At 39.3% G+C, this 144,179-nt stretch overlaps 1 protein-coding gene across 3 annotated transcripts; it reads right to left on the bottom strand.

Moving 5' to 3' along the window:
- Positions 1-25,679: 25,679 nt before the first annotated feature.
- LOC105255717 (protein embryonic gonad) lies at positions 25,680-105,884 on the bottom strand. 3 transcript variants are annotated; one of them, XM_011265165.2, is made up of 4 exons: positions 54,025-54,715; positions 44,980-45,078; positions 43,306-43,383; positions 25,680-26,832 (listed from the first exon to the last, which is right to left on the bottom strand). In XM_011265165.2, exons 2-4 carry the CDS (start codon positions 44,995-44,997, stop codon positions 25,918-25,920), a joined length of 1,011 nt encoding a protein of 336 aa, XP_011263467.1. In that variant the 5' UTR covers positions 44,998-45,078; positions 54,025-54,715; the 3' UTR covers positions 25,680-25,917. The 3 variants fall into 3 exon arrangements, with proteins under 3 accessions (XP_011263467.1, XP_025270820.1, XP_011263468.1); XM_025415035.1 differs by lacking the exons at positions 44,980-45,078; positions 54,025-54,715 and adding an exon at positions 105,744-105,884; XM_011265166.2 differs by lacking the exon at positions 44,980-45,078.
- Between the last annotated feature and the right edge of the window lie 38,295 nt (positions 105,885-144,179).

The following is a 144,179-nucleotide window of genomic DNA, read 5'->3' on the forward strand; positions in this document are numbered from 1 at the left end:
AACGCGTAAGAAAAAAAATCTGATTTCCCGCATATAAAATATAAATACGAAATTTATGAGCAGATCAACCGTGTGAACGCTCGACGACTAGCGTTCGCTTCTAGGGATTATTATTGTTTAACGGTTCAACGTCGCTTGTACAACGTATCGTGACACGCTGCTATCCGGGTCGAAAGCAGCGAGATAATTTTGCGGGATCCCTAATTACGTTACGTCTCGCAATAAAAGTCATTCGGAGCGACGAGGATTAAGATTACGGAACGGCGTACATAAAAAGGCGACAGCCCGCAAAGCGGCCTTAAACGGCCGACAACGAAATGTTTCTCACCGACGGTAAGTTTAGCATTCGTTTTAATAATAACACGAGTACTGTTACATAATTCGAGAAACTTTGTGAGTTCTCCGCCATCGTAATAATGTATACGAGCGGTCTTCGATGAAATACGAAAACGGATACCTGCCTCGATTCGCCGGAGACCGGTAAAACTTCTTTTAATGCATTATTAAGTATCTTTGCCGCGCATATGGCGCGCATCCTTAGACCCTGGCGCCCGTGAAGAGCGCATTACGGTATCACGCGATCCAGTTTTTTTGCGGGCTCGAAATTTACCGACGATTAACAACGAGCCGACTAGTTTCCGGGTGCAAAAGTAAGAATTACGATCGAAATAGCCAAAGGATATTTAATTTGACGTATATAATTCCTCGAACATACATTTTTGTTCCTCTTACGTTACGATAAAAGTCGATTAGTTCTAACAACAAATGAACTGCTTCTTATATTTCTCCGATCATCCGCTTATTTCATCTTATATTATACATTCGATGACTCATCGACCGATCGATACCGGAACTTGGCGAAACGCGTAACTCTCGACGACGACTGTTCTCCACGTAGCGTCCTTGAACCTCGCCTTCGCTAATGCACAATGCATGCGGTCGAGTTATTTGCTGAGCGCGGTCGATCGATCTTCCTCGACAAGATCGATCGGCCTTGCGAGGACCGGTCGCCGCCGCTGTTCGTTAAAACGGCCGTCCGACCGTTGATCGTATCAAATTAGACGATCATTGATTTTCGTCGCGGTGGACGTTTCGGTTCGATCTCGGCGCAGACGCAACACGATTCCTCGCACACCGGCCGTGAAAGCAAGTGGCCGATGGCGAAACGACGGCGATCGGAGAAAGAAGGAGAAGCGGAGAAGAAAGACAGAAGAGGAAGAGGCATTATCGAGTGCAAGAGCCGATGGAGAGGCGACTCGTCGTAAGCGTCGCGTAACAACTTAAACGCGCCCGTAATCACATTGTTCGCCGGTAATTGCGCATTAATAGATGAGAACTGGGTCTCCCCCGACACTGCGCGGCTACGACGATCTCCTAATCTACCTGCCTTCACCTTGCGTAATCGCCGATCGCGACCGGTCAAAAATATCGGACGCGCCGCTCGTTCCGTTCGCCACACGTGCGTTCGCGGATTCCACGCTCGTAGCCGCCCCGGGCGCTACAAAATAGTTCTCTTCTTCTTTAAGAACCGTGTATTATGCGTTTTTTTGCAAGCACGTTCACGCGATCCTACGTCGATGCCTCGTATCCCCTTAATCCAGACTACGCGGTCGCACGTTCGCCATTTGCGCTTATGAGCCTTGTCCATTTTCGCAAATTACTCCTTTGAATTCGTTAATTCCTCTTGATTTCTATATACTTTATTCGGATTATATAACTTTGCAAATTACGCGAAAAAAAATTCTCTCGTACTTGCCTCCCTTCCCCATACATTATTCCATTTTATCCTTACATAAACCGCATAAGGTTCCAATAAATTTATCTCGCAATGTATAAAAGCTTAAGATGAAAAGAGAGATAAAGAAAGAGGACACGAAGCGCACACTTCCAACTAGAATCGACGATTTTACATCTATATTTCATCTATATTATGCGCGACAACTCTATGAACACGTCAATCTCTATTTGTCAGCAACATTCATCCATCAATATCTACTCGCGAGAGTAAAGGACTCCGAGTATAGAAAAGGCTGCTCGCAGATTATCTCTCGGCGATTAGTCTTCGCGAGATACAATGACGACTGAGTCAGTTGGCGTAATGCGCCTGCCATGCTTTTACGTATTTGTCGATAACAGAACGCTTCGGCTGCGAGCGCGATGAATATGTAAAAGCTGGTAGGTAATCATCGTCTCTCTCTACCGTGATGAGTGCCATTCGAGAAGAGCATGATTTTTAACGCGTTTACGGACTCGGGAACGAGTATTATGCGCGGCAACTATCTCCAACACTCGACGAGCGTTGCCACGGTGTTGGTAACGAGCAATAAATGCTTCGGCTTATGAACTAATCGACTAAGAATCGGCGCAACAAAGGCACGATCGCCGCGAGTTATAATTCCACGCGTATGCCTAACACAAGTTTCTCTTTTTATCTTCCGAAAATATCGACAAAAAAGTTGGCAACGCGACGCGATCGTTCCCCGTTGTCGACAAAGTTGTCGAGCACGGTGAATCGATTGCCGGTCAGTTTGTACTTGTCGATCTTTGAGTCGCGAGCCGTGCGGCCTCAGGCGCTAAAGTCATAAAAAAGAAGACGAATAACTTGAAGAGGAGAAGAGAGGATCTCGCGAATTGGATGAAACTTGTCGGATAATAATGAAACGATGTTGTCATCTCGGCGATCCCGCGCGTCTGTGTCGTGATTAGCTCAGCCCCGCGCGTGTATATGTACACGGGACACAGCGCAACGTGTAACGGTCACTGGATGCGCGCGTTCCCCTGGACCATTCTAATATCAAGGACATCAAGACACAGCGATGCGATGGATGCGAGAAGATGGTGATGGCGCGCGGCGGGGAAAGGGAGAGGTGCAGATGGAGATGGGAGCAAATGCGGACGACCCCCGACCTCTGGCATGCTGAAACTCGGAGATATCTGACTCACGAGAGACGTTTCATCCTATTGGCGCGACACGGCGTGCATATCCGCGAATTCTGCTGTCGTCCTTTGAACGAGTCCTTCGATCTCGCTCGCGTCAAGTTGAGAAAAGTCTAAAGTTCGATTCGATCTCGAAATGCGCGAATATAGAATTCTGTTACGCGAAATAAATTGCATAATTAAAAATACTGAAATAAATCGATGAAGCGGGAAAAATTATGCAGTTTTAAGGGACTTGTTATATAATGATTTTCTATCGACTGTATTTTACGTCATCCGACGATTGAGCTGGGAAGGATCGCGTGGACTTGGGGAAATTTATAAGGAAGAGGGGAGCTCTTCTTGTGCGCGATCATAAAATAAAGCCGCGACGCTGCAAAAGACGGGGATGGCGCGTACGTGATCGCCGATTGCAATCGTGGACGAATGGTTACGCTATACGGGATATGATTATTGGCCGACCGGAATAATAATTGTAATCATCGCCAGCGGATAATGACGAGTTGACGGCAAGCTATCGCGGTAAAGGCGCAGTGCCAGAGGTGACACACGCGAACTCGCGCGACGCGTCAGCTCCCACACTGCCTCCCTCCTGCATAACTGCCAAGTGCCGTCTAACGGATTGCACAGAAACGAGATTTATTGCGAATCGACCGGCGCCAACTGCGCATCGTTATAACTTGTTCTCTTTCAATCAACATTGCGCGACAACGATCGTAAAAGTTGTCAAAGGCAAAGTTATGTATTGAAATATCTTTAATTATATCCTTCCAATTATTCCTTCAAAAAAATAAGCTAAATTTTTTGAAATTTAGTTGCGTACATTAGTAAGATTCCTCTGAAATCTCGTTTATTTTATTTTCATATTTGTTATATATAATTGCTTAAACATGAAAATGAATTATTTTCACAACTGCTATAAATAATATAATTGCTTATAGAGACATAAATTCTTTATAAAATGCAAACGCGCTTGAATATTTCTCAAGTCGATCGATTTAAAATGAACAGGTTCACTCGTACTTGCACAGATCCTGGCAAGTTCCCGAAGATGGCTTACAAATTGCTAGCGAGAAAGAATAGCGAATCCGCGAGAGCGACCCTGAGATTTTGATCCTATCTCGCCTCGATACTCGATCGAAGGCCATCTCGATTGACCGAGATGGAAAACAATGCACCGAGGAGGACGGGAGAGGATCGCGTATTGCAAATTATCCCGGCGGCGTAATTACACGGCGAAATGATGATCTTTCTCATAGGTGAGTGTCGACGGACGATCGGTTTCGATCGTCGAGCGAGGCGAGCATCGCGCGGAACGTAACGAGACGAAATAACTGCGCCTTTAATATCTCCTCGAGGAATCACAGGTGTGAAATAAATACACGTCCGTCTGCTTTCGAGATCCTATCGAGAAACATCACCCTCCCCGTGTGAATGTTTCATTTGAATAAATAGCTCGTATGTTTTGGAATCTTATCGATTTCCGCGGAGCATCGAATATCTGCGCTCTTTGCTGATCTATAAAGTGATCTATAAGTGATCTTTTATCCACTCGTATTATATTTACTATTCTATACAAATAATGAATAAAAGCAATAGGCAATAGGAATATTAATTAAGCTATAGAAAATTAATAGAAAAGAAATTATTTCTGTCAACTATTCTATTTTGATTTTAATATCCTTCAATTTTATCTAGCTCTGTGATATCTACTCTGTTATAATTATAGGTTTATTTCTAGTAGAGCGCCGAATATAAAAATGATTATTATTATAGCATTATTCATGACGACATCTGTCTCTCGTTTTTCATTTTATTACACAACGTGCACATCGCGCTTATCACTCTTCTTCCAGTTTACAGCACGGCACTAAACACACTGTTATCAATCATTGATGATTCGATTCTCTCATTCCGCGCTTCGTACATCATGTGAGGATACATACTTAATCATTCGCACAGAATATTCTCTCTAGCGATTGTCTTTAATGGAGACTCCCGATGCGAGTACGTGAGCGGTGGAATCATTCGCGCACCGCATTCGGACAAACACTCGATCGTGTCGGCCATTGCGAAATCAATAATTACGAGAGAATCGCGTTACACACATCTCGTATAGCGTGCGTCCAGGACACGTCTAGGATTTATTAATATCGGCCGAACGTGCGCGCGGGATGTATCACCTGCTAGCAAAAATAAATTCTTCTCCCGTCTATAACCTCGAGATCTCTCGAGCTGGTAAAAGTAACGCAAATCGTCAAGTGCCTTCATCGTTGTCCGTCTTACGTTCTGCATACCATTATCTTTGATCGTTTGATAAAACATTTTTACGCGTCCCTCCGACGTTCATTTTCTATCATGCTGACGCGATTCTGCGTTACGAAAGCGAAACGATAAAAGGATGACGCGATAGGAGAGAGTTTGTGAGGCTGATGCAGTGGATGTTGGAAAGTTAAATTCCTGCGCATAAATTTTGTTTCCTGTGATTTAGTTTTTTTTAATAAACTCTCCTTCCTAGAAGAGACTGGTCGTCTTTGCGATTAAAATTCTCAAATGAAATGAAATTATATCGCGATGGTTTATCTTGCTTTAATTAAATCTCAACTCCCATTCCACACAAGAGAACAAATATCAAATCTCAGTTTTCATTTTTCAATGTATTCAACAGACACGCGTAGGTGTAGGTTAGCAGCAGGTTCGGAGTCAGATTATTATCGCCAATCTTGATGCCAGGGAACAGGAAGGAGTCCAGGAGTCGTAGCGAGAAACAAGCACGCTCGGGCAAAGTCAAGGACACGAGTCCTTGAGCAGTTTTAACCGCGCGGAATAGATACATTAGTCGCTTAATCGATATAATTAGTAACTTGGTTATACTCGCACGCTGGGTATATCCTTGAAACAACTCGGCATCTTTCACTTTCCCTTCTGCGCGGCATTCTTTCGCTCGAGAATCGTCTGTGCGCATCACTTAAACATTTTAGTAGAATACTGTATCCTTCGTGCGCGCGATCTTCCACAATGATCACGATAGAGCCGCGTCATCGTCATTATCATATGCGATCTCTCTTAATTTACACGATTCTCTCGATTTATTTATCGTGCGATATCGCGTTTTTGCTCACATATGTCTTCGTTCTTATATGCCATAAATCTTTCGCTATGATCGTATCTCTCTTTTCCCCTTGGTTTCTTCAAAAATTTGCGTTCTTAATCGCGCGATCGCCGACGCAACGGACTATTCGATCTTCGTGCCATTTTAGACCGTCCTTGAGCAAATCGCTATATATTCCAAAATAGTCCCGTCTTGCTGGTCGATATTAAGGCGGGCGAAACGCTAATTCGCCGCTTTAAACGCGAGCCACATACGCTCTTATATCATTATACGCTCTTGGTGCACGACCGTGATACTTATACGGAGGCCGTCTTTCCAATAGTGACATCCGACGTGTACCGCCTATTAAAATCATCATGCGATTTATAGATCGCCGTCCGGCAAAGTAATTCAAGTCACTCGCTCATTGTTGCCTCGTTGTCTTCTTTGTGACAGACAAACACGCAAGTTCACTGATTAAAATGCGATAAATAAAATTATTCCGAGCCATATATGTTATAATTGAATATTATATAAAAGGAGAGCTGCTCAGAATTCGCCTCTATATTCGACATCATGATATTTTCCCTTCACACACGCGTGAATAAAAATTTATGGTTATTATCTTTTAAATATTATGCTTCGTAATATATAATTATTTCATCATAATAATATTATGATTTTTTCCACATTTTTTTACGTGAAAATAAAACATGAATTTTCTTCTTTCCACATTTTGTAATTCATTGCGACGATTAAATGGCATTGTGAATTTATGACATTTAAAAAAATGATTTTTTCAACTTTTTAAGAATTTAATCTGAAATTCGTGTTTATCGTTGTTACTGGATACAAGTGCATTCACCAACGAGATAAATTGCGCGCGGAACAGCGTTATCGTCGCCTCCGCGTCCACGACGAAGTATGAAAAGGCAGCATCACGAAGGCGACACATGTGTACCAACGTGAGTATACCAGCGCCGGTGTATGCAAAAGCACGCGGCCGATAAAATCAAATCCCGCGTACGTACCCCGGTACGTGACTGACAGGTCGGCTTCGTCACCGCAAGACCCGAGAGATAAAAGCTAGAGCGCATAACAAGGTGCCTGGCGAGAGCGCGACTCGCGGAGAAACAGCGTGGAATCTGAGCGTGTGCACGATGCGACACGTACGTGTCATCGTGTCGTGTCGAGAGAGAGAGATCGCGGTTATTTTACCATTTTCCTACGCGAGTCTATTATTTCACATGTTGCTTTCAACATTTTCCTTCGCGCAGTTAAAAATAATATAAAATATAAAAATAGATGGGTATATTTGTTTATTCGACATGGGGTAATTTTGATTTTTAATCGTTCAAGTGTCAAACATTTCTCACGTGATGACGATGATTTTTAGAACAATGATAATGTTTTCATTGTGATATTTGCGCTTCACTCTCATTATAACAAGATTGTCATCGCACGGGTAATTGAAACTAGTTGTTATTTGAATATCAACGTAATTGAAAATGGACTTCGTCACTGAATGAATAGGCAACAATCGTATCGCTCGACGAAGCAAGGGAAAGGATACGTATTATACGTATATACTTTTTGTAAGAGGAGTATGGCATTACAGATACCGCGCGATGCAGCCTCACAGCTAAGAGCGACATTTGTTACCTCGATAGAGTTATTCAAAGACCGTGGGGGGTATTAAGTAATTTTGTTTAACCAGGGCAACGGCTTAGATTCAGCGATGAAAACATAGTACGCGTAAAAATAGCATCGAAAGCGAATCGTGGGGAGTTCAAGAGCGAAGGCCTCGGCTTTTATTGAACGAAAAAAGACAGAGTGAGAGAGAGAGAGAGAGGGAGACAATAGGTCGAATGTAAATGCAAGAACGTGAAACTCATCCTTATTATTTCTCCGCTTGTACAACGATATAAACGATGAAAGTGATGCTCCGTCTCTCTCATGGTAATTCAGTGCCGAGTATTCAACAATCTTGTCTACGCGATCCTTTTTAGTAATTATTATAAGCAATCTTTTTTTAATAATTATTATAAAGCAAAACTATATGAAAGAAATCGCTTGTCTGTTTCACTCATTGATAATCGCCATGCTTAGCTAATTTTTTCTACATGTATCGAAAGCTATAATCACGAGAAGTCATTAATCAAAATAATTTATCGAGACAACCGGGCGTAAAGGATATCTGATCATGCTCTTCTTGTTGGCGATAGTTTAACTACGATCATTAGTTTTGTACAAAGTCAAGAGATTGTATTTATCATAAATATATCATTTTTCTATTAAATATAGAACGCTAGTGCAAGCGTGTGCAGCTTCAAATATCGCAATACGGGATGGTACGAGCATTGTTTTTCTTTTTTTAAAAACGTGTCACATATGGTATGTATATCCGGTCATTGATAGTATCGTGTATGTACATACACGGCACATATTGCGTACAATTCGCGTTCGTGAATGTCCATTAGAGTCCTCGTTACGTGTCATCGCCATTGATATCAACTGCGGCGGCGATGGTGGCGATGTCATCGGTCGGTCCGGTCTGTGTAGACACGAAAAACGAAGGGCGGATGAAGGAAGGAAGGAAGGAGGAGGAGGGAGGAGGATAACGCGGCTCTCTCGCACAATTATGCATACGTAGAAGACAGAACATTAATTTATGGTTAAAATAAGGGCCCGGCGTGCGCGCGCATGTCGGCGCGTCTGTTGCCGCGGACGAGCGTGGGCGCCGTGTGAGTGCCTCGCTTAAAACATTTCTCTGGTTCAGTTCTGGGTGCGTTGCGCCTCCAACGAGGCTCACAGCTGAGACACGACCGCGTGTTTGTTATTTGTACTCGCGTATTTATACGCGTATATGACTGTACGTGTAAGGACGCGCAAACTCGCGAACGCGTACACACGCATAAGGAGGAGCGGGACCAACCTTTTAACCCCTTCTCGTCGCGCCCCCAACTCTTCCCTTCGACCGTCGGTCTCGCCGGGCATCACCTCCGAGGTCCGCGAGTCCCGGTCCGCGAGGCGGACGATTAATAACCGAGGTACTTCGAATAAATTAAAGCACTTACTTATCTCGCGCGCGAGCGCGAGGCCCCGATAGCGCGGCCTTTGTCGTGACACGACGGATATTCGTTTGGATTCGTTCTCACCTATTCATGCGGCGTGCTCTGCCCGAGGATTGGTTACACTCGGCTACTTGGGTGGTTTTAGACGTAAAAGGGACAAGCCGCGTAAACGTTGACGAACGACGCTCAAGACACTATCTTTCCTGGTTGCAAGGTTTGCGCTCGCGTGTATGCATTTTACATTTCAAGGGCGGGAATGATCTCGTGACATGATCGATTATTACGAATTAAAAATACTTAAAATAGATATAACTTTTGGAAATATATTTTTACATCATTGTTTAACATTTGGAAATACATTTAAATCTTTCAAAATACTTCAGTCTAACGTAATTAATTTTCTGACATAATAAATATTTTCTTTTAATAAAAAAATCTATTCGTAAAATAATAATTTTATTCTTTATTCTTGATATGCGATTTCTTTACTTCAAGCGATTATTGAATCCCTCTTGAATTTATCACCACACGTGAACAATTTTCGATTTCACGCCGTTGCAAGAACTCGTATCTTTCGTTGCTTCACCGAGTCATCGAGTTCAAGATTTCTGTCGTAGATCGATGCCTCGTTGCTATCGACGCGCGTGCACTCAGTCCGACGGTAATTAACCCATAAAGAGAAGGAGAATTCTCCCTCCCTCAGTAATATGCCGGCGTGTAGACATAAATATTCTTTGTGCAGATAAACATATATATATGCACTCGGGGAGACAATGGAGCGCGAGGCGTTCCGATCGCTTAACGGTATAGAAACATCCTCCTCGCGACCGACAGAGACAATCGCGGGCTGAACGAGCGGAGCAGGTCGACGACGTCTTATTCCCGCGGCTAAGGTCGTACCCTTATACGACGATCTATATAGCACACACGAGGGAGGAGGGTAAGGGGCAGGGAGAAGGATGAGAGCATCGGACAAGGCTCTAACCGACATCGTGCGGGAGCCGGCAGGTTCAACGGAGTTTAACCTTGAGGATGATTAGAAAGCAAAAGATCCCACCAGCGTCCTCTAACCGTTCGCGTACGGTGGATCACGACTCGTTCTCGCTCCTGCACGGCCTCCTCTCGCGATAGTCCCGATGCTCCACCGAAGATATCTGGGGCAATTCTTTCTGAATCCTGCACGCGAGTGCCGGTTGATCCATAATCAGAGAAATAATCGTGCGAAAAGTATGATGATTGTAGCCTCTACGCGAACTAGCTCGGATGAGCTGGAGATCGTTTTTAGGATTGCGGATGCTGACCATAGGAAAGGAATCTTCCAATTATCTTAACATAGTCTATTATTTGGAAATAATTTATCTTTCAGAATTATTATATTTTTATAGTCGGTAAATTTTGGAAATATTAAAAAAAAATGTATCGGACAAATTTTGCAGACAGCGCAGCACATTTAATATTGATTAATGACGTTTAATTTCATTATCAAGATTCTTTTTATAATACATAAAAACACATTGTATCATAAATTATCCCGATTCGGATTCATAAATAATCGGACGCGTATTTTACTGCAATATAAAAAAGTTTCGAGGAGAGCACAAATCTAAATCTGACAAATCATGGACGAATCATTGTCGTTTCGCTCTCGACTTCTCACAATAGATAACCAGTTTCTCAGTCCAAGTCGAGTGGTAGGGTTTTGGCAGATTACCAAACGCGAGACTCATCCGGTATAATTGAAGGTTCGCGCGGGCCGACCGAATTATAAGGACTATGGCGGCGATATTCATTCGATCATACTTGGAGTATTGCGCCTCTAATTTTCGTAGAGCTTCCGAAGGTCGTTCTCACGACGAACAAAGTGTGGAAAACGGTACCTATTGCGTGGCTCGCGAAACGAGCGGTTAGTCGCACACACATGTGGTCCTAGATTAAACCTACCATTATCTTATACGACGTGGTCATAAAGATCACTTAAAATTACTCGCGATGGTAATTACGGATAAGTGATGGTTATTACGCAGCGTGCGCGCGAGTCGCGTTCGATTCCGAAGCCGAGGATCGGTTTTAGGCGCGCGATCCGCGAATTAATTGATTTCGCTATCGATAACTTCCTCCTATTAAATACGAATTACGACCAATCCGTCGGATGAAACGTTAAACCGTTAAAAATCGCCTCTAATGTACTTCACATATTTCATCAAGGAAAGAAAGAACAATTACCGACTCGCTCGCACTTCCGCTCCAGCGGCGCGTTTGATCTACGAGTCTATCAATGGAGGGACGTTAAATTAATACATTCGTCACGGCGATCTCGATGCTATGCGTCTTCGATCGGGAAGAAACGAAAGCGCCGAAAGTTCACGCGAATATACCCGCTATACCTTTCAGCATCGTTCAGTCTCACAACGAAACATATACTTATCCTCCGTTGTGTAACCATTAAGTGAAGCATGGGTATATACCGGCGATACCAAAGTCTAATATTTCTCGCGCGGCTTGTTAATCATATCAGTCATCGTATCGAGTTCGCTCGTGCTTGATCGCTTATAGTTATAATACAAGCGAGAATGAGCGTGACACGCGCAACATCTTTGTAGATTTTTAAGCCACATCTTATCGCGGGCGTCTGCTATGTACGTTCCTGTGTCCGGAACGAAGGAGACGAGTCCACCTGTCGACAGGTCGGCGCCCTTATCACGCACGGTCGCTTTGATTTAATAGGAACCCCCGCGCGACGACGCGATCTTGACGGACATCGCGTTGCGATGCGAGCGACCGACGTTGCGACGTCGTCCTTACCTCCGCGAGCTTTCGAGCTCGCGCTCGTGACTCGTGGCCGAGCTCGAGAGAGCTCGTTGGAATGCGCGCCGACCGGGATTCGTGGCGTCTCATTTGAATTCCGCGCGGGTATCGTTCGCTCCATCGAAGGACCCGCTTCCTCGGCGGTATGCGAACCCTTCGAGATCGCCTTTTAGGTTTACGAGCTACGTAAGGTCGTCTCTCGTCCGCGATCCTCCGTTTCCGTCGATGTCCGCGAGTTAACTCTCGGGTCAACTCGAAAAATACGGCACGGAGATTTTGATCTCAATACGCGCCTACAAATTTGCATATCCCGCACCTTTTGTCTCGCACCCCTCTCTCTCTCTCTTTCTTTTTCTCTCCCTCTATTGCGAAATATTACATTACCTAACATCTGCCCGTGTTCGTTAGAGTTATCGTGAAATTCACGCTCTCTCAATGCATAGATATAAGGTGCGTGTAATTTATTGATCGATAGAATATTGTTCTTCAACAATTTCCGCACCTTTACATAAGTTTTACATCTAATAAGAGGAAAATATAGTATTCGTTGACGCTTTTATCTACATGTACGCGAAATCATTAGCCTACGCTCGTGTGTATGTAAACGTCTGTTACGTGGGAGTTCTGTTTGGAGCATGCATTATCCTGCTGTCGTCGAGTGTCGAGGCTGACTAATGGAAAAAGAAGCGCGTTTCCAACAACGGCTTCTACCAGTCCACACTTAATTTTATTTAGAACCAAGATGTATACTCAATCTTTAAATCGAATTTTATTGGAAAAATATATTTCCAATGATTTATAATACGCTGTAATTTTCATATTTGTTCTATTAATTTTTTATAATTGAAAAAAATTCTTTATAAATTGTTGGCACTGGTTAGTTATTCTCAAGTTTTTATCCTATCGAATACAATCGTTCAATCACTAATGATCTCGCTGATCCGTCGATTGATCTTTCATCTGAAGTATCCTTTAATGCTTTGAAATAAGTTGTTTGCGCTACGTCGTCGCGATCGGGTCCAAAACTCCAACGAAGAACGTAGAATAGTAGAACAGCTAGAAGGATAATTCACGGATAAAGATGAGAGAAAGAAAGACGAGGGACGATGAACGAATAATGGACGCGAGATGTAGATGGCCGTAGAATGTTGGATCGCGTCCGAACGTTCCGTAGCGAGATTCCACGGCGCATCTCGGCAAGATTATAGGGTCAGTAATTAATATATTGAGCGGTAATTAATATATTGGTCGGCGGGCCATGACGGCAACGTGTTATTACGTAGACTGTGGCGTGCAAGGTGAGGCGGCGACTCGGAGAAGAGCCGGGCGGTCTCCCCTCCTCTCCTCCTCCTTTCCGCGTCCTTTTCTTGCGGGGCGACAGATTCGACCACATCTCGTATCGACAAAGCGCATAACCGAAGCGCCTGATTCCATCTCGTATGAAACCGTCCGTTGGATTCTGCGCTTCTCCCTCCTCTCGTTGCGACCGGATTTACGACCGACAATTTTCCACGGTGAATAAATAAACCATGATGTTATTGGCAAAGAAATAAGCGACGATTAGATCGTTGCTGCGACACTATAGGCCAATCGGCAACGCGTCTCGCGTTCCTTTCTGAGCCGTCTTCTTCGTCGTAATTTATCGATCGATCGTCTCCATTAACTCGCCGTCTCTCTTTCCCTCGCGAGATCAACAGGAAAATGGATGGAGAAAATTACGTATGATTTTGTAATCGGAAATCTATTCTAACTGAAATAATCGAGCGCGAAATTGTATGCCGCTCATAAATAATATCGTATGCAAAGAAACAACGTTAATTATACGTGTACTATGAATATTTACCCTGTGTAAGCTTAGCGACACAAAAGTGGCCGAGGAAACGTCGTTGACCCCGTTAGTCTTCAACTACGGGAGTAGAGTAGGTCGCACGTTTTATAAGTTAGCGGAATAAAACGAGCAGAAACAATTATAATTAATATTTTTATTTGTTGCTCGTTTGTTACTAATAATATAAAAATTTGTTGTTCTCGAAATATCCAAGTTTTACATTTGTTGCTTGCGCAATAAGTTTAAATAATGGGATACCTTTCACAACGTATAAAGTTACAAGCGTAAACTACCAGAAAAAAAAGTTTCGCTAACTTATAAAGTGTAGGTTGCACGTGGAAAAAATCGAACATGTCTGCATCGGATTTAATTCTACGAGTACGTTAACATATATAATGTAGAAACATTGTAGAAAATAATTAGAAAAAGACGAGGTTATTAGCTAAATTAAATACGCATTTATGTATGAAGTTTATTAAGTTGATATTATCAGAAATGAGTGAGGGGGAGGGAGGGATATGAAATTACATGCGCTCGCGGGCATCTTCTCGCAGATGATTATGCTGCCTCTTTTCATCTTCACATTCATTTTTTGCGTTTCCTCTCTCCAGATTTTTTACACGATATTTTGCTTTCTAATTTCACTTATTCTTATTATTGAACTTTTGTTATCGTCACTTGATTGTTCCGAGCAAATCTTTACAAAGAGAAGACGTCTCTTTTGCATTTCAATCGGTGACTCGATTTTTTGCTCGTGCGTGCGCGTGAAAAAAATGGCGAGAAAAAAAATTGGATGAGTGCGCAAACATTGAGAAATCGTGGAAATCAAAAGGTCGAGATGAGCGATTTGCAAGTCACATTTCACGCGATTCGCGTCGGCCGTGGATCGCGCGCGAAATTAATTCATTGGCCCGACACCCCGTCGACGTTTTAATTCAATTTTTATTGTCCGGCTTCTTCATCGTCGTTTTTATAATGTAGATTCTCAGCGCGCGTGATCTATAAATCACGAATCGGCGCTCGTCGATGAGATCGAAGCGGTTAGACTGTTGCGTGCAAGCTTTGCGCCGCTGCTATCGCGATCGCGAGGAAATCGTCTCGTCGCGTCGATCTGAAGGTGCCGAGTGATGAAATCTCTTTGCTCCTCGAAGACTCGTCCATCAACGGAATGACGTGGAATTAGTAGCTCGGAATGGGATGGTAATTGGAAATTCGAATTTCAACCAACCGCGTGCTTCAACCAAACACGATCGATGCGTCGGCTTCGGGGGAGAATTAGCGGTGGTGAAAGGCAGCGAGAACAGAATATAGTTCTTTTCTCGGCGATTTTATTCGTGGCGTCATTTTCCGCTCGAAACCTTTCATCGCTTTATAATTTTCATCGCGCAATGAATGGTATATATATCGGTGTACATGAGCAAAGTAAAATTGATACTCGTAGAAACGGGCACTCCTTCGAATTAATATTCTTGACGTTTATTTTATTCAGTCTTTTTTATATTGGAGATAAAATTCGGATTATTGTCATTAATAAATTCGGATTGTCATTAATAAATTAATGATTCTTTTATATACATACAATATCTTTTTTCTTTTTCTCTACAAGTTTCTCATATATCAATAGTTTGTTGCTATTAAAGATGTACTCAGAAATTTTGAAACATTTTAAATATTTGACAAAGAAATTAAAAGTTTTTATTAGTTCAAAGAAAAAGAAAAATTTCTCTCTTAGAAATTAATATTATTATAATATGACATAAAAAAGTAAGGTATAAAAATTTAATTATTAATGAGATTGCACGTGTATCGAAGTCACTTTCCACTAGTAATCGTCGCAGCGAGGTTTCAATATCCAGACATTTAGCATCACGATTGATGATCAATCGTGATGCTAAATGTCTGGATGCTCAGATCGCTGTAGTATTTTAAACGAACACGGGCATACTCTATAAAACGCAATGTCAAGAATTCGAATCGAAAAAAAAACTTTTTAAGAAGCCAGCAGCTCTTCGTATGAAGCCTTAGACTCTCATTGAGCGATATTGTATAAAACCAGCATTCGTGAATAAATACTCCATTGCGGAAGTACAAAGTTTTAAATATTCACAGGACAGCTCGCTATTTTTGTATGTCTCCTCTTTCTCTATTTCTTATTTCTAGTTGTTTTTGATTGAGCTATGATCGTCGCGAAAATCGTCGTTTTCATTCTTATCAATAGTTATCGCGCAGATCGATTATGATACATGATGATGGTTTATGAATTTCCGATTCGATGAGAGATCGTAAAAACATGTAAAATTGAAGAGTAGTTTAATTAAATATGATCTTAATTCTCTCATTATATGTCTATTCAAGTATATCTAAGTGTACATTAGATCGCGCTTTGATAGCATCGCTGTCGACCGAGCAGTTACGGTGAAAACCGAGATGTGCATATTTTTAAACATCCGGCATAAATGCATTCGCTGCGCGCAGCTGGATTCTGCCTCGCTAATTGTCCGCAAAGAGAGAGAAACGACTTCTCGATAAATATTTAACTGCCGCTATACCACTTTCTACAAAGTAGCTATTATGCTCGCTGCAACGTATCGAGCTACCGTTTGAACTCTCGGGCCGGAAGCAAAACGCGATTTCAAGATCGATAACGCGACGGTCGGCGCATCGCGTCGCGATATAATTTGCGATTACGATTCAACCGTCAGATTTAACTCTCGCGATGCTTTAATGGCCAATAGCGATTCGATTTCGAGCGCGACGAGAAATAGGCGCACCGTTAATTAATTATCCGACGAGTCGTTAAGGGCAAATAGCGAGCGCGATCGTTGCTCGCTCAATCCCGGCTCGACGTAATTAAGTTTGCCGGTTTGAATTACGCTCGAGTGGCAAGCGCGACTCGTCGCGGATAGACATCCATTCGCCGCCTTCCACCCGGTTTTCTTTCGACGTTACATCCATCGGTCTAACCGCACCTCGCCTTAACGCGTTAATCTCCTTCGACACATCGTCCACGGGGCTTATGCGTGAAGATGCCCGGCGACTTCATCGAGAGAGACCATCGATCTTTACGACCGGCTTACTCGTCGCTCGGTGGTGCTGCTGGTCGCGCGCAATTATCTTTATACCGTACGACAATTGAGTTTCGCTTACGAGAGAATAGCATATCTTGCATACCTGTGCAAACGCATCTGGTGTTCTTATCGATTCGTTTTGTTTTTCCCACGGCGTCGAAACCGCCGGAGATGTCGTTCCTTTACGCCGTGAATAGATCAATTGGACTTTCGCTCGAATCAAAGTACAACGAATACAAGCGAGAACGCTCACTTTGTTCCTCTTTTATTTAATCGTTCTGAAAACAATAACAGTTGCAGATTTGATAATCTCTCTCTCTCTCTTTCTTTCTTTTTCTTTTTGCTAGGAAATTAATCCTTTTAATGTGATATACGTTCAAACATGTATCGAAAGAAAGAGATGTTACACGAATCGTGAAATTTGGGAACGCGATCTTATAAAGATTACGCGGGAGCGGCTCACTGAAAGCTTCCTGGCGCAGCTCTTTGATCTTGATGAAACGATCCATTATTAATGCGAAATTGAAAATAACAAGAAATTGGAAATGGTGGTGGTACAAAGAAGCGGTACGATTTAAGATCGGCACGCGTGATCGACCGCCATTACGGTTCCGCGTTGGAGGTTAATGCCGAGAGAGGTTGATCGTTAGCCGCGCGTACGATCGCGTTCCTTCGGGGATACTATATCGCGCGGCATTATACTGAGGCACGACCGAATCGAATTAAGAAGGCAAAAATCGTACCGAGTTCAGAGCGCGCCGCGCGCGCAAAGTGGAACGATAGGCGATTTAACGGACAGCACGCGTGATCGGTCGCAATCACGCGCCTGCTTTAAAGGTTAATGCCGGGACGGCAGAAAAATGCCGGAATTAATGCGTCGCGTGTGCTACTGGTTGCGTGCCGGATGACCATTTCTGGCGACGAGCACGGAGTTGGAAAAAAAGTACTCCTCGGCGAAAGAGTAACGCCGAGCGTCTAATGATTCCCTCCAAACTATCGCCAGCTAACTTTCGATGAGCATTTATACGCCTTGTTTTTGCTAATGTCCGCACTAATTTTAACATTGCCGTGTCGTATCGAGAGGAAACGAGTCTCGTAAATAGAAGCGAGCGAAACAAACGGCGAGCTAACATTTCATTTTCATTTATTCCTTTGCGTACGAATGCAAATATGTTTATTACAAGATATATGTTTATTACTAGATTTGTTATACAGATTTTTATCTAGAAATATGTAAAAACGATGATATTACATTCGACACACTCGACGACGCTTGTTTTCCAAGTGATTCGCGCTCTAAAGCGCGAAAGAATGCGGTAATTAATTACTACGTACGAATGTAAATATGTTTATTATTAGATTCGTTATAGAGACTTTTATCTAGAAATAAAAATTGCGATAATTAATTACTATAATTAATTACCATCGTCACGGAGGACCTCCTTCGCTGAAATTAAATGTATCGCCCACGCTACGCGGTCTCATCCTTCCGAGATAGCACTTTCCGCGCGCGTTCCCAGCGCGCGCCGTGGAAAAACGCTCGGTTCCGCAATGATAATATCGCGAGTTGTTGCGCGCGTGCGCGCACGCGCGCATACCGGTTATCGCGCGGAGTATCAGCTGATAACATCGGAAACAAGTGCTCGCACACCCCCACGGACGCGAAGGCGCACACCTTGCGTCTATCCGGACGAGAATGCGCACGAGGAGGAGAATTTACCCTCCGCGCCGGAATCCTGCCTTTTCCCTCGTCGTGTACGTAAGCATCGCATCGTCGGATATCCGCGTGCGCGTACGTGTGTGCATGCGAACCACCGCGGCCGGTGCATCTCGAGCGTCTCTTATGGGCCCGCGCTGGCGTTGCACCATAATATTATTAGATAAACGGCGCGCCGCTAGATAGTGTACGCTTCTATATGGTTTACATAAGCGACTGTGACCCCTCGCCTCGCAAGGGCCACTTCTTCCTCCTTCTCTTTTTCTTCCTCTTGTTGCTCTTCCTCCTCCTACTCCGCCTTCCTTCTGTTTCACGGTGAAACATCGCGCCGCGTTGCATAGAGGAGGCCTTGCCTTCGCAACACGCCGGCGTGGCAAGCGACAAGTGCGATCCACCGCGTCTTCCTCCGCCACGTCCTCCTCCTTCCGCACGATTCTCCTTATCCTCCTCCGAGACCCTCGCGCCGTCTCCTTCCACTTCCCCGTCGTTCATCTACGAAGGGTTAATGGGGTTTCACGGAAATTGCTTCGCGCCTAGCGACAGATAGAAACCGCACGCGAAATCCGCCGCGAAACGAGATTCTCATCAGGAACAATGCGGTGAATTGCGGGAAGGGGATTTAAGGAGAGGCGGAACTATTATTATAATGCTGGAAACGTGAAGTTTGTCAATTGACATTTTTTCTGGCGGATTAATAGTCCGATTAAGACAATTAAGCCACATATTTGCACGTTTAATTTACAATTTACAATTTTATTTTCTCTTCTCATCTTCCAATCTTCGTATAGTCTTTATATATATAATATGTACAGTTATGTCTCGTTAAGTTTTTAAGAAAATTTGCCATTCTCTCGACCGAGTAAAAATGATTGATAATTCTTTATAAGAAGAAAGAATAAATTGAAAAACGAAAGTGGGATATATATGTATATAGGATACACATACATATAAAATAAAATTGAATAATTGCAAACATTTGAATTCGGACTACACGTATAACACACAATGAAGAAATATATTTTGCACTTTTATTATTACATGATACAAGTGTTTATACTTAAATAGTTTGCGTATGAAAATATCAGTTTAATTGTTATCTAAAATATGTTACAACATTAAAAATATTTTTATTCTTAGTTTTTTAAAATAATTTTTTCATCTAATTTAATTATTTCTTAATTATTATGAATTATTTCTATATTTTTTTAAATTTCTTTTTCATGAACAAAATTATTTTTCGATAATATATAATTAATATAAAATTAAAGAATTGATTTCTTTAAATATCTACATAGTTGAGAAATATCTCCACATTTCGCTTTTAAGATGTTGGAGATTTAAAAACTCATTTTCAATAGATCAGTCTCGATCGAAATGCGAGACCGACGAGGAAGAAAGTCATCGGCGGCGTTGCACAGATTTCCGCCAGACTGGACGTGATCGAGAAGTCAATATCGAACGAGCTCGTTCTCGGCCACGAGGAAGAAACGATCCGCCTAATGAACCGATCGCTGTATCGATTAACGCCGGTTGAGACCGATTGGTTGCGTGTCTCGTCAAATTTGTCAATGGGTGCGAACCTGCCACCGATATAACGGTCTCAAGCGCTCGAGCGCAATTATTTTACGAAACTAGACACTTGGAATGTGGGGAGAATACGAGGATAGAAAGAGGCGGTCGAAAAAAATTGTAATGGAACGGGAAAGGTGAAAAAGAAATAAAGTGGTGATTAGAGGCATGATGCGACAAGGACGTTACAAATTGCCATGTTTGATTATAGCATGAACGAAAGATTGGCGTGAGTAAAAAGTGCTTAACAAAAAGTGCAGTCAAATAGCAACGGGGCTTCACTGATTACGCTATGTCTGCCTCGTGTTAAAAAACGACTCATCAGAACTAAATGGCGCTTTCTTACCAGCTAATTTGCTCATACATTTTAATATTGTGCCTTTTGTCAGAATCGTCGTAAATTTGATTACTTATTCATATGCGGCACGTACATAAATTAATTTTCTAGCTTCGAGTGTATCTCTCAGATTTCGCATAATTTTTCACTTTCGCAAAATTAAATTAATGTAGAGAAATCATGGTCATATGGAATATCGAAACGAATCGAGAATGTGGAATGGATAAACGGAATTTAACATCATGTCTTGCTCTACTCGTGTATGTACGTTCATCAAGTGTATTCGCGGAAACGATTTCAGTATCGTCGCTCCACGTCGACATGCACGTACATGCCGGCCAATCAGTAATTTACGATCATCGAAGGGCGCTAAAAGCATCCAGGCTGAGTCTCTTAAATGCAAGCTATAGCGTTTGCTCCTCGGGACGTCTTCTCTTCCACCCTTTCTTCGCCCTTTCTTTCTTTATCTTTTACGTTCCTCTTCTCGTACATGTCGTACGTTATACGTGCACACACGTAAACTCACGCGAGTACACGCGTACACGTGCATAAGTGAGGCGTCTTAATACAGACGAGAGACTCTTGAGGAACGAAGCCGCTCGACGCGGCCCAATTACTTTAAATTGAGTTATAACCGGATCAAATTGCCGATAATTGGCGATTGCATAGCTTAATCGGGTGCCAGGCCTCCCTCTCGTCTCTCCCTCCCTCGATTCCATCGAGCCGACACCGTCAACGAACGCGCCGCGTAGCTCTTTACCTCTCATCCTCTCATTTGACGTTGTTCACCTTGTGTATGAAGTTATTTTGCAAAGTGGTTTTCAAAAGAGAGGGTGGGCGTGCAGAGAAGAGAACAATGAACGAGAGAGACGGAATGAGGGCGAGAGAGGTTTCTTTTCGCGAGCGAGCGAGCGAGCGCACGCGTTCGTTCTTATCCTTCGACAATACAAATTGCTGATTATGCGCCCGGCTTTTATGTGCCTTCTAATTGGACCGCTTCGGCTCTTGGGAAAGATCGACCGATCGCACGATCGGCCCTCGTTAACCCCTAACGCTCTACGTGCACGCCAGGGATCTGTATAAGCCGTACATATACTTCACAGCGAGGTCTATCGGTACCGACGATAGCCCTCGCGTCGCACTCAACAACGTGCTTTCCTCTCGACTTGTTTATGACATCGTGAAATTAATCGCGTCAGAGGAGTTTGCGAATTAAAAAAAAATTTTTCTCTCTTTTTCTTATCATGATTATTATATTTTTACGATAAGAATTGTGAAAAAGAGATATAGAATTTTCTGAGAAATTTTTAGAAAAAGAGATTCGCACAAATGCGAAAATTATTTAACCTGAAGCTTACCAGGCATTGCATAGATATATTTAATCAGATGCGATCGTAACTTTAATCTGAGTATGACTTAATCATCGCAGACTTAATCGTTTGTTTTTACAGTTAATCGAGCGTGGTTTATTGTTATAGTTATGAGTATTTCTGCTCTTATATATATTATGTATGTATGTTTCTTATGTCATGTCTGTAACGGACAGATGAAAATGCAACGATAACATCTCTCGAAGTCTCGTAACTAATTTGAGTAGAACGTATGTATAAAGGAAATACATGTGCCGTTACGCCAAGCATCATATGTACGATATAAATGTGTTATTCAAATGCCGCGAAAGATTGATATTGCTTCATCGTCGAAACGTGTCGACATCAGGCACACGATTACGATTCCACACGAAATCTATTTTTTACTGCGCGCGCGATGTGCCTGTCGTCGAATCGTCGGTTCCGGCGAAATTTTTATAAACGAAATGGATAGAGCCACTTTGTAAAACCGTCAACAGTTCTAGGAATTAATAATTACGCGGTGACACGGCTCATTACTCACGGTCGCGACGGTGGTTTTACGTGAACACCGCGATTTGCGCAATCAATTAACGCGTCATTACGGTTGTCTCTTCGAGTTATTAATCTACTTAATCAGGAAACGGGTAAGTGAAAAAAAGAACGAGAAATCGTGCAGAACGGCAAGTCGCGCGTGAGATCATCGACGATTTCTTACCAGGAGCCGCTGTCTAGAGCGGAAGCGAGTTGTCGTCGACTATCGCGCTCACCGCGCTATCTCGTCTTTCGTGTCCCAAGAGAGCCATTGGCATTCTACTTGACGCATTATGCCCGCACGATCTGTTGCGTCCCTCTCTTGTTGTCACCGCTTCGGGAGATTGCCGAACGTGTATCTTTCGCGAATTGCTTTAAAGAGAAAGCGACCAGTGTTTCCACTAAAGTCCAAACCACTGCGGTCCAATTTCGATAAATTTCATGATTCATTCATGATTTATTCTATCGATTTTTAATTATTTATATAGGTAATATACATTTTTTTAAATAATCGACGCGTCGCATGACTGTTATAATAATGAATATAGATGATTTCTAGATAATATTAGATAATTTAAAATCGAATTTTGAAAAATCTAGGAAATATTTTGATTCTATTTTTTTAAATATCTTGTATCATTTCGTTTATTACAATTAATACAAATCTAACATTAGTGAAATTCGAAATTAATAGGATTGTCCAAAGACATATTAACATAGACTGCTTATAAAAAAGAGGGGATGTCCTCCTGACAGAAAAGGATAGCATAAATTTACTTGAGTTGTCTGTCATTGTCTGACACACGCATGATGCAATTTCAGATTATTAAATCACGCATACTGACGCTGGCACGTTGATTAGAAAAAGATAGACGCAAATAAATTCATGCTATTCTTTTCTCTCAGGAAGACACTTCAACTTCGGACTTCACTGCCTCATTAGCAGTCTATGGAATTGCCTATTTATCGTTAGATTGGAATATTAAAAGAAATAAAACACTGTGTTATTATTACATATATATACATATATATATACAGTTGCATTTAATTTCTAATTGACTTCGATAAGATTTCTTTGTAACGAATTTTTTGGTACCGTGATAATAATAACCACACATATGTGAATACAAATACAGAATTTTCACAAATTTTTCTCTATATAAAAGCCTTATTAAGAAAGTCCAATATTAAAAAAAAGTCACGTCTTTTCTTAACTTAAATTTTACCTAACTATATTATATAAAAATCTATTATATAAAAAATTACTTAATAAAGACGATTAAAGATAATACAGATAATTAATATATTTACATCGAGCTAAAATTAATAACAAATCTTTTCTATTTACTATTATATAGTACATTACAAATTGTTCGCACTAAATGAATTTCCGTAACACAAATAGAACAAATAGTATTCAATCACTCTTTACTTTTTCGTACATATTCTTCGTACTCATTTCTCGAGATTTGCTCGTGTTAAAAAAAGTGTGCCGTCGCTACCGTTCTGGAAATTCACTTTTGTTGCGATCGAGTCACTTGCACCGAGTTATTTATCGACATTTTATTCGCGCCGAGAGAGAGTCGCGCACGCACAAATGGTTAAAATTGTTCTTGTACACAAGTGTTGCTCAACTCATGCCTAGAGTCATGACGAATTGAAACGATTGCTTATTGCTTGATTGGAGTAACCGGTCGCAATGACGACGCACTGTTTCAAGTCTCTCGTTTGTTATCCTCATTAATACATGAGGATAACAAACGAGATGCGTGCACATATAGGCAGACATTTAAGTGCATAGCTACACCTGTGTATGCGTTGGAAATAGTATAAATAATAACATTATCCATCAATAATATCAATCTTTCGTAACCTTATACCGCTTGTTTTTACATGCAATAATTATCATCGATTTACATAGAGAGAAAAAAAATACATGATTTCGTTAAAAAAATCAAAAAAAAGTAAAGTTTTAAGAATTTTTCCTATTTTTAAAAACAACAAACAGAGATTTCAATGTTTTCATTTAATTATTCACCTTGAATATATCTATGCTCTACTTATATGTATGTAAGTATATTTAAAAAATCTTTGGATTTATAATTAATAGTAAATCAATCATGTGAGTCAAATATATCAGTCAGCTCAATTTATGAAATGATTTAACCTATTCTTTGCAGAATATAAGAAACCTATGCAACAATATGAAAAAAAATAACCATAATTTTTGGATCTTGTTTTTTTTCACAATTTTTTGAATATCCTAATTATAATCTCCTAAAAATATATAATTACACACACACTCAAATAAATATAATTATGTATAAATTCTAACATGTGTTATGTAAAAAAATATACATTATATAAGTATAAGCCTAATTTAAAAATTTAGAGGTTTAGACAAGAATACAATCTAAAAAAATTAAACTAGACATACTTAACTGTCTAGAAATAGACTATCATGTCATGTGAACTCATTTCATGACATGACTAAAAATATGCAGTGCAGTTTTACTTTGGCGTTGAATAAAAGAGAATACGCATTATTAAGTCGAACTTCGAACCAAATGTTCAGACAGATCTCAAATTTAGCTCCATCATGAATAAGAATTAATAAATTTTAATATATGAAGCTTGATTTGAAATTTATTTGATTATTCAAATCGAAGTTTAGTTTAAGGTTGTTGTACTTTTCAAAATTTTAGTTCTTTTCTTTCATGACAACTAAGAATAGGCGAATGCAACTATACTGACCAAAATATTTCACTCTGATTCACTATATAGGGTGATTCATTTTAACCTCACCCTAAGCAAATATTTCGAAAATGAAGATGATATATAGAAGATACGAAAAAGAGTTTCGCATAAAAGTTTTATATATATATACATATAATAGTTATATGAATAATAATAATAAAAAAAAATAAAAAAGTAAAAAAAAATAAAAAAAAATTTATTCAATACCATCCGCGTTTTTAGGCTTTTATCGCTCGTTTCAATAATGTATCATTGTAATCATTGTATTATCGTAATTATCATTGTTAAATACATAAAGCCGTATTCTTTATAAATTTATTTATGAATAATAATATTTGATAATAACTGTATAATTATTATTATAAGTATTATAAGTATTATTATAAGTATTATTATTATAAGTATTATTATTTTTAATTCTTTGATTCTATAATTATTATTATAAGTATTATTATTTTTAATTCTTTGTTTGAAACAACATTCATTTAAAGGTTGTATGGATAACTCACCTAATCTGAAATAAATTAAATCAATAATTAATATACGTACAACATACATCAATAATTAGTATACGTACATCTTCGTTCCAAATATTCTTTTGTACAAAATGAACACATTTTCACGATGATGCCTATCAGATCAAAACGACCAACATTTGCTCGCAATCAGTTGTTTTCCATCGCGGAAGTAATCTCTCTTTATCGGTATATTATTAATTTCTTTTCGTTTCATCAATAAATTTATCGTTATTGTTTATAAATTCTTGTCTGACATCTCTCTCGAATTTTTTGAAATTATTTGTTTTAAAATTAGACGAGGTTAAAATCGACTTTTGGATCTCAGATCAGATTTTAAGAATTGAGCGTTAAATTGAGGGGATTTATTCCGGATGAGCTGTCGCTATCGTTTATCCAATCTTCCCTTTTTCTCTTCTTCCTCTTTTCCGATGACTCATTAAACTGCGACGAGCTGCTACTTGACCGCATGCTGAGGTCTATCGGTTTGTCTGTCGGTTCGCCTGTCGGTTCGTCTGTCGGTTTATCGGTAAGAGTATCAGGACTAAGTTGCCATGAATAATCGTTATCTTTTGCCGATGCATCCCATGTGTTAAAACTCGGCGTTGAATTTAAAGAAGTATGAGCGTTCATGAGCATCGAACTTTCATTTATCAATGGCGTCGAGTTGGACAGCGTTCGCTCCTCTATTTTGTGGATGAATGTTGGTGAAACTCGGGTCGAACTGCCCTTAGACTCCACGTCACTGGTTTCGCTGTCGGATATGATTTTTGGCGTTGATTCCGTGAGCAATTGATAAGACGATGATGCAACTTGACTTAATGAAAATATGATAGACAGCCGCTGCTGATGCATGAGGTGCAAGTTTTGCGCATAAACTTGGTTATCGTGAAAATTCGTGGTATTGTTGGCATGATTTTCCTGAGTTTCCTGAGTCGATGCAGCGTCATTCTTATCATCAAAAACGACGGAAGATAAAGGAGGTAAACTTCTTAAATTGAAAGATGAAACAGTGGGGGATCTGTCGCTCGATTTATCTTCCTCCTCTTGTTCTTGCAATGCGTAGCTCTCCTTAAACGAATTTGAACGTCGGCCATAGCGTGAGCCCGACTTGGACATACCGGCTAATAAGCATTTTCGCAGTCGGCAAGCTTTGCAGGATGTACGATTCTTCTTGTTAATCTCGCAATTGCCGCCATTTTTACAGCTTGACACACTACTCAGGTTGTTATATGTGCGACCGAAGAATGACTGTAACAGAAGGTTATAATAATTGCTGTTAATCGCCTATATAAAATTTAAATTATATCAGAATTATATCTTTCATTTTATTAGAAATTTTGGAGCGTTATACATGAAAAAGTCTTTATGCAAAAAATCGCAAATTTATTATTGCATTTACAACGTTAAATTATCAATTTCGTAACGCATTCAAAATTCTTTGATAATACTTTCAGATTTACCCTACTGAAAACCACATAGCGAGATTAAGGAACAAAATATTTTGCTGACGCATCTGTAGAAATTAATGCATGCTCGTTAAATTGATCTACAAATGTATCGTCGCACCGGACATTTATAATGGTCTTACAATAATCAATTGATTATGAATTTTCGCGCGAGATCTCTCGGTCCAACCTTTGACCTTTGACATGTCGAGGAATCGCACAGTCGCACAGCGCGAAGCGGCACATCCGTATAAATTAATCGGATTATCGAGACAAACGAAGAGCATTATCACGATCGAGGACCGCGTCGTACTTTCACGCCGGATATTACCAGATACGTCCACGAGAAACCTCCATACGACCGAACCATATAAAGGGTCGACGGTCTCTCTCCCGGTGCCCGCGTGTAAGCCACGCGCGTTTCTACCGGATTAAACGTCAGGGTTTAATGTTACGCGCGTCACGTGAATTAGCATGCCTGCGCCCTAGAAGAAAGGCGCGCGCGAGGAAGAAAGAGAGGGAGAGGATGACGAGGAGGATACGCGAAGGACGAAGGGAGTAAAGAAATGGAGAAAGAACGGAAAGACGAGGAGGAAGAGATAGAGTATATACGTGGCGCGGCCGCTCGTAAAGTTAAACGCCTGTCGGCCGACGATAAAACTGCCTCGAGAAAACCCCGCTGCTTCTCGAAAGACGCTCGCACGGTCATCGAGTACTAATTTACGACGCGACCTCGCAATTTTTCGCCGCTTCACATCCTCCAGAAATTTCGAAACATGTCGAAAAATGCGAGCGCGCAGCATCAACAATCGATAGATTGACTAGGCGTCCCATTCGCTTAAATTTCCAACACTACTTAAGTGTTGGGGAAACTTCTGATCGATCTGATAATAAAAAAGATACACACACACATATGTATCTTTTAAATTATATATATATATATATATATATATATATATATGTAATTTAAAAGATACACATATATATAATTTTTTTCTCTAAATATGAAAAGTAATCAAAGACAAAATTAATTTTAACTTAAACATTTTAACAGTATATATAATAGCAACGCATAAATGTATTTTCAAAAATATACATATTTTTATCTCTTTACAGTAAATTATTATTATATTATTAAATATTATAATATTTAGAAAATAATATTATACGTATAATATTATATTATATATTATACGTATATGAAAGAGTAGCAAAAAGAATAAAAAAGGAAAATAAAAAAAATATCTATGTTAATATTCATGTTTATAAAGTGAATTCGCCATAAATGAAGTCAACATTAATATTAAATCTGAAGATAAATATGTTTACTTTCTCCATTTATTCTATCCAAATAATTATTCCAATTTTTATCCTCAAATATATTTAGGTCTGGCTTTTATGTACGAAACTTCCTTAGTGATTACGATCGTGTCTTGTTAAAATATAGTTACTGCATACATTAGAACTGTTTCGAGATTACGAGATCTACGCAACTTCGTGTATCCGCGTTCTCACGTTTCCCCCCATTGTTAAATCATTACGTCACGATCGATTAGCGCGCGCGTGTTACGGAATAAGAAGCGGAAGATAAGACGTAAAAAGTCACCGTGTCGTGTCATCGCGGAGGCTGCTGCGGAAGGAGACGCAGATTTCGCGGACTAACCGAAGAACCACGTGGGCGAGTTGGTAACAGTCCAAAATCCTAAAAAAATCGCGCGTGTAATGGTACGAAATGATTCGATATGTCTCGATTGGGAATAACGAATCATTCGATGAAGTATTTACGGCGATCACATTTACGATCTACATATCGGTGTTGGTAATATTCGATGATTCGTTGGACTTCCGGATGATTGTTGGATTTATGTCATCGTTTGAATCATCCGGAATTATAGAATTATTGAACAAACTCGTGCGCATGTTCGCAGGTAATTCGTAGGACTTTCCGATGATCTGGAAAACAAGCATTTATCGTTCAATTATGTAAACATCTATAAAGTATATGCATCATCGCAATATAATTGTTAAATGATGCTTTCAGACTATTTATTAGCCAGAAATAAAATTATCATATATTTGATATTTTCCGGCCATTTCGCGATGAGAAGTATACAAAATATATATATATATATATATATATATATATATATATATATATATTTCTATTTAATAATAGATAAACGATAAGGATATTGATAACGATAATGATCGATATTTTGCATTTGCAATAAATCTATCTATTATCTAAGGATTTATGAAGATTAGGGTTGAGAAATTCATAAATTTATAACCAGAGCACAATTGTTCGAAAAAATTCACCCTCGATCGAGAGAAATCGTGCGTGAGAGATACGTCTGCACGCAACGAAGTTTCCGCTCATTTTATTTACATATCGATTTGTCAACGTACTTGGTTTATTCGCTCGAATCGTTCGCGCGATGTAATTGATCCGGCGATGCGATTCTGCCATATCGGGCTCTGAATCGCCCACGGAATCGGGAAAAGTGGCGACATTCTTCAAGCGTCGCGGATGACCGTCTTTCGCGAATGGCGATTGCGTCGCCGGATTCCCCGAGCAGCAGGTCGTCGTACACTCACTCGGTCAGTTACGTACGGATAGCCGGACAGTTGTCCCCCGACAAAGGGGGACAACGGGATTCGCGAGATTGCGTAACATCGTGCGTGCGTGCGCGTGTTCGGCTCGGCTTTGCAAGTTTTTGCACAGTTCGGTTACTCGTCCGGTCGTACACGGGGTTCAGCCAAGATTGGCGAACGACGACACAACGATGCAATAGCGATTGCAGCGGTAATAGTAACGTCGACGACACAACGGCAAACGACCGATCCAGAACGGTAGAGAACGTACGCCATTTAGGGGCGCGTGCGACAAATCCGTCGAGAGCAGCTGAGATTATCTCAAATCAATCGGCACGCCCGGAATCCTAGACCGATTTGTAACGCCATAAAACAACGCGGAGAAATCAGAATCGCCCGTGATCGTGAAAAGGAATGAGAAACGACTTATAGAAAGTGAATGCGGCTTCGTGAATTTAAATCCCTCGATCGATATACTTTAATAAATAATTAATAAATTAAAAGTAATTAAATAATGGAGAATTATAGAGCAAAAAACATACGGAATGCATGATAAAATGACGATGTGTTGATAAATTATTTTTGATATGTACAATATTGTAATGTACGATATTACATGATAATGGTTACGTAAATGGTTTCAATATATGAATATAAAAATGAAATATGAATATCAAAATATTTTCTTTTATCTTTTATATTCGTATGAATATAAAGAAACAATTGAAAAGAATCTTGTTGAGACGATAAGAAAGAAAGAATAATTCTCGAACGAATTAGAGAAACAGAATATTTTTCCGGATGATGAGAATGTCATCATGGAATGGCATTCGGTAAATCGATCAGCGGCGACAATTTTCCTCGATAATTTTCCTAGGAGGGAAAAAACGCGATAGTTTTCTACACGTGAGGAGAATAGAACGAGATTTCTTCGCATTTTATGCTGCCAAATGGGGAGCACGATCGATTCGAATCGCGTGATTCGAGTGTCGATTTATATATCGGCATTTCAGGAATTCGGTTTCCCGCGAGAACGATGAAAACGTATTGCCGGACCTTTATCGCGATTCTATGAATCGATTCCGCGAATGTGAATTACGTGCGCGTTTAGCGCGGCTATTATTCGAGTGACGTTACGTATTTTTTCGCGATGAGCTAAGTAACGCGACAAATATAATTTTCGCTTTGACAACGCGACACGTAGATTGAAATATTTTTTCGCGATCTAATAACATTTAAATTTGTCTTTATATAAGAAGATTTTTATTATTTTTAAATATATCAGTTTCATGAGCTTGATACATTAAATATCATATCAACTTGATTTCAAAGAGATAAATCTATTTTTGATTTTATTAATATTGCCACGTAAGCTTGGAGAAAGTAGGATATCACTAATGCTTCACGATTTTATGAATAGAAATTTTGCATTAAACTTTTTATTTATATACATATAAAACATTACTATTTTTCAACGTCAAATGTTGCCAATACTTACCAAGACAATAAATCTCGTAGCTTGCGTATCGTTAGATAAAAATTTTATTGTTTCACTAACATTCAAATCTCAATTTTATAATGATTTCATAAAATATAATACATGTATATGTATCTGTCATTCTTGTCATATGAAATATCGCTAAACGTTTAGTCCCACGCCAAGCGAAAACGTAATAGGCACCGAACGCGGCGATAGTCACGCTATTACCTAAAGGGACGATTAACCCCCACGAACGTGAACGACTCGCGAGGAAAAAGACGAAAATTACTTTTGGGAGAAGGAGCAAAGATACCGCGGTATTATCGGATTTCTCGTAAACGTTTTGCGAGAAAGCCTGTTGTGGCACATCTCGCACGGAATTCGGCGTGCAGCATCCGTCGTGCACGAATCCGAGGTCACGGCACGAACGCGTGACACGGGGCGATGAGGTGAGTTAGGTGCGTGATTATATGTATGTGTGTGTATGTGCGCGGAGAGGGATCGGAGAGTCGAGACAGTCGACACGGCCACACCGCGACTCCAATAGCATCGCTGGCATAGCTGGACAGGCCATTTCACATTCCCACGTCCTTAATATAGATTGTTGATAGGCGCGAGCGAACGAGCGAGACGGGACGAACGGGAATATACATAATGGTACCGGGGTGATGGCGACGGAGGCGAGGGGAAGGGACGGGCGCGCGTTTGCAGGGTCACGGCGCGGAGTGCGGCGAGAGACGGATGGAAAGAAATGGACCGAGAGAGGAGACTTAGATGCGCCGCGAGTGCGACGAGAACGTGATTCGTTGCGTTTCGTCGCTGCCGGTAAGACGGAGAAAGGCGTCGCGGTACAGGTGCCTCGTCGAAGCGGATGAGAAAGAGAGAGAGAGAGAGACGCGAGAGAAAAGTTTGCGGAGCCTGGTAAGATCGGAGACACGGCTGCCAGCTTCGATGGTGGTCGTATTGTGCGATCACCCAGAGAGCGGCGTACAATTCCGCGGATAATCGAGTGTCGGCTACTCGGATCGATAAAGTGGATCAGCTGTAGAGCGATCGATAGAATCGACCTCGTCCCGTCAAATGAAAATATTAATTATTAATAATTATATGTTTTAATTATATTTTATCAAATAGTTGATACATTAATACCGCAAAATGTGCAAAATAATCTAATTTCGATCGATTCAATATATGCATATATCTCTCTCTCTTTCTCGAAATTTGTTCTATATAAAATTTGGAGATGATATAAACAGCGACCGCGATAGGTGATGCGATCATCAATCGTCGATGCGTCGACGGTCACAGACGATTCCATCGCGACAATTCGAGGCGACTCATTAACATCTCGAGCGAGCACGACATTAGCACATGAATGCGCGTATCAGCGAGTGACCCTGATATACGCTTGGCCGATGCTCGTCGTAAATCGTATTTGCGCGTCATCATCGCGACATCATTCGCCCGCGTTTCCTCGCTCGCTGGCTTTCCCAGATGAAGATGACGCAGCACCGTAATCTGCAACGATCTGGATTTCACGTCCTGACACTATACAGCACTGTGCTACGTGAGCTACCACCGCGGCTCTGTGCTAATAATAATCGATTACATAGCCACGTCGATGTTTCCGCTGTGACATGTCGTAACGCTCGCTAATGATTTTTCCTCTTTCCCGATTGCGAATTACCCCGCAATTTGCTCCGACACGGATTTCAAGATGGACTCGACTTAAGCGACTCGAGGAAAGAGCGACGATGATTGACGGCGTTCCGTGTAAAAACGTATCTAGATCCGTCTGGCTATTTTTAATCGTTTGTCGTTTCGCAGATCCGCGTTTATTACAGCAGGATAATTGTGTATCCCCACGATTACGTAGGCGTATTATAACAGACGTAAATGTACGTAAATCGCGATCCGCTTCATTACACGCCGTGGAATCTATCCGATGATTTCGAGATAAGTCCAATTTGCTCGTATCCGCTAATGAAACGTAATCAGCAAAGCATAGCAAAGTCCAAACACTTTGCAGCATGACGTTTGTTTTACTCAAAACGCTATACGATTGAACAATCATTTTTTAGCAATTAAAACTTGAGATCGAAGATTGTTTAAAAGCTATCGTTAAAAGCTATTATATACCACTTTCTATTAATATTTAAATACATTCTACATTGCATGCATTTATTCAAATTTAGTATTCGTTATATAGCGATATAATTTATAAGGGAAGCAATTATCATTGCGATATAGTCAAATACGTGATACGAATATCTTGTACGAATATCTGCAGATTGCTATGAAGCTCGAAAATAACGATGTTACGGATTTTTGGCACGACTCCAAGAAATCTAGTGAAACGAGATCGTGGAAACCGCGAATGAAACGAAGATGGATGAAGACAGACATGACGTCACTCAGTGGCATGGACCTTGAGCCTTGTGTGCTCTGCATACTTATTTCAAGCAGAGAGCACTCTCATTTTCGTTTCAAGTGGTTTCTAATCGCCTAGCGGGCATCGTTGATAAATGGGTGACGAAAGACGCTAGTATTTCCGCGAATCAAAAACAATAATGCAAATTCGCAGTAACGACGATATATCTTAGATGTCTGAGACCTATTGAAAAATATTCATCTTGTAATTGGTGTCTTAACATGGAAATAGTAAGAATATCTTTTAGCAGCATCGAAGTTTTCCATCTCTGGTTATAAAAATATTTGCCTCATTTTCATATAATTTAAAAATATTTTTTAAATTACAAATAATTAAAGTATATCGTAATTATAAATATAAATATTTTTAAATTATATGAAAAGGAGGCAAATATTTTTATAACAAGAGATGGAAAATGTGTTCATATAATTTAAAAAATATTTTTAAAAAATGTGACAATTATAAATAGTTATAATTATTTATAAAATTAGTAGCAATTTATTATCGACGAGTTATTCTTGCGGACAAGAATCCTCTTTTTGTGATTTATCTATAGAAATCACGTTTCAGATACGTTTCAGCCACGCGCGACTCAACATATTACACGCTCGAGGGGCAGTTCAGTTTATCACGTGTGACACAAAATGCTTCCACGTCCTACGGTATCGCGCCGATTGAATTGCAGATAGGTACGCAACGACAGTTTCTAACTACAGAAACAATGGGCGTCGGTTATTGTATGCTGATTTTCTCTCGCGGATTTTGAAAGTCCGTTTCTCCGAAGAGTAAGCGCGCGCTGTAATAAAATTTAATAAACCGGTACCCCGGGTATTCCGTGGCATCGCTTTTCACCGCTGATGCATAGCACTGCGATATCTCTCATGCTTGATATAATAATTACGATATTTGATGATAGCCAACGCGCCGAATATTATGCGCAAATTCAATCACATTATTCAAAGTATATCAGATGCTTTTTTCTTTATCGGAATATGGAAAATTGAAGTTTCCTCGTCAATCCTATGAAATAATTCACAAAAAATGTAATTTTATATAAAAATTATGAAGAGTAATTTTCTAACAAAATAGTTTATAAATGCTGCAAATTTAAAACGATATAAATTGTTCAACTCAGTGTTCTACCAACTACATTGCGGTAAGAAAACATTTATCTCTAACTAGAAGAATGTCGAGATAAAGCCTCGTACGTCGTGAAACAATTTTTCAGAGCAATCTCGCGAAACGCGTTAAAAAGTGACTCACAGTACGATGTTAATCACCGAGAGAATGGGCCGCGACGACCGCGGCGGTCGTTCTGTATTCGCTTTACCCACGCTTTATGGTCAGTTGAGAACGGCATGATCGTATGTTGGAAACTTTTACGACGCGCCGATATGGTCGCAGGGATTTGTCCTCGGGAGCTATTTGCTTACATTAGAATCCGCTTCGATTCAAGGGAAGAGGAAGCGTTTCGAGCGTAAATACTCGGTCTCTACTTGGGATGGACGAGTACGGATTGATGCACGAGGACGATCCGCGCTCGCCTTCGAGAGAGAGAAAAAGGACGGGATGCGTGCGCGGGTTTGTACTCGACCAGATCTGCTTCTCGTGGAGAGAGATAAGACTTCTCTTGACGAAGAGCACGCGGGAAGAGCTATACGACTCGCGGAGATAGTTGAAAACTCCGCGAAATGGATCGCCGCGAACTTGAGAATTATTTCTTCAGATTGTTACGTCTCTCGAGTGTGGATGTCCTACTACGGTTGTTAATGTAATTTTATTTCTTTGAATTATCTCGCATATTACAGTGCGCTTATTATAAATGGCATTCTACTCGAGTGTTGCTGTTAACTTTCTTTTTTTTTTTGCTAATGTCAGGCATGAAAATAATTTCGTTTAATTACAGTTAATTTCCTTTTAAATGAATGTTGAGAAATGAACGAATTTTTTTATGCGAACATATTTTGCACATTATTGCACAAAAAAGTATAGAGAGTCGAAAGTCTTTAATAGACGCTAACTTAAATGTTCCATTTTAAGCGAACAAGAGAATTGAACAAGAGAACTATGCTCGCTAAAATCCCGGTGAAAGTTGAAGTCGAATAATCGCGCTTTACTTGTTCGTTGTCGATTACTATACTTTTGTTATCGAAGCCACAATATTCGCATCTGCTCTAGCGTAAAATGCAATTGTCTAGTTCAGTATCTAAAGCCGGCACAGACCGTAATAGATGAAACGGTAGTCTTTTATCGCTGCCTGCCACATTAACGCGAAAGTAATGGAATATGTACTGTTAAGTTCTCGGCAAACGATGTCAAAGAATTTCTGTTTACGACAAACTGCAGTGACAAGCATTCACGGCCAAGCAGATATATTCTTACATACTGTCATATCAATTATATCGCACGCATATTGATAATCTATATAAAGAACGATAAGTGTTAAACAAACTCGATCGATGACAGCCGTAAAAATCAACGGCGAATCAGAGACAGAGGCGTTCTCGCGTCATTTTATTACGGTTCTATGACTTCTGACAGCCGGGACATCTGGAGAACGTCCGACGCTTCTCGTTAATCCTCATTGACCCGCGCGATAACGGTAGCCGGCCGCAACCCTTTCGTCCGCGCTTCACAAAGCCGGCTAAGGTAAATTACATACGTACGCATCTAGGACAACGTGGTCGCGTCTAGACCACGTACGGCGTATTTACTTCTCCGCGTTTCCTTCTTCGCTCGCTCGCGGTAAGTCTCCGCGATTCTCCTCCGTTCGGAGAATTCGCGAGGATTGCGCCAATCGATCTCCTTTGCGTAACGCGATCGTTCTGAAAAGACCGACCGCATTCGCGGACGTGAGGTCGTTGTTGCGCAGGACAACGACGACCACGAAGACGATCCATACGAAACCGCGCGCGTCCGCTGAATGCTAAACGTCTTGTTGCTCAAGGGCGCGCCGTCCGTGTAGCAAGAGCGCGATGCGATCGCACGGGCGTGAACTGGGCCATGTGCGAGAGCGGGCGGCCGTTCGTGCGACTTCGCTATTTAACTCGCGCGATCGTATCAACCCTTTGCGCGGTGCCGATGGCAGGTTTACGTCGCCGCTATTCGCATTACCATTCGAATCTTGAACATTTCAATAGTTGCTCGAGCATTCGTGTGTCCCGATATATGCAATTTTCCCGGAACGTTTTAAATCAAGAGATCGATGAAGAGAAATATACGATTATTAAAGGTCAGAAAGGCCTCGTTTAAAATTGAGCGATATGTCTCGATATTTGCAAATCGTTTCTCACTATGACTATTTTTCTGCGCGTGAATAGACATTTAATTTTGAAGAAAGAAAACGTTCTGGAAATCGTGAATTCAGCGGTGAATTCAAAGCGCCCGGGTTGTCGGCAGCTCTGTAGAACGTCTTGTCTCACATCGACAGATCCTTTCATAGATCGCGATTTATCGGGTCGTAAACCGGGCGTAAAGCCAACGGTCGCCATGCGGTTTGGCCCACATATGTACGCGGTTCTTCCTTTCCACTGTGCCGCCTGTGTCGGCCGTAAATCGCCGTTTTATACGATCGACCGATCGCGCCGTGGTGCAGTTCGCGGTTTCCTTCCCGTACCGCGTTCTAACGTGCCATCGCTATTGAGCGCGACGTCTATCGCCGAAGTCTATGCAGAAAGAACGAGCCTCGCGACTTCTCGGAGAGATATGTCCCCTGATCGAGAAGCGATCAAATCAATCGGACAATTTTTTCCTAGTCACGGGGCGAAAGTAACTCCCTTCTCGACCTGGAATCCTGGATTTATAGATCAGACGGCAAGTATGCCGCTGTCCGCACGATAGTTTCCAGCGTCACGATCCGAAACCCTTGGTGCATCGCAATCTGCCGCGCTTCTGCAATTATCGAGTGCAACGACTGCTCTCGAGAGTCAATGTCGGCCGGCGCTAAGCCTCTCGAGTTTCTCGCGCTCTTTGCTCGCGGTCTCCTCGTATCGCGGTATCTGTTTCGCGGCGGTGGTATTTAAATGACCGGCAATTAGGCGACGTAATAGCCGCAGTTAAAAAGCGCTTTGCAGTCTCGCGCTTCCACGAAGTCGGCGACCGATCCGCCTTGCGTGCGTGCGACAAAGCTAGAAAGGCGAGGAAAACTAGTTGCGGATTCTTGCCGTATGTTAACACGTGCCAACGCACAATTTATGTTATCTCTCTTCCTTCTTTTCCCACCCCAATGTCGCTTTACGGGAGAGCTAACTGTACTAGAAAAGATAACGCGAGAGATGGGGTCCATAATCGATTTTACGACACTCTTATAACGCGAGTATACATTTTCCCGTGCCCCTTTTGCCATTTATATATTTTATTTTGCACTCTTATTGCTGATGAAAGATTAATAATATGTATATATATTCTAGGAGTTTTGTCCTTCGTTATTAAATATTTATCACGTGTCCATAACTGTTATTTATTTACTGTGCGTTTAAAGAATCTTATCAATACAATAAAATATTAAATATTTTTGAATATCATTACCGATATACCTGCGATTTATATTTACCGCAAATTTGAACGTTCAATAACACTTATTAATATGCTAATAAGCTAATCTTTTCCTCTGTACATTATACATTGGAATAGTGTAAATAAATATATATAATACTTTCTTCATCTATCTGGTTATTCAATCATAAAATATAATTTGGTTGAAACAATTTTATATTACAACTAGAGAGCGCATATAGAAAATCATAAATTGATTTAGATATTGAAATTCTGTTGATAAGCTTTCTCTATGATTTTTTACTCAATCTGAAAGATATAGACGCAATTTCAACGTTTTACTTTAAATTCTAATAATCAACATATACTCTGTACATATATATTCGTCGATTATTGCAATAGCATTATTATTTTATTACACGATTTTTGCACTGTTTTGCAATTTTATACGAGTCGCCGCAATTCTAGAAACAAAATGATTGGAGAAAATTCAGCGATAAAATATGTTACAATTCTCGATGTTGACACACGAGATCCAAATTTCTATCCGGTGATATGTCAAAATAGCATTGAGATATATATATTTCACATGAAAACGGACTGACGATTAGCATGAAAAAAGAAAAGCTAAATTAATCGCTTAATTTGTCATTCGTGACGAGACTTTGACAATCTACCGCGATCGAGAAATCGCCGGTGCTCGAGGAAATTGAGTGACCCGACAATTTTTATCACGTTTCAAAGTGTTATCTTCTTCGACGCAGATGCTACTTTCGTTTCGCTTGTATATACACACGTCGTCATCATGTTCGTTATATCACTTCGAACATGCTTCTTAATTTTCCTTAAGTGCACGTTTAATCGCTGGTCATTTATTTACGTTTTAATTTTTTAATAACGTGCAAGATATTTCTCTCATTTACTTTCTACGTCCTTTTAATATTTTAGATATTTTATTTTATCTTTAACGTTTTTGTTATATTATTTCATAAAAATATTTTATTGATCTAACAAAAATTAAAGTATATAGTCATTTTGTTATATTTAAATAAATATTACAATTTGCCATGACGAGTAGTTAAATATTCAAAGGATAATTTCTATGCACCCTATGTGTATCGTTGACTCCTTGAAATGTTTCAGCCTCTACCTGCTTGAACATGTATCGTTCGCCGGAAATCATTGTTGCTCGCTAAGTGTTTTTTCAAATCCTTGTCGTCGCCGGAAGCGCGGCATAAAAAGTCAGTCGTAGTCGACGCGATGATTCCGATGAGTAGAAAGCAATCCTTGTCGAGTACGTATTTATGCCGATTCTGTCCTGGATCGGTTATCATGGTTTCAACTTTTTGGACGAGTCCTCATTGTTGAACGATGAATAATCGCGTTCTCTGAATCACACGCTTCTTCTTCGGTCAGGAAGAGAAAGGTGGAGGGCAAGAGAGTGGCAAGAAGCGTTGAAAAATTTTTGCAATGTCGGCCGCGCATAATGTGCAGACCGTTGAGGCCCCGAAAAACAATGGCATTTGCATCATAAATAAACGCGACGCCTGACCCGAATCTAGGTCTTCCGCGTGTTCCTCTTAACAAGAGAGCGAACTTCTGCAAATTAGTGCACCGAAGTTACCTGAAGCGGAACGAGATGAGAGAAGAGACGAAGGAAGAAAAGGCCGAGCCAGGTCGCTCGCGTTAATATTCATCATGTGTGACGCGTCACCATCTTTTGGCGATCCTGCCTTCGGCTCTGCTTTACACTTCGGCCTTCGAACGACCTGGCTCTCCTTTATTTGAACGCGTTCCGGACGACAAATGTGGAATTCGGACGCTATCCAAGAAACCAAGACAGTTCACGAAACAGGGACGCATCGAGTTCTCTCGATTATGGCGTAATTACCTGCGTCACTTTCATTTCTTAGAAAGTAAAAACTAAAGCTATTGACGTTTAGATTTATTTTATTAATTACAAATTATTGTAATTTCTTTTAATTTTATTGAGATTTATTCTATACGTGACGTTATCGGTAGATTTTGTTATTTTTATGATTGCAAAGAACTATCGCGCGTGATGATCGATCCGCTCCTGCCCGCGTTCAAGGTAACGTCATATTTTCAGTCTTTCGTATGTTTGCGAACGTTCGCGCGCGTGCTCCTCGCGGTACCAAAAATGGAAGAGAGGAAAAAATCCGGAGCGTGGAGCAAAAGGGGCCACGGTTGTCGCCGTCGCACGCGAGGAAGGTAGAAGAGAGAGGAGAGAGCGGGAGAACTCGCGTCCCCCTCTCGATGTTACGCGGAGAATTCGAGGGACAGTCGTTAGTATGCTAATGAGTGTTCCTCGTTTCTTCGTCCGTGGCCGCCGTGTGTGCACGGCCGCTAAATTATTTCAAATATTTCCAAATGCCCATCGAGGAGAAGGTAGATCGGCTCCGAGGTTAGAGATCATGGAACTCAGTATGCACCCGCGGTGCTCGCCCCGTGTCGTTGTGCATGCGTGTGCGTGAAGAATTGGTCGCCTAAGCGAGCGCCTCTAATTCTCGCCGCTATACTTTTGTGCCCCCTCTCCCTCACTTGCCCTCTTGATATCAGGGGGTTTCGATGACACTATTATATATCTCGCGATAACATCGAAACCTCGTGAGAGCGGCGATCCTTCCCGCTGGTATATAGTTGTATAACTACACGACGTAACGTATACGATACACGATGGCGATATTAATTTTCCGGCCGGTATCGTATTTCGTACTATTAAATCAGTCATCCGTGTTCATTAATTAAAAGGCGCGAGGCGTGAAATCGATAAATTTCACTTACGCGCGAGTGATAACAATTATATCGATAACGTGTTAAAAAGCATAATTTCGCGATAAAAAAAAGAATTGTACAAAATTTTATCCAAAGGTTCATGATTAATTTTGTGTTAATAAAAGTTTTTTGCTGTGGATGGAACAAATTAATTTGTTTAATTCCGATATTTAGTAATTTTATAAAAAGATGGATCTTTTGAATTCGATTAAAATGCGATAAAAAAATAGAATTGTACAGAATTTTATCCAAAGGTTCATGATTAATCTTGTGTGTTAATAAAAGTTTTTTATGATGGGTGGGACAAATTAATTTGTTTAATTCCGATAGTTAGTAATTTTATAAAAAGATCGGATGGATCTTTTGAATTCGATTAGAATGCGCTTCTTGTTATCCAGACACGGCGACATATTCTCTTTCTTAAAGGTTCCCGGTTCATCCTAGTTTACGAGAGAAAAGTCTAATTGACTTAAAGCATTATCTGTTACTCCGTCTCTTCGGGAAATTGAACGCGATAAGAACCACAGACCCATTATTGCCCGTTATTGTCTTAATGAGCTTCAATTATTATCGGATGGGTCACTTAGAGTACGCGGTATCGATATTCCACGGTGTAACGCGCATTAGTGAAATGAGAGGACGAGAGCAAGGGTCAACATCTCTCGGAGATCTAAGCGTGGTTTAACGAGACCCGATTATTGTCGTCCCATAGTTTGTCGATACATATATATATATGCGCGCTTGCATACTATAGGCGTATGCATAGATTCAACAGATGGTTGCGCATGTGCGCCGGAATCCACCTGTTGAATGCCACCTGTTAAATCCACCTGTTGAATGTTATTCGCGACTGTAACGCTCCACGTGACTAATCACGAGAGCGAACCGCGATTGACACAATGTCCTCGCTTTTCCTCGTTATTTCCCGCGTATTCCATATTTCTTCCAAGAAACAGATTCATTCATTCCTCCTCTGGAGAATTTGTTTCAACAATTTGTTTGTTGATTATAAAATCTTCAAGTTTGCACATCGCGCGCATCGTTGCTTTGAAATAATAGAACAAAATAGAAATTTAATGTTTTAATTTACGGTTCCAGCTAAAATACAACGGCCTTAATATTTTCAGGCAATATTATCATTCTATCGATATATCGTTATTTTCAGGATATTCGTTGTAATTTGCCACAGCCTGGGCATCGTCGAACGAGGACGATCTGAAATAATCGATTGGTCGCGCTCGAGTCTCTCGTCCACTTATGGATTCGAGCCGGGCAGGGGATTTTTCTTTTTTTCTCGCTTCCCTCTCGTGCCCGCTTACCTTTTCCACATATCAGACTTTCTCACCTCTTTCGACGACCGTGATTACTACGACAGAGGATCCCTACCATCGGAGCCTTTTCGTTTTCGCATTTGTCACGGCTTATTAAATTGCTTCTTCTTTAAACTAGAGTGCGAAACGCGTGCACGCATCACATACGTCGACTCATCGCCGGCGTATCGACATTTACGATTTTGCGAAATCCTCGCAGCAGGTTAATATCGGGTAGAAACTACTTCCGTTCATTTTTTGCCAAACATTTTTTCCCAACGCTAATTTGCTGATAAATCATTGCCTTATTTTGTCTTGCTTTTCACTATAAAATTGTGATTTTACTAGAAGACAACATCTCTCTTTCTTTTTGAATTTTATATAATATATATACAAATTTTTTTTCCTTCTCTTATATGATAAATTAACAAAATACTAGTAAAGAGAATATGTAATTTTCGAATCTTATTAATTATGATATATGAATGACTTATGATATGATATATGATATACATGAAATATTTAATTTTTATTACATGTTTATAGAAAATGAATTTTGAATTGCAATACTAGTAAATTTATATAAAACAGCGTGTTATGTATACGCGATATTTTTCTGCATTATAGCAGCATTATTGCCATCATTTCATTTTTTGCATGTATCTTTTTTTTAAATCATTTTTATTGTATTTACATCTGTGCATCAACAAATTATTATTATAAGTAAATGAAAAAGTAATAAAAATACGTAAAGTAGTTTAATGTTTTAGAACAATCGCTTGAGAAGCAAAAAATTTCTTTCGGTATTTGTTATATTTACAAGCTTCCTTTAAAAAAAAAATTACATCTTTATCATTTTTATCTTTTCATTATTCATTTAATTTTATATTGGTTTTCTCTAATCATGTAACTGCGAAGTTTTTATATTTCCGCAAAATAAATACAGACTTATTCACGATTTATAAACGGCGAAACTGTGCGTCTTCGTAATTACATTTGCGTCGCTTTTCATAAGTCTATAGAATTTACATCACAAATGTTATGTAACGCGCAACACAAATAGAGTGTGTGACGAGACGTACGAATTGTCAGCGTCATGTCACAAAGTATCCATAACATCTAATCCGGATTTTATTATCGTAATCGTATTATTGATAGTTCGTCTCTTACCTTGCAGCCCTCGCATGTAAACGCTCCAAAATGAAAACCAGCTGCAGGCTCGTTACATACGTAGCACTTATGGTTCATCTGCAATTATAGAAATTGTAAAAATTATTCAAAGGAGAGATATGTGTCAGAGTCAGTTGCTTCGGTTCATCCTTGGAAGAATAAAGCGCGATTGGTGTCGAATGGTGGGGCGGCGAACCGGTTTTCTCTACGTTCGTGTCGATTTTTATTCCTCCCACAATAACTTACGGATGTGTTTAAATAAGATTTAGAGTAATTAATAGGAAATATGGCAGAACTTTGATTATACGCTAATAGAATAGATAGAACGCAATAAAGATTTTTCGGGAATGTCTCTCGCTTTCAATTGCTTTCTTTTTTTTATGAAATATATTTGAATAAAAAAATTTATATAATGTTCGAAATTTATTAATGTAATATCGCGATTATGGAGAGTGTTTTTGTGTATATTCTTTTTGGATACGAAGTTTTTGAACACAGAACGATCAGATCTTTGCCCATGGGCACGAAATGGATATCCGAAGAATCATTAGGTTCTTTTCTTTCCTGAATCTGTTTCCCCATCCTGTCGTAATGTTCGAATCAAAACCCGTTTTAACCCACCGGCCTATTATAAATCAGCGCTATCTCGGCAAACGGTGCCATCTGCCTCGACTTAGTATCGGAGCGAGAAACCTATTTTTCGAATAAATTGAAATAATAAAATTAGACCATATATATATATATATATATATATATATATATATATATATATATTGATGATAAGGAAGTTATCGATGTTTCTCGTCATGCGAGTTTTTCGATCGTTAACGATGCGATATAAAAGTTTTCGATCTAAAATTGATACGATGAGAGGAATCAGCTTTCGAAATTTATGAATTTGTAATTTTGTAAAATAGTATTCTCCTTGTAACGGTGAAAAAATTGGTTTTGATGTAGTTGTAATAAAATGACTAATCAAAATCACGATGTATCTTTTTTTAAATAGTAAGTATAAAAATTCAGATTTATAGCAAAATGATTATTGAGAAAAAAGAAGAGAGAGAGAGACGAGGAAAAAAAAGAGTTATTTAAATTAGTATTCGTGGAATGCAAACGTTTCTGGCAATCAGTTCGTATCTCTTGTAAATGACGCTATATTATGACAAGTCTGGTGATACATTATATAAGAATGTGCACAAAAAATTAACTGTATTCGTTCTCCGCGACTCGGCACTGAAGACCTCCTGCGGAGGATTCGTTGGTTTAAAAATATAACCGTGATTGAGAAAAGAAAGAGATAGCCGGTGTGCCAGTTTGGAAGATAAAATTGCTCGAAAGGATATTCTTTTTTATAAAATGGAGAGAAGGGTATTTTAACGAGAATCTAGAGTGACGGTAATTAGTGCTCCGATACGACATAATCTTCCGTACGCACGTGTTGCGTCGACTCTTTATAATTGCGCTTCTGAGGAAAGAAAATAGATTGCCAACAAAGATAGACGATAAAACGAAACGAGAACAAACTCGAGGAAAAAGAGATGAAAAAGAGTCGAGTTCGTTAAGATTTTCAAGTTTTTTCGCGACGTAGTTGCTTAACACCCGCTAATTCTCCTCTTCCATTCGTTATGCGCTTCATTAATGAAGTGAAACCTTTTCCTGCTTCCTCATTCCTACCTTTTTTTCTTTCGGCATTTTGCAGTTCTTATTCGCGACACTCGTGAATTAGTGATTTTAACGTGCGTCTCTGCATCAATTTCGTTGCCAAATACGGTTCTGTAAAAAAAAAATAAAAAAAAATACTCAACTTTGATTCAAGTGTTTATAGAATAGTAGTAGTTTATAGTATAGTATAATAGTTTATTCTGATATATTCCAAAGATATAATATAAAGATTATAATATGCTCATATTTTTTCTTTGCTTTAATATAAAATTTATTGCACATTATATTATTGCTTATAATTAAATTTATAATTTCTAACGTTACACATATATTTACGTATACACATTCCTATAATATGTGTTACGAATTCTCGAAACATTCAATGTCAATACGGATCTCGGTCGAGAAAGAGACTTTTTCTAGTATTTCTAACACATCTGAGTCCGAAACTCGGTCGTTCTAAGTGAGTCTAAGAGTTCGGGCAAGGAGATCTAATACAAAACCAAATAAAGCGGCAGAGTATATACGTATAACGGATCGCGCGTGCTCTTGAACGGGCAGACGCAGCTACGGCTCGAGATAAATCGCGAAATGAAGAAAACAATAAGCGCGAAAGGTTGAGACGCGAGAGTTAAGGTCGAGATGTGAGCGTCCGAGGTGGAGCAATCGTGTGCGCGGCGCAAAAAATTCCATCGCTCTAATAACCGAGGGAAACCTCCAAGGAGCGGCGCACATTTGCAATAAATCACAGAGAGCATACAAGTCAAGTCTTTGCGGCGAACATGTCGGCTGTAACTGGTAAACTGTACCATTTACGCGGCCGAGTCTATTTTACAAAAAGATCGTGGTGCAACTATTATCGAGGGTATCCACACGTCAATGTGGGCCAAGGTTGATTTATCGTCGCGACGAATCGATCCTTGCACGCGACATTGCGCCGACTTCGAAATATCTGCTGGAAAATCGTCTTGCATACAAATTCGTACGATATCGGAGTGCGTATCTTTAATGCAAGCATGCAACAGTCGTCGCAGGAAGATATTACGTACGACGTCTTCCAATTTGGTTATCGATGTCAATGACTTCGAAATCATAGTTTAAAGCGCCATACACTACACGACTGAACAGATGAAATGAGAGAAGAATCAGAAAAAGAAAAGGAGGGTCACGAGGGAAAAGTCCCACGTGTAGACACACAGTGTAAATACACGATACCTCGTACCCTAGTTTCTATGGAGAGTCAATATTTGACATCGGCGCGTTAATGAAGTCGATCGACTCGCAGTATCTCTGCTCTAAATATCAGCTTACGAGATTTCAACTGCAACAACGACGACGACAACGACGATGACGATGATGAGAATGACAACGAGATCAAAAGGTCACAGAAGTCAGAACCCTTTCGGATTCTGCTTCATGTCATCGCAGCAATCTGTGTGCGTGCACGTCTGGCGACCCGTATACCTGCGTACGGGGGCACGTAGCAGTTTACGCGCCATTAAACACAAGTCCCTTGTGACGTTTATCCCCTTATGAGGCCTTTTTCCCTATTCAACCTGAAAGCCGACAGCGCTTCTTTTGTCGTCTTTACCCCTCGCTATCGTTGTTTCAACCCTTGCCGACTTCGCACTCGTTGCTCGATCGCCATCTTCGTAATCGACGATGGAATTCTTTCTCTGTTTTATGCATGTTATTTGATGGCAAAAACGAACAAAAATATTTGTACACTTTCGTTAAAGAAAGAATGTGATAAATATAGTTATATAACATACATCTGATTTTTAAAATAAATTTTTACATCTAATTCTAAATCAATTTATGTATATAATTTAACTTAATGCAATACATTGATATATAAAATTCAAAACAATTCTAAAAATTTTTTAATTTCTCTAAAGACAAAATAAATGAAGTGAAAAAAATAAAAGAAATAAATGAATAATTATTACGTAATGTGTTTTATATTAACACAATATGACAAATAATTTTCTTAAAATTTTTTTCTTGAATTCTAATGTACGTTATTTAAAAAGTTTTTGCATTAGGAGAGTATTAGGCAGCAATATATATAATCAATAATAAAAAGTACGTGTGATTCATATGAGTTTATGAGCACGAAGCGCATACGATCCAAGAAGAATGAGAGGAAAAGATTACGAAAGCATCTCGATTGCATCTCGAATAATTGCCGGAGGAAGAAGAATTCATTTGATAAAATGATATAAGATTAAAGAAGATTAGTGACATCATCATTTACATAGTGTCATCATTGAAACAATAGTACATGCTTTTCTTCATATTCAATTTCTAGTATCTATTTATGATTTAGAGAAGCTTTTTTTATCATTTAAAAAAACTTTTGAGACTTTGAATATATATATTGAATAATGAATATATATATTCGCCCCCGCGAAGATAATATACGGAGATCGTTTATGTTTGAAGGTGCTAATTTTCAATTCTACGGAGATGGACCGTTATAAGAAATTTCGTTTTATGAGGCGCAATGCGCAAACAGGGTTAATCATTTTTCCGCAATGTTCATAGACCCGTTCCTCGTTATAATTCTTCCCGGCAACGAGAGTACACGTTAGAAACGCGGTTTGCGCGATATAATTAATCGACGGTGTATTAATTCACATATTTATTACACACCGCGTTAAGAATGAGCACTTGATTACTGTCCGGGCCGTGATATACAGCCGGTGATTTTTCTCAGTGCGTTAATGAGTCAATGAATCTACTCGCGAAAGAAGGAGTCGATATATCACCCGAGATACGCGTTTGAACGCGCGCGCGCGCGGACGTTTGTGCACGAAAGTTCCTCGTCTCGATGTTATCGGTGCTTAATTATGCGCGAAAGGATTACGCGCAAATAAATGCATACGCCGTATATAATCGACTATTACCGGATTACATAAAGTAAACAGGATTTTGCACGCGCGAACGCGAAGCATAGAAATCTTATGTACGCGAAGTGCGAATGATGGTGAGAAACTTTGGCTGAGAACTGCTTCTCTCACTGAACACATTGCTGATTTTCAATTTATGTGATAACAGTAATTAAAAATTTCTTAAACGATAATTTTTTCAAGTTTTGTAAAAGTAGCCTTATAATCTATCTATGAAATATGTTCGCATAATTCACATCAATTTAATTTTATTGAAAAATCATTGAATTCTCTTTTTTAACATAACTTGGACTAACATAACTTTCTAACATAACTTTTTAACATAACTTGGAAAAATATTTTAAATTTTTGTTTGCGTGTTAATTTTATATGGAATATAAATTTTGTTTAATATCATAAATAAGATTAATCATCATCATTCGCGATAAATATTAAAAAGATAATATAATTTTTTTGCTACGAAGATGTATCCCTTTATTTGCGTCTCGCATGTATTATTTAGTAAATGCGATCAAGATAAAGAAAATAAAGATTAGAAATTACGAAATCGTTGATCCACGAAAGAATCCCGGAAAAGGCCCAGAAAGCAGGAATGTAACATGCGGCTGGTGCAATTTGTATTGGCATCGATGCGTTTTTAACGATCAGTTTGATGGATGATGGTGGCTCATTCACGGACACATCGATCGAATCCTTGAAAAATGATCCTGTGCATCGGCGCGCACACATATCTTAGCGGGAGTATATAGATGTATGCCAGTATACAGGGTGTATATAAAATAAATAATGTAATTCTATACGTTTAAAATAGATATGCAAAATTAAAAAAGATAATGATTATTAATATTAGAATACGAACAATTCTGAGTTAAAAACAAATTAAATATTTTTGTCGAATTAAACTTTAGGAGCCAATAAAAAAATTAATTTAGTAAATAAATTCCAATAAAACTTTATTTGATTTAACATTTAATTCGATTGAGAGATATTTGATTAAAAAAAAAATAGAAAAAATAATTTGGTACGAAACATTTTTATCAAAAGCTCGTTTCCAGCCTTTTCTAAGATCTCTTAGATAGTGCACGATTTCTCATCACACTCAGTATATATCATCCGCGAGCATATGGCAAGGTAGAAAGCAGAATTTCTTTTCGGTTAATGTTTTCGCGATCTACAATGCGCCCGGCCGGGAGCCAAAGACAATTAATAACCTTCCGGAGGATCATTTATCGCGACAGTTTAGCCTCACGTTAGAGAAACGAGCGAGCACGTCCTACCAGCGCACGAAACGCATAAACGCCATGACGCAGGTAACCACGTCCTAGACGACGACATTGTCTGTCTCCTCGAACCGTGACCGATCCGATTTTTAACAGCGATTCTGCGTCCGCCACTCAAGAGTCAATCGAGAACGGTCGCGCACGACCCTCTCACACTTGTGGGAATCGTGATGGGTGCTCTTCTCGGAAGTACTATGATTCGTTATGCCCGCGTTATGTCTTCGTGTATGAATGTGAATGCATATGTGCAGCACTTTAGACGAGAGTTCAGCTGCCTCCATGGATATGAATGACATGTTCTGAAGTGTCAAACGTTAACATTATTAAGAATTCGATGAAAAAAATCACTGGTCGATTTAGCAGGAAAAATAGTCGCTGCATTATCAATTTACTTTGAATTTCGTATTGTATTGGGCGGAAAAAATTTGTAAAAAATATGTGTAAAGATTTACATTGATAAATATATTTTCATAAATTATAAGAATAGATATTTAACCTATCAAGAATTTACACATTTTATTATGCTTAAAATAAGAAATTAATAATAATTTTTATTCTTGAAGAAAAGAAAGAGAGAAATTAAATTGAGTAAAATGAAAAAGTAATGTGAGTGGTGGCGGAAGAAGGAAATCGAAATCGAATGAATCGAAAAAAAATAAATAAAAAAAGGAAAATAGATAGTGAATTAAAGTATTTTAAAAAAGAATATGTTTTAAGATTTTCTTGCGATGGGACAAATTGGAATGAAGCAGTGATTTGCATTTGCTTTGCGATCTACTAAACAATGTACTTTGTGTGATTGCGAGCACTGAGAAAAATGTCCGATGAAAAGGTAACGAACGGATATTATACCGATCACTTTAATCGGATATCTGATCGGAAAGTTCCGAATTTTGAACTTTCTGATCAGATATCCGATCGATCGATATTTTCTGATTGGATATCTGATCGGTTTCTTTTTTTTCCGATTAAAGTGATCGGTTAATAATCGGATAATATCCGTTCGTTACCTTTTCACCGGATATTTTTCTCAATGAGATTGTGCACCGTTTAAATCATCATGTATGTGATAATTTATTTATACAGAAATTTCATAGCAACCAATGACGTGTCACGTAGTAACGGAATGTCTGAATGAAAGAAATATGTACATCATGATACTATAACAAATATATAAGTTATTCAAAAAATAAGAAATTGCATTAAAATAATTAAGTGTATTTACTCGATTAATACATTTATTAAATAATCATAGAGCAGTCATAAGGATAAGAGAGAGAGGAAATATATATAATTTTATAATATATATAATTTTTTACAAAGTGAAGGAAATGAACAACTATGGAGACGGAACTCGTTAAATAACCGCGTATTATAATGATGGGTCCCTTCGAATAAAAGCTTCGGGTTTTATATCTGTCTTCCGCTTATACTTCAAGACACACGAGACCGGTATGCCTCGCCGGCGCAATTTAATCTCCCTTTATTTGGCGATTAAGCGCGCCATCATTGATTTATAATCTCATAAAAGGCCGAAGGCACGGTCCTGTAACGACGCCTGCAATCGCAAACTGAAAGAGCACCGGGGAGATTTTCACGCGTGTGTGTATATTTATTTATATATGTATGTATATTTGTGTACTCAATTATGTAGCCGCGCGTAAGTCGCGATTTAAATACGATTTCTACGAAAGCGACTTAAAATGTTATATGTGATCTTGTTGAAAAAGTTTTGAAAGTTCTCGGATTAATTTAGTTACCTTTAGTTAGTTAACTTAGTTAAATATACAATTTAAATAATATAATACACATTGTGTAGAAATATAAATTTCTATCGCAGATTGTTTGCATGATAAGCAGATTTCCTCTAGTATTATTTAAATATATTTATATTTTATTTTATTATTAAATATTTTTATTTAATAAGTTTTAAACAACTGCATCACGCGTTCAAGATATATAAACACTATACTTAAGAATGCATACTTGTGATTATCTTTCGCCACCTCTGCAACGAGTTTCACGCGATAAGACGATTCAATCCTCTACTCAACGCGATCGCTTTTATAAGGATGCCTTCATCTTAACGGAAGCGGGACCAAGTGTAGATCGGTGTAATTCATGTTATCGCAGAGTGAACAAAGAGCATCGATTTAGATTAGAAAAGTAATGGGTAATTTGCGTACGTACCGTTAAACGCACCTTTTAAATGATCTAGATAAGATAACAAGAGAGACATTTCCACGCATTTGCACGTTTCACTAATGTAAGTCTTGCTCGACCGTAGCATTTTGCTATCTATTCTAAGAAAATATCCTAGCATGTTTTTTTTCTAACAATAAGATATTCGATTATTTTTTCTTATATAAACTTTACCTGTAAGAAAGAAAACAATTTTAAAATTTTTTATGCGCAAAGACTATATTTAATTTTGCACACGTTAAGAAATTTATATATTCATATATAAAAGACTTTTTTTATCAATACGACGTGACTACTACGTGAGAGAGTTGGATTTGAAGACACAGAATCTTTAATCGAGTATTCCATTTACGCCTTACCTCCGCGGTTAGGTCAGGATCTTGGGCTCCATTCGAAATAGGACAAAAAAGATAATACGCGTATTTGTCACGATTCTCGGTACTTCCCGCATGACTGTTGTAAAGGGTGGCAATGTAGTGGCAGCAAAAAGGCGTTAAGTCAGATCACGACCCCGTGACGAGATGACGAACCGGGAGGGGTTAATATGTAAATAAGATGCGAAACAAGATTTAGGTTTGTGCGTCGCCCGTTGCACTAAAGATACCATGCAAATTTAATATTTCTATGTCACTAGAGCAGAGATGATGCGAAAAAATTCTTCAACAATTACGTATTTGTAATGTAAATATAGAAAATATTATGTGAATACGTATAATTCGATATGGAATAATAATGTATATATTTTTACATGTAATTTTTTTAAATTTTTTGAAGAGAAATTTTGTCAATTATTATATTATTTACAGAATATTTTCAAAAAAGATTAACATTTTTGTCATTAAAAAAAATCCAAAATTGAAAAATATTCAAATTAATCAAAAGTCATAGTCGAGAAACACATAATTATAAATGTATTAAATCATAAATTTTTAGTTAAATAAATTTCAACCTACAATTTTCAACTTACTAATTTTAATTGCAAATTGTAAATTCGTTCATGCGTTCCGTGTGAAAATTTATATTGTTTTTTAACCTTCTTGGTTAGCCCATCGAAATAAAGATACGTCCTTGAGCGCACACGCAACTCGTTGCGGGAATATGCGCGTGCACGTGCGTGCGCGATGAATCGGTGCGCGAAAAATAAGAACGGGAAAAAGATCGGAGCCGAAAAAGAGAGGAGATACATCTCTCTTTTTCTCTCTTTTCTCGGACCTCTCGCGGGCATAGAGTTTGCCGGGTATACAAGTGGGTAATAACCGTATGAAAGGGTAACAAAGGTGGCCGACACACCGCGGTCGATGTGAAGAAAAAGAGTACCAGGGGCCAAGGATATGGGGCGCGGGCAAGGGAAGAGCAATAAATATATTTTGACATGGGAGAGCCTCGCCGACGTTCTTATGTATAATAATTGTAATGGCTGTCTCTGTCGCACTCATATCAGTGTATGTAGCGAGGCATAGCACCATCCTTGGGCCCTTTGTGTTACCGAATTACTGTACCGACTACCAGTAGGCAAATATTATAGCAACAGGAGATGAAGGGTAACGATAATGTTTTTATTTGATGACGGCTAACCGCACGTGAGATCGCACGTTGGAGAGAGAACTCCGCCATCTGCCCCCTCTTCTCTGATGGTCAAGAAAGCTTAAAAGTCATAAAAATTTTCTTGGAACCAAAAAATATCAGCATGCATACGATGACAATAGTCAATGACTTACTTATATATAATTTATAACGACACATTTATATATAATTTCTAATATCTAATTTTATAATTATTATATTATTATTATAGGTTTATTTTTTTACAATTTCTAATTTTTATTTTTCTATTTTTTTCTTCAAGATAATAATATTGGAAGAAGGAACAAATTAAATATTACAAAAATGGAAAATACATAGAACATAGTGTTTATGATTTTTATGTGATTTTTCTCTTTATTTATAAATATTATTTATAAATATTAGAAATTAATAAATGTTATAAAAAATATGTATTAATTGGCCATTTATATAAGATAATAATATTAATAACAAATTTCTTCAAAATGTCTTTAAAAAATACATTTAACATATATATATATATATATATATATATATATATATATATATATATGGCCAATTAATACATATTTTTTATAACATTTATTAATTTCTAATATTTATAAATAATATTTATAAATAAAGAGAAAAATCACATAAAAATCATAAACACTATGTTCTATATATTTTCCATTTTTGTAATATTTAATTTGTTCCTTCTTCCAATTATTAACTAATTAATAGTTCCATAATCTTTATCATGAAAATAATAAATGAATAAATACATTGCAAAAATAGAAATAATTATCAAAAATTCTGTTCTAATCGTCTTATACAAGGCGAAATTGTTATAAATTTGCATTAAAAAATGCGAAAACCTTAATGCTCTTACGATAAGAATATCTATCAAGGACTTTTAAATGCTCGCAAATTGAAATATTTCATAGTGCGTTTAACGATATATATCTATGTATATATCGATTTGCATATATTAAAAAGTATTACATAATCAATTACATAATAATCATAATAACAAAAGTAATTAACAAATACTAACAAATATCCTTAATACGAAATATTTCTATAAATATTGTCAAAATTTGTGAAATAAGACGACTTACCTCAAGTAAGTTGTATATCCACGTTGTCAATTTTCGTTCAATTTGTTTCGTTTACGTTTCACTAAGCCAGTAATAAGAATCTATTTCCGCCAAAGAGTAATAGAGTCCTATCATACATTACACATTGCATTTCTCTTATATTATTTCTCAGGAAATGTTTGTTCTCTCTTTAGAAAATTTTGGACTATATACACACTTCTTCTTATTTAATATTGAAATTCGGAAAGTAGTTTTTTTTCATAGAGAAAGAGAGAAACTTGTTTCCGTTTTCTTAAAAATATCGCTTCTTCTAAATCTTGTTCTTCTAAATCTTGTTCTTCTAAATCTTGTTAAACACTACCGGATATAATTTTCTCGTCGCTTTAATTCAATATCGTCAAATCGATAATATGACACTGATTGATCGTAATTCACGCACCTCCTCGTCCGATTTTATCTATTTAATTCTATTACGCTTTTTTCTCCTTCTTCCCCTTCTTTTCTCTATTCGCCTCGCTATTTCTTTGCGAATTTTTCCTTCACCTCTTTTCCTCGCTGCTCGTGATTGCTTATTATGAAGCACGCTGTCTCTTTCTCTCTCCCTCCCCCTCTCTCTTTCTGTCTCTCTCATATGCGCACATGTGGCGGTGCGACTACGGCGATGGACGAGAAAGGACTGGAGCTGTACGATTTCTCAGACCTGTTTGACTGCATCGAGGCGCCTGAAGAGAACCGTGCTGTACCGAAGGAAAGGATTATCATCCGTGTAGTGAGCCATCTGGGGAGTTGTTCTTCACCTATCGGTTTACGTCTGTGCATGGGCCCGCCAACGGGCCCAGTCAGACCAACCATCGACCAACCAATCGGTGTGGATTCCTGATACCTAGGCTATATAAGTGCCACCCATCAGTCCCCACTTGTAACCGGGTCCACCACTCTTGAAAGCTCTTGTCAGCCACAAATACTACCACTTTGCTAGTTTATTTGCCGACTATAGCGTTGAACCCTTATGTTAAAGCATTAATATATGAACAACCGGAGATATAGCAAGAGAGTTTGGTAATTAGATTTTTCTATTTTCTTTCCATTTCCATTTCCTTTTTTTTCTTCTCTCTTATAGTGCTAATTAATTCAGTTTTTTTCAATATTATGTTACAGAATTATGCGCTAGAATACGTTATTTTATTAATGGACAAATATATTATTTTACTACTAGTGAAGATATTCAAGTTTATCATACATCTTCATTAATCTTACTCATTTAGATATCTTGACTTAATTGCCGGAAAAACCGTCAAGATTTGTGTGACGATATCTCTTTTTTATTATTAATAAGTAATTTTGTATTATTATTATATAACACAGACGTTTAAATCACGTCAACGGATTTTCCATTCGGATTGTAACGTGTTTTTTCTGGTTGAAGTCAAAGGTATTTCAATGCGAACACACCATTTTTCTCAAGTGCGAATAAGATTTCCTCGTCGCTGTCTGGTATTCAAAACAACGCTCTTACGGCGCTCCAGAATTTAATTGTAGAGATATTAGTCTGCGTAGTTTAGACGAAAGCTCTTTATAGCTAATACAGGTTTTGTTTGCGATTAATAGTGCATGGTTTCTACATTCTTTTAGCGACTAATGTCGACGCGAACAAGAAACACGAATCCTTTTCCTTGCCTAATATTTAATGGCTGTGTCGTCAAGAGTGTTACATTTTTTTTCATGTATAGAACACTCTTTATAATTTCTTGACAGTTGTATTCAGAAAGCCTTTATTTTAATAGAAAAAGGTTTTCTATACAATTTATAATACAATTCAACAAAAAGATATCTTTTCGAATATAAAAAGTCATATGGTCTTTGTTCTTTTTATGTTAAATGCCAATTCCAAATCAACTCCATTGTACAATTTGGAAAAAGTTTTAGTTGAAATTCTCATTTCGGTTAAAGAAAGAGTTATTTTGTATTGGTTTAGTTTTATTTTCATATTTTTCTTTGATTAAACTGTAAATGCGAAGATTTTCATAATGTCACTGATGGTTGATTTTGAGAAGAATGTTTTTAAAAGAAAACGATTTTTCTTTATTTTAGTTATTTTTATAAGCTAAGCAATTTGTCATGCTTAAATATGTCTTTTTGTGAATATATGTATGTCATATTGTGAATGTATGTATATGTTTATAGCTAACACGTATCCTATTCTATCGCTAGTCAAAGATTATTTAACAAAAGAATAAATTAAAAAGAAATAGAATCAGAATAATAGAAGTATGTACAAATATACATTTATTTCCAGTACGATTTATTTACTCGTATGTGTGTAAACTCGCCGTATAATTTTATTATTTAAAAAATCCTAATATGATAGATGTTATTCAATTAATGCACGAGCACGATAAATACCATCTTTAATCCGCCTCTTGTTTCTTTCTCATACTTCGTAATTAAAGGATTTTCTCGTTTTATATTTCGCCTTTGCGAAATTAATTATGCAAATGGTATGTGCGTAACAATCAATCCACGTCAGTTAAATATAAATTGTCGAGCAATTTTCATATTAGAGATGTGTTTTTTTCCAAAATCTTTCGACGAGTATTAGAAATCTAGCAAATTGCAATAAAATCTAGCAATGAAATGTCAAGAGACGTATGAAATATTGAGAAAGATATGGTAGGTAGGTGTCACAAATTAGATATCCAGATATCCATTCATAAAAATATATTACTGATATAATTATACTATATATACTTTAGAATACCATTTATTGCTTTCTTTTCTTCTCTTATTTTTTTCTTTAGTTCGTTTTTTTTAGTTCTCGTTCACACTTTGTCTCTTTTATTTCTTAAAATAGATATTCTTTTGCTTTTGTCCCTTTGTGATTATTCTTTTTTTTCTCTTTTTGATCTTTATTCATCTTTTGTGTCAAATCATCCATTTCTCACGTTTCCTCAATTAACAGTTATAATTTCACCGAGATAATATTCAAATATATATTGTGTACAAATTCAAATATATATTGTACAGATTTGTAATCCAATTATATTTCAGTATATCACGAATCTTTTTCTCTTTTATAAATCTTATAAAATATGAGAATCAAATTAAAATATGACCGTTATTGTATTATTGATATTACTTTGATTACTAATTTTCTTTATAAATAATGCGTAAAACGATAAAGATTTAAATATATTAGCGTAATAACTTAATCAAATTTTTTGGATGTTCAAAAAATGTTATATTAAATAAATGCTTTAACAATATTATATCATGTGTATCATATATATAATAACATAAACACATTTTAAATAGCCATTTTCAAATGTATACATATATATATATATATATATATATATTCATATATATATATATATTTACAGATTACTTACAGATTATAATTATATAAAATGATAATTATATAAAATTTGAAGAGATTTTTGCATGATACAACGCACACAATTAATTTTTCTATAGCATGTCTTTAAAATTTTATTGATCGCGATGATAAAGGTAAAAATACTTTCTTTGAAAGAAACTCTTGTAAATTCGCCGATGTATGGCAACAAGAGAGGCATGGCAGACACCGTCAGATTCGTGATCAATTGGCCGCGAATAATCCGGATGTATCTACGCGTTTGGCCATCCGTTTCTTTTTGTCTGTCGCAGTCTCGTCCTAGTATGCATGCTCACTCATGCAGAAGCCCTTTTGAAGAAGGCAGATGGGACTAATATAGACTCGATTCTGCTCCCAAAGATATGAACTCATTCTTTCGAAGGTGTCGGAGCTGCCCAGCGACATGGAAACAAATAAGATTTATCGTTCCATATATGTATGTTGCTCCGATCGCCCCATGTTATGAAAAACATAATCGGCCTGATATCATACAAAGATATTCACGAGCAAAAAAAAACCAGGAAAAGAAGCGAGAAAAGTGATGCGTCAGTCTAATATATAGTTTGTCGTTATATTCAAACTGTATCTGTCGATATAGAATTTACAGTTACCGTTAAATATTATATATGTATGATAAAATGTTGATTATCTGTTTGAATTACATATATATATATATATATATATATATATATATATATATAAATTTAAGGTTTACATTATTATGAGTGCAAAGAATTAATTATATTTATATAATTAATATATATTTATATAAATGCCACCGTAACACATAATTATTTAAAACCGTTTAAATATATATATTATTAATATATATTATATTATAGCATTCGAGTTGTAAAAAATAATCACTAAAATTACGTGCGCACGCACGACAACAAAAATTTATAATAAATAATATATCATTTTTGTATGTGTCATAAAGTATTGAAAACAAAATCGAAATATAAATAACGTCAGGTGATATATATTTTGCTATAAATAAATCAGTAATTTCTAAAATTAAAATTGTAATCATATAACTTTGATTTTAAATTTGATTAAGAGGTTCCTTTTTTTGAAAATATAATTAGTAATAATAAAATTGATTTATTAATTTTAAAATTCAAAATCAATTGAAAAGAAAGAAGAATACAAAAATTAAATTTTTAGAGAATAGAATTTTTCATTTAAAAATGACATTAATTACTTTTAATAATTTATATAATTATTTAAAGTATAACTTAAAACCCTACTATTAAATGAATTTTAGAGTAAAATTTCGTCTTAGCATTTTTTTGAAACTAATGCTTATATAGCGTGAAGGTATAAAAAAAAGAAGAAAAGGTAAATTCGAAACGGTTATTTAAGAGCTATTTTGAGGTTTTACAATGTTCAAAATTTATGAGTTTTCTATTGTCATTTTTCTCTTTTTACAAACTGGCTCATTATGTAATAAAGTAATGATCCTTCTTCAATAAATAGTTTAGATAAAATGAAAATATTGCATTTCAAATTTTACAGTTTACTAATAAAAACTTCAAATTTTACAGTTTACTAATAAAAACTTCAAATTTTACAGTTTACTAATAAAAACTTCAAATTTTACAGTTTACTAATAAAAACTTAAAATATGGAAATAAAAAATACTTTACATATATGATATTTATTTGATATGGCGATATATGTTTATCTTAATGCATATATGCTTATTTTATAAATGAAAGAAAGTGATAATGCTAAAAAATATATGCCAGAATGAATGGAAATTTATAAGATAAATTTATTAATTCAAGCGATTTTTCAGATGTAATTTTAAAAAGTAATATCACATTGCTCTAAAAAATTATTTGTCACTTCATCGCGCTCTTCAACACGGTCCATCATTTTCAGCTACAGCTCATAAATCGTGAAACGGTATACACACTCGTAAACGTAAAGTGCAAACGTATGTTTTCACGACTGAGAGCCCACTAAAATCCCAGTGACAGTGATATCGGCTATCGCGGTCTCAGACAACGGGAACACTCGTAAACCTTTCTGCGCGTAGGGCATGGAATTTGCATCGCGCTCGTATTTCCCGACTGAATTGGCTTGTCGTGCAAAAATACGATTCGCAATCAGACATAAAGCGAATCCCCGCAAATAAATTAGAGTAGAGAAGTTATAGCCGTGATTTCGCAATAATTCTCGCGTAACGATCGAATAAAAAAAATGATCACGAGTGTAAAATTTAGATTGTTCCTCACCATGATATTCCAGATTTTGCAAATCTTCAAATATCACTAATTTTTCGTTCAAAGTTGAACGCCGAGTATTAATTTTCTCTTCACTCTTATATATTTAATATTATGTATCCTGATAAGAAAATATCCTTGAGATAGAAAACTACATGTACAAAGCATATAAATCAATAAATTATAAATTTTCTCAATATTTAATCTATTTATGGAAAAAGGGAATGAAAGAATTGAATGTTATTTTTTTCTTGTTCTCCTAGAGTTGTAAAATTAATATTTAACACAGCGTGGCTACATTTATTGATTTGTTAAATATATATCACAAATAAAAAAATTGGAAAAATATAAGCACGTCGTATTGCTAATACAAATTACTTACGCTTTATTCGATATATCGGTATCGATGATCAATGACATCAATCAGATTCATTATTTCGCCATTTGACAATACTCCTGTATATATAAATAAATTTTTTACATTCAGAATAGTTATTTCTTAATGATCTAATCTAATTAATATAAGAAATTGTACATGTATATTCCACCCGATTTCACTTCTTTAACATAGAAGAATAATAAGATAGATCTACGAAAAGAAGAATAGGGTTTTTACGATTTTACGAAAGCACGTTTACGCGACGTAGAATTTCTCGAGATAAGATGTATGGTTGTTTCTAGTGGAGAGAAGTGCGACATAGGTTCTATATCTATGTCTATATGTCTTTTTCATATTCCAAGTCTGGATCATAAGATGATGTACAATACTTAGCGAGGAGACGTGCAATAGCGAGCTACGAAAGCCACGCTGTCTGAGAAATTAAATTACGAAGTCGCTTGGCATTTGACGCGGCGAAAAAATGGCGCGACATTCGCGAGATTTCAGGAACGCGACGGCGACGAGACGCGCTGAAAAGCGCTGTACGGCACACTTGGTCCCATTAATCGAAAACACGCGGAATGTCGTAAGAACGAGCGAGTCAGACGTTTCTCTATGTTGCGGCTAGCCGAACGAACCAACGAGAGCTACGCGACGGCGTGCGAATCGTCGTTGCTGTAATTGATTACCGCGAGAAGATTATTAAACGCAGTCGGCCTCGTCGGGCGCAGAAATCTCATCCTACAGTGTGAGGTCAAAGGGACACAGCCGAGGCGACCGTGCGCCCCATGAAAACTGTCGAGTATCTTGTAAATTACGTTTCCAAGTGTAGGAAATATTAACGACGAGTAAATGGCAAAATGGAAATGTTCCGAAAGGAAACGCCTTTCTAAGCTTTTTGCGAATTATCAAATCTATCATACAATTTTTAATAAAAGCATTTAGATACATATACAGATATTATTAGACATCTATTGCATGTTTTTTATAAAATCTTTTTTTGATACTTTGTAAAAAAGGCACAAAATTGCACCAGAGCGATTGAAACAAACATCAATTTTAGCAATTACGAAACTATTACAGTTAATAATGATGCAAAATATGACAATAAATAAATTTTTCTTCAATAGCGAAAAAAACCGAATTAATCATCATTCGTCTTGCGCTATAAGATCAATAGCGCAAGATTACAAAATCATGTTTCGCGGAAACTCCAGACGTACGAGCAATTAAATTGTCGATTGACGGCTAGTTTATACTTTTCAATGATTATTAATTTTTATGAAACTTTAGAAAAGTATGAGATAACGAGATATGCATAGAGCTCATTAGCATTTTAATGCAAGTGTCTAGTTGATAAGTGTACATTATCTACGCATTCAAGATCGAGATATTACCAATAGTAATTTCATCATTATACATAATCTTGCTATTTTCAAATAATTATAGTATTTATTAGTATTATAAACTGATATTTAACACTTCCGTAACGTATATATTTATCACATTCGTGTTAAAAAATTTAATTCGCAATATAAAACGTTATTAAAAGTACTTTGTCTGCATTTCCGAAGGAAATGCGAGGAAGGAAAGCAGCCGTTAGACTGCGTACGGTGGTGTATCGATTTCGCGAAGGTTGAGGTCAAAGAATTATCTCGAGCGAGGGAGCCGCGAAAGAGGAAACAGGATCCCTCGTACGCGCGTCCTTCAGCGAGGATCCTCCCGCGGAAAGGGCGTAGGCGAATCTTCGATCTCGCGAGCCGCTGAAAGTCAGCCTTCGTCGGCGTACGATCTCTGGGAGCGCAGTCGCGTGGTATCTCGAATCTACTTTGTGTCCTCTTACCGAGCAAGAGGAGGTACAAGTACGCCGATTCGGAGGATGTACATTTCACGATCTACTGTGCGATTCTTGAATCGAGAAACCGAGAAACCTGCTATTTTCGTCGCATTCACACGAGATTTCGTGAACTCGCGAGATATTGAAATCTCACGGATTCGTTTCTAGCTTGTCTCGGGATTTTTCGCAATCAAATTTATGAAATCTTGCAATAAGAAAAAGATTATTGCCTAAATTAGCGTACTAGGTGTTTATCATAAAAAATTTAAAAGTAGAATAAAATAAAAATACTAGAGAAAAAAAATGTTATTAAATATAGACTTTCTTCTAGAATAGAATATACGCTTTAAAAGATAAATATTTTAGATTAATTATTGTTACATATTCTTTATATAAAAGAATAGAATAACCTTAACTATCTCTTGTGCACATGAACAATTTTTTATAAAATACACATAGTCAAGATTCGTATAGATATGCTATATGCTCCCCACTGTTACTTACAAGCCTAAACTAACGAGTATATCGTATCGATCAAAAGCCCCGAGGAGAAAAAATTGTCAGGGCATGCTCGGGTATCGACGGGCAAGCAACGGCCGGATGACGAATCAACAAAGATCAGAATCGTCCGATTAACGTCCGCCACCGAGTGTCTAGAAGTGACGTTGTGACATAATACCATGGATACCTAACTACTTCGACATCTGCCCGATTTGTCACGGGACGTTTTCCCGCGCAATATTTCAAGCAAGCCCGAGAATGACGGCAGCAGGCCACGAGCTCGGCGTGCTGTGAATAATTTCTGAATACCGCTAACGAGAGTCTAGTGGTAGATTCGGTCGGAGCCGCGCACTCTCGAGAGAGACCGCGTCCAATCGCGCTACCGCATCATGCCGCAGCGATGGAAAACACTTCCGCGCCTGTGAAAATCAAACGGCTGCAATGTAGGTACATACCTCTCATTTCGTGACAAACCTGGGAATGATTTATTTCGCCGAGTCCCCTCGCTGACGAGAATCTTTATACGCGTCTGATTCTCAGATAATTTGTCGGCGGCGCATTTACAGGCGCGCGCATTTTCTCTCACTTAGGAATCGACCGAGTGAAAGTCCAGCCGCACTCTTTACAAGAGGCTTCCTCGATTGCTCTGCTCGATTCTCACAATTATAAAAGTCGATCAAAATGCGACGCGTTCTTTCAGACTTTCCAATATTCGGGAATTCCATTTTAATATTTTTTACGTAATTCTAGCGCTTGATTTTATGAGGTGTTATCTCCTAATTCGAGTTTATTTCAAGCGAGAACAAAGCCGATATTTTATATAAAAACGATATTGAAACATAATACACATATGGAACCTATGAGGTTCTATCTGAAATTTAATATCATTTCTCTCTGTCACAGTTTTCACGATAAATCGACTGCCCACCGCCTACCGCCCACTCGCGCAAATCCAACATATTTAATTACAGAAAATCGCGCGGCCTTCGAACGTCTACTTTACATTCGCGAGTGTAAAAACGTAAAATGAGGAATCTTCCTGAGGAAAAAACATATGACCGAAAGCATCGAATGAATATCACTGAATCGATAATAATCGCTTATTTCTTTTACCGATTTAATGCCGATGACAAGCAGCAACGGTCCGTCTCGTCGATGACGAGGTACCCTGCTGTCTAAATACACTTAATAGATGACAACTATAAACTACCGCAACAACACATAACACGGAACCACGGAACGAATATCGTTCCGCACGATTAAACGCGCTCCTCCCTCTCCCCTCGCACGAGGCTCTCGATCTCTCTGGAGCACTAGGACCTTGACTAGGACCCTTGACTGGTCGTTATCGTCACGTTCCGGTATCTGAATGTACCCTGTGGATTCACCCTGTGCGCGCGATCGTTGATGGCAAGATCTCGCTTGTACGGTGATTTAAGTACGAAAGTACATTCTATAAATCTTTAAAAGGAATCATCTGTATAAATCAAGAAAAGTGGATAAGCGGACTAATATCTCTCCGCTAAATGTACATATTTTATTTATCATTGTGATATTGTCCCTGAGATCATACATTATTTAGCTAATTATGTTCGTACATTATTAAGTTATTTTCAATTTCATGCGAAGCAACGATTGCGTTTAAAAAATATCAGCGACTTATTGTGTCGTTTTATTTACAGCGAAAATACGAGATAAAGTATCATCTGTCAAGAATTTTACATATATATAATTTTCGCGGAATGATATTTTATTGTTATTTTAATTACAATTTCTTGATGATATTATTAAGAAGACACTAGCATGATTTCTCTAAATTGCGACGACTCGACCAATGAAGGCAATTTCATAGTCGTGGTCCAGACGAAACGGTGGCTAAACGTAAAGTTCGTTGCAATTGGTCTGCCTTTTCGCAAGGTCCCCCTTTTATCCCACAGGACAAAACCACAAGAGCCACAAATTTAACCACGGACGCGCGGCGTTGAACCGGCGACACATCGTTCGATAAATCTGTTTGGCGCGCTAACGTTGAGAGTTGAATGAATAGCGTTACGGGCCGGCAAGCATACTGAATGCGGGACGAGACCGGCTCGTTGACACGGTAGTCAAAATATTGGGGGAGTGCTGAGTCGAATCGGCATCGTCGCCGTTTCCCTTTTTATTTCCTCGCTAAATTATCGAGCATGCGAGCTGCGACAGCGTTTACGAGCTTGAGTACCCTCGGGAATTCAAGTTCGTGGAATCGATATCTCATCTGCTGCAAAAGCTCCCAATACTATGGATATTTCTCATTCTATAGAATAATCAGATATATCGCAAACTTTGTAAGAGATCTCATCTGATAAAAATATTCCATCGCTCGTTTAGCTACTTTTAAAAAATTATAAAAGGCAATATCTGTGTGTGCATATAAAAAAATTTAATATATATGTACATATATGTATATATAATTCAATTCAAAAATATGATTTTACAAATCTATGAGATATAGATTATAGAATATCGATTGTAATATTTTTTAATATCGTTATAGTGACAATTAATAACTTGGAACTGATTATACATATGTACAACAAGGAAATCTTGTACTTTATTTAATTTTAATTCAGATTTTAATTTGATTTTTTTAAAAAGGATCTAATATACATATCCAACATTATATGGATTGTTTTGAATATCGAGGGTCATGCAATGTGTTTGATGAACAATGCGGTACATTAGCCCTGATGCAAATCTAATTCAAATCTGGCAGAAAATCGTGTCGTGGTTGGCTAATGGTCGGCGGTATGACGCGCCGCGAATACGTGAGACAATGTAGAGAGAGAGAGGTGAAACTTTCTCGATGCTGCTTTGTTCCGTGATGCGTAGATTAGCATTTAAATTGCCTGAGTTATATCGCCGAGCCGACAAACTTTAAGTAGGATTCTTTATCGACAAATTAACTCGCCGACTTTACAATGCGTACCGGTCAGGTTAAGAATTCCACGCGACAATAATACCGCTGGAACCTCACGTTCGACATATTTTACAATATTACCGAGATATACTTTTTCTATCAACGTTTCGAAAATGTCAATTGTCAATCACGCTGCACCGATTAATCGATCGTGGTTGCTGTTTTATAGGCGCGTCTATTTTTCGGGCGAGTCTCCGAATGACTCGATGTGCCAAAAAATAATAAAATATATGAGAATATCCTTACCAGAGTGACACGAATCAGCATACGATTCACGACAGTTTCACTGCACTGTAAATTCGTGGATGCATCCGTTGCCATTCTCGAACAAGGAGCGAACGAATTCCAATGAAAGGAAGTTAACGGAATGCAGGAGTGCGAGGAAAACGAAGAAAAAGAGAGAAAGAAAGGAACTCGTTGTTATCTCTTTCGTGAGAGGAGGACCACTTGTCCCGGCTCGCAAAGATCGTAAAAAAGGCACGGCGATTTATAAGACGCACCACCATAGAAATTGGGCCAGCTTACGACAGACTGAGAATGAGTAGGAAACATGTTGTTGAGAGGTGGAGGCGAAAGAAAAGAGAACTCGAAAAGAAAAAGTAACTTTTTAACGGAACACGCTTGTATGCGAAAGGATCATCAAGACCATCTCATTCTCGGTCATTGCTATATTTTCGAGATACAAAATTCTAGCTGTAAATTGGTCTTGAGATTATATCGGTGTCGTTTAAAGAGGAGAGTAGTGATGCCGCAATTAGAAATCTTACAAGAGCGCGTATCTGACATCTCTCTAATATAGCGAATTTCATACCAAAGATGGCAATATTAGCAATATGCTAGTAGAAAGTCTAATTTGGTAAACCACGGATAATATCCACAAATTTAAAGATGTTTATCATTTCTTTTCGGAAAGAATGAGGCAAGATAAATATATAGAATTAAAACACATATAATACAAAACATTTAACGTTTTATGTATTAAAATAATTATACTCTTATTTATTCTAATATTGGTAAATTGAATTTATTATAGTGTAAAATTAGATAATTATTATTACAATGCATATGCAATATTATATTTTTTAGATGAAAAATCCATTTATTTATGATTCGATTCATGCTGTTTCTTTAATAATATAGGAAAAATTGCTATGATTGTTTTGCATTTTCATAAACACATATCACAATTTTATATATGCTTTATTTATTTGTTTAAGCCAAGTTACTCACTGTAAAAATCTTTATTTTATTGTTAAAATCTACATATTTTGCAAATCAATCATATTTTCTGGAAAAGCATAGGCATCTTTATCTTATTTAGAGATGATAAATTTTTATAATTTTTTAAAAGTCGTGCAATTCGTTCTATTCATTTGTTAGAAGCAACTTTAAAAAATTAGAATATAAAGAATTTTATTTTTTTTATCTTGACGACAAAGTAATTTGTGTTTGTCATGATGAAAATCTGTCAAGATAAATATAATTTATTATTTCTATTGTATTTCTTTTTTTGTTTCAAATGAAAAGAATAAATTACGGAAAGGTTAAAGAAAAATGATTAAGAAGATTAAAAAAAGATTTACCTTATTGGAAATTCAATTGGCTCATGAAGTATCTACGCTTTCTTAAGAGGTATGAATGATAAGAAAATAAGTTTTTAAGAAAAACATATTTTTGACTTTTGATTTTTGTGTTATTTATTTATATAAATAGCACAAAAATCCTTTTCTACCGAAATGGAACAAAAAAAGAGATTGGTCAGCTCTTATTTTTTTCGTTTTCTCATTGTCCTACAAACTTAGTTATATAGTTAATCACGATCCAGCCGCAATATCCGGTCAACGCAACATTGTCCCGTTTCACTTGGAGAACATTTGTCACTTGGATACGTCTCCGTCGCGACCGCAACCGATCGTAAAATCGGTATGCATAATCCATACGGTCGGAAAAGAGAGGTGTGTTAAAGTTATATCTAAAGTAAGATCAGAATTCTGCGAAAGGTCAGTCGGTAGAAAATTAGCAAAATAAAGGGCAAAATAAAGTCGCATTAGCATTTAGGATATGCGGTCATGCGTAATGCGTAATTTTCTGAATATTTTAGGATAGAAGAATGATTCGAATCACGCAATTGTTAGCATTTTTCGATAGAGATATAGAGATAAAGAATGAGATATAGAGATAAAAAATAATATTCTCGATATCAAAATCGCGCGGAAAACAGATACGGCAATGCATAAGCGAATGGTTATTTGGTTCGCATCATGACTCAAAGATGACTCAAAGATTTCCATTTCGAATCATTACGATATGTAAATACGCATGATAACATATATTACTGATTATTAATTTCACTATTTAAGAAATTATTTGAGAATGAATCTGAACTTTCCTTGATAATTCTTTGAAAATTCACTTCGAATATTCACTGAGAATTCTTGGTGAAAAAGATTATCAGTGAATTAAAAAAAAGAATACATATTTAATTCTTCAAAGACGAAACTTTGAAAATTATTTTGGCGCTCAAGGAAGATATTTGTTTCCCAAGGAATGCTTGTTCAAAAGCTTTTTAAAGTCTTTAATATCAATAATTTATTTCTATTGAAATTCTATTTAAAACTTTTAAAGAAAGACAGCTTTTAAATAGGATTAAATCCAACATTTAATCTTTAAATAGAATGAAATAACATTTAATTTTCTTAAAATTCTTTGTTATTTCCTGAAAAAAATGAACCAACAAAAATCTAAATCGTTTGAAATTTCTATTTGTGAAAGATGAGTTAAATTTCATTTATCCTCGATTTTTAAATTAGATTAAATTTAAGATGTAAATTTAAGAATATACAAAAAAACTACATAATATATTTTCGTTACATTAGGCAGATACTATTATGGATTAATTTTTTAGATAGATAATATTATGGATTAATTTCTTGTTTAATCTGTCTCGCACTAACTTCGTCTTTTCAAATACGCCTAGTTTCAAAAAAAGCCGATTAATTGCTTGCTAGTCGTATCACCGTCATTCCGAACAATTTTGTAATGTGATTTTCTGCAACGCTACTTTCTCCGGTACAAAGTTCCACGTTCGACAATTAGACGATAGAATTTCACTCTAATGAATAATAATCAATTCCAAAGGAGAGCTGCATGGGGTTTCTCATTAGGCCTAACACCTTTCGGTTTATGTTCACAATCACGTTCAAATTGATTTCGCTTTCGGTTAAATAATGAGAGCGCGGTATTCCTGGATGAAATCAAATTGATTCTGCTTTCGAATTATGTTTCAGTATGTAATGTTTTTAATCTCGACTTAATTGACTTTATATTCATTTTGAAACGATAAAAAATGTGAAATGCGCGAAAATTGCACTCGAAAAATGGCTAGAACGTCTAAGTATATCGTATGATATAAAAAGGAGATTCGATTTGTTGCAGAATTTAATCGACTTTTATATCATCCCTGCACTATATTTGACGGGCGAATCCAAAGCTTTGCAAAATCGCTGTCGAGAGACCGATGATAGATATACGTTGCTTGCGACGCCATATAGTGGTTACATAGATACATTGCGCTTCATTCTTTCGTTCCGCGTGTTCCGCGGATTCCGTATTTGGCGCGGCTGCTGTTTCGTTTGCGAATGATATAAGGATAAAGTAGGTTTGGAAATATTGTGAGTCTTCATTCGCGGTGTCAGTTAGGTACCGTCATTCATTATTAATGAAACGATCGCGTAATTTTACCTCGCGGAAAAACTAGCCGAAGAAAATTGCCCGATATTTGTATGCCAACAATCGCAGGTGAAGACAGGTGCGTGAGATAAATCTTCGCGAACTGAGAGAGATCTAGAGAGCGTGGTAGAATCGCGTCGATCTGGTTGACGACGACTAATCTCGCGACAAACGCCTCGATGGTAATGACCGGCAACCCTGATCTTCAACTTCGTCGAGTGGTACCGTATATCTTCGGCGCTAAGTAGGCATTAATACGACGTCGCTCGCGTGTCACTTTCAGCGACGCTGAAAGAGACGAATGGCCGTCGGTGCCCACGTACGTTACTTCTCTCTCTCGTGTGTGATCGTTACGATACTCCACCTATACGTTGCAGTTGGTTGCTGTGACACTGACTATGGCGCTTTTAACTCAAAACCGCCGATTCCCGCCGTGTTGATTCAAAGCGCTCGAAGATAGATGACGGTTGATGGACAATCTATTAAGATCGATACGCTGTCATCCGTTTCATTCATTCGTCGCTTATGTCGTCGATATGTTTGCCTCGCGGATCTTGTCTTATGTATCACGCCGATCGATTTTCGAATGATCGAGCGACAACAAGGGCATTAAAATTAATCTAAGTCGCCATAGCTCTACAGGAAATATAATCTCCCAAATAATTTGTAATTGTTAGAGAGTGAAAATTTTAGATTTATCGTAAAAATAAGTTTATTATAACATAAAACGATATAACGATTAATTATTTTGATAGCTAAACAAGATCTTCTTACGATTTAAAACTGAGAGACTCTTATAAAATAGACGTAAAAAATGGTGCTATAAACGCTTGGTGACAAAACCGCTCGTACAAAATATCTATTCGGCCATCGCAATCCCGCTGTGTAATCACAAATCGTTGCATGCGAAAAAAACTACCTCGAGAAAATATGGTATAATATATCAAGAAGGAAAAGAAAGAAAAATCGAAGGTTAAAAGCCTTCGAAATTTAATGTAACTTGGCCTTTAGCCGGTCTTTCCAAGGGTTTCCTTTCATGTGTTAGTATCAGTCTCTCAGTCATCTTCTTGCACATCCTCGAAAATCATTGATAATAGCAGTGTGTAATAAAAAAAAGACGCATAATTCCCGTTTTTAAAATATACTGGGCAATAATTCCGTAGAAAAGATATTACAATAATAATTATATTATAAAAATATAAAGAAAACACAAAAAATAGAAAATAGAAATATAAAGTAAAGAAATAGATCTTTATTTTTTTCGATCATATATTATGTGTAAAATTTTTTTTCTGTTTTCTTCTTATCATAAATATATAAATTTATGTGCGTCTTATTATATATAAATAGAAAATGTAGTTATTAAATATATTTCGACTTTTTAATCTGCAACTTTTGTGTTTCCATCGAATTTTTATTTGCATAAATATAAATATGGGCTCACTAATCATCAATTATTAGAAAGCTGTCGATCACACATTTTGCAAGCAATTACTCTGTCGAAGTGCTTATTTTAATTAATAAATTAAAATATATCGCATACATAATTATAATATAATTAAAGAAATAGACATTTCAAAAGGATATTCCACACAAAATTCTTTATCGTTTATTGCGAAGAAAAAAGGCGAGATGACAAGAGCAGACTCCTTGTATCACTTGATCTTACATGTTTTCCATTTCGCTGTTGTTGCTGTTGTGCTATTCGGTCGTGGAAGTTCGTGGTTGAACCGTTTGCTTTACTGCCGTCATGTATAAGCCGAGCACGGACGTGGTACACGGACGGAAAGAAACGATCGTGTTGCGAGCTTAGAGGGATTTACCGGGACGCGTTGAGAGCTACCAGCTCCTGCGGGGCTAGCTAGTTAAGATAGCGATCCAAGTGCGGCGTCGAACAATGCCGTAAAGTAGCGCTGCCGGCAGTGAATCAGGTATTATGGCGAAAACGTGAACGATTAGCGCCGATCTGTGTTAATACACGAATCCGTACGTGACATATCGATCCGTATGCTTCTAAGCTATATCAGATGCTCCGTTAGATTTTTCGCGACAACGCTCGCTGGTTTTCATGGAACAAAAACGCATATTCGTGTGACGTAATTGGCAATTAGGTTTTAGGATACAGGTAGATAGGCGTATATTATGTGACTGTTATCGGCCACCAACGATGCTCAGCGCGTAGATATCGCAATAATCTGTAAATATCTCACTAAAGAAAAGAAAATCATGTTTAAAATGACGTAGTCTTGAGAGCTCTAATATTAATGCATACTAAAAGCTAGAGTTATATTAATACGATGACTATCAATTATTTCAAATAATCGGTTATATACAATTTTATTACAGCTATTCTTGACTTTAACAAAGGTAACTGCCATTTCATCAACATATGAAGTATCTTGCGTTTTTTTCCCCGAGAATAATCGAGATGCTCTAAAAAAATTTCAATGCGATCGCGCAAAACGTTTTCAGAAATAGAAGCTTTACGATGAATCGGCGGAAACGCGCGCGATTACCGTCGATGTTCGGAAAGTAGTTGGCGCACGGGGGAGAGTAGAAAGGTGAATCGGTAACGGAAGCAAAAAAAAAGGGCACTACTCGAAGGGCCGCAAAAGTCGAAAGGACAATCGCTCGTCAAGCGGCCGTCAAAACATCCCCAAGGATCCATAGCGAATCACATTCTCACAGTAGACGGTCGTCCTGGCAAATGCCAGCGGCGGAGGTTCCACGATGAACGAAGAAGAAGAGGTCCGCCGTGCCCTCTTCTGCATCGCGACAATATGTGACCGCAAACAAACGAGTGGCAGCGATAGGGGGCGCCAATGCGCATTCAAGACCAGACAGATTGTCATTTGTCACGTCTTTCACGGTCTCTAATGACACGCACTGCTTTTGGACGCCTTCTTCTTATGCCAACCGGGCACCTGGCACTGACTCGCTTTATTATTCTCCTTTCCTACCCCGGCCCCCCTACTTTCCTCCCCCCTTGGCCCTGTTCTTTCGCCCCATTCTCTTCTCCTGTTTCTATCTTGGCAACGCTCGCGCGACCTATCTCTTCGTCTTTCCGTCGCGCTCGGCCTTTTCGGCTCTCGTACGTGGTATTGCGACGGTTAAATTCGATTTGTTAGGATTAAGAACGACATGACGATGGAAGAGTCCCGCGCGTGAATCGCGCGGGCACTTATTGAAAGCCGACAGATAAAAAAAGTTGAGCATTCGAAAGTTCTACTGTATTAAAAGAGTATACTTTCAGGGGAACGTTTTCGAATTTTTTACTCGATAATACTGTTCATTATCTCTTTTCGTCTTTTAATTCGTGTCGTAACTGCCGCGACGCGTCAAGTCAATCGGTCCTTCTTCGAAATGCCATGAAATAAATTTGCGAGTCTCCTTCGTCTTTTCAAATCGGTCTCCTCTGCTACTACAATATTTAGTCGTGTGGAGCGAGTTCCGCTTCGGTAACGCGTTTCGGTCGCTCGTCGGCAGTCGGCATGATTTAAACTCATTGGGTGCCACATCCGCGCGTGTTTATCTCCGATGCGCGCCGAAAAGTGAGAGATTATGTTGCTCGTGTTCGTTCTCGATCGTCACGCAACTTGCTTCGTGAACCATTCATCCGCTTTATGCCAGTAGTCCACCTTAATCCTGCCAAGAATAAGTCAAACGCTAATGTCGGTGAAGATCACACGATTATTTTCTGATTATCGAAATAAAGTTGCATTATGCATTATTAATGAGAGATAGATATTGTGAGATACACAGCGAGATGCGAGATATATGTCTCTTCATCTAGAAATGTATGTAAAAAATTTACTAATCAAGAATGCTAGGCGAGTTTATTTATTCGATCAGGATGTTAGGATTAATAAGCGATGGCTCGTTTCAGACAGATTAACAGATTGCTCGTTTGCGATATTACTTATGAATCGTTAGGAAACGATTCGATATTTCATCCACGGAAATATAATAAAGAATGAAACGATACCAAAGAAGTTCGAAGGCCTCGATACCCTCGTAACGTGTGCTCTCGAGCGATCGTACGACAAACGATCATCGTTCATCATTAAACAGCGACTAGAGCGATGTCATGGTAGAAGCATCTCCGGGTACATGGTGCTTCATTCGAACTGCATGCCAGACCGATATGTCTACCGAATGAGATAAACGAACACCTCGCTGTTTTAGCTTCCATTCCATAATGCCTTACATGACTTCTGGTACAGATTTTTTGACTCGTAGATTACATTTTTTCAGTTCAATAGATAACGTAATGTTTGCCTAAATGTTAACAAAACATACGTTTTGACATAAAAGAATTTTGTTCAACTTTATTACATTTCCAGAAATACGGACGACGTGCTTAGAGTGTCTTTTATTTTCGCGAAACTACTTTGAGATCGGTATTCATAGTACATTATTATTTGACGAATGATTATATGCAGTTGTGAATATCTGGTTATACTCAAACAGATGGATATTATATATATTATACATATCGCGCCGCTATTTATGCTCCCGGTTTGCAAACCAAGAGAGGCTGGGGAGGTCGTGCAGACTCGCGGGAGAAATCGCATGGCGAGAATCTCTGCTCGCAAAACAGCCCCGTCGGATCGTTTGCCGATTATCCGCGCGTAACCGATCGGACAGCCCGCGGACAAAGCAAACAAGTTGTTTCGCTACACTTTGCGCGAAGCGAAGAAGCAAGGGGAAAAAGAGAGAAAGAGAGAGAGAATGTGATGGCCGTGGGCCATCGCGCGCCGTTTCGACCATAAAACCAGGAGTTATGGTTATTTAAAAACTTATTGGCCCGCCCATGCGGGCGCGGGGGCGGGGGCGAGCCAAGGGAGAAAGAACGCCAGCCGTGACCCAGCCGAGATAAATCAAAGGATATTAAGATCGTTCCTCCCCCTTCGTTCGCGCGCCCCTCTCGCTTTCGCTTGCAAGAGGGGCGGAGGGGTTCTTAGCCGAATGCATTACGGAAAGGCAGAGGGCCGTCATAAAACTATCCGTGGTTCCGCGCTCAGGCTATGCATACCCGTATGTATCTGCCTATTTTACGTTCTTGATCGGCGACAAGAGAGAAACCGGGGGCGATTCGCCGGATCTGGGGAGCAAAGTGGAACCTTGATAAACGGATATTGAATTTCGCGAGAATCCCCGTCGCGGGCCCTACACGTCCGTGCCAGAAAACGCTTTATTCCTCCTTGGCCCTCGTGGATTTAAGACGTGATTCGCGTCTACCCACATCATGGCAAATGCGTGCGAATTGCGAGTTTGAGAGTCTTCTTAAGCTCGTTCGCATGAGATTTCGGCATTCTTAAAAAGTCGACTTGCCAATGATATACTACAAATATATAAATTTTTCTTTCTTATTCTTTTATTTATAATTTCTTTCGCTAACTCCAGATTCATTATATCAGATAAAATGAACATTTATGTCAATTTAATTGACTAATTATTACATCTTAATAGCTATTATTCGTAATCTTGGATATATAAATCGTGTGTTTCGCATTATTATTCTTTTGTTAAGTATCTAGATATATTATATCGTAAGGAAGAATTCTCCAGAGGAGTGTCCGTGCTCTTTTCCACAGATTTTCTCATCTTAATAAGAAAACGGCCTTCGGCGCTCCGTAAGAGTTACGCGCATCGGCGCGGGAGGAAAGCGAGAGGGAGCGAGAGGGTATCCAACAATCCTTGTATGTGTGAAATTACACGGCACGCATGCACGAGACGTTCGTTCGCGCTCGCGGTACGTCACGGCATTTAGACGCGAAGGCGAAAGCTGAGGTTCGAACGATCCTCGGCTCGCGCGCGCGCACAGCACGGGGATTATTAATGAGTGCATCTCAATCCGGCAATTTTTCCACGTCGCACCGAGTAATGCACGAACCGCGGGGGGGCGAGCAGGCTATATTGCCCGATCAATCAAAATGAGCCAGGCATGGCAACTGCCGCACTCTCGGCGGCGCTTCGATCCGAAAGCCTTTTCCCAACAACGCCCGTCTGAAAAACCTCGACCGTGATCCGCGTCCTTTAGGTATCGAGAACGTCCCCGAGGAGTATGGGATACGAAGGGTCGCGAGAGAGAGGAACGCAAAATTCTGAAGGAAATCCTCCTCGATATCGTTTAATGCGCGCCAAGGAATCATAAAGCTGTGACGGCAAAATATTCCATCGATTTTTAGTTTGAATTTTACGATGTGTATTTAATGTTTAACGATGCATAACTCGCATATTTTTCTATCGTCAGTTATTACCTCGTGCTACATTACATTGATGCTGAAATCACGGGTAGAACGATTTCTATGCGTCTTGTATCAAATGAATGAAGTGTTTCTCTTAAAAATTATTTGAGAAAAATTACTTTCTTAAAAGAAATATTCCAATGCAATTGTATATGTGTATAACATTATAATATATTGCAATTATTATACTTATCAAATTATAGATTTTTTAATCGTTAAATTATATCACTCGATGAAGAAATATTTTATCATTTCCACAATTGTAAGAAAGCAAGTCGCGAGAAAGAGAAAAGATTAGATTACGAAAGACGCAAAGTGTTTGTACTCTTGCATTTCAATCAAATGCCTCAAATCGCACGTATGATGTAAACATTGCGCGCTTGTTATTAGCATGACATTAATTTTACCGCGCGCATCGCTCGCGAGCATTTGCGTTTACGCACGTGTAAACGGCCGGCAGCGTTAATGCTAGAAGAGAAAGTCCTCGACGCTGTTACGCAGTAATTATCTTTCCCTCACTTTTGACTTCGTTTGACTTTCCCGACCTCCTCACGTAAATTATTTCACCGGCAGGAAATGGCAGAAACACATTGCTTCGCGCGTCATCGACTCTTTCTCTTTCTCTCTTTCTCTCTTTCGGTCGAGGAAAATCGCTGAAAAATTTGACATAACATTCATTATCGATAAATCCGGATGCCACGGAAATCTATCTGCTCCTGTGTGTGTGTTGAACCGAAAAATAAAGTTTTATCAAAGTGCATTCCTTACAATATTTATTTTTTATCAGACATATTTCAAAATATATTTGTCGTTTTATATATCAAATCATTAATTCTTCCTGGAATATTTTTCCATTATAGAATAGATAATAACATATAATATCAAAAAGAAAGACATCGTCAAAGTATTAGAAAACAATAAAAAAATAAATGATGTCAAAATTATTTGTTCTGTATTGATTTAAGAAAGGAAAGAGCAATAGTCGTAACTTTATGATTACCGAGAATGAATCTGTTCGACTAGACTATGTAATGATTCTATGTAACACCACGTATTCGTTGAAAAGAGAGCATGCTCGAAGCCATGTGGCTTCGAATAATTGCAGGTTCTGCTTGGATTCTAAACCTGGAATTTGTCTCTAATTTCGAACGCCAGGTCTAATTATTCGTTTCTAATCTAAGGTTTTTTGATCGATTCTACCAGGCGTTCTGATTTCCAGCGAATACTTACTGCTTTGCTTTTCAGCTTTTTTCTTTGTATCTGATACTGCTGTTTGAAAAATTAAAGGTTTTTAAATTATACAAATAAAACAAATTTAGAATTCATTCTATAAAGTAATGCATATTATAAAAAGACAAGTTTCTAGAGAAAAATTTTATTAGTTGTATCATAAAATATCTAAAGTCACATATAAGTAGATTGTATGAATATTTATCATATAGATATATATTTATATTATTTTATAAAATTAAATGTTTTATAAAATTAAATTTAGCATTTTTCGTTTTAGAATGTTGAATATAAAGAGTTACATTTTAAAATATACAAATGAATATTTGCTTATGGACCTGTGATTAAATATATTTATATTTTATCTTATTAAATTCATTTATATATGTATATTTATTTTATTTCTATATTCATTCGAGTTAATCAAGAAAATGTGAAAGATATTATAATTTACTAAACATAACCAGATTATCTGTTCCGTGAGAATGAGGATTCCGGACAGGATCTTAAATTCTAATGAGTTGAAGAAAGTAATTTTCATGACGAAAGAGTACTGTTGGCGCTTGCGGTACTGATTTACCTAACGTACCAGCTAATTGTTTCAGACCATGTGATGATTGATCGCGAGTGATGAGTTTTAGTGCTTGTATAGAGCGTTTCAAAACAAATGGATAGCGTTGCAAATCACACACATACTGTTTTTCAGAAAAAATCAGAGAATTATAACTCTATAAAATACGAAGCTAATGTTGCGCAATTTTGCAAACTAGATAAATAAATATAAAAAATATATATAAGAATTGATAAAATTGAATTTAAGATGAATTTTACTTGGTTTATTTAGCAAATAATTTATTGAATACTTTTAAAAGATATATATATATATATATTATATATATTTTTATATATTATATTTATATTAAACTTATATATAATTCTAAACAATATATATATATATATATATATATATATATATACTTATATACAATATATATACACTTATAAATTTACGCATATTTAAGCAACATTAATTAATAACAAGATTTAAATATTTAATTTATTGGAACATATACTTGAAGAACTTTCAAAGAGTTAACATCATAATCCATTTCGTTCGCTATTGCTCGAGGAATTTTGCTAAAACGGGAAGCAAGCGGTTGTTCTTGTGAAGAAATCTTTTCATTACGTTACATTATACATACAGTTCGATACGGCGTATTATCGATCGAATTCCGCCGCCGATATCTAAGTGAATTACAGCGCATGTATGTATTTAAGGTATGGCCTGCGGACCACGGCCTGAAATCGATTCCGCAATTCGATTTGCGGTCGCGGGGACCCGTGGTGGACCGAGTCATCAAGAAGCGGCCTCTCCGCGATCTCGAGAGGATAATGATCCCGAACTCATTTCGCGATCATTCCCTCTGATTGATCTGATTAGTCCGGCCTCGGAGCAGGTCGACCGGTAAATGATCTCAATCTCAATCAGCTTCTGAAAAAAATAAAACGTCGAGATCGTCTCTCCCCCGCCCGAGAGACTCTCCCTCACCCGTCTTCTCTCCCCATCATATCCCCCATTCTTTCGTCTCCTCTTTGTTTTCTTCTTTTCTGCCGTTCTTTTCATCTCTTCTGCCTCCACACGATAATGAGAGCCTCCCATGTGGAAAAGGGATTATTTGCGGCACGGGATCGAAAATGCCGTGCGAGCCTCATTATCGGATGCACGACTACCACGATTCTGGAGCGGCTCTCGTTTCGACATCGTTCCTCCCCGATCCCCGGGGCCTACGGCAGGTAGAGAGACCGCCGTCGCCGCCGCGGATCTTTCCTCCTCTATCGTGCCGCTATCGGCGAAGAATTGCTGAAACCGTAAATCAACGGCAAGGCCGGGTTAGGGGTCGAGGAATTGGAGCGGCTTGCTCCTCCTCGCTCCTTTACGTCGCGAGCACGACGCGGCAGTTAACTGAAAACGCGGTCGCTTCTCCAAGGTACAGGTGTTGCTCGTTAAGTCAATGCTAGCGTACGAGGAGGATTCGGATGAACTTATTATTACCACAAACCACTGCGCGAATCTGCGCTGGCAAACGATTTAATGAACATTCGCCAAATTATAGTGCCATATTAATCGTCCAATCGCTCTTATTTTTTTAAAATAAGAAATTGAAAATCAAAAGCGTCAAATAATATTGTTGCAATTTTAAATATCGATTATTCTATCAGAGTTACATAACATTATTCGCATTTCATATTAGTTTCCTGCAAAAGGAGACAAGCCTAAAAAGATTTTACGACTTTTTCAACGTCTCGTTTTTCTTCCAAGAATTTTTACGTGATTTAAAAAAAAATTACGTTAAAAACGTTTCCTTCGATGAACATTACGCAAGACTTCCTGCTTTCCTACTATTTCTTCACGATGCACTCGGCGGCGTAGTGCACTTATCTCAACATTATCTCGACAATTATGAAGCTCTTAAGAGGCGCAGGTCGCGACATCCCCAATAAACGTTTATCTATCCATCTCCGCACGATTTTACCCGTATGCGATTTAACGGCCGTTGGTTGCCGCGTGCCCGTTTACGATTCTGTCCGCTTCTCCCTAACGCACCTGCGTACGTAGTTGCGTCCGCGCATAACCGGGACGTCGGAACGCAAGAAACGTCACGCGTCGCGCTGAGATCTACGCCGACACGGCAGGCCTTTAATGGCTTACGACGAAACGTTTAATCGCCGACCATTCGGGATTCTTTTCGCGGGCAGATCGGACAACCGTCGGGGCGTGTTTACGTGAATGTCGGTTCAGAGTGATGCCGGCTGGTTATACGCTCGAGAATTTTGCCATGCTTCCTAGTCGCACCGCTCGAACGAACAATCATTGACCGACTCACGCTTCAAGGACGGTAAAATATAAAAATGAGAAAATTTATATTATAAAACAAGACACACGGTATTCTCGGCATGATAAAATAATGATAATGAGAAGCAATTAAAGAAAAACATAATTGTGACTTGAGATATAAAAGAGATTAGTTAATAGTTTTTTATGTTGACAATTTGTGGAAAACGATGAAACTTGCGCAAGACGTTTAATTTTGATCATATAAATTTTAATCATAGCTTTTTTATTAATTTAAAATCAATTTTATTTTAAATGAAAATTTAATACGCACACAACAAACATTATATTCCAAATAATTGTTTCTCTTTCTCAAGATATATGAATGTTGCATTAAATTTAAATTACAAGTACGAAAGAGTTTGTTATATGAAATTATTGGTTATTACGTATCTATAAATCTACAGATATTAACATCACATATCATGTTTTTGTATAATAACGTTGCATGCTATACACAGCTGGAGGGAAACATCGAACTATGAACCACGTCAAAACTTTTCCCACCGTTCCCAGATAGTCTTCAGATCGTTAGTCACAGCTGATTAGCGAAACGTGCCTGTGTATAGATTGTTAGTCGCCATTGTTTAGTCCGACGTTTCTCGAAAGCTTCCTACGATATGAACTTTGCACCGCCTTTCGCGATTCCTCTCGCGGAAGTGGACTCGCAATTGCATAAGTAAAATCAAGAATTCGAGCTTCGGTCGCGATATGGATTTCACGATAGCGACAAAGAATCAAGTTTTGGAGAGGAAGGGAGATTAAAGTATCGAGAGATTAAATCGAGCGATTTTATAGCCGCTTGATGTCGAAAATCGACACATCTATATCTCATACTTACCGTGAAAAAGACGCGAGAAGAAAGGCACGGCAGTGAGCACGCGATCCGTACTCGCCTCTAGTTAATGTTCGTTTGGGGTTCGGAATTCGCAGTACCGTTCCGGAATTCCGTTCCAGTTCGTTTAATGAGGAACGGCTTTTTAGCATTCCTACGCCAGCGTGAGAACCGCGAAATGCGGGGTCGCGGCCCATAAAATTCATGAGCCAGGTTCGTGCACTCGCATACGTATAGTTCGACACACAGATTCTTATTGAACTGTATACGATACCGGAAAAACCCGTCGGCGACAAGCTAAACGGATGTTAGCGCCCCCCACGTGTGTCGCTTAAAGACAGCTGACAAGCTGTAGCATTTTTGCTACAATCGTGGTTCATGCAATCTTCAATCTCCTGTTTTCGAAATCTCGCAAATTAGAATGTTATGGGTCGGGTCGGGTCGGGCATACGTTCGAAAGGAACTGAGTTGTCGGCAGAAGACAGATACAAAGTATAGACTCGGGCTCTGACCTACGGCAATTATGATCGCATCGGGTGCTTCAGAATGTGCCGTTAGCGAATGCGAATATTTTGTTTAATTTTCTAGCAACGCATGGTAATACGCAACTGAAAGTGTTACATAATTGGATGCAACTTTCCTCGCGGCAGTCATACATAAATAGCTATCACTAGTCAAATTTATAAACGGCTTGCATGTCACATAACAGCGATCATCTTTCTGCTTTTTGTGAAATGAATTAAAGATGTCTGATTATAAGCATTTTAATATATATTTAGGATTATTATACATTTAAGATTCTTAAAAATTTTATACTTGTTTTATCGTTTTCAACAAATACTTGAATATAAATGATCGTAATCGAATTTTATTTCTTTACTTGATAATATATCGTTTAATTAAATTAAATTTAATGTATGTATATTTAATTTAATATATGTATATTTGCGATAATTGGCATATTTATGACAGATGGCCAGAAATTATAGATCGTTAAAACATGAAATGAAATGGGACCACAATTTCGAAAAAAAAGTCACTTCCAACATGTAAGCTGCAACGTTGCTGCAACGCTCTGAAATATGCCATCCTGCCGAAAGGGCATCGGCATCTGATTAGCGAGTAAACTAAATCACCGCGATCGCATCCACAACGAAGACCTAATAAACGTTGCTCCGAACGACTTGAATCGAGGCGCACGTCCAATTAGATCCCTCCGGGAGGATACAAAGCAAATCGTCCACAGGGACTTGACATTTTCCGTGGACAAACAGCGGGTGGTCCGTCGCCAGTCGGCCGTTCTCTCGTATACGACGTGGACACGGTACAAATTTCGACGGTAATCGACTCCTCGATGAAATCGAGCGGACTCATGAGCGAACCGGGGAACGAGACAAAAAGCGACCGGGGCTCGTAGTCACGAATACCAACCTTTCTCTGGGAGCTGCGAGCGAGGAAGGATACGCTGTTGCTGCCGTTGCTGCCGTTCGTGCATTATTGAGGGAGGGAGTGAAGGTAGCCAGGCAGAGAGTCGGGCGAAGGGGTAGCAGCGAGATGCATTTCGTGGATTAAGAAGGTTATATACCTGGCGGTCTCACGGCGAGTCGGCGCGGTAGGAGTCTAATAAGATGTAACTAAATTATGATTGGATTCATCATTGCCGCGAACGGAATTGGTATGGTCGATCGCTTCTGCGAGCCGGACCGCGGTCTAGAATGGCGCTGTCCGGTCAATAATTTATCGGCCCTGAGGCTTTCTATATGAAGCGTGATATACCGTGATCCCGAATGAGCGATTGCCAACGGTAAAGCGAGACGGGACAGGGGAATCCACTCTCTGCGCTTCGGTTCTTCTGCATACTCCTGTTTCTGCATGCGATCCGTCCGGTCGCGCTCATATTGCTTTTGGACGGGGTTGTTGTTAGTAGATGCGAAAGCGAACCGATAGAAGCTATTACGTTGACTCCCGATGATGATGCACGCACTCGCGCGCCTTCAATGATAGATGACCGGAAGCGAAAAAAGGATCGCAAATTTTTCACTTAATTTCCATTATTTATCGTCGAATAAAAAAGATTCTTTATTGATTACTTACGCGTTGGTTTTTTTTGAGATCTCAAAATAATATATCTTAGAATGATAGAAAGAAAATTATATTATATACATATCACTTGTTCTTCTTTCAACAGAACATCGAAAGATGCTCTCAATTTCTTGACGATCATGTTCTTCTTTTTTAAGATTTTTGATAAGCGAGAGAGGCGGTGAGAAAGCGAGAGCGAGAAAGAAAAAAATAGAACCGTCGTGACTTAGCGCTTATGTAAAACGGGCGTAAACGTCCGTTTTGTTGGTCGAATTAGCCCGACGTAGATCTTTTTGGATCTCGAAGAAAGGAATTGGAGTGGGGAACGGAGAAAGAAATGTTCGTTTTCTCTTTTCTTTTTAATACATTTCTTCCCCATCCACTTTGCCTTATCCTTGGAGCCAATTGGATGAGCTAGTCATCCTCAGCCACAGGCCTCTTGTATCTCAGCTGCCCCGGGAGGGTGATTTTTACATATCACTTGAGCAAACGGGCGCGCACCGTGAATGCCCGTCGTTAAGCTCTCATTATGCTTCGATGATGCCGGTTTCACGTAACGATACGTCACGAAAACTACCAAGAAGAATGTTCGCTCCACTTTAGCCCCTTTCTGAGAACTTTTCTTCCGTCGTGATTCCGGCAAATTTACTCGCGCGATGCAATGCGATATCAGCAAGGATTCGCGTATCTAACAATTTATTACACAAGGACATAATTTTTACATTAACGAACATGATTATCTGATAAGTCATTTTATTATCTTACATTTGAATTAATGAAGAAAATGAAATTGTGAATAAAGATGTATTTATAGAGATATGTTTCATGTATATTAAAAATATTATATAATTATATATTTCTCTTGATTAGAAAATGGTATAACATGATATAAAAAACGAGTATATAAAAAATCAATATATAAAAGTAGAAAAAGTCATAATGATAATAATAAGAAATAACAATAATATAGTAATGTTAGTAGAAATATTATAAGAATATTTGGAACCGCTGTTATAGAATAAAACATTTTAGACTTAACTCTGTTGTCCTAAACAACTAACTGTAAAAATAATTACTAGGACTCTTTCTTTTCTCGAAATTCTTTCTTCTTTTTCCGAGTTGATTTTTTATGACTTTGCCAAATTTTCTTATAGAGCCGAAAGTTAGATATCGAAGGGAAAAATAGGCGTTCTTGAAAGGTTTTTTAAGAATATAATAGAAAAGCTGTCACATTAAATAAATAACGTCGCTATACTTGGTAAAAATATCATACCACCAATATAAAATACTTCCACAGCAATTTATTTTAATTCCTTTATGACACCTTTTTTTCTCCAGAATTGCTAGGAGCGTTTAAAAAATTGCGAACAAACTAAAAAAAAGTGCAAGGTTAAAAAAAGGAAAGTGTGGAATTATGTTACGTGTTTTTGATCTACTGAATAGATATACTGAATATACTGAATAGCCGATGACAAGCTGTGCGCAAACTAAAGGTCGGTTAGTGTAACGGCCTCTAAAATGACAAAGCCAGAAGTGATATGAAACGTTTCGAGATGAAAGGTAGATATATGGTGAGAATTGTAGCCTAACCATTAATGTAGATGCACGTCACTATTATCTATATTTATTAATTTATAGGCGGTGTAGTTTGAAACGATAGTTTAATATAAACGATAAATATAGATAGTTTCTTCGCGCGAGTACAGATTTCTTTGCCATCGCGGTAAGACATACAGTAAAATATGCAAACTAAGCTTATCTGATTTTTTTGCATAACAACTGGAGAAAACTCATATCGCGCTTTGATAAATTGACCACATTTTTTAAGCTTTATAATTTTTTCGCGTTTTCTATCTTTTTTTGCATCAACGGCTTCCACCATTTTTTTTACTACTTATTTATTCTTTTTTCTTTTTTTATTAATTTTAAACCGAGTTTAAAATTATTACTAATATTTACATAAAATTGAGGAAGATTGACGTGATGAATAATTCATTAACGATTTGATTATATAAAGAAATTATGCCTAATTTTCAAAATTTTACATAAAGATTTTTTATGAACAGAATAAGAATTTTGGATATCTCCAAAATCAGCTGCGCTAAAGTTTTATGTTACATCTTTAGTTTCCGACTTTAACATAAAACAAATATTTATGAGTTTTTTTTATGACCGTGCATTCTTGTGCATCCTTATGTGTCAGGAGTAAAATTGTATTCTTTAAAATCATTGTACATTATTTCCGAGAAGCTACGAAATTATCTTATTTATATAGTTTATATACATTGTTATTTTATTTAATTTCTTTTCTACAGTTCTGTTTTAGATTTTCTTTGCCGGTCAGCTATTGTTAAAATTAGTGAAAAAATTTAAATTTGTATCATTAGAATTATCTTATGGATGCAGTATATAGATGTTATTTTCCAAAATTATCCATCATGATAAATATATTGCTTTTAAGTTCTCTTTGCATGACTTTTTTTGGAGTGAACAAGATCTTTTTATTTTCTACCTATTATTTTCTGTTTAAATTTCATCTTGAATAATAAAAAGAAAACTTGAGACACTTCTTTCTTCTTTTATTTTTTAAGTATAATACATTTATAATATCCATAAAACATGTCAACATTTTTTTTTAGCCCGATAACTGATAAATGTTTGCCATGATATACAGGGTGTCCCATTTTAAATAATACGCCGAAATGGTGCGTTAAATAAAAAAATGTTTCAAACAAGTTCAAAAGAGTTATATCATTCATTTTTCAATTATCTTACCTTAATACTTTTATGCACAAAATAATGAGAGGAATCAATTGGTGTAAAGAAAACACATAGTTGTTTCGATGAAAATATGTAATTTGCAATTAACAATTACATATTTTTTCTTCAAAACAACTATGTGTTTTCTTTACACCAATTGATCCTCTCATTATTTTGTACATAAAAATATTAAGGTAAGATAAAATCGAAAAATGAATATTTTACAAGATATTTTACGGTTTATGTGAAATTAAGAAATGATTTTGTCTTACTCGAAAAGTACTTGGGGGAAAAATATTTTATTATAGAGAGAGAGAGAGTTTCGGAAAGCTCTCGAAATAAGCTACAAGAATATGCAATAAAAATAGGTTCCATTTAAGAAATTAATCCTTCAAATGACTCTCCAAGTCAAATCAGTGCCACCATCTGATGGCCCCCTTCAAGCCATATAACTTTTGTTTGAAACATTTTTTTGTTTAATGTACCGTTTCGGAGATATTTATTATTTAAAATGAGACACCCTGTATAAGTCTGTCTAAAATTGCCTGTGTTAAAAACTTTCTGTTGATGTTTGATCTTTGATGATTGTGATTATATTATAACATCAAAAGCAAAAGATTATGTAAAACTTTACACAAAATTTTGAAACATTTATTTCTAATATAATTTAATATGATTATAATGAAGGATCAGAAACTAAAGATATTGTATAATTTTTGCTTTAACTTTTATGTATTTTTTGTTGTTTTTTTACAAAAGAAAAATCAATAAGATTAATAAATTATATAAATATAATTTATTAATCTTTTCTATTAACCTCCATGTACTGTTTAAATGTGATGCTTATACTTTTCTATTAAGAATAATATCTTCAATTTGACCTGATGCAAACGCGCACCGAATATTCATACGACGCGAGATGTAGAAACAAAAGTACACGACCAGGCCGACCCACGAATAGCAGATACGCATCCCGTGTCCCGGTGCGAATGACGCAGCAACCTGCGGACCATGCTGTCGCTTCTTGATGAGCACGACGAGAGACATCGTCCGTCGATTCAAGGTATCGATATCCGACCTCTCGCGACCTCAGCTTGTCATAGCCGTCGTGCCTCTTACACGGAGCGAAATGGCCCGATATACAGCGAAAGCTGCAGGTTCTGATTACTCTCCGCGGATGTGACAGATCCGCCCCCTTCGCCACGGGACACGAATTTGTCGGTGTACCCTCATGGAGAAGCTAGATGATCAGCCCCTCTCCTCATCTCTCTCTTTCTTCCTTTCTCTTTCTCTCTCTCGCTCTACAAGCTACACGATAATATATTGCTGGCCCGGATGTCGATCGGCCAGCCATCATTCTTTCGCTAGTCGATCGCATCGTGCGGTAAACATCGATGCGATTAAATATCGCGTTCGTGGCCCGATCGAAGACTCCGAATGTACAGTATAAGCGATACACCGGGATAAAGATCGCAGGACGATTCCACAACGCTTCGCTCCAACTGAAGCTTGCTTTATGCCTTTCCATTATGCAATTCTCGTAAGTATATATCTCTGAGGGATTGCGTAAAATGTTATTTAATATCGCTTAACACAAAGCGTCCGACCATGCGTACGGCTCGTTACGTGGAATGGCTTGTAAACAGACTGCTCGTCGCGGATATGCCGTTATTTGGACTACTTGACGCGCGACTATTTCTTCACTCATTACTAGGCGCTGCCACATGCTATCGACTTCATCTGATAGTCAACTGTCTTACGAATCACCTGCGTAGATTGTGATACGCTCTGCAGCTCGTTTCTCCAGATTATCCCACGTAATATTTTTTTAAAAGAATTTTATCTGATTTAAAAACAAGTCACTCACCTTCTCTTCCTAAATTTAAACGTTTTTAGGTGTCACTTCAATCACTTTAAATAATAATTGTTATTGTTTTATACATAGCACTTATTTTGGTTTACATGGTAACATATTATTTATTATCTTTAGATATTCATGATTCTTTTTAATCATGTTATATTTATGTGATAAAGTATAATATTAAAGTATAATTATTTCAGTAATGAAAGCGGATTTTTATATCAATATTTTAGATACTTTTTCTGTAATATAATATTTTTTTAGAAAATCTATATATATATATATATATATATATATTGTTATTTTTTATTTTATATAATTAAATTATATCCATAAAATTCGAATTTCAACGCATTGAAATCGTGCTCCTCTTGATACTGTTTCATGAAAACTGAAAACTATCGCAAAACTAAAAAAAGAAAATCATAGCATTAGAGTTTTTTTTATCTTTTTTCATTCACAAGGCAAATTATCTTCGCTTCGTTTACTCTTTACTAAAGAAAAAGAAAGTAACATAAATAGACATGTTCCGGATTTTCTGGGCATGCATTTCTCTTTTTTTATCCCTCTCGTTCCCTGTTTTTCCTTCTTCAAAGCTGCTAGCAAAGCATCAGCTACCTGCTGAGAAAAGTCCACATTCGACGGCAAAAGTTATTTGCATCATCCATCAGTCGAAAAAAAAGAAGATCATGTAGCGCGGCGTGCCGGGGAGCAGGGATAGACACCGACAACGGCGGGTGACGAAAAAAAATAAAAGTAAAACGGCGGGGACGATCTATACTCTTGCCTCGCTCCCGATTCCCCGGGGGATTCGCCCGCATTGTTGGCATTCATGGTGATATTTTATTGGGTTTATGACGTTATTAATCTGATCACGAGACCCGCCTACGGCCTTAATCGTGACGCATCTGAATCGGTGGACATGGCGCGGCCCATATACCCCGTCTCTACCTACCTGCCTTGTCATCTCGGGAATTTTCGGACCGGCGAAAGCCGCGGATCTCTTAGCCGAGATATTCTCGAATGCGTAAATTATCGGCTTTATAAGTCTGCCATGCTCTCCTTCCATTTTCACGAATTTAACGAGCGACTTTAAGAGCGCAGCGGCAAGATTCGCCGCGAAACGCGATACATAAACTGAACTTGATCGTTAATGCATTCATAAATTAATTAACGCGATATACAATTTTTTACGAATAAAGATATTTTACAGCACCATTAGAAATAATTAATAAAAAACATGTGAAATATATATTAATATATATTTCGATAAAATCAACACATCAACCAAAATCGAATTTGCTATTGTTTACTTATTTTATATCTTCAATCATTTAAATAGAAATGTCTAAAATACGAGACAAATATTTATGTTATACAAATTTCATTCAATTATTTTTCGTAAAATTAGTTTTGATTTTTATAAATTTTTTCAACAGAACTTTGCAACATTTAAATTAATCTCTTTATAAATACTCTTATTTTTATAAAACAAAATTTTCTAAAAAAAAACGTTCTCAAATTTACTTTTTATCTTCAATAATATTACAATCTATGATTCATTAATCTAGATTGCGTTAACTCCTAATGCTTTGCCGGAGACTTTTCTAAATATACATCTTCAGTGATGACGTTGTACATAAAATACGCGATGCTAAAAGCATCGATTAGATTGCGCGATCTCCGGGACGTGTTGATTGCTCGATTCTCGACATGACGTGATACAAACATACGATGTTTCACGCGACGTTTCGTAAACGACGAAATTCGTCGGCATTATGTCTTTTCTTACAAGAGGATCCTATTATAATCTGAAATGTACAAAGAGTACAGAGGCCACAAATATCGCGTAGATATACATGCCTATCTTGTATTGAGACCCACAACACCGGGCCGGTTTGGACGATCACAATACAAAATTAAGATAGCGATCGACACCACGGTATCGTCGACTCGGTCTGACGGGAAGCGACCGAAATAACTAAACAGCCGATAAATCGCGTTGCGAAATGTTTTTGATGCGGGACACCCTGCGGATCGCATCGAACGAAATAAGCGCATTCAGAAGCCAGGAAACGAATTGTCATTCGCAATCGAAGGAAAACTGATTTCGTGAAAAACGAGACTGCAGGATAGTCATCGCGATCGGTAGGCTCAGATAATCGTGTACGCATTTTTTTCCGCGTCCAAAAGAAAATCGTTTGATGAATGAAACGCCGCGTTCGTTGAATTTCTATTGTGTATTAATCATTTTGTTTGAGATAGATCTAACAACAATTTTAGATGTTCGTTAGATGTATTGGAAATACGAGTAAAATATAAAATAATATACAAGGTGATCCACTTAAATCAATCATCTTAAATATCTTAAAACCTAGTAATTTTAGAATAAAACTTTTTAGACAAAAGTTGTGTTTGATTCTGAAGAGAAAAAGAAAATAGAGATAGGAATGTTAGGAATGTTAGGAATTACATTTTAGAAAATATTTTCATTTACAAAATAAAAGATGATCCATAAATCATTTTTCGATAATCTTTTCATGCATAAAATAATATAATATTCCTATTTTCTTTCCTTTTTCAGAACCAAATAACTTTTGTTTAAAAAGTTCTTTTAAAACTTAAAGGTTTTTAACAACTTTAAAAGTTCTTTTAAAACTTAAAGATTTTTAAATATTTAAAATGATTGATTTAACGTCGGACTACTCTATATTTTCTTTACTTTGTAAAAGCCGACTATTTTGGCTAAAAGTTCTTTTAAAACTTAAAGATTTTTAAATATTTAAAATGATTGATTTAACGTCGGACTACTCTATATTTTCTTTACTTTGTAAAAGCCGACCATTTTGGCTAAAAGTTCTTTTAAAACTTAAAGATTTTTAAATATTTAAAATGATTGATTTAACGTCGGACTACTCTATATTTTCTTTACTTTGTAAAAGCCGACCATTTTGGCTAAAAAAATACAATACAAAATGTAATGATTGGATTTTAAAGGCTTGAATTATCTCTGTAAAATATTTGATTAAATTTAATAAATCGTTCACACACTGGAGATCGTTGCATTTGTAAGATACATATTATGGGAAACATCCGTGCTTGTTCCCATGCAACATATATAGCTGCACAAAATAAATCTTTGGTATAATTCTTACTCTCGGTCTTTGAAAACTGCTTTCTGCGCCAGATATACGTGGCTCAAGACGTTACGCCCTCGATGATCGATCGATGTTTCGATTCTTAGTCAAGAAACGAGACTTCCTTTCGTTCCACGGGTCTGAATCAGCAAATCCTTTGATACGGCACAGACTGGCGGCAGCTGCCGCGTCCGATCTTTACATTATTTCGTACTCGTCAGGCGCAACATGAGTGTGGCGGATGCAGGTATACAAGGTGTCCGACTATACGCAGCTTACGAAAACGCAATTTGATTTGCCATTACGATCAGTATAACGAAAATAAAACTCGAAATGATTTTGAACTTAAATGTAAATTTATTGTCGTTTACAATCGGAGAACCGATTTGCGAGAAGAGCGAAATTTTGTTACGTTTTGAATAAATGAGTCATAAAGTCTAGGAAATACGAGATTGTACGTTTCTTAAATTATTCTAAATACCATGAAAAATTTTGCAAAACGAAACGAGTTATCAGACACCCTGTATGTGTACAGCATCAGATATGCTTGGCGTAATATAATGTCCGCGACGAGATACTTTACATCGCATACTTTTCGCGAGCGAAGAATATCCGCGGGTTTCTTCGAGAGAAAGGTGACGAAGACGAACATGAATATGCCTCGTAAGTACATGTGACATGCCTAGTCTAATCATGTAAATGAAACATACATATAAATACTCGACATGTAAAATATTTAAAGAACGTAACGTACGTTTATAAAATATTTAAATGACATAGCATGCAACGTGTATAAGACTCTGTATTAAGTTTTAAAATCAGATTAAACTCAAAGTTACTTTGAACATTCTTATGAAATAACTGTGTGCATGTGTGATCCGTAAACGGTATTTCGAAGATAAACATCCAATTGAAAAATGAGCCAATAATAAAATCAATTGAAGACATACAACGTCAAATTCATATGACTTTCATTTGATATTTGAATTTAATTATTCTCGCAATTATCGCTTGATAGTTTCAAATCAAATTATTACAAAATCATATTTAAAAATTACCCTTATATAATTATCAGACATATTTGAAAATTTTTTACATATTACTCAAAATTTATCTTTAAAAAATAATAATTCACGTGCGAAATCTCAATCTTTCAATTCGCGAGAAACGACACGTCGGTTAATGGGAATTAATTATGGCCGGTTTGATAAAAAGCTCAATTTTCGAGCATCGAACATGAAACGATGTGCACACTTAAAAAGTATCTTTTATACGCAAGACCGGTGTACTGGTTCGGGCACTTCTCACGGATCTAAGTGTAGTGTGTACATAGATGGTCGCCCCCGGTACGACCCCGGAACGTACGATTCGTATTGTGCGCGATCGCGAAACGAACGATCGCTACACGATCTCCCGCTGCTAGATCCCGCCAGATCGCCGATTCGCCGGTACAGCGATCTATTGATCGCGAACAACGCTCCACACATGGGGTACCGGTTATATCTGCGGCCGCACATCGATATGACTATGTTTCCATCGATGCGGAAGTCGATTCCTCGCGTCGAAAACGAACGATACGGCAACACATGACGGACTCAGAGGAGAGAGAAGTGCGTAGTTGGCTAAATTCATAGCTCTGATTTCTACAATATAATTACAGGATGTTAAAAGTGTGAAGATGTGAAATTTATTATTTATAAAAAAAGTTTTAATTCTATTCTCATAAATAATCGAAATAACGAGTTTAATAAGAAATCTTATAACACGAATATTTATGACACTTTATTTTTTTGCATTAAAAATTGATATAATGAATACTATTATAAAGTAAATTATTATATTTAATATTATTTTAATAATTTTGTAACTTTTAATTTAATTTGAAGTCTTAAAAGCGAAGCTAAAACAAATATATATCTTATAAGAGAGATAAAATATAATATAACAATATAATCTCTCTCTAAATCACTTTTCGATATATTCCATTTAAAATAAAACTTGCGATATGATATTAATTGATCCAATTTATACGCACGATTCTACTTTACATATTAATCGTATACAAAAAATAATAAAAAATTATAAACGTATTATGTCCATTGATATAGTAACACTGATATCGGCAATATTTTTCATATTTTATTTGGGTATTTTAAACAACCGTTTATAAAGCAATCTTTATAACATCCGCGCATCAATACTCTTGAAAGGAAATTCGAGATACATATCTCATAATTATCAGGCTTTATTCGTTTCCGCTAGACCTCCGCTCTCGAGTGCGGCACAGCTTTGGCAGAGATTTAAAATCTAAATGCTCACTTGAGACGCGAGCGTATTAAAATTTTTCGCGAAACGACGCGAAAGGCATGCCTCCTGCGCGCAGGTCAAAAGGGGGAGCACCTATAATTGGCATTCCTCGCACGATTCCGCAGACAGAGGTTCATCGGCTGACGATAAACCGGTGCGATATGTCGATTGTGCGGCAATGTCATCGTATCGGAGAATAAGAGAATTGAAAAAACGCATCGATACGCGGCGATTTCTATTACCGGAAATACCGCCACACGGTTTGATATTCCTATAAAGTTTCAAGATAACCCACGCGTTACACGCCAATTAAATATTTCTCCGTTTACGCGAAAGGGTCATCGACGCCCTGCGGTTTTGAACTCGGTCCGCCAATACTCGTTCTCGTCGTGTACATTCGCCGATTGCGCATTCGAGGTTTGCGTAAAGTCGGTGTTGCGTGCTTCAAAACAATTAAACGCGTGCGCCTTCTTAGATCCTCCAGAAATCTTTTTCTCGGAGGGATTATTCTTATCGGAACCCGCTGCGTCTTTCCGCGAGAATAAACGGATGGAATTTTCTGCCAGCAACATCTCCCGATCGAGCCAGACGAAATCGATCCCCGTCTTATTATTCTTATGTAATGCCATGAAATTATAAGGCATAATTAAAATCGGACATCACGGATGGCCGCGATTGCATATTACGACACACTTTTCGATATCCAACCGTAATGTATGCGCTGAAATAACGCGCGCGAATTAAGATCATACAATTAGAGAAATGTACGAGAGCCTTAATAATCTTCGAAAGCATCATTTCGATTCGTTAATATTCTGTACGTTTGATCTTTGGAGTCGGCAATTTTTTAAGAATTTCTATGTAACATATGAATGTTTTGTAAAATTAATAAACGAGAATATGCATAAACATGATAATGCGATCATAAGAATTTGTATTAAGAGGATATTTCTTGCAATCGTTTTATTGATTTCATTTTTGATCACTTTCACACATGTATGAGCATATTATGCAATGTCTTACAAGTAGAATATATTTTCTTTCTAATTTTAAAAAAATGTAATTGTATCATAGTTTCCCCTCTTTCTCAAAAACTTCTAAATCTGCTTGAAATTATTTATAATATTTATATGAATTTTTAATAAATTTTATAGATTTTTTGCAACATTTTCTTTAAGATTTAGATACATAGTTAACATATACTTTATGAATTATGAATTAATTTTATTATTATGAATATTTATTTTTATGAATTAATATTAAAAATGATATTTTATTTGAGCATTATCAAGCATTTGCATTTATAGATTTATGAATACAATTTATTGTAATATAAGTTTTACTGTAATAATAAAAAGTAAATCAAATTTTTCTTTAAAAAAATCTTATAAATGTTAAATTTATTTTAATTGATTGCTTTTATATAAATTTTATGAAAGCGAAATCAAATGAAAGAAATAAAATCAAATATTATTTTTTGTCATTGTTTAATATTTTTAAAAAATACCAGAAATATATTGTAAAAAATACTTAAAAATTGCAATAATGTGTGGAAATGAAAATAAAATAATGGATGATTACTCATTTTTTTAGTCGAAGGAAGAAAGGACTGCTCTGACAATTTTATGATTCATCAATATAGTTAAATAAAATCAATATAGTTAAATAAAAATAATTATTACAAATCGACATTTTAAAAATGAGATTTGGCTAAAATATATTCTAAAGATTTAGAACTATTATTTGTATTATTTCTTTAATTTAATTTTGGCCAGCTTTTAAAGCTTTAAAAGATTTGGAACTGTTATACATTATTTCTTTGATATTATGCTCTTTTATATACATAGATAGATTTTCTATCTTTTTTGTACTGTTGTGTTATGCCTGTCAGAATAATTTTAAATTTCTTTTTCTTATTCTGCTGTTGCTTAGCGAATACTACTATTATTGAAAACCAGTGATGGTCACGTTGGTCGAAAAATGTCGACGGATAAAAAGGAGCTAAAAAGAGAAGATTGTACGCCAATGCTCTTAAAAGGAACTGTTGACTTAGGTGAACGAATAATACGATGTGGAGAAAGATCTTAACAATGGCAGAGATGCTGGTGATTTGTGCCCACAAGAATATAAGACGAAATCATTTCCTTTTTCTTTTCTTTACATATTTTTTTTATACGCCTATATCTTTTTTCACACTCATGAAAAATGCTCGTCTTTTGTTCATTCTAAATAAGTATTGTAAAAGTCGTACAAAAGAAAGGCTCACTAATTAATTTTTAATTGGGCGATTGATTTTTGTAGTACTATTATATAATATATTAGAAAGTAAAGTATATTTCCTTATTTGTTTTTTTATTACTTAATTTTTAAAGCTAAATATACATTTGTTAAATAGATTAAGAGGAAATTCTAAAAACATTTATTAAAGCGGTAAAATTTATAAAGTAGCGTAAGAAAGAGAGAGAGAGAGAGAATAGTTCGCCAATTAAAAAAATTTATTAAAATTTTTTTGTTTTAATCATATTTCCTTAAATTTATTATTAGTATTACGATATATATAATTTTTTAATAACCACTTATGTATGGATATTTTGTAAATGAAAATTTATTTCTATTACGATAACCATGGAATAATAATATATATTTATAATAAATATATATTTATTTTAAAAGGGATTTTCATTGTATAAATAACATAAAGACAAACTATTACATAGTCCATACACAAACAACTGCGAAAAGGGTTGCAACGACAGGCTATAGAAAAAAATTATAAGTAAAAAAGGATGAAAAGTTCAAGTTAATAAGTTTGCTACAAAAGGCATTATTGCCCTTTGAAATAAACACGTATATTACCTCCTACAAGTTACTACTGTACCGTACGTGGTTTCCTGAATGCATTCCCATTGGTCGCGACGATCTTCGGCACGAATTGCTCGCTGGAAGGGGGCAAAGAGCAAACCGCTCGGCGGCAAGATGGCGCCTGTTCTAAATTCAAAACAAGGCGCTGCTTAGCATATACATATCCCGGGCTCGGCTGCAGCGCACGCTATGACATTCGCAATTCAAATCTCGTACATTTCTATTACCATTTTAATTCAAGGGCACTCGGTCGCGCCGCGCGCGTGTTACCTCCGCACCGTCGGTGCACCGGGGTCATCACACGTGCGCACCGGAACCATGCACGAGAACTTTGGGCTCGACATCGCGCTACTAGCATCGCAACCTATGCTCCTTGATGTATGTCTATGATATATCCCGTAATCTGTCTCTATTTTCTACAAAAAAGTAGCTTAGAGCATTTGTCAACCCTTCGATATGCAACATCGACCAACCGTAAACTACCCTTTAATAACGTTCATTATGACACATCTCTATCTTTTTTTTTACAAGAAAGAACGAAAATCTACAAGGAAGAAACTCATAAAAACGACACGCCATATGTTGCATGTAGTTTTTTTTTCTTAATTTTTAGCATTGCCTTTATAACTAGCAAACATTGTTCGTTTTATTTTAGCACATTTCGAATGAATTGCTTATTGAATCTTGGCACTTCTTTTTTGACGGTTCGCCGAGAGGAATCGTGCCACCCTGATTGAACATCTGGCAAAAACCCTTTTAGGCGCGGTCCGGGATTTGTATCGGCGAAAACTGACTCGTTCCCGCGAATTTATGTGCGCCGTCAGATTAAGGGACGAAACGTTCCCTTTTTTTCCCAACCAGGCGCCCGCCATTGTGTCACTTCCGTGTACTCGGTTACGCATAACGAGATTCTTAGGATTTCACGGGTCTCGAAACGTGTCGCTACTTTGTACTAATGATCGGACGGAAAGCTTTATGACAGATGTTCGTCCCATTTTTCTCGAGACATTAGGCGCAAATTATCTATGGGAATCGCATTTTCGTCGACTAAAAGTTGTTTTATTTCTACAGGAAAAATATGCTAAGTTTAAATTATTTGCAATAAAGTATCATTTTGATGACTTGTATGTTTTATGTATTATATTTCCTTTATATAAATGACTTTTAAAAAATATATCAATTGCTTAAATTTTTATATTTTCTAAAATGTGCAAAGATATTAGATAGCACAATAATATAGTGTAGAAACAAATCCTGTATTATGTTTAATGTGTTCCAAAACACAAAAGGAGTAAAATATTACACACGCGAATATTACATCAAATATGGAAGGAAAAATATCGAAGGAATGTATTATGAAAGATAAATTATACATGAAAGATAGATAATCGACTTCGAATCCTGTTCGTGAAAACTGAAGGCGTTGCATGATTAAATGGATAAAAAATTGTTCTGTTTTCGCGGAATGCATGAATTACTTATTCCCGATGAACGTGGCGTATTATCGTCGGAAAACATCTGTTTTCGCTCGATACTACTTATGTAGTCACAATTATCTCTGTACTATAATCGCGAGTGCAATGACGTAACCAGAGCGTGACTGACGCGGCCTTAAAGACGTTAAATACGTGTTTCTCGTGATTCTTTTTCTTCTTCTACATACAACGTATTCTCGGCTACAGCTTCCATTTTCTTAGCAGTGATATTGAAATTCATTCAATAGTTTTGCAATTAAACGGGAAATTTTTTTAAACTGTTATATATTTATATTAATAAAAGCAGAATATACTCATGTTCTAAGAAATATGGTAATCTTTTAAATCTTTTTAAAGTTTGAGAAGATATCAAATATAAATTGCAAATTGCACGTAATAAATTATGTGTGCAAAGATATAATGTATTATCCTTTCATCATCCTTCAAATTATAAAATATATCTTGATACATCTCCTATAAATTAATTGTTTAGATACCCGAAGCGTTTGAAATCAAATTCAAATAAATCAAAGAGCATCTCTAATTCTTCTTATTTTGATATAAATGTATGTATTTATTTGTGACTATAAATATATCTAATACATTTAACGACTTCTGGTGCAATATCAAATCGAGTTCGCGCATCTGAGATTAATTGCAAAATAAATCTTATAAACATCATGGTTCAGATAAATCAAAGCGCATCTCTAATCTTTCGAAAAGATTACAAGTAAAAGAAGGGAGAAAGGTGATATATTAACTCAGTCGGGGACGACCAGTTCGTTCCATCCTCGAACGATAAACGATCATTTCGCATCTTTGGCTACTCGTCGCGAGACGGTCGAGTTGAGAGAAAGAAAAAGAATACCGGTTCGAGGAACGAGAGCGCGAAATAAGAATGAAAGAGATAGGGCAGAGCACAAGAGCACGAGGAAAGGGAGGGTATCAGAAAGAAATATGTAGGGAAGGTCCGAGGAATAGCACTCGAAGGTGTCACTCGGCGTATTCACGAAAACCCAAAACATCCATTCTCGAGCGGCGCGGACAATAATGACGGACCCACTGACCGGACCTGGCCAACAATAGGGAGTCGGGAGCGCCCTTCGCCGTGGCCGCGATCCCTCGGTCCAGATCGAAGATAAATTTCGCATTTGTAGAGGATCGACCACGCGCGACGAGCGCGTGAAAGAAGGTGGGAGGATCCGGCGAGTCGATCCGAGAACCAGTCGATTTTTCCTGCACGGGTCGATCACAATAACCGGCGACGTTTCTTTTATACCGATAATTGTCGCGTCTCTCGACGACAATGAGTCGAGGCACTCTGGAAGGCGCTCGAACGCCGATTTCACGAGATAACGACAAACGAATGAAGGTGAGCCGGGGATAGAGAATATTGCCGGGTTTAGCGCGGTCCTAAATGGTGCAGCGGATCGTTTATGCACCTGGACGATCCCGCGGTATCGCGATCTTTATGGCTACTCGCGCGGCCAAATATTATTTCGAGCCGGCGATACGAAGGAGCACGTGGTGTAAGAGGCGCGCAGGTATAACATGTCCGCGGGTGCGGACGCGCGCGGCGTTACGATAATATTTTCTCTCGAAATAGAAGCTACTTACGATACACTTGCCTCGTCGTGTGTGGTCCGCGATCCTCGCCGTGGAGACGCGAATCTTCTCGCGTAAAGAGAAAGAAGAGAGATAGCGGCGGGACGATGGTGCTCACCGATCGTGCGGATTTGTTGGCGCGATCGTGTGCCTCGTAAGGGTATATCGCGAATACATTACGTCTAAAGATTATTCCAATCCTTGGTATTGTCGTTTAATTCGACTCTCTCGCTGGAATTCGTTGAATTGCGCGCGATTTAACAAGCGGAGTCATACGATGATTTTGCATGAGTAAAATTAAAATTGATGTTGTTTATCGGCCTTTATTTTACGCGTGGTATGCTATTGCAGAATTAAATGAATTCGATAATATTTATCAATCGTATCATTAGCGAGCGAAAATATCCAAGACACATTCGCAAAATCTATTCGAAGAATACATTGCGCGCGAATAAATCTAAGCGCGTTATTAGACTTGGCATGAGCATTCATCTCCCGCATTTACGAGAGACTTAGGAAAATACGGCAATTATCTGAAAATCCTTTCGCTCTATCGCAGAACGTGATCTCTCGACCAATCAGCGGATTGATTTTCATGTCTGGCGCATTATTACCGTGAAATACCGCGTAAATCGCTTCAACGATTTCGCTAGCGCATTTCCGCGAAATCGTAGCAAATTCCATACTGTGCGATGTCGACATCGCGCAAAATCTGCGTACGTCCACAGCGCGAATGAGATGAGCGAGCGAATGAGCGGCGAATGAACGACGGCGGGCGGAGAATCCGTGAAAGATTGCGGGAAGGAAAAAAAGTCAACCAGTCAGTCAATCAGACGCTGTACGCGTTAACCTTAGCGCGGAATAATCCGCGTGTAACTTTGCGCGCGCCGTGTAATGCGAGCCTGCTTGCGTACGTGCGCGCGCGCTGCAATGTTAATTGGAATTACACATGTGTGGTCACACGCGAGAACGCCTGATCTTGAGAGAAGAGCCGACCAGGCTCCGTATGATGTATGCATCGTGCCGCGCTATTCGCACCGAGGTAGTAGACAAGGACAAGCCGTCCTCTCACTCGAGAGATCATCCTCGGCCAGGATACCCTACTCCGCGAGCGATCCTCCTCCGCTCGACGTACGCGTCCGCGATTGCGGATCGGACTCTTTTTCCACGAATCGCGACTGAATTTAAAAGTCCAACGTGGGATATGAATATTTCCTCGAACATACGTTTGGATATTCAAAGAGTCCCTCTCTGCAGTCCTTATTTACAATCCGCACTTAATCGTAAACATTGCTGTACGCGATTCTAAGTCCCGCAAAATTGTCTAATATGAAGATCCTAGTTGACGTCAGGCGTGGGCTGCGAGTTATATGACCGTGTTTAGCATTAAATGTGGGATGGGAATACGAAGCTACAAGATTATTGTGTTTCGTCCCTCGTCTATTTTCCCAGGCATTTCGATCGAACGATTCCAAGTATTCGTGAGCTTGGAAACGGAGTGCGGGAAATCTACAATTTCAATATGTATATATATTTGTAGACAATCAACGATAGAAAAGAAATATTTTCTTTTTGAATGAATTTCAAAAAAAGCGCGTCGATATAAAAGAATATATTATTATGTATGAAACTGTGTGTTGTGAGCGATTATAATAATCGAAATTTTATCTTACATTTCTAGAAAAAATAAATGCATAACGAGAAACTCTAAGAATTCTTATCATCTATAAACAAAGTACACGAACTGAGATACTGTATTTCAAAAAGTTACCGAAACTTAAATTATATGCAAAAAGCATGCGTAATAAATTTTTATCCTTTGATGTGTTAAACACAGTTAAACATCTCTAAATAATCGAATTAATCTGAGGTCAATTTCTCAAGTACGTGAAATATTTTTATATTAACGTGTATAAATTTTTTACGCCATTATTTATTACAAGACGTGACCATGAAATTCCATAATCCTTTCGCAAGGAGATGAGGGAATCGACATCGAGGAAAGAGACAAAAAAGAAATCATAAAAGAAGTCTCGAAACGAGCGATGGGATTAATCGTCGGACCTTAATTAGGCCACATCGTTAAGCAACGAGAGCGACAAAAGTAGATATGTCTCGTAATTGATCGTAGGCACAAAGCACTCGATTGCGCCTTACAAGGAAGACGGGCGCAAGGTCGACGATGGCGTTACGCGTCCGTGTGCCTATGCATGCGTACGTATGCGTGTCGCAATTACTCCCACGTCATGGCGCATTGAAATACTCGTACTAGACGGCAGTAGTCAACGACAGAACATATGTGTGATTATGCGAGAAACGAAGGAATATCGAGAGAAAAAAAGAAAGAAATGTAAATATTTGTTGGTTAATATTTTTATAAAATATACACTATTTTATTATTATAAAAAGCGCTTTGAAAAGTTATACTCTCAAAGAATTACATTAAATATTGCATTAAAATATTTCAATTTGACTTGAAATTTTTGATTACTATTTTCTTTCGAAATATATTCGATTTAATATTATTTAATATTTGAATCCAATATTTCTCATTAATCTTTAGCAGGATTTGATTCGGTACTCGAAGCAAAAAAATTGCACAAAATAAATCTGCAGAATCTGATGTGTCTATCATAAGTTGGAATACGAAACTGCAAAACGAGAAAAGTAAAGAGAAAAAAGTGAGCGAAGACAGTAACATTACACCCACCGTTTAAGATCAAGGCCCGTTGTTCGAACGATCGATAAGCTATGTCATAAATTTCGCAACATGCGCGTCGCGCATAATTTAATTTCGAGGCGCATTACGGCATGCATAATTGCGTAAAACGTAATCTTGATTGGACGTCGACGCGAACCCGATCGCGATCCGCGAACATCTCAGACCTTTCGCGAGTCCGTGTGGAAGGAGGACAGTAAACGCATAAAGAATCGAATCGCTTTTATGCACGATGGCGATGCGAGCGGAACGAGGAGGAAACAGAACGAACGAGAAGAATAGGGTAGAAAAAGTAGATAGATGCGACTTTCCTCGATCGAGACTAACCTTAATATTCTTAATGTCGCGATTACATAAACATATCTATAAGATAGTCGCGGATGACCGACATCACCGTCATCGTCATCGTCGTCGCGATGATGAAATCGCGAAACGTGGTCGCGGTAGCGTAGCGGCATCTCTTGTATCACCGGATGATCTTGAACTAACACCTTTCAGGGCATATTCCGCCATTTATTACGGACACACAAGGTGTTCCAATAATTGCGCAAACACAACACGGGATTGCCTGCATACGTAAGTCATCGGTAATCGTTCCCTCGCGAGGAGCTCACGTCTCGCTCTATGTCTCCATCTCTCTTCTCCCAACTCGTTCTCCTTTTACGTTCTCTCTCTCCATCTCTTGATCATTTTCCTCTCCGCACACTCCACCGAAGAACGTCGTATAGTCCTCGCGTGTGTGCGATTCTCGCGGTACCTCTCGCCAATGGAAGCGCGGTAATGTTCTAGCAGAAAAAAGCTACGAGAGAGAAAAAAGAAGCCGCTGCTTCACTTTCATCCGTCACTTTCGAATGATTATAGTGCGCCGCTGTCTACGCTGGTTAAGCTGATGATAATTTATCGCATATTATATAGCGATCACATATCACATAGTCGTTAATAAGAAATAGTATTATAATAATATTTTATATACATTTATGTGAATAGAGATAGCATTGAAAACATATTATTTGGGTTATCTCTTAAGTATTCTTTATTAGTATTCTAATGCACTCTTCGCGAAATCATCGGACACGCGAATCTTTGTAAACTCGCGCGATACGGCTAGCACGTGCAAATCTCTGTAAGATATAATTCAGTTAAGTTGACTCTTGAATGGACCGGTCTTCTTGTAAACCTCCGCAAACAGTGTGTGTGAACGGTAGCCTGTGCGATCCGCGCTGTACCGATTGAATGGTCGGTACTATATTCGTCCCCATATAAAAATTCGAATTTATCGAGCTGGAATTCCGCGCGACATGAACAATCCGCGAGCAGAACCGCGAATGCGATTACACGCATTTCGCTCCTGAAACGTAAATCCATTAAAATCTATTCTAATTGTCCAACTGTTCTGCAAAAGAGATAGTGATGTAACTTGAATTTATAAGCCTTGTGATAATTGATGTGGACATATAAGTTTAAACATGGGCACGAGATCTTTATCTTTATATATATAAAGTGATTCTTTGATATTTTTATTATCCCTTCTTTCGCCAAAAAAATGTTTACTTGGCCTTACTTGGCTAACTTTTGCGATTTCTTTGATATTTTTATTATCCCTTCTTTCGCCAAAAATGTTTACTTGGTTATAACTCTTGCGTCAAGTAGTGAAGAAGTTATTATCTCTTATTGTTAATTTAAGGTAAATAAAAACAGAAAAATATCTTTGATAATTTACATCTTTTAAAAATAGGCTAAAAGAAAGAATTAAATTTTTTACTTGTTCTACATGCGATGTAGCATCAAAAGTGAAACTCGCCGAAATTCATACTTGTTATAACTAATATACTGTTATGTGACCGCCGGCGACGTGATCGATACAAAGATACCATTTTATCGTTGCTATAAATTTGCCGCGCGACCCAAAATCATCGTCGATGCGCGAATTTCGGAAAATAAGACGGCGTCCGCGCTCGTATTCATAATATATGGATGAACGCGTCGCGGTCCATCTGCGAGCTCTCACAGCGAGATCGGGGACACAAGAACGCGAAGAACGTAAAATTCAGCGTAACTTTTATCGTCACGCGAACATTCTCACGTTGTTGGTCGGTCGCGCGGCTCATCGAACTGTGTGGGCGCGATTTTACGACAGAAAGCCGAGCAACGTCGATCGTTTTACGCGAAAAACGGGGCTTTTTGCTCCGTTTCGATGTGTGCGCGGTCATCGTCTTCGTAATTCGCCGCCGTAATAACGAGCCCCGGAATAGATCGACGCAGTTTGTCGGAATTCAACGTACGGAAGCCGCCGGTTGCGGCGGATTATGGCTGCGGGTCCATTGTATCGCTGGTCGAGTCGGCAATACGTTCTAGCGGTTTCCGCTGACCCGAGCAACCGGTTAATTTTCAATTAGCATTCTAAGAATAATGCAGTGGCACACGCGAGACACGTGGAACGGGAAACGCCGGCACTTTCCGCCTCTTTTAATTAAACGCATTCGTTAATAGGCGCGCTCGAATTTATGCGCCCGTGAATAGATGATAATTGTTAATAAATTAGGCGCAATTGCAAGTGTGCATTATACACATTACATTCGTATTAATAGTCGGATGAAGATAATTTTATAGGCGAATACCGCGCTGAGGTAAAAATGAAAAGAAATAATAAATAAAAATTGACAATTACAAAAAAATGATTTGTTGGCATAAGATTCTCGCGTGCACATAATTAACAAGATTATTTCTGAATATCCTAAAACTTCAAAGAAAAAAAATGAGAAAACAGGAAATGGTTATATAATAGAAAGTTTGATAGTGATTTTCGAAAATATTTGACAAGGTTGTAAAAAAAGAAATATTGAATCTATAACACAATAAACGCGGCTTCTTTTGGCACTTTGAATGATGCAATAATTTTCAAAAAAAAAAGAAAAAAGACGTTAAAAGTCAATAAGATTTATGAGGTGTAATTCAGAAATTTTCTTTTTCATTTGTAAACTTGAAAAAATTTTTTTCCGAACGAAAGCCGGAGAGATGATAAGTTGTAAAGAACGGTTATTTTGATGATCGTTGAATATCGTATATTGAAAGTGTACGGTACATATTATATAACATCCGATCTTTTATTGTTCATTATTCTGCGGTTAACGCAGTTTCTTCGTTGATATCCTGTCTATATCTTTTAACTATACACGTGGAATTGTGTCATAATTAAACATTTACGTCAACGCGTATGCAATGAGATAACACACCTTCTAATGCGTCCGGTTTCTTCATAAGATGGAATATTTATATTCTATATATACATAAACATACATGCTTATACGATGTAACATGTGGACTTAATGTATATGAATAAATATGTGAGAAAAAGGATCGGATTCTCTTGTTGAAAGCGCATCATGATCTTGAAATAAATTCGACAAGCGGAAGTATTCGACCGACGTGCTCGAACGAGATGAAGGCAAGACTTTATCGATAGAAATCTATAGTAGGCAAACGTTTTGCGCGACTGAGAACGTAAACTGTGTCCCGCAATTGGATCCATTTACACATGTACGGTCGCGCATTCAGCACTCTGCACAATAGCTACATCCTATCCCATAGAAAATCAAGCGTTCGATTCTATCGAACGATGCACCTCCATTCGCCGCGAGTTTAAACCGCTGATTTTATCTCAATCAGAAACGATCGAAAGCGTGGGGACGTGCCACGGATGGAGAAAAAAATGTTTTCACTCTGGCAGAAGTGATTTTATATCCTCTTTTTTAAATGTTTATATTCGTATATTTTTCGCAAAGCTTGCGTTAATTTTATTTGCATACTTTATACTTGAGAAATACTTGTTTAAGTGTTAATTGATCGCAATCGTAAGGAATTTAAGAAGAAATGTATGGCGAAGTATAATGCAACATTAATTTCGATGGACCAATCGAATGACCGGCTTTCGCAAATGCCTCGATCGTTCAGTCAATGTGTCATTGTTCAAATAACAATGCTGTTTTAAAATTTTTTACCAAAAATTGAAAAAAAATCTTTTCTTCAAACAGTCAAAAATTGTTTAATTTTTTAATTTTTTAATTATATTATTTAATTATATTATCAGGGAAGTATTGTATATGTAAATTGTACATTTGCGCAATTATTTTCATATTATCATTTTCATATCAATAATAAACGATATTCTATGAGAACATAATATTCGCATTCGTACAAGATTGTAAAGAAAAAAGATCATATGATCGAGAATTGCAGCGTGAACTTTCGCATTTGCGGTGTAAAACCCGCTACAATTTTCCGGCGTATTATTCCTTGCTGCATTTGCACGCAGTAGCGAGTGTAATTACCAAGGACGATCGCTTCTCGGTTCGTTCGATAGTCGTAAAGGCGAAAGAGGATCGTTCGTATGTGACGTAGGAAGGACGAGCTATGTTAGGAAGCAAATCACCGCCGAGTATTCTCGCTTGGAGCGAATATGACACGCGAATCTTCCCATTCTCGATAAAAATAAGTTGTTTTTCTTCGTCGCAATTAAAATACCAAGCCTCACCAAATGTTATCTGCACTCCTGCTCAAGGAGTTATTTCTACAACCGATGAGTGCGAAGTGAGATAAAATTTAAATTTGCGACAGACCATTCTTTAATTACTCCTCATTATTCAATTGTGCATTTCCCAACCTTGTCAAATGAGATCCTAATAAAGCGTTTATTCACCTCTTTCTCTCTCCCTCTTCCTCTTTTTTCCCATCCTCCATGTAAGTAGCAGACGTGTCTTCCATCAGGACAGCCCGTTAATTTGTAGGACCACCGAACCGCTTTTTATTAAACACGGCGAGACCACGAACTCGAGTTTTGACACATTTTGACACGAGGACCACACAGAGAGCACTCCTGCTCGTAAAACATTCGCTTGACGACGGCCAATCTACGGCACAAAGCATTAGTCCACGAGACACTCGATAGACGCGCAAGAAGCGGACGCTGGCTATCGTCTACCGGATAAGTTATTAGCGGTACCGGCAAAGAAAACCTATGCGAATATCAATGACGAACTCCCGCAGTCCTCCATCTCGATTCGCGATGTATTTATTATTTCCGATCGACTTTTTCCCATCCGATACGCGACAGAAGATCCAGGTCGAATTATTGTCGGTGCTGTTTCCGAGACTTTAGCATTCTCAAACACTTCTAAAGTATAGATAGTAGATTATTGCCTAATGATAAACGTAAAGAAAAATAGAAATATACAAAGAAAATAAAAATATAAAAGAATAATTCTTATGATAAATTTTGCAAAGTTCAAATTTAATCAATTAAATATACCGAGCTACTTTTTGAATGTCTCTGAATTTCAGAGAGTGAAATAATTTAAAATAATCAAACTTTAAAAGTTCTCTCGGAGACGCACGCTTCGCCGACATCGCGTAAACGCGTTGTACGAGAGCGCGTTCAGAACGTCGTTGGCATAGATCTTCCAGAATCGTGGCATTGACCCCGGGTCCGTGAATCGAACGACCAACGTTCCCGGGGCTCGTAACAGAATCGCCACTGACCCCGGGCAGGTACGAGGTGTTAGACAAACAGCTGGTCCGAGCGCACAAAGACGCGTTTTATACGCTCGGACTTGAGCGGTATTACGTACACCACTCGCGTATGTACCCGTGCGACGTGTGTATGAGCAGCAATGTGGAGAGAGAGAGAAAGAGAGAGAAAGAGAGAGACGGGGAGGGTGAGGCGATGGAGACAGAAAAAGAGACACGAAGAGCGAGAGACGAAGCTAGGAAAGCATCATCACGGAGGATGAGAAGAGACAACGACAGGGCGTATATAGATACGTCGAGTGCGAGACTCGCCTTCTGCGTCTCTTTCCTCGCACTCCGATCTCGTATAAGCTGGCTGTTCTTCTCTTTCTCCCTCGCGTACCATCTTGCGTCGCATTCCTCACGACGATAAATTCCTCGATATCGTGGCCACGCGTCTTACGAACGAATCACGTCTGTCGTTGTTCTGTGATGTGTGTCGTCCAATCAATTTGACGGAATCGCAATTCTTAATTTCACGATAAATGAATTAAAAAATAGCGTAATAATAGAATTTACCAGAATAATATTTAATAGATACATTAAAAAAATGTGAACACATAAATATTAAAATACTATTAATTACGATAACAAATGAATGAGAATTAAAATCACTTCTTTCGAGATATCTTTATGACATGTGCATATATATTTAAATCCAGCCGATTAAATTTCCGTGATTAATGTAATAGATATTTAATAAACGTACTTTGGGAGACGCGTGTTGCTGAAAGACGAGCAACCGGGCGGTTCAGAAAACGGCGACAAGCTGAACGAGCAGTTATAAGTTCCCATGAGTCGCCCACGCTACGTGAAGAAGGTGCTCGGTGATGTCGTTGTCGCTCGTCGGGGGCATAAAAGTGTCCGGGGACCGAGACCCGAAGATCTCAAGTGCCCAGACCACCTTGCGTGCTGCGTGGGCGACCCGCTCGCGAGCAGTTAGCGAAGCTTGCGCAAGCTTAACTTCAGGAGGTCGGCGCTGTGATCCGGTTAAGTGTTCGGTAGCTACGACGATGACTCATAGGTACGAGAAAAAGATCTAATTAAATCTACATGTATCGCATTTATCTATTCTTCCGACTCGAGCATTTAAACACGCACAGATTCATCGTAAAAATTGTACTTCTTTCATATTTCTTTTATTTAAATATATAACAAAGTATCTTGACTTTCTCGAAAATATATTATACACCTTTCCATTTCTCAAAATGAGGCGAATAAGAAACAAAATCAATTGCAGATATTTATCTTGCTAAATTATGTACAAGATGACGCATAAACTAAGCGTAGACGAGCAACTTCGTATCTAATATATTGCCACGTACAAAGGAATTACATTATTCCAGTCGTGGTCGGACCACGTATTACATTGAAATGCATTCTGTTATCATAATGTAACACGCTAGCGCTACGATTGCACGGCGTATTAATGAGGGACGAGGAGGGACGAGCATTAATCTTGGCGTCGTCGGAGATTCGTAATAGCGGTCCGCCACCCAGGCTGATATCTAAAAGCGAAATCCTGCAAAGTGGCCGCGCGGATAAGAGGATGAGAAAAGATTAGCGCGCGTTGCGAGGGCGAGCTGCGTTTTCTAGGACGACGCAGCTCGCGTTCACGCCGCGAGCAAGCAACATTCCGCCTCTCGCGGATTTCGGCGAGGGTCGTTCTTCTTCGATGCACCCAGCGACGACGGATAATGCCCGGATAAGACAACTTGCAATTATACATAGTGGAAAGCTCGCTAGATACGCGTACTTTTACGGGAACGTAATCGCGCGCGAGATGAGCACGCTCCTAATATAAATTTTCCCTATTCCCGCCAGCCAATTACTCTCGCTGCCGTGGTTGGATATCGAGGCGGCCCTGTCCAAGTTAATACTTCATCCGCGAATCGTATACGTTATCGCGATTCCGGAAGAACCGCGCGTCGGAAAGTCAAAGCGATTCTCTCGCGCGCCGACACATCGGATCGCGATCGATGCGGAAAGGATTCCGCTGCCGAGGAGGAGGACGAGCAGGATGTCCGACAGGAGGAGCGCGGCCTCGCCGCGTGAGGGTTTCATCGCCGTCATCTCCGCGCGACGCGATCCTCTCTTGCCGTAAGTAATTTATCGTTACCATTAAAATATAGCCTCGTCGTCGTCGCGGTGGGTACGCGCCGTTATGGTCGAATATAACCGTTTCTATGGGTGCACGAGGCGTCCACCTTGATTTACGGCGCTCACGGAGTTATGATGCGACGTGCCCACACACTCGCATTCCCATACGTTCTACGCTCCCGCGCCAACGAATCAGCGAGCGAGCTTCGTGGCCCTCGGGAGTACTACGCCAATACTATTAACTAGAACTTCACCGGACAATTAATGCGCATCTGCGGAATGAAAGAGTCGGATATTAATAAACGCCTTACGATTCATATGTACATACACACTTGTGGCGCGCGCACGGCTTTAGCGTTTCTAAGATGCCTTCCGACAAGTAGACTTTGTACAAACACGAAATGTAACGTATGCTAGTACAGGAATAGAAAGTCAATCAGGAAAATATAGAATCTCGATGTGGCGTCATTGCGACTAGATAAATAAGAGAATTAAAAATAATTCGCAGAGTTGTCAAGTATTATTATCTCCTCTATTTATGTTTCTTAGATTCTTCATTAGAAATACGAAAACATAACGTTTAAAAGCTAAAAACACGTACACAAAATATAAGTTAATTGAGTCTTATATCTATGTAAATTGCAGAAGCACATTTGATTAATCTGGGTAAACGTCTCACGGAGGTAACTATACGTTCTCCAATAATACGCAACGAGGGACACGAGAAAATCGACGCGATAGTTTACACGAAGGCTCTTCCTCGTTTCGAAGTGATCGCAATCAGGCCGAGATGCACGTTGCGTTTCGCGAGGGTCCCCGTCCGATCGGGAGACGAAGGCACCGATCGATGGCGACGATCGACAAGTCGTGGCACATCGCTCCTCCTGGATCGACAGCTTGGAGTTGTCCAGCCCGACGGATCGTTACGCGAGCGCGGTTTCGAATACCAACGCGGTGAAATACGGCCCAATAAAAAGGCTCCGACACAGTCTCTCGAGGAGACTCTGCTATTGTTCGGCGAAATCCAATGATCTCGAACGCAGTTCTATAAGCAACATTTATCGTAAACGAGAAACGACGAGAATTTTTTTCACGCGTTGAGAGCGCAATATGTCACGTTGGATCGTAAAATCGATCGTCGTATGACACTTCCACGCAAACCTGTAAATCTGCGCACGAATAATTTCAAACTATGACACGAAATTATATGAAATGCGAAATAAATTAATTTTTTTATACGAAAAAAGAAGATAAAACGCGGAAGACATCAATGTATGTTTATACACTCATCCTAAGAAGCTATAGAACTTAGAAAGGAGCAATGTAGAGCGGATTTCCCTGAAAGAATAAATCCTCGAGCAAAGAACCGGCAAGAACGTCTGGAATTCCGGGAAGGTAGTAACGAGCGAGGTCAAGTAATTAAGTGACGAGCAAACAGGAGACAAAAGGACTCACGGTAGAGTTTCTAGCGAGGAGTGCATCGGCGTATTTACTCACAATTAGTACGCTTCCATCGCGGTTCGCCGGCGACGACAGCGGCCGTAAAACAGTCCTCGCGACGAGGCGCGGCATGAATTCTACGCGACATCGACGACATTTCAATACTATCGATATTAATCGAGATTATCGACGATGTAACCCGGTCTCGCGCGCAGCGGCTCACCTGGTCCACGGCGATTTCACTCGGTATCACCCAGTTTTACTCCGGGATGTCCCTTACCTATGCGCGCCACTTCGAACAGGATCTCCAGAACGGAGGTGTCGCCGGTAGGGTGACGAGTTTTCACATTTAGTGTTAATAAAAATGGTGAAAGGCGAAGGAGGTTTCTCGTGAGGCGAATGAAGACGCGCGCCGCGCGCGAGAGAGATGAGGAGAGAGAGATAAGTCGCCTCTCTTTTTCGACTTCCCAATAAATTACCGCCGGCGTTGATCGCCGGCGTACATTTTTCACGAGATCCACCGGCGTTTTCACCGATCTCCTTTCCCAGTGGGGCAAAGGGAAGAGGGGGCGATATTTTTTACGACCGCTCTCCGGTTTCGGATTTTAATGACGCCCACAGAACGTGGTCCGATTTAAAGCCACGGAAAGATCCCGAAACGGAAATGGATTTAATAGCGGATCGTAGGCACCTGCCACGTTTACTCGCGTGTTTGAGACTCTTTCCTACGGCATTCCTCCCGCTCGTCGAATGTCTTGTCCAAAGTATAATCATTATCGATAATAACCATCCGTGTAACTTTGTAAGAAACTGCTGCTATATGCTTAAGCTTTTATGTACCATAAAGTTGAAGTAAAATTTATTAAATTTCATTTTTACATCGCACACCCTTTTATTGGCGCATCATTTTTATGAAACGTACATTATGATTCGACGTAACACGCCACGCAATTAATTATTGTATAATCTGAATATATATTTATTGAATTAATTACAAGATAAAATATTAAACGAGTAATTCAGAATGGAATTATTATAGCCAACTATATCTATTTCTCATATATTGAAAAAAATTAAAAATGTTTATTTAACATAAACATCAATGTGTGTGCGACATGTATCGTTCATTTATTATATATCAAGATGAGCTGTTTCCGCTACGAGCGCGTTTCCGCTGGCGTATCGTCGGAGATAATCCCGTGATTCGAAACTGATTGTCCTTTTTCCGTTGCGTGACACGCATCGCACGACTCAATGTCATCGGATACGCGTGATGGAATCGATCGCACCAGCCGCGGGCTCCCCGCGGCGTGTTACGAATCCTGCCAATCACCGGAGTATAATCGATATCGGGGCCCGAAGGTGAGTATCGGGCCGATACGATCGGCTCCGCCCCGGGCGTGTCGCCGGCCTGGACGATTTATAATGTTAATATCCCCGAAGCAAGAGAGGGGCTCCACGTACTTTCCGCTCGATTTGCTTCCACCCTTCGCCTCATCTTGCCGCACGCGTTCCTGTTTCTTTTTACTCCTCCCTCTTTATGCCGCGAGTACAAAGCAGAGACGACCGCGCGATGGGATCTCGAGGAAAATTGGGTTAGTTAGTTAAGTGGATAAGTTTGCTCTGTATTCCGACCTAACTGCCGTCCACGTCCTAATGACTACCCTACACTTGGCCAGAAAACATAGAAAATTACGGCTAGCATATAATTAGCGTTACTTCGCGGTGGTGAACAGGCGGTCAGCGTGAAGCGTATCACATATATACGCGTCTCCCCTCCAAAAAGCATTATAAAATTTCTAAAATTTAGCTTTCCCTTAAATGCGAGCGAATCTAGAGTAATAGCCAAAGATATAAAAAATTATAATGAAAAAAATGTTTAAAAAGATGCGAAAAATTAACCGATTAAACTGTCGAAAGTCTCTCCGAAACATGGTAATCGTGTCAATTTTCCGCGACTACATTTTATGCGAGCGACTTAAATAAAAATCCAGCGCATCATAGACCGCGAGTCGAGGGCGATGTTTTGTTCGCGCTGAAGGGACCCTCCGCTCGTTCTCCACGTCGGGCGTAAATCTACGAGAGCACCGTTACGAGATGAGACGAGGAACGCCCAGTTACATATTTGTATTTCCCACGATACGGTCACGAAGTGACTTGCAGACGTCATGCTCCGAGTGCACTCGCCGCCGGTGGCTTCGAGACTCGATAGCGTATAGCGCCTTAACCGGTTGACGCGCGTTCAGACGAATGTTTATACGCGCTGGAAACTCTCGTTCGGCTTCGACTCTCGACCGCTCTTCATCGTATCGCGCCTACGGCGAGCAGCGGACTCTTGGACGGATGGAGAGCTCCAAATTCGAGCTAATAGGCGGAACATTATCGTGATCCTGTCGCGCTACTGGCGCGAGCTGATGTCGAAGATGTTGCAATGATGTGTACATAACGCGTAACGGGTTACCCGCAAACCAAAACGTTAGAATGTCGAGATGATATGGAAGAGCTTGTCCGACTTACGCGTCCTCGCTGTCCTCGCTCGCTCTGAATAGAACGTATCCACTGGATTCCGCGATCGAATGATACGAGTATATTCAGAAAAATGAAATTAATTTTAATAAAATCTTTTAATGATTATCATATAAATCTTCTAAACCTTATCTTTTTTGTCTCTTGTACGCTTAAACATATTTTCCCGATTTCGTAACAATCAGAAAGAACTCTCTCTCTTTCTCCATCTTATTTCTAATCCTAAATTCTGGATGCTAAATACAATTTACGTTACAAATTTAGTAAAAGTTACTCGCTGTATAAATGATTGGAAAAAAAGATCGGGCACTTGGTATAACAAAATCGCACTCGACGTGGACGAGGCTCGTGTCGAGACTAGGGTCAAGGTCAAGTTTTCATGCAAGAAACTGACGTTTAATGTGCCGGGAATCGCATGTACGCGATCGACTCACGGCGTGGCGGAGAGAGAGGTGGATTCCTCCGATATGCGAACGGTAAATTAGCATTATGGTCGCATTATCGATGCTGTGACGCGGTTTTATATACAGCGTGGTCGTTCCTGCCGCGACGTAGCGCGCAGGATCAGCTCTCTCTAACTCTGATTTATGCCGCTTATTGCGGCATGCGCGCGTCTCGTATTCTCCTTATACCAAGTTTCCAAGGTGCACCGAGTTACGCGAGCTACGCGTAATTTATCGCATCGCATTACGAGTCTGTTGGATCGCGGATGTAGAACGAAATTTCGAATCGCTATAGTGATGCGTCATGATGCTTGAATCAATTTGAGAGCGCGTACGTATCAATGAAACACAATAATCTCAAGTCGGGCTGTTTCTCTCTTTTCTCATACGCCGTACATTAAATTCATATGTATTATATTTACTAATCCTGTATACCTCTCTTCTTTCATAGTCGATACACGTTTTATTTACAATAAACTTGGCTGCATTGAAATATGAAATCCTCGAAATCTGCATACCCTACAATAGATACACTTGTTAACAGATACTTTGAGGATAATACTAAAAGGGAGTATAACGAACCACATTATATATGAATAAAGCGGAGGCGCGCGCGTACTTCACCGCACGTGCATAATTCAAGTTCAAAGAAAATGTCAATATCTACGCGCGCATGTTCCTCCCACACTCGTGCTCCTCGTGCATTGAACACAAGAAGGGAACGAGTCCGATGAGTACGACGATCTATCGAGTGGTTGCGATAATACTCGGGCAAGTATGAGCAAGCGCGATTCTGCGGTGATCGCGAGAGGAGCGGAGGCGGCGACCGAGAATGAAGAAGAAACGGCGCGGAAAGAGGGAGAGAGAGAAAGAGAGAGAGAGAGAGGGATGGCGGGTGCGGCAGCGGCGGCGGCGGTCCGAGGAGGGCAACAAATTGCAGGATCGGCTATCGGGCGGAGTAATTAATTAAATACAATAAAGTTAGGTCGACCCTCGTATCTGGCATCGGCCACTCCTCCTATCGACCGTCCAACTCTCGCATCCAGCCGTCCTCGGTCCTGATGCGCGCTCGCGACTCGCGGAATACCGAGAAAGGGATGCGAGCCGTTCATTTCTGTCTCCCCGTGCTCGACCGACCGTGAGATTGCGCCAACAAAGACAAAGGTAAAAAAATCGCATCGCTAACTATAGAGCGAAATGTGTATTAAACAAGCTATATTAATGCGATTTGCATTTAAACTGTTATGAGTTAAATCGTGCATTTCTCACTCTGTGGTAAGTTGAAATTAATTCGACTAACGTAACCGTGTCGAGTAACATAATTTAACCTCGTAGATCCGCGGGTGAAGAAGCGATGCCTGGGTACCTATGTTCAGGTACCCAGGCATCGCTTCTTCACCCGCGGATCTACGAGGCTAGCCAACGAAGAGACCGCATAGGAGTCTCGAGCGCAACGAAGAGGAGGGAGAGACCTTTCGGGCTATCTGATAAAGCGGAATATTCTGGTGCACGAGATCGACGAGACGCAGGGTAAGGATAATTATAATAATTGGCCGATAAATCGATAATTAATCAGGAAGCTAATTACGAATTATGGCCATCGCGAGACAATGCTCGGCATTGTTTGCGGGGACCGCGTATGATGGCAAGTGTGGGAAGCTAATGAGACATAACGTAGAAAGTTATAGGTCTCGGGAAACTCGCAATCGAATTTCTTTTCTTTGCTCTTTTCTTTCTGTCGCGGTGTAGACTAGGCAATACTAGGATAGCGCATACGCTGCATCGATCTCTGACTCGCGATTAACGTAACGACCTCGAAGTATACCATTCGATGTACGTGATTCATGCGTGAACCTCGCACTTTCGACATCGCTCAGTCTCGCAGGTGTACCCAATTACGAGAACGGACGTCTATTATCCATCGCGCTTCGTCTATCGAACACGCCACGCTCGATTCCTCTGGTAATACTATCATTACAGACGTAAAATCGGTGTTATCGAGGCACACACCCGCACATGTTTCATGTCGATTGTAGTAGATAATATCTTGATCGAGTAAAGCGTGTCGTCACAGTTATTAATTGTTAACGCTGCGCTGATTCTTCGGCTACCCTTCAATGTATGTGAAATAGTTTACGTGGCGAGTTTGATTCGATGCTAAAGATCGACGGATCAAGGATCGATATCAGCTGATCCGTCATGACACTTCTTTTGAAGCCAGCTTAGCCACCTGTGCGCCACCGGACGTTCGTACGATCCTGCCTTCCTTTGTGGACGAGGACGAGAAGAGAGAACTCGTTCCCGCGAGCGGACGATCGTTCGACTCGGCTAAGAATAGCCTTCCCCGAAGCGGCGTTCAATCAAATAAATAATTTTTAGGGCGAACTAGGCGGTGCGGCATCGCCACGGCATAAATTATCCGCCGACGCAACTCGAACGCAACCGGGCCGCATATCTATAATACTCGATGTTGGAGAACTAGGCCTTGGAACCGGTCAAAGCTAGCCTCTGCCGTGGACACGTCGCCTTTCCTCCTTCGACCTCCAACATCTCCGCGTCTCGCTCGCTCCACTTTTCGCGGCGAAGCCGCAACGCGCTCGGCCGCAATCATAAACTCGCTGTCAGAGGAACGATTTCGAACGAGATCAGCTACGGCTTCGCGGAATTTCTCGCTAGAGACGGGTGACCCTGCTAGGCACTCTATATACCCTATAAACTTTCGCCCTCGAATAGGCAGAAAATAACGCCGCGAGAAAATAGCTTCAGGTCGGTGAGAAGCCACGGACGAGAGCAACTTATAACCGGCTTGTCGTGAATCATCGACGTCTGCCTCGGGAATTAAGGGCTTCGATTGTTCACGTGCCACTGCGTCTCGGCGGAGGCACGATTCTCCAAACCCGAACGCCGCTATTCATTTTCGCCTGTTGATCGTTTCAATTGTTTCGATGATGTAATAATCACGGTTGATTTAATTACTATGATCATTGAGATTTTTTAAAATTATAATTAATATCTTTGGATACGTATATTTCCATATATCTCGCGATATATTTCAATTAATTTCCTCGTAATTACATTTCTTATGGCTTCGCTCGTTAAAGTCGAAAGAAAAATCAGTTACTATTTTTGTCGGAGAGAGAGAGAGAGAGAGAGAGAGAGAGAGAGAGAGAGAGAGAGAGAGAGAGGGAGGGAGAGAGTATTTATTATTCTTTACTGATCATTGTGACAAATAAATATGTATAATTTCAATTCCATTGTAAAAATCTTTATCCAACCTGTGTGTTGACCGCTCATAAAAATGATTCGCTACGTCATATCGTGCGGTAGTAGCTGGTAGGCGCCGCGGATCGAAATCCGCGGTGGATGTAGCGCCGTGAAAAAGAAGCCCGGAATAAAGCGCGGCCGTGGTGGTGGTGGCTCGAGTGGTCGCACGATCGACCGGAGGAGCCACGACGATCCGTGGGTAATGCGCGTTCTTGCGTTCCTCATCGTGGATGACGCAGCGAAAGAGCATGCCGCGCGTCCTCATAGAGGACTCGCATCTCGTATAGTCCGCGTGATATACCGTAAGCCCCTGCCCGCTCGTTCCGAGCGTTACTTGCCTCCGCTTGGACTTCGTATTAAGGTGAATTCACATTCGTACGTGGCGACTTTAACCCCTCGCGACGTCCAACTAAATGAAATCGTTCGGAGCTCTACACGCGGGATTTCAGCGTTTCCGCTTCGTCTACGCGGTTAATATCGTCCCGGCTTCGCTCGTTAAAGCGCATTTTATATGCTATATACATCGCTCACGGTGGAAGGGGGAAGATTGAGTTCCTGTTCACACACTGTGAGAAAGGAAGTAATAGTACACCGCTATCAGCTTCTTTGGTTTCGCGTGCTTTCGAACGGCGCAACGATAAATTCCGTCTGACGGTTATAGAGAGTTAACCCCACGATTTGCTTCCTTTCTCTTCACGAACTTCAAAACTTTAGTCCCGAAAAATCGTGCTCGGCTCCATTACATTGGTAACAATATCTATTTCGTAGCGCATTGTAATCGCGCTATCGTGTATAGTCTGGAGAAGCATCGCCGCTTGCGCGCGATATATTCCGCAAAGAGCCGGAATAAGAAAAGAGTCTCGGGAGAGGAGGCCACGAAGAGAAGAAACGAGCGAGAGAGGTGCACGGTCGTAGTTCAGCCCGTGGCCCATCAGATAGGACGCTGATTCCGTTCAAGGGTGAAGCGAGAAGAAGGTATGCTGCGGCGTATCCCGTTGGGGAGAGAGGAGGGCGAGAGCGAGAAGAAGAGAGAAGGAGAAAGGAAGGCGGCTCGATCGCGTCGCATCCGAAGGAAGAGGATCGACGCGGAACAGGGTTGTGCGGGCGAGACAGAGGGGGAGAGGAGGAAGAAGGGGACGGAGGGGTTGAAAGAGGCACATTGTTTGCCGAGCGAAGCCGATAATTCAGTAATGAACGTAACCAACGCGCGCCCGCGTTCAGGGCTATAATTACCGATACCACGTTGGATAGCGGATCCCTTAACTTCGGGTCCCGAAGCGCTACACGAAGAAGCGCGTCTGTGCGCGCGCGAGGGAGCGAGATATATTTCCCCCGACCTCTCTCCGTCTTTCTTCTCTCTCTCTCTCTCTCTCTTCCTCTTTCCCATTCCCGACCGTGTCTTAGAATGGGCAGCTCTAAATTAATAAATCAATAGCCAGGTTCTTATCCGATCCGCGGGTAGGTGGAGTTTGTTTGTTTAAGAGCAGGATTTATTAATTTTTCGCTGGGTGGTAAATCCCCACCGGTACATCTCCACCTTCTCGCTTTCGAGCGGACCGGCATCATTTCCTTCCGTGTTCTTTATACGCGAGATCGTCTATTGTGTGCACGCTTCGAGAATTCGAGACGAATCGACCAGGTGATTTTCGCGCAATTATTCCACGTATATTGTCTAGCTCTCTTCGATAGTGATTGCGGAATAATTCGCCAACGCGTGATCGTATGATCGTGTTAAAATAATAGGTATTAATGAGTATCATCGCGTAATTTCTTCTCACCTTCGAGCTGCATCAGCTGTTTAAAGAGAAGGGACAAAGTTTAAGTACACGTGAGTAGTGTACCTACTGCCATCTCTTTATCCCGACTCGAACCTTTGCATGAACAGAATTTCATTTATGTGTATGTGCGAACGAAATCTTTAATATGCTTATATGTTTTTTGCGAGAAATGCAACTTTACGTTCTAATCATCTCACCGAGACTGACCAGTTTGAGACCTCGACGCTTCTATCTTACAATAGTAGCTTATGATGTGCATGATGAAATAAAATTAAATTAAAATCACCAGTAAATAATATTATTCATTAAAGCAATAACGCAATTTGGTACAATATTATTTAAAAAAATCTATTTTCACGGCATAATTTTTCTGATAACTTAATGTGTAAATGAGTAAAACGGAAAAGTTGCTAAATATTATAAAAAGCATGTGAACATATGTCCACATTACATAGATATACATAAATATTCGAACAGAAATATTCTTTCATCTACAAGAGGTCAAACGAGCAACCAATTCCGCGGATTAGAATCGATTTCGTTGCCTTCGATAAACGTCCAATTATTTTGAATTTGATTGGCACGATGGATCAAACGGTTTGTTTGATTGATCAATCGTTTATTTCGCCAGTGAAGAACGCATTTGTATGACTTTTTCCTCTTGCGAAAATCTTTCTCTCGTCGATATATGATTTTTTTCGTGATATTTGAATATGCTCTCTCTATCGTTCATCATACGCTATATATAAATTTCTTTATAATACTTATATATTCTAAAATGTTCATCTATCGCGATTTATAAATAAACCATAATTTGCATGTTCTCTGCTTTCGATAAATCTCGATTCTTTTTTATGTTCGTATTGTTTTATTTTAAATTAAAATAATTTTCCTGAATTAAAGATAAACTCGGAAATTAATTAATTAGTAACAAAAGTAGCATCACCGAAGAAAAATTTTCTCTTTAATTTTATTTTGATGTGACTGCGTTTTATCTTTAAAACATAGATATTATTTTCAACAATATTACAACAAAATCTAGAATAAAGCACTAATAAAAACTAAATTTTTATGTATATTTTATTTGATTAAATGTTATGTCAGAGAGAGTTAAATAGATGCAATATTAATTGAGCATATGCAAAAATCACAGAGTGAAAAAAATTTTGCTATTAACGAAACTACTACTTGCGCAAATATCTCTCGCACAGGTTATACATCCGTTAACTTGACATTATTGTTCTCTTCTTTCGAAACCTAATCTTTTCTGTCAATTTTGCTACATGTAAGCTTACGTACGTAATTCAGGTACATAATTTACGCCTTCACACCTTTGCACCTTTATGCCTTCCCAGTCTTGCTTACAGCTTGTATCCCGTATTGTGCTGCTTAATATATGCCTGTCATGTGATTTTAAAAGACGTGCCCTAGGCCGTCAATAAACACAACTATTACTACTACTATTACTACTACTACTACTACTATCGTCACACGTACGGTGCTCGTGATTTGATTCTAACAACCAAGGCAACTACGTTGTACCTTTCGGTAAGCATTGTGGGTCTGCTTGAAAAATCGTGATTAGATTTACCAGAGTATTGCCAGCTGTATTAACTCGCTATTATAATCGCGCAACTGTCGTGGGGAATTAACGCTCGCGCGACGGATCGAGAAACGCCGGAAGCGTCCGAACAAATCGCACGCGTAGACGGGTTTTGTCGCGGCCACGATGCGAGTAGTAATGATCAGCTTGGACGAGAAGCAAAGTTAAATCGGGTATCCGGCTTGCTGCTCTACCGCGGCGAGCAGGCAACGAGAGCGGATTGCGCCCGTAGGCAGAAATTAGACTCGAATCTCGTCTCTTTGCTTCCCGTGTTTTCTGGAGTGCCGGCCTGATGATAATGACGGTAGCAGGTGCTCGAGTCGATGCCACCTTCGCACCTCGCTCGTCGCCGGCGTCGGCGTGCCTACCACATCGCGCGTAGATACTTATACAGGGTGAGCAAAACGGCGAGATCAACAATATCAATGGCACTTTTATAATATCCAGAATAATTTTCTAATCATTTTTTCCCTTCAATCTCAAACCGTGCCTCGCGATAAATCGATAAAGTTAATTAAAAATACGCTAAATACGCTTAATTGTAAAATGATATTTAAAAAATAAATATTATATTTACTATTCATTTTTAAAAAACGCACGCGACATTCGAGATTAAAAACTTATCGTAGCAACACTCGAGACGATCGTAAACGCGACTCACTGTATACACACTCACCCTGTATAGTAACTCTATTCTTCGCGATAGTCGTCGCACCGTTCGTCGCCGGGTCATCGCGTAATTCGTTGCTTCGGCTTGCCTCGAGGGGCTACGTTCTATCTACTTACCTACCGTGGTACGCGCAGGTAGATAGGTATATCCTCACCTCTCGCAATGTTCTCGCGTGTGTAGATATATGTGTGTACGTATACGTATGTATCGATACGATGGCGGTGGATCCTCCACGACGACGTGCAGCACGTTTACGTGCGCATTGCGTGTCGCTCGCGCGCCTGTGCGCGTGTAGGTGGTGCACGTGTACGTATACGTACAGCACGCTTAATATCTCGAGCCAATCTTAGAGCTTGCATTCAGTGGGTTAGTGCCGTAAATGCCAGTAACCATCCACCGGCAATGGCCACTCGTGGCTACTACTATAGGCGGGCAGGCAGGTATTCATTCCATTTGCAGTTATGACGAGTGCGAGTTCAGAGGCCGTGAGAGTTTGCCGGCTCCTCGGCTCGGGACTCTCTACTCGAGTCTGGAGCATCTACGCGAACCGTTGCAACGTTACACTTTCAGATTATCGATGATCGCGCGAGTGCTGCGGTAAATACGGTGATGGGAAGTCCCCGACTAGAGTTTCTGAAACAAACGTGGATACATATGAAATCGAAGGAATCTAAATTGTTATTATTATTGCTACGTTTTTTTATTATTATTAATTTCATTTATCATCAATTAACGATATAAAATATATATATATAAAGTTATATATATTATATTTTTTCGCATCAGCGATTCATAGATTTTTACTTGGAAAAAGAGGGTACAGAATATACCAGCTGAAAAAGATATCAAAATTGCTTCGATAACATTCACAGTATTTGAACAATAAAATAGCTTCATTTGCCGATCGGCAATGATTTGAAATCCCGTATCGCTCTCCACGGAATCTCGGCGAGATTACTTCAGAGCGAACTACCGAGCGGGGAAATATTTGAACCGCGCGAGGGATTAATACCTGTCTGACGTATTATTTTCCTCGGCTCCCTCCCCTGTTCGATCGCCCCGCAGTTACCGTTCGGTCGGGCCGCGCGCACGTAGTAATTTGACGTTGCGATCTGCGGGAAAAGGGTCGCGGGAGCGACGTCGACCGCGTGTTGCACGACGATAGATAGAAATAGAAGAACGCGCCCGCGTCGCCTTCCTACAGGCACGATCTATACGGTGCGCGATCGTGTCTGTAGGAAGACGACGCGGGCGCGTCCTACCTCCTGCCGCATCCCCATAGGTATAGGTGCCCCTTTAGATCTCGGAATACGCGTGTGTTCCGCGATCGCCGTAGCCGTTGTATTCACGTCGTGCTTTTCACCTTCGACTCTCCGATGGATTCTAACCCCGGTGGGACGCTTCATCGACCGGCCTCCGCTGCCGGTAGTCGCGCAATTATAGAGTATGACTGTACATATTCGTTCGGTAATTTGTTATCGTTGGATAAACACATCGAAGGCGACGAGAGGTCGATGGAGTTCGGCCGGACACTCGGTATACACGTACCGCGCTTGTGCTAGCGATTCCGAGTCGTAATCCCATAATGATGGCATGCTACTACACCCTTCTCTTTCCTATACACTTCGTTTATTCTTTGCTATATGTTCTGCAACATCCCTCGATTGATTTTTGGAGCGGCGTCCGTTCACGCTTATCGAGGAAAGATATCCTTGCAGTCATGTAGCTCATATTTTCCTATAACTATTTAAGCATTCAAATTTTTAGATATTTTTACATACACCTTTCAAATAATAATTATCGAATTAAACTCATTATTTGTATTGTTAAAGGTTAAATTCGAATCAATTTTTGAAAAGTTATTATTAAAAGTTGAAGGATACATTATCTTAAAATTCTTTAATTTTATAATAGGAGATAGTTTTACAACGAGAGCGTAGATCTCTATGGTCTTAAACTGTCTGAACTGCAAAAGAAATCTTTCCCTTGAGCGTGAACAGGCCCTCAAGTGGTCCGCTCCTGAACATTGGCCGCGGGGGAGAGGAGACGGCATGTCTCGTGAATAGAGAGATATCTCCTCCCGGCAACAGGCGGTAACGTCTAAATTAAATGTTTCTGGATCGACGAGCCGCGGATTCAACGTGTCATGCGCCGCTCTTAATCTGGATTTAACGGCGAGGTCTCCGATGAGGGCGAGAGGACCCGTGAGGTAGAGGGGGAGGGCCACCTTGCGGTGCCTGAGCTGCTTGAATAGAGCTTAATTGGCGAATACTCGCACACGGTGTATAAAGACGAAGGAAAGAACGAGACAGGTAGAAACGTAAAAAGAGAGAAAATGAGAGAGAGAAAGAAAGAAAGAGAGAGAGAGACGTGTGAAGGCCTCTATCTGATGCTCGCCTCATCCTTGCCGCACATTTCGTTCCTCCTCTTCTCTCCTCTTGTTCCTCTCTAACCGCAGCGGACGAGGGCGAGGATGACTTCGCCGACTCACTCGTGTATTTTGCATATTCACTATATAATAATAATGATAACGACAATAATGACGATAATAATATCGTCGAAGAGATTCGGATCAGCAGTATTAACTGGCCTTCGCTCGTCTCCGTGGAAAGATGCCTTTCGCGTTTAACGATTAACTTGCGAGTGTGCCGCTAATCTAGAATTAATTAATTTGCCTTGACCTTATGTTAACTTCTATCTTATAATCGCTGTGATAGAGAACGACATTGAAATCGGAATGTATCAGAGATACAATCATAAGGTGTGATCTTGTTTTTAAATACTTTGAACAAGTAAAAAGATCTTATGAATTTAGAGACATTATGATTTTATGTAACTGACGACATAAAACGCACATAAGCCCACAAATTTCAAAAATAAAAATGTATACGATTTTTATATTGGAAAATTAATTTTTTTTTAAATATTTTATTTACAAAATTATAAAGATATGCAGGAGGAGAGGAGATTACCTTTCTTTTTGTAATTATCCCTCCTAGTAATATTACTATCGTCTCATTATTTCTTTTCCTTTCAATTAAATACATAAAACCAGATTTATTTCCCGCTTCTTGCTCGCATTTGTAAGAGCAGCGAGACGAAGAAGGGACGTTAATACGTAAAACATCAGCCCGCACATCGTGCGTGTGAACCAGATTCCTCTGGCGAGAGCCATCATAATAAATTATGATTTTCATGGGCTTGGAGTTATCTCGAGAGATCGTTTCCTAGGTTACTTGCGCGAGAGTAACATCGACTCTGCGACCAAACAATAATCGTGCGATCAATGAGTAATTTACGGACATTTCTAATTCACGCGAGTAAACTTTCGCGATGTGCCTAGTCGCAGTCGTAAATCATAGCGCGTGTAACGAGAGAAGGAGCGTTGCCTCGACGGAGCGCGAAGGATTACAGAGAAAGAGGAAAGAGTAAAAGAGAAAAAAATGAGCGATTCGAATGAGATATGACCTGGACTTCCCTGAACGATCGAGACGGGTTCGAAAAACGACACGCGTTTCGTCTCGTTCGTCCGATTGGTTACGCGCACGAGAGAAAAAGAAGGCGGCTACTCTACGTATCCCGGAAGCGCGTGAGTGACAATAATTCGTCGCTGTCAAGCGATCGTCTGGATGCTAATCGATTGACGTCAGAGGTCTCCGAACGCTGGGACACACGAGGTTTCGCTTGGCGAATCTGCGAAGAACGATGATCATTCAGAGACGGCCTAAAAACGCTTCCGCGGTGAAATTGGCATGCATTATGGATGCTATTACGGAGAATCGACCATAGGTTCGCGCACAATTTTACCAATTACGCAATCGATTCGTGATTATTTATATTCGTTGACGGATGAAATGAGTAAACGAAATATTGCATGACATAATTGCAAACATATATGTACTAAATTCATCTAAACTCGTAATTTTGTATTTTTGAATTAGGAATTTTTTCGGAAGTATTAAAATATATTCAAAAATACGTATAAAATATTCGTATGTGAATCTTGATTTTTTTGGATAGTTAAGATGCACATATTGATGTATTTTTTATATATTTTCACGAAATGTTGTAAATAATAATGTTGAAATAAGGATAGAAATTACGTATTCATCGTCGATTAATTTTTCGAAATTATCTGAAAGATTGAAATGTTAAAATACATTCGCTATTGTGTATGGGTATTACATATTCATCCGTTAAATATATTACTCATTTATAACTCTGTGATCAAATTCGCATGTCGTACACTGCAGGTGGTAACAGCATCTGTCTCTCATGGAATGCGAGGCTAATTGACCGAAGGAGAGTGTCTCGACCTAACCTAAGTATTAAAAAAAAAATTCATCGCGATTTTATAATATCGTCGCGCTAGTAGTTATACTTGAGAGAAGACAGCGGCAATTTGTCAAATCGGTGGCTCGCTCACTATCATCTAGACGCAATCGCGGGAAACGCGACATTATCTGTTTCTTGGACATATAGAGAGATTTATGCTATTTACCTTCGGCTTCCGAGAGATTTATGCTATTTAACTTCGGCTGCCAATATATTAAGCGATTGCATTTTGCACATCTCATACACTTCTTATACTGTTATTTCAACTTTTATCGTGCGAACGTATTAACTTTCATCGTACGTATATATATGTATTGTAATCATCAGACGAACAAGAACGGGTCATCTCTTCATCTTGTGAAGGCGGTTTCGCGAAGGGACGGCCGGTGCATCGACTCGGTATCGGTTGAAAAACACAATAATCGCGCCGGCGATTTCGACCCCCACGGCAGCGTCCGATGGTCGTCGACGGCGCGGAAAATGAAGTAGTTTTCTTCTCTGACAACGACGATCGTGCGACTGCCCGGAGCGTTTGGCGGCGGTAACAGTCGCTACCGCCGCAGCGAGAGCAACAGCAGCGACGGCAGCAGCAGCTTCCTTTCGTCGTGCAGGAGGGATCGAGCAGTGCATTACCCGTTAGACATGGCCCCCGCGCTGATATATTGACTTGGACAAAAAAGCGACGCTTCTTCTGCTCCCTGGCATCGCGGTCGCCGCCGCAAAGAGTCGCCCCCTCTCCCCTTCCGTTCTCCCGGCTTATTCCTTCAACCCCTCCAATGCGGGTGCCCCTACCCCGCGACGGTCTCGCTTTATCGAGTGTTGCGGGAATGCGAATGCACCGACTCGATGCACTCTGGCGAGCTCGCGCGTGATGGACGAGGAGAAGAGATCTAACGTCTCTCCTAATGGAGTTTTCTATATGGCACGTACACAGACGCGGGCAAAAAATCTGATTCCGCGACGTAGATCATGTCTACGACGGTTCGTTTACTCTCCTCCATTATGCGATTTATTCCTTCCGCCTGCGCCTCCGCGAGCGCGATCGCCTGAGTAATTGCCCGCGCGCGCGTTCGCGAGCCTCGTTTCGTAAATGGAGAGTGGATAAGTAGAATAGCATATTCGCGATATACATATCAACATTCTCCGAACGTGTTTAGGTTGTAATCTGAACATGAGAAAAAGATTTGGGAGATATATTATTTCCGTACATAAGGAATTAATAATCCAAGAATACATATATTAATGTTTTCAGCGTCTTTCACTAAATAATGCAGCTGTGTAATGTAATTGCCATTCCACATCTTTGCTACCTATCCCATCGCGCCGTGCGTAGAAAATCGCGTTCGCCGTCTCTCGTTACAAGCGACTGAAAAATCGGGAAATCGTTCCGATCGGCAATAAATCGCGTTCAAGCAGCTGCCGACGATCATTTTCTGAGGGAACACGGGAGGCAAGTAGGGAAAAAACAAAGTCGCGAAAGCAACGCGGAAGGAGGCCTCCGATCGGCGGTGGGGGCGGGAGAAGGGTATATAGGGGAGCAAGAAATATAATCGCGCGCGCGGCGAGAGTGCGGCAGCGGTAGACCACTGGTATGGGGGACGAGGAACCTATTATAGCAGCAGCGAGAGTAAAAGAGTCCGGACAGGTGAGATAATCAACCTGCAGCCGTAGCTCCGAGCAGCCTCGTAGTAATCACTATTCGCGCGCGCGCCGGTATGTCTTTTAATGCTCCTGTGCGACTCGCCGCGCGCGTACATCGTCGTCGCTTCGACGAGAACACGAGAGTGCTATACTTGTAGCGGGCATCCATCCGCGGACCACCGCAGAACATTTACACACAGTTGCGATTTTCAGTCGCGTGGAATTAAAGAGCTATGGGCCGATTTCGTGAAATGCAACTCGTTTCAAAACAGAATATTTATGCCGATCAATAGCGAATTAATTGAAAAAATAGAAAAAATATTTTAATATTGCTCACGCAACACATTGTTACAATAATTAAATGTTTTTAAAAAATATGAAGAAGAGAAATATCGGGAATAACGAATTTTAATATTTTTTTTCATTAACGCAAATGAAAGTATAAAATAAACACACATGAAATATTAAATGTCTGTTTTCCTACAATTATATATGCACAGAAAAGAAAGAGAGACAAAGAGATAAAGAGGCATATTTCTGCTATGGTTTAGCACCAATCGACTGATGCGATTTCTAACATCTCGCAAAAAATAATTGCGTATAATCCATTGATATTAAAATCTACGGTTATCACATCTCGCGGCGAGGTAACAATCGCCTGTAACTTCCCACCTTTTTTCCATTATCATATTAGTGACGAGGACAATGGTCTCCGCATTTTCTCACGTACTTCCACATGACGGGTCATTATTTCTTTCAGAGATGCACTTTATTCGCTTATGATATACGACTGGACTTCGACTTAAATCGATGCAAAAAGAGCTACGGAAAGATGTGGGAGATCAAACTTTCTGTCATTGACAACATCGGTCTCGGTGCACTCAATATTTTATTAACTATCGCACGAACAACACACAACGCTCACCGTGGAGTCCGTGCGTATTGTGCGAGCGCGGTGTGGTCCGTTCGATGTCTGATTTACCGCTCATCTAATTTGTAGGCGGCCGCCATTAAGCAATCCATAAATGCACGTGTGTAAAACACTCTGCCAAGTCGGACAGATACGCAAGCCGCCGCCGTCGTTCCACTGGACTGGCGAACGGACACATGGATGAGCAAATGGACGAACAAACGGGCGAGCGAACCGACTGCGTGCGATTTATTCATATTCAAATGCGCACTCTTTACGATCGCGAACGAAAAGGAGAATACGTTCGAGCATCTCAGTTTGGAGATTACGACGGAATTAAGGCGCACTGTTGATTTATTCGTTATGCCATATGCATATATGGTTCTTGAATAGAAAAAAATTTCTGGAATCTAATTAAATTTTCCAAAAATATTATGGATTCCGATTTAAAAATTTAGATAAAAAATCTAGATCAAAAATATTTTTAAAAATACGATTCTAAATTCAAGCAAATTCATTTCGTTAATTATTAATGATGGATTAATTATATTAAACAATTTAATACTTATATTTAGCATTAGAATATATATGAATCTTCCTACAATTTATTTAAAAATCGATGAAGGTCTCTATGAAATAATTTAATTTAAAATATAATTGTAGCATTTATAAATTTTTCTTGAAACAGATATTCTCTCCTCTAAAATCGGCACGTGTGGTAATCTATTTTGAATACTTTCATTATTGACTTGCGAATGTATTGAATACCTTGTCTTAACGACTTAAAACTTAAAAGAACAAAGCGTTAGCGGGAAGCATTCCCGTAGCGGCTTCCGCATCGAGCGATACCGCTTGCTCGGGCGTTAAAGTCTCTTCGCGGTTGAACCGGAGACCTCAACGCACTCGGCAGTTCGAAACAATACCGGACGTTATTCTCGCTCGTGCTTTTGCTCTTCGAGTTACCCCCTTCGCATCACTCCTGAGTATACGCCAGTTCCATTCATTGCGGAATTCCAGTCAGCGATTGCGACCGCCATCGATGGTTTTCCAGAGTAGGTACGTTGCCGGGCGCAGTTACCGGATGCTACCTCGCGCCACGGACAGTCGCGGGAATAGTCCATAAACACCATTATGGCCAGCGAGGGCAACTTACAGCGTACTTTGCCGGACTTATGACGAGGCCTGGCTTGAATTAGGTACTCGTTACCGGTATTACGTTTCAACCACCTCGTTCAGCCGCGGTACCTTCGCCGGATACTTCGACATTAATACAACCCCCTACGCGTGAATCCCACGCGCGAGTCACGTGGCGAGAGAAGGAAAACTGTAAAAGCTTTTAACAGTTTTAGTTGGTAATCGATTATCTCGTAGAATATTCCACATGTTGGAACTTTATTTGATAAAAGTATAATATAGTTTTTTTTATCTCATTTCTTTTTTTTGTTTCATCAAAAGTAGAATACATTACAACAAAGTTTCTACAGATGACAAATGTAATTGTGTATACGCATCTTTTATATACACATTTTTTAATAAGAAAATTAAATGCGAGCTCGAATAATTATCTATATAATTCAAAACTAATTATTATTATCGATAATAATTTGTTATCGATAATTATGTCACTTTTAAAAAAAAGATATCTATATAGAAATAAAATTAATAAAATGCTTTAAATCTATATAGCGAGTTTTAATAAACATGAATCATCGAAGAAATCGTTATGTTCAAAATCGAAGATTATTTTATCAGGTTATTTGGCGATAATATCAAGCTATCTTTTTTAGATATCGTCGAAGTCTCCTCGATGATTCATGTTTATTAAACCTTGCTATATAGATTTAAAGTATTTTATTAATTTTATTTCTTTGATATTCTTTCCGACATCTTCATTTTCGTATTCCATCTCACACATCCACGTTATCCCTTAAGTTGCTTACACCGTCAAGAGTCGGCGTAATTCTTTAATAATTCCTATCGCACGTCCGACAGCCTCCGATCTCGCAATTAAACGCAACGCCAGAACTCGCATCGCCTCTCTCACGTCACCCTTTCGCTAAGTCCTCCGTCGCGTCCGTAGAAGAGAGCTTTGAACCTCTCTCTGTGTAAATGCCGCCATCGGTGAGACCGCTTATACGACTAGACGAGACGACTTTAAGTCTTATAGCTCTGTACCGAGGCCGTTGGACTAGTCGCGCAGGCCCGGTGGACGGCCTGCGACGCGTAACGCGACGCGGCTTATTGCCAATGCATTTTAAGTAGTCTACTATACGGTACCTCTTTCTCTCTCTTTCTCTCTCTCTCTTCTTTCCACTCTCGTTCCCCGAGAGCGCATTGTGCACCTGTGTACCTTGCCGCGACATTGCATCGGACGTGTTTTATCTTCGCTTACAGTGAGCGCGTACGTACGTGTGCATACTCGCACGAAGAAGTGCGTACGCGTTACCAAAGCAATTACGAGATTACTGTTGCAGTTTGTGCGGAAACCAGGATCGTTTCAGTCTCCGATACCGCCATTCACGGGTAATCGTGAAAATGTCCACGAGATTCCTTTGAATATTGAATAGTACACGATTGTAGAATATGAAGAAAACGCGCGTTGACGACGTGCAAATCGCTTCGTTGATTGAGTCATTTCGTGGACGATCATTCTCGCGCAACTAAATCTCTAGCAATGAGAACGTATTATACCGGTGTAGTATATTATCTGCAAATTTTAGTGATATTTTTCTTAAACAGAGAAATGATCAAATAATCACATCTTTTTTAAATTTTGATATAAAAAACTGTACAACATGAGACGATTATAAATAATAATAATATTTCTGTAAGTATATTTCTGTGAATATATTATCGTCAGAATTATATAAATTGAATTTTTATAATTTTATCTTGTTTCTCAAAATATCGATATGTTATTATTCCCAGTCATTCCTCTGAAAAATATATACGTGTTGTCGATAAAAAAAAAAGATACTATCGCAAACAAGACAAAATTTTGATTAAAAGCGTTCTTCTCTCGAGAGGAGAATGTCCCCGTGACTAAAATCTAAAAACTGATACTATGTAAGGCTTCTAATACATAACGCAACGAGACTGTTCTCCGAGCGGCGAGCGCGTTTTATTCACGTCACCATAGGAATCCGCACTACCGGGGGGTCGTGAGCTCATATTTCTCGAGCATTATGTCTCGACAGCGTGTACGCGCTCTCGCGTGTGGGGCGTAAGTAGGTAAATACCTCGGCTACCGGACAACACGTAGGCAAGAAGGATGGCGAGCGTAGAGCCGAGACTCGACGGCGCATCGGCCGGCATACAAAAGACGTCGGGTCCGACTCCTAAAGCAACGCTGGAAATTGTCAGAATATATAAACGCTCCCACTGTGAGGACCACAATGATCGCCGCACGACTTCCGTAACTCCTTCGTATCGTCCCTAACGCTCCTAACGTGTTCGCTATTTATACGGGTCTTCGGATGCCATTGTGAATGCTTTCGGTGCTTAATCATCGCTGCTTATCAAATCTCTATCGCGCGAGGATGGACATGTTGGAGACTTTTCTCGAAGTTGACTTAGAATCTCCGTGGGGCTCTCTAGAACTCCCTAACAAAGTTGATGTTATCCTATATTTCGCGTAATATCGGCTCTAATTATCATTTTGTAGCTGGGATATCTCGCATAACGGCTTACGTCATAATTCAAAGATATATTCTTACGGAAAAATTTCACAACAGCAGATTTATATGCGCGAAGGGACAGTAAGAAGTTCGTTGTCACGAAGCTCACGACAAGGAATTCCTCATTCTTCCTCGTTCACCCGATAAATCATTCATCTTATTAGAGATTTTTCAATGCGAGAGAGAGAAAGAGAGACGCGGACACTTTATTTATTCATGTGCCTGACGCTGGCGCGTGGTTAGACAGCCCTTCGTTCCATACGATGAGTGGTGACGGATCGCGCCGATAGAACGAGCGTTCGCCAATAAACAAGATTTTGAACGACGAGAAATGGCCCGACGTTGGAAAGGGCCCGACACGGCGGAGCCCAGGGTCACCGGCGGTAATTGAGAATGTCGAATGCGAATCTCAATCAGTGTCGCGCGCGCCGTGATTTATTTATCAATTAAAAACCATCCACCTCCTCGGGCCGCGCGCGTCCTCCGTCCTGTCGCCGCTCGCTGCAACGCGAACTTGCGCACCAGCAGGAAGCCAGTTGTTAAAATGGCACGTGAATTTTACGACTCGCGCATATAGCGCTATAAAATAATCGTAATCTTTGGATAATGCGCGCTTATGCATTGCCGACCAGCAGCCGGCGAACCGTGTTCGGTCGCGACCGGCATATCGTGCTCTCAACGTTAGCGACCGACACTGACAAAGTAATGTGCGCGCACGAGGAGGAAATCTGATATAAAGACAACGCGATCTCGCCGCGCATGTTCGCCATAAACGCCTTATTACGTCGCGTCGCGTCTCGACGAGACGCGTCGCCTGCGCGCGGCACTCGCGTCTCGTCAAACGTAAATAAGTTGACGTATGGCTTGTGTCACGCGCTTTTTCACCTGGCGTGTCCAGAGAAAGAGAGCTGAGAGCGTGCGCATCGCTAATCACCGAGATCATTAATAATCGGTAATTGCGCGAATCAATTGAGAAAAATTAAGACCGATCGCGCGGCCAGACATCTTGCCAGCGAGCACATAATGCACCGTCCCGCATCTTCGATTTATCGGGATGTCATTGATCGAGCTCCGATGCACATCGTCTTATAAAGATAGTTAATTAGCCTCGGTCTTTAATTGGCATATGAAGGGGAAAAGATAACAGTCAGAACGCGAGTCTTTCAAGTGAGAAATGCTCTTCCTTGTCAAGTGTCTTCACAAGCCTTTGTCTACATTGTGAAAAATATCAGATATAGCATTTCATTATCATATACTGTGCTAATAATGTAAGAGCAGTTAAATATTTTCATACATAGATGTAAGACAGTTTAAAATATTTTTTCGACTATAATTGATTTCTTTCATTTGGGAGAATAATTAGTAAAATATAGCTCCTTATTCGTCTTTCTTTCAAAACAAGGCAAAGAACGCAATCTGAATCCATTCAATCTAACGACGAATCTGTAGTAATTCGCGTACGATAAAAAAATTCTTCGTCAACGCTACAGTCCTCCAACATTATCACGATGCTAATAATCGACATAATACCCTACCGTCTCCCTACAATTAGATACATGATATACGCATACATAAATGTAATACGTTCCCCGTGCGCACGTGACGTTATCCTTTATGACTCGGCGGGTAAATCCATAAAACGCACACAGAAAGTTTATCCTATTCTCCAGTTAACGCGTATCCAGCTGGTGTCACACACAACTGGAAAACGGGAGATATGACGAGGTCAGGGAGTAACGGCCGTTTACATTTGCACAGTGCACATAGCGTTCTCTGTTAAAGAGTGTCCCCTGCCACGACCCCCCAGGTGCACATGGATTTTTGAAAGTCTGCTTAATTTCCTAGGAAGGAATTCTTGGATGAGCGCGCGAACGCGAAATGGCCGATCCAAGTGGCCGGGAGCATAAGCGCGGCGGTGCGGTGGGTTTATCGGAAAGAATTAACGAGATAAAAAATCTCATCCGTTATCGGACCGTTAAAGCAAAAGGAGGAGACGAGGAGTGTTTTCCTCTAATGACGCGCGACGATAGGCGTTAAAACGAAAATGCCACGACGTATGGCTCGACGATATACCCCCAATTGGATATCGCGATAATGATTAAGAGCAAAATTCATTTTAAAACATGGTTTTGCCATCAGTCTCTCTAGCTATTTTTCTAAAAGCGTTACGAGTAAGATAAATATCTTCAAAGTAATAAAAAATAATAAATTTAAATTACTTCTCTATTACAGCTGATTTATAATTATCTTTAAATTATGTAAAGATATATATGAAAAACATAATATGTCTAGTCGTAAATATTGCAATTCAGATACAATAATTGTACGAAAGCTACGCGTATAAAACAACGCGACGAATCGAATAGACATGGGAGGAAGACGGAGAGGGAGAGAAGGAAAAATAGTCGTAAGCGCGCGTATTACGACTTTGCCGCGAATACGCGAGACGTGCCAGAGAGCTCGAAGGTTTAAGGAGCCTCGAGGTTCATCGGAGATGCCGAAGGGACTTCGATACATGTAGCAAAGGTCGGGCCAGCACTAAACGCCAGACAATGCTCGTCGGCACCCTTTATACTTTCCTCTCTCTCTCTCTCTCTCTCCCTCGATCGGACAATAAAACGAGTAGACGCGGTTCCGCGAACCTCTGCAAAATCAGGCGTTTATCTCGCAAATTTGGTAGAAAGGATTCTTGTAAAATGGATCGAACAGTGCTAATCGAGAGCATGTTTCTTGCGCGTTCGTCTCCACGATCTTCGTAAATCTCATCATGAAAGAGAGATAGAGAAAGAAATAGAGAAAGCGCCGCACCGCTCGCAATCTCGCGCGTTAATCGCGAATACCGCGCTAACAAACGTCCGTTGGCCACTCGTGAAACTAACGGAATAACTAATTACTATTCCGAAGTTTATTTATGCATCGTAGAGGTTTCGCGTGCGCGTAATATCGTCGCACGAATTGAAGAATAAATTTCTCGATGAACAAGTTGCGAAGAGGGTTTGAGCTGTCTCGCGTGCGACTTGTCCACTCTTAAATTTGTGATTCTTCAAATCGCAATGAGAGAAATATTACTCTGTCCGATTTCCACGAATTGCTAAGTGGAAAGCTGGGTGTATAACAATATTATTTTCCTCGGTTTTTCTAAAATAAATTGGTTTCGTCTTTTTCCATAAAGCTGAAATTCTATCTTTATTTAAGCGAGATTTATAATCTCTTTTATATTTATGATCTTTCTCCCTCTCTTACATTAGCTACAACTTTGAGAAATTATTATTCGCATAATTTCTTTACATGCTTAATTATTTATTTACTAAATTTTAAATTTGTGCGAACAACACGCAATAAGAGAGCTACACCAATATTATATGTACGTATATTTGATTTTATTACAAAGTTGGAAATTAAATATAAACGTAAATATCTAAACATCTATTCTAGAAAAGAATCAAGTTCACGTATTCCTTTTATGGGAAAGATGAAGCATCTCTCGTTCGCGCGATTATTTCGCTTGCATCTCGCCGCTTTACGCGATCTGCACGTATTCTTTTCACCTTTCCGAAAATGTAACGAGATCTCCGTCACGCCCATCTCGCACACCTTTATCTTAATATAATCCGGATCGGAAACTCACGCGAGCCCCGACCACGGCACTATGAGCCGCGCCGCTTTCAAGTACGCCGCTCGCGGTAAAATCGCGGCTCGAGCTCTTATCTCGACGGATCGCGGACCTCTGACCCCTGCTCGTCGCCTATTGGCGGTATATCGCGTGTCTCTCGCCGGTGGAACACTTATTGTCCGCACGGAAGTCGCGAGTTCTCTTGATTTTCGTCGACAGGGAAAACGATCGCATTGCCGATTGCGTCGATTGATCCTCTCGACGATACCGGCGATCATCTCGACTTGGAGAGATCGTTAAATCAAGCGCGCGAATCCGCGAAAATGAGCGCCTTTGAAGATTACACGCCTGTTCAGAAAGAGACAATAATTGATCGTCGGGAAGTCGGCGTAAACCGATGGGTCTTTAGCACGAAACGAACATTCGCGGATAGATATCGCCGCTTGTGATTTGACGATCGCCGACGCAAGAGTGTGAACTTTCGATCCGATCTCCCGCCTGTCCCAGGAACGTATGCCAATCATGTCCCTTACCTGGTATTAATTTATGTCGCGCGATATCGTATAAATTATAAGAGTCGGCTTCTCTCTTTCATCTACACGCATTATTTCATTATTGGTGAAACGCACTATTCGCGAATGTTAAGAGATAAAAATGTTACGCGATGGATCGCTCGTTCGACGCAATCATAGCCACATATGGAATAGAGAGTATCTTGAAATTGATATTTGCAGTGACTCTAATAAGATCTATGATTTATCTTTAAATAAATCAAGATAGAGTTCACAGAGAAATTGAAATAATTATAAGAATTCATACAATAGTCTTATTACAATCAAAGTAGCATATGCTACTTCTCTCTCCGAGAAGAGTCGCGAAAAAATATAAACTTTGCGAGGGAAGGGGGAAATGAAATTTGCGCAAATTCGCGAGTATTTGCGCGCGCGCGACTCGCTCATGCAAATCGCCGAGGACCGTTAACGGCCGGCACTAAATCTTTAACGGCCACGGCATGCCTCTCCCAGAGCACTAACTCATAAGTCGTGAGAGTTAGTTCTCGACGCGTACGCGAGCGGATTGGAGCGGAGCGGAACGGAGGAGCGAGGGGCAAAAACAAACCTCCGTTACCAAATGAACTCAAACGCGTTGTTCGTCGGCGAATTTATCGCAACCTCGTTGCAACGCGCGCTCAAAAAAGAAAAGCTTCTGCATTAAAACAATCTATGCAAAAAGTTCTCGCGCGCGATAAAACCTTTTGAATTTTATGTTTAATATTTTAACTGTAGGAGATATTGATTATTATAAAAAATGGATTGTAAAAAATTAAAATCGATACATTTTTTATATAAAAAAAGAATATAAATTAATAATATATAATTATACATGACTTATATATAATTAATAATCATTTTCAGCTTATTTTTACACGTTATTGTTTATTTTACGGGTTTATTTTATGTAGATTACATGTGCCATTGCATGTAGATATGCAAAAATATACATTTATATATATGCATTTTCTCTTTTTCAATTTAATTTTGATAAATGGGTCATCATCGCATATGAAATCTAATGTTCATTTAAAAAGACATTTTCCTTAATTTAATCATTGTTAATAAATGAAAGTATATCTTCTTATTTTACATGATTAATTAATAATTAATTGCTATTTTTGTATGTAAAAGATATAATACAGTAATATGATTACATGTATAATAAATTACGTGTGATTCTAGATTAGACAAATAAAAGACAGTTTTTTTTTTCTTTGATTCGATTCGCCCGTAACTTGAAAATTTGGTAAAAAATAGCCTATTTCATTAATGCGCCTACTTGAATTCCCATCTTGAAATCTAGCGAAACCGGACGATCGACCGACGATTCGTAGGGATCGCTCGGATAACGCTCGAATAACGTGGCGGTATAGTATGTCGGAAATTATAGGGTGTTATCCGCATTGCACGGCGCGCGCGAGAGAGAATATGCGATTCAGCGAAGATAGTGCTGACCGACCTGCGCAGTTGGTCCAGGGCACCGCAGTAAGGGGGCCGGAGTAGGGGTGCGGAACACACGTTTATAAGGTCGATTTTAATAGGGGTTTGGTTACAATTATGAGGCACCGTAATGGAGCCCGGCACTCATTACCTCGCTAAACTGGAACTAATTATTATGTTTCACGGCGCGTTGCGAAAATTCCGAAGCATCGTCTGAACGAGGACGATGAGAAACGAAGGAGAGAGGCTCAATCTCGAAAAACGAACGTTATACGATCGCGCGTGCCATCCCGAAAAAAATGCACGATATATATCTCGATCCCACAGCTTTTAATATCTTTTAATTATATTTTGTATTCATGCAAAAGGTTTTTAAAAATAGCAAAATATATGTGGACCTTTTTTTAGAATACTTTTTAAAGCAAATCAGAGATTGAACGTACGATAGAATATTGCTGAATACAATTAGTATTAACGTCCATATCTTCTCCGCTCATTTGTGCCCTGCCGTACTCGGGCTGTGGCTCTCTGAACGCGCGCATGCTGTAAGACAAATAAGGTAGGTACATCGCGAGGACAAAGGCCACGGAGAGGTCTCGGAATGGTTCTCCACGTGGGGACCCAGATCCGGTGAGTGCCACACTCGAAAAAGCCGCCGAGTGTGTGAACGTATTAACACCTCGAAGGATTTATGGTATCGAGAGCTGGAGGCTTTTTCTTTCCGTCTCTCTATTTCTCTCGCGGCGGAGAGGAGAAAAAGCGAGAGAGCGAAGATAAGAGGGATGGCGAAAAAGAGAGGGCTCAAACGGGGTTCCCTGCGGCACACGGCGCGGTCTCGGACTCTCGCAGAGGCCACTGGAACAAATGAGCTCAATTTCATATTTTGTAACACCTCCGTTCCACCGCGCCATGCCGTGCCGTGTCGTTTTCACGGCACCCACGCACCTGCGATCTATTTCGTCCTTATATTTCTCGGTTTAACGTTCTGCCCCTTCGAGCGCAGCGTACACATATAACGTTTAACGCGCACTCTTGTTCTCTTTTTCGCCTTCATCTTCCTCTCGCGATCCTTGTTGCTCCTCTACCTGTAATCGCGTCCTTCCATTCTCGCTCCTGCCGATTTCTGCCCGCTTCGTAGACGTAATAACGCAACAAAGTGGTCTCTTCCGGGCTTATTCATCGGCTGGCAGATAACACGTATACACTTCGATCACTGTCGCGTACAAAATTAGTCGGCGTGATGAAGCGGTCGTCATTTTTCACGCTCGTAACTAGACCCGATGAGAAAAATGTAAAGGACCGTCGGGATAGTACGATCCGCGGTCTGATGGATGGACCGAGCAGTCGTTGGATCGCTAAAAATGTACAGACTAATTTTGACAGGATAAATCGATACTATTTTTTAGCTGTCGACAAATCGGACATCGATTGGCGCGGCGCCAGGATGAAAATTCGTTGTTACGCCGTGTTATTAGACGCGTAAACGAGGCGATATGTTAAGGCGCGTTTACGCATCGACGGGCTCATCAGTTTGGTGCACCACTTTCCTTTTTGCAAGAGCTTTTCGTTCCCGGACGCTTCTCCCGCCGGCATCGCATCGCGCTCGCCTGTTCCTTTTTCTTCCACGCCTTTGCCAACCCGACTCGGTTTGATCTATGGTCCTGGAACACGCATGTAATGCGCCACCCCCGCAGACCACGGCTTCTCGCTCTCGTGTGCGACTAACAAATTGATATAATTTGTTGTTAACGACTCCGACCGGCCCCGAGATTTAAGATTCGTGCGAAAATCGAAAAAAAGTGTACGCTAGCTTATGTCAACTGACGTGACTATAACACGAAAATATCTCAATCGACTTGATTATTGCACGCTCGCAGCAATATATGGATCTTAATCAAGTATATGCGCAAATTTATTTTAAGCAAATTAAAAATGAAAAAATCGCAATAAAGATATAAAGATAAAATTCGATTTTGATAACATCTTGAAACAAAAAAACTAAATAATAACGTGAAGCTTAGCGCATTCAATCTCTCTAGTTTCGTGTCTGATAAATCCATCTAACTCGGTATAATTTGATAGCACTGACACGGTAATCCGCGAATAATTATGCGCTTTTTTCTTTCGCAGAACCAGTCAGGGCGCGGATGATGCGGGTGGCGAGTCATTTGCGCGAAGCCGCTTCTTATCGCGCCATCGTGAGATAGTCAAACATAAGCGGCAGGTGATCTGTAACGGGCTGGCTTTTGTCGCCGCCCGGCGCTGTACAGAGTCGTGTGAACGCAGCCGTCTTCGGCTGTTTGGTGAAACAGTTTGACGGGGTTACATAATTGCCGAGCAAACGTTGACTGTCTTCGACGACAGCGGGCACCTTAAAGCAGAGCAAACATCTGCGTACATCCGCGAACTTCGCCGTTTGCTCCGTTCATTCGCTACTTACGCGTTAAGGTGAAAATTTCGCTATGATAACGTAAAATGTAATATTTGAATTTAAAATTTTATTCGCTTTTTTCCTTCTATAAAACACAGTAAATTATTATATAACAAAATAATTTTAGAAAAAAATCTCTACTTTTCGTAGAAAAGTGATCAAAAGAGATATTTCTGATGTATTACATCGTTGTCTAGTAAGAGGATAACTTATGCTAATGTAATGGAATGGCATTCTAGTTTGAATAAAGCTTCATTGTCGAACAATATCATCTTTACGAGACCTGTTGGCACGAATGGCAAGATCGATCGGATCGCGGAATGATTTATCGGTACAAACGTGCCGGACCTTTCATCGAGACAGAGAGCAAACGTCAAGACGAAAGTGTGAACGCGATAAGAAGATAGAGCTAAGTTTGCCGTTATTGAAGCTTCTCCGATGATCTACGATGAACTAGATTTTATCGCGAGATAGCAACGGCTTAAATTCATAAGGAGATAATCGAAGAAGTCAGGTAGAAACAACGGCTCGTATAAAACGCTAAACAAGCTATTTAATTCGATCGGGAATTTAAACTATTTAAAAGTTGCGATTGATTATCTTCATCTTGTACTTTTTATAAATATTATTTCTTTTCTTTTAAATATCATATTCTCAGAAAATAGTATAAAATAAGATAGACGTAGATATATCTTGAAGTTCTTGAATATGGATATTCGATTTTCCAAGGTTATTAAAATCATACATTAAATAGAGAGTCAACCGTCAATTTTCCTCTTTCGTAGAAATTATTCTTTTTTTGTATCCTGTGTGAGAATAAGCAATGTTAGAGAAAACGATATATGCTTCGTGCGTGTAAAGCCGCACGAATACGGCAATCTTTCGTCGATATCTTACGCCACGAGATATCGAAGGGCCGTCGAAAGACGGCGGATGCAGGAGTGAACTCGATCGTTCGTCTCGTGGAGAGGTGAAAGGGCATCTCGTTATGTAAAAGGGCGGACCAAATACCGAGCAAATTGGCACGACTCCCACACTAGCGTCGGTTGTCTCGCGTGCGAGAGAGAGCTGAAGGCAGCGCGAGAGGATCCGCTCGGAAACCAAGCCAGGCGTATATTATAACGAGCCCCGATACATACCGTACGTGCGTCATTATATATTACGTTACGCTTACGCGTGTGTAATTGCGAGCATCGTCCACGAAAGCGCTTGATTTATGTCTTCATACGAGGGACGCTCGCGATGCGCGTGGGCGCCGCACAGGGACGACTTTTCTTGCCGCGATGATGCGCCGAGAATCTATTCTCATTTCCGTCCTGTGATACACGGCGAGAAGCCGCGAATGTCCTTCCTAATGACGCTACCGATGCGCATTGTGAGCACAAGTTACCCGTGACACGCAATAGCCTTTGTTTTTTACGTTACATCGTAATCGGAATCTTATGATTTTATGATGAGCAATAATTGAATGATTAAATATTAGTTTCACGTAAATAATAATACACTTAATTATGTTGATATTTTTATTTTTTAGATTGAAATGAGGAGCTCTAGAAAGATGAGAAAACTATCAATGATCTGTAAAATTATTCGATCGCATGACTAATTAAAGAGTCATCTTTAATAATGCCGGCTCACGTAGCGCACGCCCACGCGATCTTGCGAGGCAAAACAGATCCCCACAACCGCTTTCCAGTCGTCTAATTACCGAACAAGCTATCTCCGAATGAAAACGTTGCTTACAATTAGCATCATAGATGGTTTACGGTGTCCCAATGCAAATTCAATCAAGTTTTGATTGCATTTCATATGTCGATTTATTAGCAGCAAATTTTTTAATGATTGAACGATAAAAAAATCGAAGTTAATAATGAGAAAATAAAAGCTTCTTTAATTCGTGTTTATCTAATGAGGTAAAAATGATGTATAGTATGATAGATGTAATGAAAAAAATTATCAGATGCGATATTTTTATTTTCGAGCTATGTAAAAAATGTCGCTTTATTAAAAAATGATCGACATAAGGTGAGGCGTGAGAAGCAAAGCGACAAAGTTTTCACTAATGATTCTCCCATGTTTTTGAGACACCCTCTGAACGCAAAATACGTGTCGCAATACGTAAGATCGTACATACGCGTACGGGTCGTGCGTAGCGAAGACTCTGCTCACGTATAATAACATCACCGTGAAATAAGACCGACTGTACACCCAGCTGCGAAGCTCGCATAAACTCGGCCGATTGGATCCTAAATCGGCACGGTCTTGTCTTAAGGCGGGAATGCCAACACACACACACACGTACACACATACATACATCGTCTGAATCAGTTCCGCGATGATCACACCGCGTATTTATGCGATACGCGTAAATTTGGCCGACGCGGCGGAGCGCCTTCCCGGAATTTCTGACCGGAACTTGCTTGTATCGCGGCTGAACGAGAAGGCGCCGGGGTAGAGGGAATGTGAGAGGGAGGGAGATAGCAGGCGGGATTAATTTGTTAATGCATTCTCGAAGAACGCCGCTCGTGTACGAGAGGTAACGTCTCTGCGTTAGTAAGTCACCCGCCGTAGCCGGGAGGAAGGTAGACGGGGATACTTGGTATGGTAGAGGTCCCTCGATAGAGTCGTCTCAATTACGATATCGTGACGATTTACGGTAAAAGATTTTGTCCCACGAGAGAGACGGTCGCGGCGCATCGAACGTGACATTTGTGGAACGCGTTGATTATTTTCTACTTAGATAGTATTTCTTTTTGTTTTATCGTAAAAAAGTTGTAAAATGAAGCATGAGAGTAAATAGTATAACGTAGTTTTTTTTAAATAGCACGAAAATTTAATGATATTTAATCGAATAAAGCATTGTCAAAATATTGATATATAATATTATCAATTTTCGAAAATTTGGAGAATGCATGTAGATTGAAATTAATATTTTGTATAGTCTTGTGCAAAATTATTATTTTTTTTATATTGGTATAAATTATTTTTTATATTATAAAATTCAGATAAATGAGATCTTGTATTGGACGAGAATATTGATGATCGGAGCAACGTTTTTGTCCGTGTGAGAAGACATACTGGCAGGTAGATATACCCGTCGAAATAAGACGCGCGCCTTTTATCGTATAAGAAAAACGACGTACCACAAATTCTTCGAGCGGTCCAGATCTCCAATCTTCGCACGCCTCTTAAAACACATACGAGATCAACTCTATTAAAACTGATGAGATACCGTTTTTACTCTTTGACCTTACATAATTTCATATGGCGCTCCGCTCTCCGCGTATCTTTCTCGCAGTGCATTCATTTGCTGGAAATTATAGTCGATGTAATCTGAACAAATTATTTATCAATGATGTAAGCGCGAAGATTGAAAAAGGACACAAATTATAAATTTTCGAGCGTGAAAATATTAAAATTATACGCGTAGTGATATCCTTTTCAAGCTTATCGATATTTATCGAGAAATTGTTTTGTCAATCTTAAAAGTTTATAATAATAATAAAAGTTTATTATAATATTATATAATATATTATTATTTAATATTATTTTTTAATATATTACACACGTTACTTCCTAAAGATTTAAAAAATCAAATAAAATATTATCATCTCTATTATATATATTCTCCATAAAATATTTGAACTCTATATTCAATATTTATATACCAGATATAAAATATTGCGAATTCTTATAACATTTCCGCCTATATATCCGCGTTAAATAATTCATCTTCGTGAAAGAGATCAGAAAATTTCTGAGCGCCAACCTGATCGAGTGAAAGACATCTCTCTCTTTTTCTCCTTCTCTCTTGTTCTCTCTCGCCTGAAATTGAATCTATCAAAATGAAAGAGATACGGCGCCGAGAGCATCGCTCTCAAAGGCTCCACTTTTCGTCTACCTCTCCGCGGCAGCGCGTTGCAGGGTAGAGTAGAGTGGATCGGCAGGAGGACCGGAGAGCACCGCTGACGGGCCATCAGATAAGGCCTCGTGTTTGCCTAACCTCTCACCTCTCACCAGGGTCCGCGGCATGCCCCGAAGAAGTGGGTGCTGCTCATCTCCGACCGCAACGTGACAGACAGGTTCACCGCGTCTTCTCTTTTCCCGTTGATCGTTTAAAAGCTTTCGAGTACGGCGCGACCTCTCCTGCGCGATGAAAGACTCCACCATCATGAATCACGGTTCGTGTTAATAGCTTCGAGGAACTCTACCGCTCCTGATCTCGTTGGATCGTCATCGCCCTTACCCGTCGACCCCGTTGACGTCTTCCTCTCCGTCGATTCCTCGCGGAAGGTGAGTGACTGATGCTGCAAATCGCTAAAAGAAAAAGGCGAGATAATCACGCGCTCCACATTTTTACTATTTATACTGCATAAATAATAAACAGACTCTGGATAAATCTGCATCGCGCGGTCGCAAAGATACCAGCATTGTAATTGGAGGTTCATCATGAAAATGACTAGTCGTAGTTTCCCATATAGACTTCTATAAATTATCTGGCTATCTGCGCGCGTGCTAATGCATCGCGCACGAGGATCACACTAGGCTCATAATACTCTCGCTGCCATATATTCGCCAACGCTCATCAAAGACAGTGGGAAGCAGTCATCGTAGATCTCCCCCCCGCTGCAGCAACCCTCGCCGCGATAGTAATTCACTCGCGGTAGATTCTTCCCCGAGCATAACTTACAGTCACGGCTACGTGTATATCGATGTTGCCGGCGTAGGTACGCCACGTTTCGAGGACCTTCCGTCACGATGGAGCGCCGCGCTAATGAAAATTCCGGTAAAGCATACGCAACATATACGTGGAGGGGGGGGCTTCGCGTGGAATGCGGTCCAATTAGGGAAGGGTTGGTTGTGCAACCCGACGGTGTGTCTTTCCAGAACGAGAGACGAATGAAGGGGAGCAGCGAGGAGAGGCAGAAAATTGGTCTATTACATCGAAGATGGAAATACAATTCTCTTACTAATTTCGCGATTTTGTTTCACTTCTTTCACGCGTGAGCGTGCGTCGTTTCTTTACCCATCCAAGGCGTGCCTTGGAGCCGACCCCTCGCGTCCACCTCTCTCCCACGAGAGTCACCTTTTAACGCGGTAACAAATCAATTCGATGGTGATTAATGCACACTTCGTGCCGTTCCC

The sequence above is a fragment of the Camponotus floridanus genome, unplaced genomic scaffold, assembly GCF_003227725.1.
Source record: "Camponotus floridanus strain SB8 unplaced genomic scaffold, Cflo_v7.5 scaffold95, whole genome shotgun sequence".
Lineage (NCBI taxonomy): Eukaryota > Metazoa > Arthropoda > Insecta > Hymenoptera > Formicidae > Camponotus > Camponotus floridanus.

What these genes read in the sequence shown, in the direction of transcription:
- LOC105255717 (XM_011265165.2), bottom strand. An exon ending in TTACATGCGAGGGCTGCAAG is followed by an intron (nt 26,833 to 43,305) that starts GTAAGAGACGAA and finishes CTTCTGTTACAG; the next exon opens with TCATTCTTCGGTCGCACATA.